The following is a 144179-nucleotide window of genomic DNA, read 5'->3' as shown; positions in this document are numbered from 1 at the left end:
GCATAGCTAAGTATGATCTATGTGTTTTGAACTTGGCTGAGACAAATCATGAAGAATAGCAGTCATTGAGGGTCTTAGAGTCCTGAAAGTAACAGATATATCTTTCCCTTCTGCTGTGATTCTCTTTACTACTCCCCCAAATCAGAGGAAGAGCAGCCACATAAAACCAAATAATTTTGACTTGAAGATGGATTTGAAATATTTACCATTTCTGCACAATGGTGACTTCTCTACAGTTGCATTGTCCCCTGAGGATTCTCCTGGAGCTGCCAGCTTCCTTGCCTGCCAAGTTTGGTTCTGTTTTATTAGCTTGACACATTGCATGATGACAATCTCAAGATTTGTGTGTCTGAATTCTATCTTTCAACATATTGCTTTGGGCCTGTTGTTTCTAACTTCCCATCAGGTGCTGTCGTTTTCCAGTAGTCAGCAGTGGAGAAGTACCCTCTATGCTTACCTAGCACACTACAGTTCCTGTTTATGTGAAAGAAATCTGCACTAGCCACAAGAACAATGATGACCTTCCCTCCTGACCGAGTTTTTGTATGAAACTGAACTGTATAAATAAAAGCCCACCCTAGAATGAAGCCAAGATTATGTTAGGGCTTCATTCCAAAGAAATTTTACATATTAATTTAAATACTTGTGACTTCTCACAATAAACAAATATCTAGTTCAAGCCTTGACTAACTTTCGGTTGCCAAAGATGGAACAGTGTTGTACAGTGCAACTTAATTCACCTAGCTTCTCCTAGCTTCATTCACCTAAGTTAGGAGAAAATAAATGAGTTCCACTTGAAAAATTGAGTACATAAGCACTGAAAAGTGAAAAATATTGCATTACAAGATGTTCTCAGATCATTTATTTTTGATGTGCTCATGTAATTTTAGTAATCTGTAATTTACTAGTAAATGCAGCCAAGAAGTGTTTGTAAATACTGTAAATCCTGAGTAATGCAATTCCACAGTGATACTCTGCTATGAAATCTTCCATATTTATAGAGCAATGTCTTTGTTTTACAGCTAGGCATTAGTTCTGAAAAGCTGTTAGCCTCTATCTCACTTTGCATAAGTTTCTAAAAGTTAAAATTTCATCTTTAAAGGGACAGATAATATGATGGCTAAAATTTTTAAGCCTGTTTAATTACTATTGATTTCTTGATCTTTTAGTCATATGCTAAGTGAGCAGATGTACATAAAAGTACAAAATTATTCAACAAGAGAGCAGAGATCTGCCTGTACTGGATATTAAGCTCAACATCTAGATGTAGCCTCCAAGTGAGATTTACTAAACGAGAGATAATTCAATGCCTTTCTTGCTCTGGAAGGTAAATAATTTGGCAAGGTGTTCCCTTCTTACACAGCACAGCCTGGGCATAGATACTTTTTATTCCTGACCCTGTTCAGTCAAGAAAATGTAGTAATCTTTCACATAATATCTGCTACCAGCCATGATGGAAGGCTCCATATCATATTGGCTGGGGGTTTCATCTGAACTCCCTCTGCATTCATTTTCCTTTTATAGGTTCTTCATTGCTCTCTCTAAAGGTTATAAAAGCCCAGGACAGTTTAAAAACATCTTTTTTATACATTCTTCTTGCTTAAAATGTTTGGTTCATGTACCTAGGACATTTTAAAGTATTACCGAGGCTGTTCGTATAAATAACAACTACTACATCTACTCTGAAAATAATCCTCCACTGACGAGAGCCATGCCAAGCCCAAGTGGAAGGGGAAAACACATGCTTGTGCTCCTGTGGGCCGCCTCTCTCAAGCAGGTCAACTGTACTCATGCTGCACAGCGTTCTGGCCTGGGTGTTCTCTGGCTTTTCCATGACACTTCTGCGGCAATATTGAAGTTTGAAATTCCTGAAATAATGGGAGGATGGTTTCACTGCCCATGTGAATACTCTTACCACCATGGTATTGTGCAAGGTCTGGGCCATGGCATTAAGGGGAGTGCGAGTTCTCAAAGGCCTTTGAGAATAATCCTGGAGTATTAGAAATGGCAAAGAAACTCTGCTTTCCTCTTCTTACATTGTGCGTGATCTGTGGTCCCTGGAGCACCCCCTGCCAGGAGCTGCACCTGGGCTTTGTCTCAAAGAGAAATGCACAGTTAATTTCAAAGAAGAATTAAGTGATATGTGTATATACAGGGTGGACTCTCAGGAGACTAGTCAGAATCCAAGAACAAAACAAACGGCTAACTTGTTTGGCAAAATCCACCACCTATTAACTGATTGTCATTAATGAATGTATTTTTAATCACTTATGAAAAGTTAGACTCCACATTTTTTTGTTTGTTGAAGAGTATTTTTAACTGCTATGCAGAAAGTTTGTTGAAATCACAATTGTAGTGTTGACCCATATCTGGGGATCCAGCTTGAGGTGTCTATTGTTCTATTCAATTGAATACAAAGTCTGTCTTTCTTGTACGTCAACATTTTGTGTCCAGTTCTACATTTTTCTTCTGCACTGTAATTAGAAAACAGATTTTGCTCATCTGGCTTATATTCATGCATTATATGTATGCACTTACGTATCATAAGAAAGGAATGCAAATGGATCAGTGAGAATTAGTTGCATAATGCTTTTTATCTGTATGTTGCTGATTTCTCAGTAAACAATGATAGGCAGCAAGAATGACTAAAATCAACGTGCTCTCTGTTTTTTGGTTTTTTTTCCAGGGTACTATAAATGGAACATTCAGAATTAGTTTTACTGTTTCTTCTGCCGCTTAATGCCCTGATAACCACAACTCTTTTTCTTTTTATAAAAAAACACACTACCACAGCATTATAAATAACCTCTGTTCTAGTTCTGAAGGACATTTCTCAAACAAATGAGGGTGGAATGCACTGCACATAAATCAGAAAATAGAACATCAAGCATCAAAATGAGATATTAACTTCTCTGTTAGGGATAAGCAAAGTAATGCCTAAATCAGACATCTACCCTTGTTAGCTGTCAGCATTCAGCCAGCTCTGCCTTCAAAGCTTTATTGTTTTGTATATGAATATCTACAATTTAATGGCAAACAATAAATGGATGCATGACTCTGTTTAGAAGGATGAATTATAATGCGCTGAAGTCTACAGCAGAGGGTGCTAAAACAGACGGGTCAAAAGAGCCTGTGAAGTTGTGTTAAAGTATTTAAAATTATAGACCTAGAAAAAGTTTAAGAAAAACATACAAAGCAGTTGACTTAATGCTTTGTTTTAGAAAAACATAATCAAATACGTCCAAGTTGTAGAAAAAACCCTATTAATCAGTTGACTATTAATCAGTTGACTCTGAAATACTTTTTTTCCATTAAAAGATGAATCATATAATGGTTTGGGTTGGAAGGGGCCTTAAAGATCATCTATTTCCAACCCCCCTGCCATAGATGGGGACACCTTCCACTAGATCACATTGCCTAAAGCCCCATCAAGCTTGGCCTCGAACACCTTCAGGGATGGGGCTTCCACAATTTCCCTGGGTGACCTGTTCCAGTGCCTCACCACCCTCATAGTAAAAAAATTCTTCTAATCTAAATCTCACCTTTTTCAGTCTATAATTGCTATCCCTCATCCTATGACTGCACTCCCCGAAAAAGAACCTCTTCCTAGCTTTCCTGTAGGCCCCTTGTAAGTACTGGAAGCCTGCTATAAGGTCTCCCCAGAGCCTTCTCTTCTCTAGGCTAAACAAGCCAAAGTCTTTCAGCCTATCCTCCTATGGGAGGTGCTCCAGCAATTTGGTCATCTTATTGTCCTTCCCTTGGACTCAGTTTAACAGATCTGTGTTCTTCCTGTGTGGAGGACTCCAGAACTGGCTGCAGTAATCCAAGTGAGGTCTCATGTGAGAAGAGTTGATGGGAATAATTGGATTCTTTGAGATGTTCCTTGAATATAAGATGGGAACATTTTTTGAAACCTGGATCTTCTTAAAAACTTTCTAAAGTCAAGAAGACTTGAGCTACAGGATGAGTCATGGTTGGTTTTATTTGTTGTAAAGTGCACCTACATAAAGAGTGCAGGTTATGTCTCTGGGCCATCAGTTCATTTCATGCTGCTTTTGTGGAAGAATGTGAAAATGAAGCAGTGGGAGAATTGCTTGAGGCTTTTTGCTGTGTGAGGAAACTCATCAGTGTATAAAACTGGTGAGGTAATGCCAGTGTCCCCTTGCTGCTTTATTCACCAGCCACGGCTGGCAGTAGGAACTCTACTGACTGGGGTGTAGAGAAGCAGAATACAAGCTGCAGGCTGAAGAAGGAGAATGGGAAGGTGGCATAGCAACACGTCTCTACTAATCTGGTGAATAAGTTGGTATCCTTAAGAATTTTCAGCCAAAAAGGAGTTTAGTTTAAAGAAATGCCAGTATTGGACAAACTAGCCTCTACAAGCCTTATACCATTGCTTCACAAGGTGGAGAATGAAATGTATAGACATTTAACTGCATCCCTTTCCTCAGCATCTCAAAACGTTGTTACCATAGCCTGAAAATGTGGTAGGCACCATATCATTCTGTATTCAGTGACTACTCAAAATCCCAGGCAACAGGGTAAAAATGGAAATTGTGTATATTGTGTGAATTTTCCAAAGCTCCTCCAAATCTCTAAGTAATTCTTCTTATTATATTTAATAGGACTTCATTTACAATTCAAAACTTAATTGCTTTCAATTTGTGCACTTTTGATTGTGTTAGTCTACTTTTCACAATATCCCACAAACACAGGGCCGATAGATATTCACCTGAACTCCTCTATCATCCTCAAAGGAGTGATTAACCTTGTGTCTGATCTCCCTGAGAAGTCAGTAATAAGCTGCGGGCATTGATCCATTTTCTATTTTTGTAAAATATAGAACTGCTGATGTACATGTTTATCTCACTAAAATTGTCAAAGCCTGGGAAGAAGTGGTCCCACACATAAGCAGGTGATGGTACAACAGATAGCTCTAGCAGGACTGTCAGTTTGGAAGTTTGCTAACCATATCCTTTTTAAGTAGAAGGAGGGTGTTGTTGGGTCTTTTTGGTTGGTTGGTTGGTTGTTTAGCTGGGGGTTTTTTTATTATTTTGACATTTTTTTCACCTTAGATCCTCACTGTCAGCTACAGCACCACAAGTTTAATTTAATTAATTCATTAATTCAATGGAAGGAGCAGAAAATAAGTGGCAGGAAGACTGCTTCTTAGTAACATTTTGCCAACAGAGAAATCATAGTGCTTGACCACAGTGAAGTTTACTGAATGAAGTGGAAAATAAGATTTTGTACTTGAAAGAATAAAGAGCTTGCTCGTACTTTTGCTGAGTAAATGAAGTATTTCTGTCAGGTCTGACAAATAGATCTTTAAAAAAGGGAAGAATAGTGGATAAACTTGTCTAAGAAAATTCAGAATGCCTCCATAATAAGGGTAACTAATATTTAATATTTCTGGAACAGAAAATTTGAAATTTTAAACTCCATTCTCAAAGCCCCTACCCCCTCTCCCCATCCCCGACCAGTGTTATGGGTGAAAAAAACCAGTTTCCTACATCAAAAAAATATTTCTTGAAAGAGTAATGTAAAATAGGAACCTACATTCCAGGCTATACAGGCATCAAGTCATGGTCCATCTTGACCAATGGAGAAAGAGGGAGATAGACATTTGGGTTTGATTCTGATGGGTGTGTGTTTGCCTCTTTTGTGTCATACAAATGATTGTAACTTTCTTTTCCTATTCTGAGTTTTGGAAAACTCTTTCTTGCCAATGTTTAGTGTTATGGGTGGTTGCAAGACAAAATTGAAGCTCACCTTCCATTTGGAATACTTTCAGTGAGGCAAGTAAGATATTCTGGGAGTTTGAACTCTCTGCAGTTTATGGCTCCAGAGATTCCCTGGGTAATATTTGTCTGTATTGGCCAAAATCTAGTGAAATAGAAATCTTAGGGGATAAGTATTTTACAGTCATAAGTGAAAAATATCCTTCTGAAAGAAACTAGTGCAGTGATAAACAAACCTGGATCTCAAGGTTTCCCCGCAAGCCTGTCAGTCTTGTATTGTGACTTTTGCCTCTATTATTGTCACTGAATTACATGACCATAGGGGTAAAATCATTCTTATTAAGATCTTTCTACCACTGTCATTAAAAATAGTGATAAAGTTTGACAAAAAAAATCCACAGACTGAAGGCAATGCTGACATCAATTAAAAAAACTTGTCAAACTTACCTGGAAAAGGACCAGAACTGGTGCTCTTGCTAATCTTTTTTTCCTTGCCTTCTGGGGGAAAAAACACCTAACCCAACCAAAGAATTAAAAAACCCCAAACAGAAAACCACAGAATTGTTCACTATAATATACACGAAAAATCTTATGTTTTATGAACATTTTGTGCTGTGTAAAATTCTGTAGTTTCTAGCTCTTGATGAATGTTCACATCTGGAATTGAGCCTATGTTATTCCATAATTATGTGATATCTTGTTACATGTATATAAAAACTTCTTTTTTGATATGTTCCTGACAACTAAATATACCTTGTCAGACCTCAAAAATTCAAATTCAGAAGGCAGTTCAGCAAAAATTAATATTTTATTTAAAAATCTTCATAATATGAAGGAACAATTAGAAAATCTCCATTAAAATTATGCTAGCACTCCTCTTTGGTTATGATACTACTAGTTAAGTTAATTCTGCCTTATGAAATTAAACTCCTCCTGGACCTCATGATAGTTTAAGATCCTTTTTGCCTCTATTCAAACTACTAGGATTTTTACCATTCACAGGAACAAGAGCATAGCTGAATTCTAGCATGATCTAGATCCCTCAGTCATGCCCTTGTATAGGACTTTGATATGGAAAAGATTTTCCTTCAGAGAAAACAGTTGCTTAATTTTTAATATATATTTAAATCACATAAATCAAAGATGAGCTTCATGCAGTATTTATGGGTAAGAAAATACAATTGATGAATGCACCATAACCTGAAGTTATCAAAACAAGATCAGATTTCTGTGCTAAGTTCTTTATTTTTTTTTACTCAAAGACAACTTACAGAACTTCCTACAAGAAAAACTGCATTAAATTTTCCAGTTTTGTTATATCTATAGCGTCAGGCTAGATGATCTAATTGTTGCTTCCAGGGTCAAACACTATGAACATGCCAAAGTGTTATCTTGGCTTGTGACAGATTTAGATATGTGCTTAAGTGCTTTTCTGTACCAGGTTTTAAGCTTTAGAATTATTTTTATTGCAAGTGTAAGATTCTTGAGAGAAGGGAACAATACTCTCTGAATGAAAAAAAAATCCTTACCAACAATGCATTTGTTTTTAATTGTAGCTAGTAAATACCATTTTTAGAAGTAATTCCAAAGGCTTTTAATTATGAATGCAGTAGAGAGATGCAAATATTTTTACTGGGATTACTTTAAAAGAATATAATGAGCAGTCTGAAGCAGTCTACAAACCTAGAGACTGTGCAAAGCAGATAATTATATAACTGGGAATATGTCAGCACCTATACTCTGAATAAGAGAAAGGACTTAAAAAGGGAAACATCTTTCTTTTATTTGAATTTTAGAGGTTAAAAAAAACAAGCTATCAATCACTTTTTCTTGAGAATAGGTGTTGGTTTCTTCCTCTGTAATTTATACCAAATTGTCCCCTGACATTTAAGTTTGCTGTTTAGAACTGTTGCAACTTTGAATAAAACATTTTTTGTGCCTAGTGTATTTAAATTAATTGCTCCTGTTAGATGAACAGCTCATCTTGGGAATACAGCAAATTATTCTGTACTTGACAGTGGGTTTTCTAATGCACCCATGAAAACTGAAGGGAACTGATACAAAAGCAAAACCCAAACCAAAACAACAAGCCTCAGTCCTCCCCTAACAAATAAAGTAATAAGAGCTCAATTCTTCTGAGAAAGGGCCTTGGAGCACTGTCACATCAGATATTGGACAGTAGAGCACATTCACCCTTCAGGAAAGACATTTTTAAATTCATTTCAGTCATTGCCAGTAATTGAGTTTAACAGCTGAAAATCCTTCAGTTGACCTCCTGTCTATCTTTGTTTCTTCTTTTAATTCACTTGCTCAGAGAGCAAAAAGCCTATCCAATGAAACTGAACTGAAAACAACATTATGCACGCACATATATGTGCACATATAGAACTACAATATGTCATATAGGCACAACAGTATGCATGTTGTGTTTTATACATATATATGTGTTTAGTATATGTTTTTATTGTTTTTTAATGTATATAACAACAATAGATATTTCTATACTTCCATTATACTCCTACACACAGAATAAAAAATGCCAAAGCCACCTGTTTTGGGAATGTTAGAACTGATGCAGGTAAATAGTCACAATTGCTTTTTTTCCATACACAAAGAAAATCTCAGACCAAAATGGTACAAACAGATCACATATGGAAACTAATTAAAACCCTGTCAAAGCACACCTGACATCTTCAACTGAAGTGAGTGAACAAGAAAATGGAAAAACACTGCTATAAAATTTGGCACAATAAATTGCTTTTATTTGAAAATATCTTGAGATAATATAGAAGCTGAAATAGCCTCTTGAAAACACTGTTTTAAATCAGATATACTTATCACTCCCTTACCATTCTTTCAATACCTTGAAGCTTCTAGGTATAAAATTCCTCTACTCTGAGAGGAATGGTATTCTAACATTACAACTTTATCCAGTTTTGACAAAAACACAATACCTTGTTCTGCAGAAGCAAGATATGGAAAGAAATAGATTATGGGCAGCACAAACCAGATGAAAGCATCAGCAGGAATCCTAGATTTGCTGCCCTTTAAAGGAGGACCTCCTTGAAGGTCAGTCCCACTGACTCATTAGGCCTTTGGCAAAAATATCAAGAATGATCTAATTGCCTAAAGGCCTGAGAGTCTGCAGCTCTACCTCAAATTTTTCATACTTAATCTAGTTTGGCCAATTCTTTAAACATGTTGGCCTTGCAGCCAGCAAATTTCATTTCAGCTTTATCCCTGACCTATCATCATTTCTTTTTGAAATATGATCAGTGTGTTTGACTAAGATAATATTTAAACTGTGCAGTTCTGAAGGAGGCACTTACCATTTTACCCCCTGTCAAACAGAAAAGGTAAGGAAAAAAGAATTTTTTGTTAATTGGTTTACAAAACTATGTTCTCAGACAGTGTATAAGCTCCACTTCTACATTTCTTGTTTCTTTTCCCAGCTAACAGCCAAAATTTCTTTCTTCTAAGGAAAGACCAAATAAAGTTTGACATCTCTCTATGTCTTCAGATATATTTGCCACTTCTGTCTCCTTATTGTAGTGATAGCAAATGACCTTACTGGAGTGCACTTGTCCATTGTTTCAGTTAGAGACTTGGGGTTTTTTTCATATTATTTCCTATATAGTTTCTTTAAACTTGCATGCTTCCTGAGTGCTGGTTCTGCTGGACATCAATTGCTCTTGATAGTACATCAGCCTAAAAATAAAATTATTGTACATTTCCAAACCAACTGTATTTTTGCTGATATTTTTTCTAGCATATGAAATTATTTGTTTAACAACACAAACCACAATAATTAAGCACTGCTTAATGAGCCCTGTTCTATGTCTTTGTCTCCAGATTTTGGTGTTGTCTCCATTTTTTTTTTCGCTTACTGTTCATTTTCCTGAGTATCTAGGGGATGACTTGACCTCAGTAATGCTGAATAACTAGAGTTTTAATTTGATGTGTTATGTCACATATACTTATTTACAGCTTGTAAATTACACCTTTCATTTGAAATCCATCAATTTCCCAATGCCCAAATGTCCCAAATATGCTCTGTCATCAAATTTAGAAGCTGTGTTAGCTTTACCATTATTTTATAAAAACAGCCTGGAATTACCTTCATTTCTGCAGCTCAAGACACATCTAATTCAGGACTCTTAAAATGTCTTACTACTGTCACCATTGCTGCTGTCGTCATGTCATCTTTTACTGTTTCAGCAGTGATGGGCTGCAGCACTTTATGGATAATCAAAGTTTGGAGCTCCTCATCTAAGAAACACTTATGAAATACACCTCTGGATAATTCAGAAAAGTCAGTTATGATAGATATTGTGTATGGAATTAGTTGCAGCATTATAACTTTGACCGCCATTAAATTTCAAAGAGACCTATATTTGAACCAGCAACAACCAGAAAACAGGAGGAGGCAAATGTACTTAAAGTCAAGGAATACAGTTTCTCCTGTGATTATGATAATGAGGAGTGAAGTAGATAACAACCTTAGCTTCAATCCAGTCAAGGTTCATAACCCTCACGTAAGTTTTGCAAAGCATTTAAGTACTCTTTATGAAGGAAGGATTCTTTTATGTCAATGATGAACAGAGAATGGAATTTTTTGGTAACTAATATTCTCATATTTGTTTATTGCAGATTCTATGTGGGTAACTTCTGCATCCTGACTGATTCACTGCCTGGGTAGGACGAGTTTGAAATGTGGCTTTAGTTTTAAATATTTATTTCCCTTCCTGTAGAATAGTTAGACATATACTGATGAGTTATAAATAGATTGTATACTGTTTAGAGTAGAAGAAAATATATTTTATTTAAAAGTATTGAATTATGAATGATGACTGGAAATCAAGTCAACATGTCCATGTTTAGACTATTTCTTACATAAAAGTGGGGTGTGAACAGTGGTTTTGTGTTTGGAAACAGGATTCTCTCCTCCCATTTATCTATCATTTAAAATGTAGGTGATATCATATTTTGTCTTCCTTTGTTGCAGAATTTCTGGTCTCCACAGTAATGTTTTACTCTTTTAAGCACTCTTTATGCTTGTAGTGGAAACTCTATTCAGCAGCATGAAGGGTACAGTCATTCAATGTTGCCAATGGATGTTTAATGTAAACATTTCAAAGATTATTTCTAGTAATTAATATATGCAGCTTGACTCTGCCCAGGAGCTCTGGCCTAGAACAAATATGATTAATAGATCTCTACAGACTGCACTCAGTTTGGATATCTTCCACCACAAAGACTGCTCATCCTGCTACCTTGTAACATTTCTCAGATCCAGACTCTGTTCAGCAGTCACACTGAAGCAGGACCAGAATAAATCATTGCAGGGACTCTAAGCCAACAGATATCATTGAGCTTGAAGTTACAATCTTAGACAGATGTCCTGAGACTGCAGTGCAGATCCATCTGCAATCAGTGAAAACAAAAATGCAAAATTACAGTTATATATATAGTGAATACTGATTGAATTCGAAACTCAAGTAGAAAGAGCCACAGTACTTTGATCCACTTGTTTTGAGAAGCTTTGACATGATTTTATTCAGTGGATCTACACCTCAGTTTGGGTATTCCTGAGTGATATACAAATATGTATCCAGGAGGACTATTTAGAAATACAGAACTTACGGAAGGCAGCCATTTAGTGGCACCATATTCAGAAATCATGAAGAGGAAGGAGAGGAAGAAGATTTTATCCTTTCTTTTTATAGTGAATGCACAATAGTCAGCTGAAGGATTGCAACATCTGTCAAACTTTTTCCTTGTTCCTTTTTCTTTTTTTTTTTCAATTTTCTTATCTTTGAATTTCACCCAATCAGTATTTCTGATTTTCAGACTCTTTTCTTGTAACTCTTCTATGACTGTTTCCTGACATGTCTTGCTGTCATCCATGTTCAATCAAGTAGGTAGCACCAGTAATGCATGTTTTAATCTGACTCTTTTGCAAGGTAACTCTCATTCTGGCTCTCAGAGGGACTAGCACATAAGGCAAAGCTCAAGAAGTGCTTAAACAAACAACAATTGGAAGAACTAAAGAAGATGAATTTCTATAATTTTTATTTTGTTTTCTTTGATTGTTGCCCTCATTTACAGTCAGGCAACATATCAATAAATTTTCATTCTCTGTTCCTCAGCTAAGTTATTGCTCCATTCACACATTAAGAAAGTTTCAGAAAGCAGACTCAAATCTTCATAGCAGAATGGATAATTCAACTAACACATTTCACTGAATGAATTTATGAGGTTTTCTCCTTGTCTTGTTGCTATGAATATATCTGTCCAATAATAATGTGTTGTGCTCGATGAATCAATTTAGAAGATTGTAAATTCAATTGCACTATTTTAATATTCATATTGCAATGAAACAATCTGAATTGCAAAGAATTATTTCTGTTCCCTGAATGGATGAGAGATCGAATGATTAAGTCCCTTCAGCACAAGTATTAAAGGTAATTTAATACTGTTTTCCATAGCATTCATGCCAGTAAACTACATTTCTACAATATATGAGGAAAGCAAATATAAAAAAACCACATGAAATTGGCCCAATGGATTAATTTATAATTCCAAAGAATGTTCCTAAAAGACTGTGTATTATTCACCATGTTCTCTTTAATATTAAGAACTGTTGTTTATCCTGGAGAGAACTTGATCTTACAGTGGGGAAGGAGACCCAGCAAGAAAGAAGTCATCTTGTGGCTAGGCCTTTCAGTTTACGTTGCACAATACAACTTCAAATAAACCGGTAAAGAAGGAAATTGTTCCTACAAATGGCCCTGGTAAATCATTCTGAAGGTGTAGAACAAAGAGACGACAATTCCGTAGACTTTTGGACTTAATAATGTGGTTGTGTATGCATGACATAACACCTATATTACGGTACTGAACAACTAATTTCTTGACAAGTGTATTATTTTGGGGTTTGTTTCCTTGTATTCTAATAAACTTTTCAAATAACATGAAATAAATTATGTTAAGTTGTTGCAACTTCTTTTTGAAATGTCCTCAATAACATAGGTTTTACTTCAACAGTGTTCACTCAGAATTTCTTTCTACAACCTCATGTGAAAGAGAGAATACAGAATACGTTCAGAGAGTCATAGCTAGGTCTTATTTTGCATGCTGATTATATTGCTGATTAATTGAAGAATGGAATATATGACACAGGAATCATTAAATGTAACTACTGATATAATGTTTTAGAACTGAATCTTCAAATTTACAGAAAAGTTACTGTTATGAAAATTGCAAGGAACTGGATACAGAATGAACTGGCTTCAGCGTTTTTCAGACTGACTCATGAGTATGAATACTCACTGCTCTTACAATTCATACTGTTCTGGGGGCTTGACCATTAGCTGAAGAATTCAAATCACTGGTTCATAATTTCCCTGCAAGGATGCTAAATGCATATCCTTATGTCTTGTACAGCTTGATAGAGTGTAATTCAGCTCATACTTCAAATTGCCCTGCTATATGTATTTATAATATTAACAAGTCCCAAACAGACCAGACTGGAATGTAAAAATTAAATATAGCTTTTAAAGCACTTAGATATTTCTTATTTTGCTCTGTTTTCTTCCTTTATCTGAGAGAGCAGACATTTGAAACTATCATGATATTGAAGTAAAAGAGGAACAATTTCACAGAATCATAGAATCACAGAATCACAGAATCACAGAATCATAGAATCATAGAAGAGTTTGAGTTGGAAGGGACCTTAAAGATCATCTAGTTCCAAATCCCCTGCAATGGGCAGGAACACCTTCCATTAGACCAGGCGGCCCAAGGTCCCATCCAACCTGGCCTTGAACATCTCCAGGGATGGGGCAGCCACAGCTTCCCTGAGCAACATGAGCCAGTGTCTCATCACTCTCACAGTCAAGAAATTCCTCCTTATGTCTAGTCTAAATCTGCCCGTCCCCAGTTCATACCCATTGCCCCTAGTCCTATCACTACAAGCCTTTGTGAACAGTCCCTCCCCAGCTTTCTTGTAGACTCCCCTTCAGGTACTGGAAGGTCGCTATAAGGTCTCCTCGGAGCCTTCTCTTTTCCAGGCTGAACAACCTCAGCTTTCTGGGGTTTCTGAAGAGAAGTAAGCAGAGCTGATGATCAGAAGAGGCAATGTCAGTTCTTGTAACAGGGAGGAAACAGAAGCACTGAGCAACTGCTCAGATGAATAGCACACACAAAATAAATGTTCACACATGATAAAGAATAAAGAAGGAAGAGCATAATTTAAAAAATACAATGGAAGAAAACATTCTGATTTACCCAAATGCATTCATCACACTGTAATTTCCTAGAACTGTTCCTGCCTCATATGCTGCTACTTAGGAATGCAGTGGCCTCTCCCTGCTATTCTGGAGAAAGATACTTTTAAGCTTTACTTACTGGATTTGAAAGACGATGTTGGCAGTCCTGACTCATATGCACACCAGTTTCACAAATATGCATGTGCATGTATATATATTTAGTCATTTATAAAACAATTCACATATAGTAGTTTAATGGTTTTCTTGCTGGATATTATGCCAACTCATTCATCTCAGGAGGAAACTCATATTTGAGCTCAATTTTTAACCTGATATAGAACTTGGAAATAGATCATGTTTGCAAGTCTGTTCAGAAATCTCAACAATTTGTCACATTATCTGCTTAAATGCCATCTGCCATCCAAAATAAACTGGCTCGTCCTATTCTGAATGTTATCCCCTAATCCTAATCTCCCTTAATTTTGTGTTAAATACATATGCACATACATGTATGTGTGTACATGCATATGTATATGCATTCCCCATGTAAATACATGGACATCCAAAGGCTTTTGCCATTTCCAAGGACTTTGTTTTGAAGAAATACTTGGGTGACAGTTATGTTATTTTCATCACATCCCCTCTGAAATATTTGTCAGGTTTTCAATTGATTACATCATCTATTTTGTTCTGTGTACTTTAGGCCACAATTTGAATGAAACCTGAGAAAACTTTGCCTTCAAAAGTCCCATAGATGAGCTAAGATGTGGCAAGACACCCAAAATGAAAGTGGGAAATAAAGGACTTTTCTGTCAGCTTGGATTTTGAATCTTTACAAGTATAATCCTGTCTTGTTTTGCTCTAGCCCTTAGTTTGAAGTCTTTTATATATTTTAATAACTGATCTGGGGAATTAAGTTAATGGCACTTTTGTAATTTGCTCACTATTATGAGTTTGCTCTAAACATTTTAGTGAGCAATTATGTGGAGTATTTTCTAAATTTATCATAACTATTTTAGGGACCAGGAGGTGTGTCACAGAAAAATCAAGGTTCTTTATTTAATTGTTAGTGAGCAAAGCTGTGCCCCTGTATGTCAGTCTTAAATTCCATACTTATCACTTCTGGATCATAGTATTGCACTTGCTATTTTTTGTAAAAGCAATTGAAGATAAGAAGAAAGAATCAAAATAATACAGAACAAAAAGAACAAAACAGAAAGGGGGGGGGAAAGGAAATATTCCTAAGCAAAATCCTGCTACATAAATTGTGGTAATTTAATAAGCTAATAAGTGAAAGATGGCTAGTTTTACTCCAATTTAACAAAAAATAAGTATTCTGTATTCAGACAGAAACACTTTGAGCCTTTCCGGCATTCTGACATGGCAGATTCTCCTCTACGTTTTTTTGCAAGTGCAGCTCTTTTTTTGCCTCGTGGTTTGCTGGTGTTTTAGGGAGAATATGGATTTGTCTCTGATATTATGGAGCTATTGTTCTTCCAGTCCTACGTGGCCAAGTTCTACAGAACATGACATGGTCTATTTTTCTCTCTCAGTTGAAAACTGTTAGCAAGTACACCTCCCGAATGGGTTAGGAGATTAAATTGTATACGAGATCTGCAGTGAATGGCAAGTGAATGGTGTGATACACTCATTTCAAATTTTACATAAAATTTAAAGTGTTCATTCCACCAGGGAATGTAATGTAAATTGATGCATAAGTATTTATGCACCTGTGCTGGTTTGTGCTAAAGCAGAAAAGTTTTTCTGTGTCTTTTCAGTGGATGTTCTTGCCAAACCCCTTTCCATCATCTTCCAGCGGTCCTGCCTGACTGGGGAAGTTCCATTTGACTGGAGGCTGGCTGATGTTGTGTCCGTCTACAAGAAGGAAATGGTGTGAAATCCAGCTGGAGGCCAGTGACAAGTGGGGTTCCCCAGGGCTCGGTGCTGGGTCCAGCCCTGTTCAATGTCTTTATCAATGACCTGGATGAAGGCATCAAGTGCATCCTTAGCAAGTTTGCAGACGACACTAAGCTGGGTGGAAGTGTCGATCTGCTGGAGGGTAGGGAGGCTCTGCAAAGGGATCTGAACAGGCTGGACCGCTGGGTTGAGACCAATGGCATGAGGGTTAACATGGCCAAATGCCGGGTCCTGCACTTGGGGCACAACAACCCTGTGCAGTGCTACAGACTAGGAGAAGTCTGTCTAGAAAGCTGCCTGGAGGAGAGGGACCTGGGGGTGTTGGTTGACAGCGACTGAATGTGAGCCAGCAGTGTGCCCAGGTGGCCAAGAAGGCCAATGGCATCTTGGCTTGGATCAGAAACGGTGTGACCAGCAGGTCCAGAGAGGTTATTCTCCCTCTGTACTCGGCACTGGTGAGACCACTCCTCGAATCCTGTGTTCAGTTCTGGGCCCCTCACCACAAGAAGGTTGTTGAGACTCTGGAGTGAGTCCAGAGAAGAGCAACAAAGCTGGTGGAGGGGCTGGAGAACAGGCCTTATGAGGAACGGCTGAGAGGGCTGGGGTTGTTTAGCCTGGAGAAGAGGAGGCTGAGGGGAGACCTCATTGCTCTCTACAACTACCTGAAAGGAGGTTGTAGAGAGGAGGGTGCTGGCCTCTTCTCCCAAGTGACAGGGGACAGGACAAGAGGGAATGGCCTCAAGCTCTGCCAGGGGAGGTTTAGGCTGGACATGAGGAAAAAATTCTTCACAGAAAGGGTCATTAAGCACTGGAACAGGCTGCCCAGGGAGGTGGTTGAGTCATCTTCCCTGGAGGTGTTTAAGGCACGGGTGGATGAGGTGCTAAGGGGCATGGTTTAGTGTTTGATAGGAATGGTTGGACTCGATGATCCGGTGGGTCTCTTCCAACCTGGTTATTCTATGATTCTGTGATTACTAAATATTCAGTTTTCTAGGTATACTATTAACATTTAAGCAATCTATGCAGCCACTGAAAAGTTAATCTGTATGTCTGAGTCAAATTTGATATCAGATTTTAAAAAGCAGAAAGGACAGAATTTTCACCAAAACTAATAATGTTGCTTTTTCCAGAGATATTTCTTAATCTCTTCAAAGTTTAAGAAATAGGATTAAGGCAAGGACTTAAAAAGAAATAGTAGATAACATAAAAAATTTTTGATATTTTTAAGGTCCCACGTGTTTGGTATTTTTTACATCAGCTAGATCAGAATTTAAGCCATCACTTATGTTGTTGATGCTACAGTATGTCTAGCACACAGATATATTTTGGAGTTCTCCACATACCAGTGCTAAAATATTGTCATAAGTTACAAGGCTCCATTAAAAAATATTTAACATATAAATTTATCTGAAAGTTTACAAAAATCTTCTACTGGAACTTATTAAGTCTGTTCATACAGCTTTTTAGAACAGTAGATTGCAATTAGTACAATAAAATCTAACAATGAGAGACTGTTTTTTTTTTAATTTTGCAGGTCCTACAGGTTTTGCAATATTTCTGAGTTTATTAGTATTCAATACTATTGTTATCACACATACACAGAATATGATGTAACAGCCAAGCATTATTTAAAAGCCATGCCTTGACAAGTGATGACAGTTAAACATGACAATTTTGGAAATGCTTATTTGTTAAGATTTCACAATAATCACTTTTCAGACTTCTTGTGAAATTCCTGTAAAATAATAGTGTGAGGCAGCTCAGCCACAGTACTTTATTCTATTAAACTAGAAAATTCCTCCCCAAACCATCTGGGCTGGCAGGTGTTCATCATCAGATCTAGGTTGCTATGAGACAAGAGATTGCTTATGCTAATTAGTCATGTGGCAAGAAACTCCAATTTTGTTCATTTGAAACAACTTACTTTTGCAAGGGCACATTATCAGTTCCTGTAAAGCTCAAGAAGTAAAACTCAAGAATGTGAGAAAAAGCTGCTTCAGAGTAAGGCCTCTGGTGGGTCTACTCATACACATAAATACTCTCAGGACACCCCTACCTTTCTGACCCATGCACAGTGGCTTTATATGAATGATGTGTCAGCATTTACCTCCGTGAGACAGATTAAATCCTGAGTCCAGCTCTGCCATTCAGTTTAATTAACAGAAATTAGGAATGCCTCTCTGAGTTGAAGTCATCATAGTGTTGAATTTTTCTCCTCTGTCCCTTCCTAATGCTTCCAAGCCCAGAATAGGAGAAGGCAGGAAATACTATGTGTTTCAAATACTCCCGTTATGATTTTTTTATTATTCATATTATAATAAAGCCCCAAAACTCAAACTAAGGTTAGTATACTGTTTGGTAATCAACATTATAATCAGCCAATATATGTGGCTACAGAATGTTCCATGTTGGAGTTGAAACAAGCAAAGGATAAAATTCAGACAATCTTAGATCTGCTTAAATTGAGACAAATTCAGGCAGTATACTTTGCAGGCCATCCAACCCTGGTAACATTCTAAATAAAAGAAGACTCCAATTCCGGATGACAATTTCCCTGCCCACCGTATCTCACATTCTATTGCATATCTGCAATATGACTATGCATAGTTTGCATATGACTATCTTAGTCATCAAAGTTCAAAGATAGGTTGGGAGTGGTATACAAGCACCAATTATATCCTCACTTAGGGCAAGACAAAAGGGGCTGAGTTCATTCTAAAATGCAGTTGTTCAGGACTTAACGATTCAAGAGTGTAACAGCAGAAGAGAGCATAACTAACTTCTTGTCCCTGTATCAAGGGTTGAGTTTGTATATTTGTCTTCTAAGCAGTATGTGTAAGGATTTATAAAGTACCATAACTCAGTGAGTCTTCAAGACACTGGTATACAGTCAAACTTGTTTTTTTCTTTTTGCTATTTTCACCCCACAAATCTTGCAGAGCTTGCACACAGTCTTTCAACAGAGGAAATATAGCTTGTCAAAGTCTCTCCAAGGAATGGAGAGAATTTGCTATTATCTAATGACAATTTCTCTGTTTTTTTCTCATACTTAAAAGCAGGATATTTTTCTCTTCAACTTTCTTGTGCTTATTCTGAAACCCAGTTAAGAAATTCCTAATGAGAAACCCATAGTCAAAGGTCAAGACACGAGAAATCACCTTAGAGATGTTCTTTGCCTACTGTTTCTCACCGACTGGTTGTAGTGGCTCCCTGGCAAGCATGCAAGAGCACTGAATCACTCTTTGAAGATGCTGCTGCCTGTTAGAGGACTGAGACTCACGTATCTGAGGCCATGCTGTCTAAATGCAAGGTCATGAAAAGAAGCTAGTTCCAGAGACAGCACGTAGATCTCCTGAAGTCATGCATTTCAGATATTTAATTTGTTTAAATAATATAAAATTTGTTTAAATAATATAAAAATATTAATTTTTGCAATTAAGATTTTTTTCCTATTTTGTTTCTCTCCTGTTGATTTTTAGTGTATACAACAAAATGCATGAGGACTGACTCCAAGAAAGAGACTCTAGGCAGTTGTAGCTTCCCCAATGACTTGATCATTTTAGTTTTAGGACAAGCATCAATCTTACTTAATCAGTATATAGGGTCATAGATTCCATTTTCCTTCCTCTTAGTGACTCCCAGCCACCTTGACAATGAAATGTAAATAGAAAATTTTTAAAAATTTTACTGTGACAGACCTCCTTACAATGAGCAAAAAATGCATTAGACATTTATTTTATAGTGCTAACAAGTAACAGGCAGCCTTCCAAAGAAGCAGTGATTTGCACTGTGCAGTTTATGTTGCTTTCCCTGATTCTATGCTTTTTGTAAACAGAAGAGTCCCTGTTTCAATTCAAACACTTGCATCCAGAATAGTCAGAATCTGAGAATGAAACTTTACTGCTAAAAAAATCTACACTCGGATTATTTTTGCAGGCCAGTTTTTTCTTAAGATCCCATGGAACCTTAACCATCTCCAGCTCTGTCTACACTAGCAAGTCACAGGAATAATTGAAGTAGGTCTATAAGTACGAATCACTTGATGCTGAAGACCTGATGGTTTTTGGAGGCTGAGCTGGGTTACTAGAAATGGTATACTTTATTTCACAAAACTCTGATGCTTAACTAAGGGTGCAATTTTGGATCTCTGTCTATTCCTAAATTTTCATTGTCCAAAATATTAAAAGGCTCAGAATTTCTGGTGTAGTAATTTAACTCTCAAGAGCAGAGGAACTGGAATTCTTTCAGAGCCCCTTTATTTCAGGTTAAAAAGAAATATCCCCTCACACATTCCAGTCCTTAAAGCTTCCATAGTAAAAAATATTTTTATAATAATTAAAGAAACAAAACTAAACTCTGTGAAGCTGACCTGAAAGGGTTTCATTACTTTCCCTACAGGGAAAACTGTTGTGGGAAGAGATGAATAAACGTAAAATGTTCCATTCAATTGGAATCATTAAAGTCTTATTCACTCTTGCTGCAAGTGAACTGAGAAATCTGCTGATCCAAGGGAAGTTTGATTATTTCATTGAGATAGTTCTTCTGGTCAATTAAGAAGAAACAGAATCTAGTGTTGTCTTGAAGTGGGGGACAAGGAAAACATGTATTTAATTCCTGGTAGCACAAACCCTTATAAACTGAGGAGGAAAAGCAAATGGAAAATAATGCAAATTCACCCAGATATTTTTGATGAACCAAGCACCCAACACTTCTTTTTTTTAAGATTAGTGAAAAGCAATAAACTGTAGGTACATTGTGAGATTTCAATAAATAAATGATTAGTACATTCTTGTCTGTCTGTGTTTGCGAGATTGATAGTTATCCCACTGCCATTTATGGAATGTGGTTTTGTGGTTCTTTTATTTGCTTGCAAGAATGTCTAAGGAAGAGATTTCATTTGCAGCTTGTACGTGTCACAGTACAAACACTGGTTTTGTTACTGTATACCTGCCTTGGATGGTCTGAAATGCATGTGTTATAACAAGAGGGGGAAGTTGGTTTTCCAGGACACTGAACAACCACTTAAAATGAGTAAGAAGGAGCAAGAATGTGAAGAGCGTCCTCTGCACACGTGGGTCCTTTGCTGGAACGCATTTGTTCTTCTTCGAAGTATTCATTGTATCACTGAGTAATAAGACAAGTTACAGGCACTGCATTTGTGCAAGCACAAGCTAATGGGCAATGGGCTTCCTGACTAGTCTGACTAGTGAAAGAGCTGATGGGAAGAAGAAATAGCCAACACAATTCTTTGTTCAGGGAGAAGCACAGAACCAAGAAGAAACAGATAAACACTGCTTCTCATGTCTTGTGTAACACCCCTACAACCATAAAGGCTGCTGAATTCTTTGTCATACTGTACTAAAGTGTTCTCATTAGCGTCTCATTTTCTGAAGTGCAGGTCATTAAATTCCAAAATACAAATTTATAAGCCAATGTTTCTAATCTTTTTACAAAGTTTTTAGCGTAATACAACAACCCTTAAACTGTGTTTTCAGAAAGCTGTGAATATCTATAATTGCAAGTACAGCAAGTAAAAAATTGCCTTTTCTACTGCCACTTTAGGTGTCTTTAGCTAAATATATTTTCTATCTGTTAAATCAAAAGCGATGAATTTGAGATGCTGTGTATGTCCAAAAATAACCTGACCAGACAGCTGTCAGAAAAGGAACTAAAAAGAAAAGCTGATTCTGTTATAAAGAATATATAACTCGTGGCTCCTAGTTACTCTATACTACTACTAACATAGAGCAAAATAGTGTGTGTGCACACTTACAAAACCAAGAAAAGGTAGGGAGAAGGAGCAGGTGCTGCAGTAGTCACAGCCACAAGAAGGATGAAGTAGATGCTGTGGTGGATGTTGCAAAGCTTCAACTGGGTATAGGAAGCTGATTTTGCATAACAAAGACTCTAATGAAATAAGAAGGGAGGAGAGAAAAACAAAGTTCTGACCTAAAAAAATCAAACACAACTTCCAGAAAAAGAACCTAAGAAATAATGCAGAACCAGGGCATCAGCTCAATCTCAATCACAGCTTTACTTGCTTTCAGTATAGATGCTTAACAAACATTGTGTCTTGTAGTCTTTGGTATTGAAGTCACACACAGTATGTCACCCTGTTTACGCTTTTTAGTCAGTCACAAAGTAAATTAGAAAGTTTTCACTCTTCTTCCTTTGCCCATGTATTTAAAATACCTATTGGTGAACAGAACAAAAGACAGCGAACTAGAATGACTGCCGAGAGGTGATTGTTCCCTCGGCTGGTGGTCCTGGCTGGCATGGGTCAGAGCTCCTGTCCTCTCAGGAGAGGAAACTGTGTGTCTACATGGTGCTCCCCACTATGAGCTGTGGCTGAGTTAATTAGGCAACTGCATGTCATTACTTTGCTGCTTTAGCTTCTTGCCAGCTTGGATTTTTACAAGTGAAATGAGCATGATGATTCCAGCTTACTTTCCAGCAAGCTGGTACACTGAACCCTTGTACCAAGCATACCTGAGCAATCAGCATAATGTCCAAATGTAATAGGTTTGCTGGTACAGCATCTGAACTCCACCTTTGGTAACTTGTGTAATTACCTAAACAAAATAAACCAAGCAGATTTTGTAGAAGCAGAAGCTTATTGACAGCAAGACATAAGAAATCTTAAAACCTGCTTTGCTTCAGCTGCACGTTCTCTCCCAAAAACCTTTGCTCCCCTTCCATGGATAATTAGGTAAACAAGAGTGAGTAACAGTCTGAACAGAGGACTGTTGTGCATATGTAGATGTAGAAGACAGGTTATACACTGATATGAAGGATATCATCCTTCATAGCTAATGCAGTGCAAACAGGTAAAATTGGAGGGTTCAAGGTTAGGTTGCATGCGACTTTTAGCAACCTGATCTAGTGAAAGATGTCCCTGCCCATGGCAGGACAATTGTACTAGATAATGTTTACAGATTCTTCCAATCCAAACAGTTCCGTGAATCTAGGAGAAAGGACCTGACCATTAAGACGCCTGCATGAAATCATTTACGACTTACTCACTTGTCTAAGTTTGTGCCAAAGTATCCTGTTCCTTAGCTGGTTGTCTGTGAGATAGAGAAGATGACTTCTCTGTGAGTATAAATACATTTGGAGAGTAGGGCAAGAGGGCAAAATGGGTATACCAGTGCTGACAGCTATAACAAACTTCTGATCCTTTCTATGACAAAAATAAATTCTGAGGCAAGGTAGACATGAGATAAGATCCTCTCAAAACTCCCTTTTTTTTCCTTGCATGAGAATTTTATTTTCATCTTTGAACTCATTCCAATAATAAAGCACTTGAGAAAATAAATAACTCAAGCCTGATGCCCCTTAATCAAAAAAAAGATTGTTGTTGTTATTTTCTTCAGATGAAAAGCAGTCTGCAGAAAAGCAGGAGCATATTACATCTTGAATAAAAAACAAGCCCTCCACAGTAAGTACACAGTAAGTAAGTCTCAAAACAAGATAACAGGATAAAAAGTCCTCTACAAAGTGATAATGGATACATTGTTCATGATAATACTAGCAATAACAGCTAGTCACATTTTACAATTATGTATCTTCTCGTACAGACGATAGAGTTAAAACTCTTCTATGCTCTTTTTTTCCTGTGAAAAATGAATAGTGAACATTAACGAGTCCTTCTGCCTGGTCTCTCAATTCTCTGTTTGAAAGATGCCACTTTTAGGTAAAGAAAGCTTTAAAACCCTGCCGTTATCAAATTAAATAAAATCGGTAGGAATTCAGGCATTTGTACTCAGAATACTTGGTGGATCTGTAGCAGCATTGGCACATGCACAAAAACCCAAAAAACCTACACACACTAAAAAAAAAAAGAAAACAAACCTTCAACAAATACAGAAAAAAAATATATATATAATTTCCTTCCATTAATTTCTTAATTTGGATGTGATTTTGTTCTGAATTACACCATTTAAATCTCCTCTACTGTGTGAAATTTACCATGAATGATCCTCTGTATAAATTCAAAGAAAAATATACATTAGATCTTATTGTCGTTACCCATTCTTCTATAAGACCTGCTAGTATCCAAGTAGCTGTAGACTGCAGTTGTAACCATGACCTCCAGTGAGACTCAGCATCTGGATGAGGGCAAGTCCAAGGCAAACTGTAGGTGTGTGAGGAGTCCATGACGATGCTATAGCTGCAACTCAGCTGCCATTCCTGCCTTATCATCAGAACCAAATAGCCTTGGCATTGAGCAAGGAAACTTTATGATCCCATCTTCTTCTGTCTTTATTTTCCCTTCTATGTTTTCTTCTGGAACTGCCTAGAAAAAATGACCATAGGTATGGACATCATTTGCTAATCTAAATAAAAAAATAACAGCTCCCAAAGGCATATCTGAGTTTTGTATTCACAACTCATTTTCTGAAGCAATTTAAAGTCATAAATACAGCAGTCAAAGGTTATATCTCTATGGGCTCACAAAACATTTGATCTACATGCAAGAAAATTCCATAGTAAAATGTACTCGTATCACTCCACTCTAAGGTCCAGTGTAATAAATAAATAAATAAAACCTCCAAATTCTTGGGAAAGAAAAATCAGTTACAAATACCTAATATTAATTCTTATTTTTTCACACTTATCCATTGGTGATACAATCACATATAACTGTATTTGATCAAAATCAAATTGTTTTCTGCAACTGCATAAAACAAAGAAACTTCCTAACGGACATCCCAGTAAAACTTCATTACAGAAAAGAGATTTTCAATGCAAGCATACAAGTATTTTCCATGTCCCCAATACAGAGTAAGTCTTCTTCTCTCATTTTAAAAGTCATCAGAAGTGTCATCCCAAAGGCAGGAGAAAATTGAAAAAGTTTATTGATAGCAAGCATGTAGAATACATTGCCTTGCATTAAAAAATCACAAACGTTTCCCATTATATCAAATGCAGTTTCCTTCTCCAACTCCTCAGAGGTTTTGAAGATGATTCTTTTCCCATAAATTTTACAGACATGTCAAACTACCATTTCTCAATAAAATAACTCTGTTTATTCAACTTCAGTGCCATGACTCTCAGGGACTTCTATCTTTGTCATAGTCTGTATTCCTTAAAATCCTACAACAAGGCATTAAGCCACATTTAAGCACATTTAATTAAAAAAAAATCAAAAACAAAACCAGAAAACCAAAACCTTTTAATGACACAAGATTGCAGAAAAAACCCTCTTACTATTTAACTATTATAGAATATAAAGTCAATGTATTTAGTGCTCCTGGAAATAAAAAACACTAAATATGTTCCACAACACCAAACCCTCCAAAAATAATCTAAACGATCTTTAACAAGACCACAAATAAAGGTAGCATGTCTTAAAATAATTGTAAATAGGGATCCTAAATCTAAAATGACTGCCTACAAGACTAGAATTTCCCTCTAGAACTATGTAAGTACACAGATTATAAAAAGTTAAGTAAAAAAAAATCATAATACAATAATCTAAAAGGCTATTTATGAACAGTTTAGTAAAGACATCAAAAGCAAATAATTTTTTTTTTCAAAGACATTAGAAGAGTCTCACAACTGAGACAAAGAGCCAATAGTTGATCAAGATACAGTGCTTAGGAAAACAAAGACTGGTAAGGAAAAATAAGAATAAAACAGAAAGGTATATAATTTTCACAGTGTTTTTTTAAGTGTTTTATAAAGACATTAAAAAAATTTCCTTCATGGAATATATTTTTATGTGATGAGTGAAAGACCTGTTTCAAATTGTAATATATATAATTTAAAAAGAAATCAGTAGCATTAGTAGCAGCAATCACTACAACCTGATTTTTTGCTACAAAAAACTAGAACTCATGGTTAAACTAGTAAGCAATTTTGTACTTAGTTATGTACTCATTTTATTAAGTTGGCTTCAGTATGAAAGAATGGCAATCAATAAAAAGTGATGCTAATTATAAATGCATTTGGGGCTTCTCAGAAATTATAGTTCAATAAATCCGACTCATATACTGGAGAAGTTAGATGAAAATATACATTTGACCATGGTTAGAAAGTATATTTGGAAATGTGGATATGTGGTCCGAGTACAGCAGCTGTTCCTGTGTTTCTGTACGTTTCATGTGAAATTATGCAAAATATCATTCAGTTTCACAGAAAAATATAAGAAAATCAGCAATATAAAAGACATTAATGCATTCCAAATCATTAAAAACCACTCAACCTGTTGTAATTGTTCCCTTTTCACTGGTTGAAACATAGAGAAACTTTAGTTTTTTGATGTACTTAGGATTTACACAGGCAGTAGAATAAGTGGATTGGGAGAGTGAGTGGATCATTTTGTATGTAAATTATTATTGCATTATTTGCCTGATGTTATAATGACAGGAATGAAAGTCATAACATTTTGTAAAAAAAAAATACAGTAATTTTCTTCATTTTTTATATCAACTCTAGGCTTTAGACATATGATTTATTCAGTGCAATGTCCTATGTGTCACAGGAGGGGAGGAAATTAAATATCTGCTATTTGATAATATTTGAGATACTGTATTTTTCTCTTTTTTTGTGTAATCTCTGTCTTAAGGTACTTGAATAAATTTTGGATATGTTCACAAAAAATGTTTGACAAGATTATGTGCAAAAAAGACCTGTTGTTTCAGCAGAAAATTTTAGGTGCTTAGATAATTTCAGTCAGGAGCATGGAGATACTTTGAAAGCAAAATATTACTTCTTTTCCAGAGAACACAGAAGATGTAGGTGTGAAAATGGAAGCTTTTTCAGAAAGAAGTGGGAAATCAGTTGTGACTGCAGAATAACTTGCTAGAGAGGCTGAATTGTTGTTAACTGAGTTCTTAAGTTGTTGATTTACACTTTGTACACTTGCAATCAATTTTACAAAGAGATCTGTGAGTCTAACTGACAGGAGAGATATTTATTTGTTTTAACAGTTTTTGCTTGCTACAAGTATTTTTTTTTTCCTTGAAGTGCTTACCAACAGAGAATGTTTTAGACTAATATCCACTTTTCATAAGAGTGACTTTTGACCCTGAGTACAAGAAGTGCACATAACCCACTTTTATACATTTTAGTCTTTCATTAAACAAAGATCCTTTCAAAAGCCCTGGTGGTCATGCTGGCCCTACAAATACTTAGGCAGGGCTATGAAGTCTACTGGACAGAGATGTACATAGGTGGTGAGTTCTTGCATTTCTCTGTATGAACATAAAAATATAGGAGAGATTTTTTCTTTTCCTATTGCTTTCAATTTCTACAATAATTGTATATCAATTTAAAATTACTTCCTCAGTTTTACCAACATAGTATGTACAGTAGTTGTCAATTCTTCCCTGAATTTATCTACATGCCAAGTTGATTTCCACCCACCCAAACAGTATATTCTACACCAATTTGTAACATTTGAATATGTTGATGCATATTTAATATTTATGTAATTAGTAAAAACAATTAGATGTCTTCTCCAGGGTTTATTCAATTAATGGATTACTTTGATAAAAAAAAAATCATAATAGATTTCTATCAGCATTGAACCAACTTTGGAAGGTAACTTAATTGATCTCAGTTTATGTAATATTGTGCTACTATGGCCTTCGTAAGGAGCTATTTTTTGCCAGTAAGAATTTTTTTTCCTGTTTAGTAATCTACAGAGCCGTATCTTGTAACGTATTCTGATTAAAATTGCTAGGGTCTAAAGTGCAATGAAAATAAACCTGTTCATAAAAAGAATTTATATGCTTTGGCCTAAGAATGATTTTGAATAACCACACTGTTTCAGAATCCTATCAGATGAACTACAAGTGACAGGTTTAATTTTCAGCATTGATCTTGTCTATCTATACTTTACAATTTGTGATGTCAAAATAAATAGATGAAAAAATGGATTAATTCTATATAAAGGATTTAAAAGGATTAATTCTATATAAAACTGTTGAAATAAAGAGAAAAGAATAGTTCTAAGAAAATAACAACCTGCAATCTACAAACAGTAGTAAAGGAAATTTTCCCACAATTTTCTTATTTATTGAAAGACTTAAATACTAAGATGGAAACTCCAGGTTTTGTTTTACTTTTAGCATTGAAGTGTAACTTTAAAGCAGATGAACACCAGCTCATGCATCCAATCCCAGGGTGTTATCTAAATAGGGAGAAAAAAATGAAAATAATAAAGAAAGGATGATCCTATGTTTATAGCAGGTTGTATACTTGACATACACAGAATATTAATATTTATAGAAAAAGAACAAAAAGATAAGTTAAATGATTTACTGAAGTCTAAAATTGCAACAGAAATGAAACCATATACAGTAGCCACTTACATATAAAGGTGTTTTTGTGGATGCTCTTTGATCTGAGAGTTCCTCTGATTTCTGCACATCTAACTATGGTGCATGCACGCACAGGTTTGGACTTGACTTTTGCCTAAGCATCACTGAATTCTGGGACTATAGAAATAACCCAAAGATCACTCAAGTTGATCTGTATGCTGCTTTTTATCATGTTCAATGACACCAAGAGGAATGAGGCATTCATGAATGAAAGCCACAGCTTCTCACTGCTACCTACCCTACATACCCTAGTAATTAGTCTCATGTAGTAAGTATGCATTGACTTCCTTAGTTGAAATTGAACGTTCTAAATTTATGTTTCTCCCTCTCATTTCCTACAAAACCTTTAGTAGGCTCAATAGCCTTCTGCTCTGGAAAGAGTATAAAAAGCCTAAAGTTTAATGGTTAGGCTACTGACTGCCTTCAGTGCTACTAAGCAAAAAACTTTCTCCAATTTGCATTACATTGCTATTGATTTAAAAAAAAATATTGGCTGATAAAAATCCAAGACTCCTTTTGGTAGTGCATAGTGAAAAACTAAAGAATTTTTTTCTTTTTCTTGCCTTCAGTCTACAGGACGAAGATTCAACCTCATGAGAATTACACAGGAGACAACATTCTTGGTTCCCGGAAGAACATTCTGCTGCAAGTTAGAGTCATAGAATCATAGAATCATAGATTCATAGAATCATAGAATCATAGATTCATAGAATCACAGAATCATAGAATCATAGAATGGTTTGAGTTGGAAGGGACCTTGAAGATCATTTAATTCCAACACCCCTGCAATGGACAGGGGTAGCTCCCACTGGATCAGGCTGCCCAAGGCCCCATCTAACCTGGCCTTGAACACCTCCGGGGATGGGGCAGCCACAGCTTCCCTGGGCAACCTGAGCCAGTGCCTCACCACCCTCATCATGAAGTTCCTCCTTATGTCTAATCTAAATCTGCCCGTCCCCAGTTCATACCCATTGCCCCTTTTCCTATCACTACATGCCTTTATAAAAAGTCTCTCCCCTGCTTTCTTGTAGGACCCCTTCGGGTACAGGAAGGTTGCTATAAGGTATCCTCAAGAACCTTCTCTTCTCCAGGCTGAACAACCCCAACTCTCTCAGCCTGTCCTCATATTGGAGGTGCTCCAGCCCTCTGACCATCCTTGTGTCCCTCCTCTGGACCTGTTCCAACAGCTCCATATCCTTCTTATGTTGAGGATTCCAGAACCGGACACAATACTCGAGATGAAGCCTCATAAGAGAGGAACAGAGGGGCAGAATCACCTTCCTCGACCTGCTGGCCATGCTTCTTTTGATGCAGCCCAGGATATTTTTTTTTAAAATGGGCACAAGGTTACCCCTCTTCCAGTCACCAGGGACTTCTCCTGGTTGCCATTGCTTGACAAGACGAGAAGCAGCATAAAGCAGTGATCATTGTCATACAAGCATATTTCACAAAAATTAAAGAAGTAACCTCATCACATTGGGATTGGTTAATACCTTGCTCAATAATTAGCTAATAAAAGGGATTTTCTACTAAAAGTATTTTTGTGCAGGGCATGCTCCTCAGGATTTTGATGAGAATCACAGCCAAGAGTGTTCCATTATTCATACTAATCAAAGTCAATGTTCAGTTCCGAAGGGGTTCTTGCATCTTTTAAGTGAGCAATATAGTACATTCATATGCTATTCTGTAATAATTCCAGTTTTTCTTCTTTTCGATTATTAAAAAAGGATAGTAAATTTGTTAGCACATATTTCTTTGCGAGACATATTGATGTATTATCAGTTGCTATTGAATATAAATTTAACAAATCAAGCAGCACTTCAGTCTTCCTGCTGTTTGCATTAACTCAACCTGCAGCCATGCTCTACTGCCTAAGAATGGTACTTCCACAGGGCACAGCCTGTATCTCTGAAGGAGAAAAATATACCATTTTGCTTCATGATAGGGTACTTTGTTTCCACCAAACTTCTGATATAGTTACTCTCATCCATTTTATTCCTAGCTCAAGGAAAAGAAGAACAAACAAACAGAAAACCCAAACAAAACAAATAACAAACAAACAATAATTCCAGTATCTTCACATCTTATAAAACATCAATGACTGCTAAGAAAATAATTTCAATGAGACCAAAGATACGGAAAGAACTCTATAGTAGAGGATGCACAAGAATAATGTGACAAGAAAATTATTTATATGAAAAAACTTGCAACTACCAAATTAAAGTTCTTAAGTCTAATTCTCATTTGGATACATATATATATGAGTTGAATCCTGTAGTATTTTAGATTTTTTTGATTACTTCCTTATACTTGGTTCAGCAGAATCTTATTCTTACTGATGATTAGGAAGAAACAATAATTACCATTATTTTCTTTTCATCCTTGAGATATTATAGTAAAGAACACTACACACTTGTAGAATTGGGAAGATGAAGAACAAAAATAATTTAAAAATAAATGAGCGACAGGCAATCACAGCAACTTGACTATGAGAGAAGGAAGGATGTTTACAAATTGGAAAAGACTGACACTTTCACGCAGATTTCAGTCATTTCCTTAGTGACAAAGAGACTAGATATAGTGCCAAGCAGTTCTGATTTTCTTTCTGTTCCTCACCAAGACTGACCCAATCTCACACTTACTAATTATGTGGCTTTTGTCACAAGAAAGTACATCTTTTAAGTGAGATTCCATGAGCCAATTAGGCAGATTAGTTTCAAAACATGCAAGATGCAGCAGCTCTCATTTGTTGACCCCTGGACAGCTGTGCTAATGTCTTTTTCTCTAAATTATCAATTTATTAGCTCAAATACAGCTACCTTAGTTGTTAAAAAATGTTAGGAACCTGATTATCATTCCCAGCCTGGAATACATGGACTGACTGTCCAGCTGTATCTTCTGTTGCTTAGTTTAGAAAATATAAAAAGGGAAAAGACATAATTAGTGAAGTGGAGTGTCAGCTCAAAGTCCAGGTCTAAATGTTCCTAATTATAATTGCCTTAGCTGGCTTTATCAACAGAAATTTTCTTTGCAAACATTGTATTGTTTATTTAGGATACGGCCAGCAACACCATCCGAAAACGTATGTGTTTTTCTCTTACTACATAACAGTGATGAATGAATTCTAAATCGACTCTTTTTTAGAAACTTTCAGATTTTTATGTTTTTACCTTTAATGTCGTATTATGCAGAAAGAGATGTACTTTAACATGAAAATACAGAAGCAAATGCATACTAGTTACTCCTCAGTAGTCATATTTATGTCTTGTCTTGAATTTTAGATTTGTATATAATTAAGTAAGGAATCTATAGTCATCCCTTTCCCTGCTGAAGTTGTGGGCAATTCTAAACTTGCAAGCAAAGAATAGGGGGCTTCAGTTTAATATTTTAACAGGAATAAGTCAGCATATCATATCATATCATAATTTCCTCTCAGCCACTTGAATGTTAATATTGAGTCCAGTTAAATCCAAGAAAAAAACTAAGAGTTGGAACATGGTGATCTTCAAAGGATGCAGAAGGAATGTGAAGGTTGTTACATCATTTCCTCTACTTGACACTAATGTTATAGGGAAGGAGACACCTAGACCAGGCTTCTGGTACCAGACTGGTGCTGGTGAAAAATAAATTTACAAACCTTATCCTAATCAAGCCATATTCCAGGGATGAATAAGGTTTATGGTAATACTAAATTCTACTGCTTACTAAAAACATAGTTTTTACAGTATTTTTTTTTTTAATAAGAATTTTGTTGATTTTTTGGTTGATGATTAATGAAAACAAGTTTTGGTTTTTTTTTTTTAGTGAAATCATATATATGAAGAAAAATTAAATTTTACAGGCAGAAAAAGAGGAAGTAGGGAAAGGGAGAAGTAGAGAAACAGAGGAGAGAGGGAGATGTATTTCACAATCACAGTGTGAAGAAGAGACAGACATCTCTAAAAAATAATTAATCTCACCTTACCCAGGACAGCAGAAATCTGGAATTAATGATAACAAGAAGAAAAGTGACTTGAAGTGTCGAATGGCTGAGGTAGCAAATACTAGTAGAAAGCATATTTGAAATAGTGTAGAACTAGATCAATAGCACAATACATGCATAAATAGTCATTGGGTTTATTGTGAGTAGGGGTACAAAATCAGATTTGTGTTGTAGCTAATGCGTGTCTAGTGAAAAAGTTGAATTTAGTTACTGAGCTCATGGAGATGAAGTGATCCATTTATTTTCTTGGAATGCCTTCTACTCTGACTGAAATATACTCCTCTATCAAACTTCATTGGTTCTAGTCTGCACTGTAACCTTCACTCTTCTTTTTATTAGTTGAGTGCAGTTGTTATATAGAAAAAAAACTCATTTGAGAAAAAGAAATACATTATGTTTGTACTATGTAAAATTTTAGTGATAGTGCTTTTACATCAGACAAGGATCTGGGTTCTCAAAGACTATTATTTAATCAAGTGTTATGGATATATTTTCACTTGGATCTATTTTTGCTTAGCAGATGCTTTCACTTTTCTGTATGTGTTCAACCAGTTTCACAGTTTAGACATGTGACACATCAAATCCTTTCATTTTCCCACAAATTATTTATGGTAAATTCACAGCTCCTTGCACCAGGTTTAGAAAGCTCTAGGTGATGTGTGACTTACATGGTGAGCTCCTCAAATGATCAAATATCAGGTGACATATCTCTTTTATATGTCAGTCAAATCTCATTTAATTCTGGGAAGATAATCTTATTTTTTATACTATTTCTTGCATTCTGTCAACAATTTATTTTTCCCCTCACAGTGTTGAATACAAATATCTAGCAGAAATGAGCCAAGAAATTTCATGAAAACTCATATGCCAATGGGGTGCTAGGAAGTTATTTCTAGATAAGAATCACGATGGAGATGTTTTCAATAATGCCATGAAAATAAAAGCATCAAAACAGGAACACTACTGACTTTGCGCAGCCATTCACTAATGCGATGGGCAGCAGGCTGGTGTGTCATGTTAAGAGACATGCTGAAGAGTCAGAAAGCTGTAGATCACCATAAAATTGAAAATTATCAGATGATTTCACAAAATGTTGTTTCAGCACATTGACCTGGACTTTGATGAGCTTTAATTTTTTTTATTTTTTTTTTTTTAGCAGGCATAATTTGTGTGCCTTTTCAAACTGTTTTAAAAGATGCAGAGCCCCAAATGGATTTCTTACAGGAAGACTTGAATAACTCTCTAAAGGCTTAAACCTAAATTCTTATTCTCCTCAGATCAATTCTAAGATGCAATCTTGAAGTTTCAGAAGGCCAAGGATGCCTTTAATTTCTTTTGTTAAAGTCTGGATTTCATGAACAGAGTAGCAAGTATGTTTTTTGGCGTCATTGGACTTCGATCACCAGAACATTTCAGGGCTATTCCTTTAATCTCCTGAGAAGATTCTCTTGATGACTCAGATTATAAGGACAGATCTCATTAGTGATCAGTGCAAGCAGACTAAGTTTCTGAAACTTTCATGTATGCTCTTTTTTAATAATATTCCTACCAGGAATATTAGGAGATGAAACATAAAATAGACAGTTAATTATGAATATAGAGAAACTGCCTGAATTAAATGAGGATTGTTCCCTATGAGCACGAAAGCTTTAAAATTTGAAGCATGAAACATTTTTTTTAAGTAATTAATGCTTTAAAATTGAAATTAATCAAATGGAAATTCAGCTGCAATTTACCTGGAGAGCTCCACAGGAAGCGTATCCTCAGTACAGCCGATTCCTATGGACCTTCACACATACATGCTAGAGAAAATGGAAGGGAAGAGATATAAAAGCTGTATTCATTATTGGGATTTTAAATCATTTGATTGGGATGAGGAAAGTTTTTTAGTGATGAATGAAAACTTGTCTGACTTTTTTTACAATATTTTTTTTCATTAAAAGTAAAAGAGACCAAGTAAGTATCTCTAAGAAGTATCTTCTTTCTGAAGCAAATACTTTTCTTTCTTTGGTATTTACGGACTTTTACAAGATATTGAACATTAAATAAAATGTGCACACAAATTTTATTAAAACAACTTTTACAAATGTATCCATATTTTTCTATTTATAATATAGCTATATTTGAGTATATATGTCTAGGTAAGTTCCCGGGGATTAATTTAAAACTGCAGTTCACTATAGTCAGTCAGTTTCTTCATTTTAATGGTAGGATTTACCCAATGAAACACATAATTGCTGTTTTCAAAGCTATTCTTGACGTTTCCAACTGAGAATCACCATCTCATTTAAAATAGATTGCAATTGCAATCAAGCACCAAAACCGTTGGACAAACCTGAAGTTTATGGAGCACCATGAAGACTGTAGCTCCTCATAGGTATTCAGAAATTTAGTTATAAATCCAGTATTAGGTTTGTATGCACATCACAATTGGCACATTCATTTTTCTTCTGTATTAGAACATTAACTGTAGAAGGTGATAAAATAGCATCGTAGAGGTTTGTTTGTTCAGCTCTTCTGTAACGTAACAGAAATTATGTTTTAAATAAAAAGCACCATTCAGAATTACTTCACAGAAGACAGAAACTCTGCATTACACCTGTAAGTCACTGTCACTAAGGGATGTGTTTTAGTGGTGAACTTAGCAGTGTTACATTTGCAGTGGGACTCGATGATCTTAAAGGTATTTTCTAACCTGAACGAATCTGTGATCCTGTGATTCTGCAATTCTGCCATGTAATGCAAGTGTAGGCAGCAGACTGATTGCTATTTTCATCAGTTCAAAAGAATTTCAGAAACACTATTGTTAACAGAAGTGGAAGGACTGTTACACTTTGAGATCCATAAATCAGACAATGACTAAAAACCAAACAGAGCTGACCACATCCTTTATGGATTGCACTTGCTGTTTCCTTCCTCTCTTCTCCTTGTCTTTGCACTGTTGAAATGAAGGCTTTGGAGAACAGTTTATTTCCTAATCCTGAGAACACACTGTATTCTTCGTTGTAGAGTCCCAACAGGCCATTCACGTATGATTGTTTTCTAGCCACATATACAGACGTATAAGGGTTGGTAAACCTGAAGCAATCACTGCATGTGGCACTAGAAGACCTTCCCATTCTCTCCTCTCACCTTGTAGCCTGACCAATGGAGAGTCCAAAGACGGTCTGAAGTGCTCCTTATCAGTCCATATGCTGCCTGTAAGGACTCCCGACATACACTTCTTCAAAGTTGCTCACATTTTTTACAGGAAATGTTGCTTTCAGGTGGACGGAAACCACAAAACATGATGTGGTTTAGAAAGCTATTTGTTTGGTGACGTGAATCATCCAGTCTTAAGGATAGCAGATACAACAGAGATGAGGTGGATGATATCCTAGAAGAGATGAGTGATGTACTTCTCCATCTTGAAGCAAGTGGCTGCTGTGACTTAGATGTTTCACTGAATCACTGCAACATGACACAACCTCTCATGCAGTAACAGAACCATATTGCAGTAAGATTATTCCCACTTATCAGCAATCACATATATTTTCAGTTAGGGAGCATTTCAATAGACACAATGGTGCATTTGGAAAGTCCCTGTGAAATGAAAGAGTGAGAGAAGAGCTAGCTGAGCTAGATAGCTACGGACCAGCTCCCTCGCTCCATTTACTAAATTTTAGGGTAGGCACTGCTCACATATTACTTGGAAAACAGAGTCCTTCCCCTTTGTTGCATCCTGTCTCCAGAGTGGGAACTGTGAGAGAACATGCCTCATCTTGTGAAATGGAAGAAAGGATGTAGTGGGAAAGAACTCATTATACCAGTTTAGCAGCACATGACCTTCTCTTCAACCACTGATGACAAAAAGGAACCGTCTTTCAACACAGCTCCTAAGAATGTTAAAGGGAGAAGGAGGCTGTATGGACTTCCCTTTTGCTCCACATCTTCTGCGTGTCCACAAAATGGTAAAATGTTAACCAATTAATACAATGTAGGGGTAACCAGCTGGACTTACAGATGCTTGTTTTCATAGTAAAAAAAGGAGATATGGTGACTGTGAGCAAGATGGCTTTTCATACAGATTTGGTACTGTTCCTGAAATGCTGATGCTTGATTTATACTTCTAGTTTTGCAGAGCTTTATACATTCTTTAACATTTAATCCAGTGTTGCAAATGTCCACATCTATTATTTCCTATGATAATAAACCCCACTTAGAAATAAGGAGGGGAGCAGAGAAACAGTTGCATTTTATTTAAAATGTAACTTTGAGTTTTGCTGAACTGTGAAGTTATTTCTAGGCCAGAGGTGTTAGAAAGTGAGTAGTTGTGTAGCACTCTTTCTTCAGGGACGCCAGCAACCTCATGCTGAGAACTTAATGCCTGAAATTCTGTAACAGGGGAAGTGGTTCTACAGTTGCTACAAAGGTGACAAGTAAAACAGCATGTGTTCTGAGAACATAAAAATATTAGTAATCACTGATAATACACCTTGAATTCAGAGCTTTCACCTTTCTTTGCAAAGGTGCCTAGACATAATTTCTTATATGCTTAGAAATGTAGGAAAACAGAAGAAAAAATTCCAGAAATTTGCTTGGATATTTCCTAAAACAATCCGTAGGACATACATGAAACAAACTCCAGTTATCTTGCATTTTAATTATTTTCTATGTATACTGTAACCCTGTTTTAAAGGGAAAATTTTCCCATACAGTCTGTATCAAAAAAGAAAATCTTTTCAGGAGTGTATGAGAGGTTGAAAGACTCCTGATGTGGTACTCCTGAATATTCTCATATTTAAGGGGTTTTTTTTAGTTCCTTCCACACACCCAAAGATACCTCCAGCATAGAAACTCTCTTAAAGACAAGGATCCTGAATTGAAAAAATCTATTCATAAAGTTTTTTTTATTTGTCCCATGCAAGCTTCTTAAGGTACTTTTGGGCAAAATGCATCAGAAAGAGAAGTCTCCAAATAAAAATTAAACAGTTTCCCTCAGGATTACACTGAAGTTTACGAATACCAGAGAAAGAACCACACAAACACTTCAGCCTAATGTTTTGTGGTCATCCCTTGATGCGGTTTGGGGCAGAGTGAGGAATAATCTGGGCTGTGTTCAAAACAGATACTTCTTGATGTAATCAAGTGAGATGAGCCCCTGAACTGAGCACCTTGCAGCCCTAAAGCAAGGCATTGCTTAGTTCTTGTGTATTGTGGATGCTGAGCTGTAAGATGGCAAATGTGCAAAAAGTGTGTGGAACACAATTTCCACCCTAAGCTCTACAGTCAGCTGGCTGGTCGGTCGCTGGAGGAGGGTGAGACTAAGGTTATCATGGAGGACCCTTAGTGACTGCTGCTTTGATAAACAGAAAACACATTGTTGAATCTGATGGCACAAATGTGGGAATGTGTTATTAACTGATACACAAAATGGAGCTGTAAGTGGTTCCAGGGTGTTTCACACTTGTTGATACCTTATACCAACTGTACAACTTAAATCATTCCCCCAGTTGCAAACTCCTGTTACTCTTGAATTCTTGAGGGCAATTAAATAGGTCACACTTTTGAGCCCTTGGGAATAAATACCCAAGGGTATATATTATACATATAAATATCAGCCCGCTTGCCACCCTCTGCCAGCTGCACTGAATCTCCAGGTAGCTGCTGCTGCTGCTATTATTAAGGCAGAGATTAAGGATGAGTTTTTAATATCTTGTCACTTGATTAATATTAAGACAAAATCTGGCTTTAATAACCCTGAATGGAACCCAGAATTAAGACCATTCTGTGACATTGTTACTTATGAGACAAATATTGGTAGAAAGATTAATTCTTATGGAAAATAATCGCTACTTGGGGGCATTGTTTCCCATTTTCCATTACTTTTTGTATCTAGACCAAACTTCCATGCCTCCTGGTTTAAGGACAGGAAGACAAATATCTAGTTCTGTGAGGCAGTGATTTTCATTCAGCTCAAGGCTGTATCTCTGATAAAATAAATCTAGTGTCCATGTAAACACAAAGCAGCTGACTGTAATTTTATTAATACCTAACAATAAAACCTTTTGCTTGCAGTGGACATCAGCAGAGTAAGAAAAAAAGAGGAGATAATCAATGCCCATCCACTTTATTTCAGTCCTTCAGAATCTATGGATACCATATCTTTTCAAACCAATGCATTTCCTGTAATATTCCCCAAATAAAATCCTGCCATGCAGGTATTAGCAATTTCTTTTACTGTTGTTGCTTCACTTAGCATAAAATATTTGCTGTTGGAAGATGTGTAGTACAGGTGCTAGAGTGCTGCCGTGAGAGATGGGACAAAAGATTGTCATTCTATATGGCTGTGAAAATTACCAGCAGGACAGCAACTCACTCCTGAATCCCAGCAACTTTAGAAGAGGAAAACATGTGTTCATCCCATCAGGTAGAAGAAAAAACTGAATCTGTCTGTCTGATGAATTATTTGATCATTGTTGAATCCTGTTGTTTCATAAATGGTATCCAACTCTCCCTTTATTTCCATTTAGGAGGTCTAAATGGAATCAAAAAGTTTTATTTTGCAATTAAGGCAAAGAAACTCTTCTGTGATAGGAAAAAAAATCACTTCAGTTCAACCTCAACCATTTTCCCCCAATTATTTGGTTCAGTGATTCAGCTGAATAATTACACTGCCAAACTGCTACTCATCTATCATTCAGGCCAAACTGGAATTGCAGCTATTAATCAACGTGTATTATGATGGTTGGAAAAATGAATCACTATTCATCCAAAATAAATTCTTTTCAGTGAAAACTGATGCACATGTGATACTTCAGAAAAAAATCTGCATTTCTTTTGGTACCTAGCTACACTTCTAGGGTTCTAGAGAACCATTATTTCTTTTGTGGAAAATACAAGCGCATACCAGTTATGGGTATCTGAACCAGATTATGTAACTTTTTTTTTTCTGTTGGTATTCAGTTTAAACTTAGTTTAACAGAAACTTTTGAGAGTTTTAAAATGTTTGAATAACACATTTTCCTAAATGATTCACATTGTTTTTGTGCTCAGAATTCTAAGACCATATAAAGAATTTTATTAAATGCTTGTGTTTTTTGTAGATCTTCATGAACTCTGATGAGGACAATAAAATCAAAACAGATTGTGCTGATGTACTTTTGTCTGTCTTAAATTAAGAAATAAGAAAAGTGGCATCAGCATCAATTCCATTCTGATTTCACAGACGTTAAAGGTTTCAGGTAGATTGTGCACATTTCCAGCTTCTGAAAAAACATATGAAAGGGAAGTAAGAAAGGGAACAGCCATAACACTTGCCTGTATATAGTTGGTACAGAAGGCACCCAAACTCTTCTGTTGTCACAGTAAAATCATGACAGTTGTATACAGAAAATATATATTGCTTGATTAAATACAGTTACGGATGTTCAGGGCGGGGGTATAATTGAATTCAGCAAAAATAGACATAGCAAAAGAAAGAAAATTCATAGCTTTTGTAAAAAAGAAAACCATGCATAGATACTATCACTTAAAAGCACTCAAATTAAAATTGACTATTTCAGATGTTAGCATCTAATTCTATCTTTAGTTGAAATAATATGCACAGGATTTTAGGATTATATTTACAAGTGCTGAACAGTGTCTCTTCTAGTCACGCATTTTGATCCAGTTTATTTTTTTATGGAGACTTGTAAATTTCCAAGAAATTTCTCAGAGATGCTTTTTATCACAATACATCTGAGAGGTTTTGCTTTTCCAAATGGTTGGGAAAAAACTTTTTTTTTCTCATTTCTTTTTTACTTACTGTTATTGTTATGTGTAATTTTTTTACAAAAAGTAGATCCACATCTAGCAGCTAAAATATATTAGTTTACTTGATGGTTATTTTTTCAGTATGGTTAGTATTAGTGAATTAGAGGAGAGAGAAAAGTAGAAGAGAATATGAAAGAGAAAAAAAGACTTAATTACCTTCCAGACCCATTTACTCTGAATTCTGACAAAATACTAAAACGAAAATCAGTTAAGATGAATATTAGACATACTAATTTGAAATACTGATCTGAGGTAATTTGCAAATAATTCCTGAAATCTGCAATACTAAAACTTTAAATGGAATTGAAGAAAGCACAGTTCCATATGTTTTAAGATCCATCTGTGCTAATGGACAAAAAGTAGGTTAACTGTCTTTAAAATATCATTCTGCCTGACTGTTTCTCATCCAAATTATCTTTTTTTGTACCTGTCGAGGAAAACAATAGAACTGTGGATTCGCTTAGGAGTTCCTTTGTACAGAAAAGTCTACAAGTCTGAAAGCTCATGCAAGTGGAAGAAACTACAGAATCACTTCTTTACATCTCAAAAACATTATACAACAGGAACCTGTAGGAAGTTTCTATGTGAAAAAACATTTGAAGGGGTAGAAATAGTTTAACCAAATAATTGTTACCTCATGGGACACACTTAACAGTTTAGACTCACCAGACACTGGAAATTAGAAGTCACTTGATAAATATTGAACTACTTATTTAACTGGTGAATGTCAGTCACGAATTATGTATCTCATGTTAATGCACTATACATACCATTTTTTTTCCCCTTTGGCTGATGATTCTGATTTTATATTCATAACGTAAACTTGGTATCTCTGATCTCTAGAAGGAATGTCTTATCTCAATTCAAGAATACAAAGTGAAGCACAATGTGCTATGGCAAATGAATGCAAACCAGAACATATGAAGAAGATGCAGAAGGAAAAATACACACTCACATTCATATTATTAGGGATATAATTATATGTATTATAGTATATTCATGCAATGTATTAGGAACTTTATTGAATGGTAATGCTTTTAAGTCTTAATCAGAGGAATAAAACTGTGGAAGCAATTACTGCTGAGCTGCAGTGGTAAATGTGATCTACTAACTTGATTTGGAATAACCAGTAGAGTTAAACAGTACTGGCACAAAATAACATTTGTGGGAAAACAAAGTATAAGCTGACCTTAGAGACAAACTACAGATTGAGGTCTCGATCTGTCTTGCCACTGAACTATCAAAATACAAAATCTCAGGAACCAATATGGTATCTCTAATTTCACTGTCCATCAATCAGCAATGCATTTTAGTCATGCAATCAAATTCAGCAAGGCAACATATCTTTAGGCATGCAAGTGATATGGACAATGCTTTGAATGAGGTTATGTATCATATCTGGTTCATTGTGCCAAAGGGACAATTTTATCACTATGCATTTTTAACTTTATTTTTATGGTTTGCTTGGTCAATGCCTGAAAATGAATTATTTATGACTATTACAAATTCTCAAATATGCTAATTTTACAAGGGGCTAGATTCTAAACAAAATCTACATATACGCTGGCAGCTGAATCAACACTTTTATATCAAAAATATTATAGGTAACATTCTTTGAAAACAGATTTTATAGTTATTACAAATCTAAAAATAAAGACCATTTGCTTTCATAGACAAAGTTATTTCTTATTTGATAATTTATCTTTTACGTTTCCTAGTAGCTTATTGTGCTTCTATGTAAAGGTATATAGGCAGCATGGAAAGAATGTTACTATCTCTAATATTAATATTATCCCTAATATCTCCTTAATAGCTCTAATTTTAAAAATCCAATCAGATTCTATAAACACCAATTTAACTGGGGCAAGCAATTATAACCTTAAGTCAATTGAAAAATACATAGCATCTGGGAATGCTTAGAAAGATGAGAAGAAATAAAGTTAACTTAATCCACTATTTTAGACCATATGGATAAATGAATATTAGTGATAAATGAATGATATTGCATGTGGCATACAGAAAAACATCCCAGTCAGAGTGACAGGGAAAAATGCTGGGTTTTGAGAAGATATCTGAGTAATGTATGAGATTAAATCATAATTATGGTGTAATAAGGAATAGGAAGAGGCTGGTAGCACATTTTCTTGTTGATAATATCTGTCCTACACAGGAATTCTTCCAGTTCTGTTTCTGTATGCAAGGAGAAGTCATTTTGAGATCTTAGCTACATTTGAATAGTGAACCAATTAATATATCTATGAATATTTGCCTACTTTAAAAGTTGAAATAACTTACTATTAAAGAGTCTAAAAAAATCAGCATTTACATCCTTTCAGAAACTTTACATGGAAATTTTATTTTCATTTTTCCTTTTTCGACCAATTGTTTATCATACACCTTTTTCATTGTAATTTTCCATAAATATATATGGACAAACTTGACATATTAGACACTAGTAAAAGCCTGGAATAGAAGTTAATGAGCAATTATGCATTTAAATACAATGTAATGCAGTGCATAAGTGTTTTACAGGGTTAATACACATTATAAACAAATAATTTTTGTCAGGTCAAAACCACAATTTGGCATCTAGAAAGAGAATGTTATCATTCACCTAGATTTCTTTGGAAAATAAACAGCACCTCTAGCTGATAAATGATTGTCAAAAAAATATCTAGCCAATATATTCAAGTAAAAACAGTACAGTATTGCAAAATACAAAAAGGAAGAAAAAAATTGTTAGTCAGCAACAATGGCTACTGCACATTCAATTATTGCATAGCAATACCGATTTCTGTTGGTAGACTGCAGATATGGTGAAATGTCCAAGGAGACGATAAGTGGAAAATGCACCTACGACACACTTCAGGAAGGGTATTCATGTAAGTGCTTTAGGTACCACTCTGAAAAAAAAATCTCAGTAACTTTAATGTAAAACTCTTAAATAGTCAGAGACAAATGTTGAATTTCCATTGTCTTGCCTATTTGCAGACAAAATAAAAAACCCAGAACTTGGAAGAGCTATGAAAAGTTGTCAGTTCAGAGTTCCCATAATAATATAGAGAGTTCACATAATAATTTAACAGGAATATTGTTCACAGGGTCTTGAGTATCCTCATTCTCCATACTTTTTACAAGAATATCGTGTCCCTCAATACCACTTATGATCTTGTCATATATACATACTACATTAGATGAAAACCCAATCTACATGTTGCAGTCTGTTCAGAGATCATCTAGTTAACACTTCCACAGCAAAAACAATGGACCAACCCCTCCACCAACAATGTAGGTTTTACAGTCTAAAAACAATGAAAATTCTCAGCAACCTTAGGCCATTTTGAACTGAGTAATGATTGAAATACCAGTGTTACGTAATATTGCTGTTTTCTAAATTAATTTCTAATATAAATAAAACCAGCAGAAACAGAAAAATAATAAAATATACTCTTGTAGAAAATTTTTAATTTTTGTCATTTGCTGAAGTCATTTATCTGCTTACAAATATGCTTCATTTATCAGGCACAGTATGCAACTTACTCTAAAACATTATATATATTTTATATATACATAAATATATATAATATATATAAATTAGAGTTTTATATATAGGGGAATACATATATGCACATATACATACATATGCATGTATATTCCCTTATATATAAATATAAATATACATTCCCAAAAGACATAAACCATTTTCCCTGGAAAGAACAAAAATGAAGACTATAAACTGCTGAAGGAAGGCTTGAAAGGAAACAAGTAATTTCCTTTGAGGTTAAACAGATTTGTTCAGATATTTATTTCAATATATCCTCTACTTATTATAATCTACATTCAGAGTTTATGTTTGACTTTTTTATTTACATAGGCTATTAAAACAATACATATTGTGCGTTAATTTAGGGACTGATTCATTAGGAATATTATACAGGCATAGCTAAATTTGCCAGCTGCAACAAATCCTGCATTTGCTGTGTTACATCTGATGCTCCTGAGATTTGATATGGACAAAATAAGGCTCAAGCCTCCACTGAAGTCAAATCACATCCAATGTTTCATAAAGCTCTTTGACTTTGAAAGGGTTTTTTAATGTTGGCTTCAGTGGACTTTGTACTAGGTCCTAGAAGGCAAGAATGGTTTGCAGACTAAAAAGAATATCTTTGAATAAACAATCATCTCTGGTTTTGTAAAGAGCATATAAAGAACAATTATTATTTCCAACATTTTGTGACTATCTCCCTCAACTACCCCACAAAATTCTACGCAAGCTAAAATTATGCATTATTTCTAAGCTAAAGATTTTTTTTGCCCAGGGATGCAAAACGCAAAGTATTCTGTGATATTTTTTTAAAAAATTTGCATGTATTAACTATGTGATATTTTCATTAATTTACTTCCATTAACTTGGAAAGAAAACAATAACAGAAAAACAAAACAGAAAAAAAAAGAGGGCCAGCATGTCTCAGAAAGGGCAGTAGAGTCTGGATATCTAAATGATACGTTGAGTTTTCATGCCAGTTCTGTGATACAAAAACTACATCAGTATGCGTTAAATCTTTATATGTAATAGAACTATGCCAATTGAAAGAAGAATTTGGTCATAAATATGCATTATTGTAAAAAAAGAACTGTAAGTAGATTCAAATATTTGGGAGACTTTCTAATAGTCTGTACAGGTTTTATCATTATGCTTTTTGTTAACTGTATTCTTCTAGGGTCATGGAAGTCTCCAAACTTCAGTTGAGAGGTAGATGATGAGAAAAATTTGAACTGCAAAACAACAACATGTAGATTATGTTGAAATTACATAGCAATGCTTACCCAAATTGTGATCAAAAAGGTGATGACACATGCACTTTCTATATATGTATGCACAAATATCAGAAAAGCACCAACCTCCCAAAAATCCACAGAGCCTTGCTAAAACTGATGTCACCTCAGAAAACAATTACTTACAAGTTCCCTTTATATTCCCCTCTGTGAATAGAAAAATAGTCATTTATAGAGAAACTAACAAAAGTTTCCTTGACTCAATTTCACTGTACGCAAAAATTGTCAGCATCAGTTACAGCATGTTTGAGGACAGTAGTGGTCTCCGGCTTTGTTTAGTGAAATTCTGATGGCCGTAAATCTGGCTATGTGTAGTATCTGTGCCTTATTATGTATCTGAATAACACCTCCCCACTAATACTCACAACCATCCAGAACTAAAATTAACAACTGAAAATGCTGGCTAAGCATTTGAGGAAACTCTTTGTGTTTCATCAAAATGGAGAAGGGGGTGAGAGGGTGGAGGTGGGGAACCTTCAAAAGCAACAAGAGTAGTCTGGAAGGAATAATTATGTACACACTGCCAAATCTTTTTTTAAGCACATGGGATGTTGATACGTAAAAAGACCACTCCAATTCACATGAATTTTGAATCATGATGTCAGTGAAATTGCAACCATTCACTTCACCAGTAAGTAAAGTTGAAATTCCTTTCATAAGGACGGCATCATTAAAAAAAAAATTTGAAGATAAAATAAAACTTTCCTTAACTTTGTCAAAACAATTAACAAATTACACTCCTAAAATAAAAGGATTACAGTCTGACTACTTGTGCTACAGGATTTCATATAAGAAGTTGCTTTTTTTGACTTATTGGAAATACAGAACTGACAACATATGCAATCATAATTCAATGAGACATGGGAGAGGTGAACTCTTGATTTGTTCTAGAAAAGTACTGAGAATTATTGGTTAGAAGTCTTTCTCTGGAGTTGGAAAGGGTAATACAGAAGAACCTTCCAACTATTAGAAAGAATGATGACAAAATACCCTAAAACTGCTTGAAATTTAACCTTGATGTTAAATAGGAAAAACATTATTGATGTTCTCACATTTCCTACTAATTTTTCACATTTTTGGTATTTTTCTTTTTGATTGATGAAATAAGAGCAAGATGATAATTAGGCTCAGTGATATTCTAGCAAAGAAATAAAGAAGATAAAGTATACATGAGTACAAATGAGATAAAGAGAAATAAAGGATTTGCTAGTACTAGCTGACAGAAACTTCAGACTCCATAGTGCATAACAGATGCATCTAGTATGTGATGAAGTTTGAGAGCATATTTCTTGATTGTAGACCAGGGGCACCTCTTAGTTCTAACCCTGCCATAGTACAGACTAGGGGCGAGGTAATTAAGAAAAGCCAGGGAGATCTAAGGAGATAGTGTACTCATACACTCAGGTCTTCTCCTGGAAGAAGAAATGTAATGATGAAATTATTTGCAGTACAAATTACAGCTCAGTGCAAAGAAGAGTGACATTCAGGGATTTGAAAGCAAGTTATACTCATTTTGCCACTTTGGTGGTCAGTATAGAATTGATTCAAGGCAATTTATTATTACTTTTAGGAATAAGAGCTACATAAACAAGGCAATTGCCCCTTTAGGACCTGTTATTTGGAAGACACAGTTTGTTTTTTTTTAATTCCAGGCAGTTTTTGCATAGATACGGTTTAAATTTTCTTCATTCATCTCTGGATTTTGACTTCCTTAATACTCAGTAATATCATGAGTATTCTGATTTTTTTCTTTTTTTTTTTGTTGCTAGTATTATCAGGAAAAGTAATGAAAGAAGTGTAAGGAAATGTTTCGCTTGAATCAGTTCATATTTTATATTGCTCCAGCTGCCTGCTGGCAACCGCATGGGATTAAAAATTACATATTGGTGAGTGGTGGTTAAGCAGCTCTTTCTATTATTTTTTAACATAATTGACAAGAGATGAAAGAGCAGTAGACCTGCAGAGGGTTATAATTATATAAATTTTTATTTCCTCTGAGATAGTAGCATAGTTTTTGTTACTGGTGGACAGGTGTGTCTATGGCTCAAGGAACCCTGTTTTCCCTTGTTTCCTATGCCATGTTGTATAATATTCTGTGATCCTGCATAGAACATGTAAGTTACCTTCATGTTTTTGGGACCCTTTTTGTATCTTTCTTGAGTCCTTTATTTACTCAACAGCAACTTTTGACAGATTTAAGTCAAAACTTGGCACTTGTCTTCTACCCTATATTCTTAATCATGCTGGTTTTTGCAAAGAGATAATAAGCACCTAGAATTTTGCCTCAGTCGTTTTGATTCAGCCTCTATAATTCATCTCTTTTCAAATAATCTCTGCCTTTCTACCACTTGCTGTCAAGAGCAGAGTGATGTTCCTGATGACTACTCTTTAGCTAAAATTTCAGTTCATCTTTTAAAATCCAGTATTTATAACTGATATTCCTGACTCTGTGAAAGCTTTATGTGTGTGAAACTCCCCATCACTTTCTGGATTGGGGCACATAGGGCTTTCACAGATCCTGGAATTCACCCTGTGTGCTTGTATAGAAAAAAACAGAGAAATTATTTTACCTAATGGGGTGCTGACAGGGCTGTGGTTCTGAAGGAGGCGCTCTGTATTTATTTCTTCTCTGAAGTTGGGGGCTGAGACAGTAACCGTAATTTTACTGGGGCTAAGTAATTCTCCTTTACAGAGTTCACTGCTCAGATCTGAGCATGAAACCCATATTTTCTCCCAAAACTCTGAAATGTACATATTTTGTTGCTGATGTGCTGATAACATTACAGGAATTTTAGGTGTTCGGTTTTCCTGTATATAATTAGGCAAAAAGTAGGTATTAATTTCTGTAAAATGCTGTTGTGGATTCATGATGATTCTCCCCCAAAACTCTGCCAACATAATGAAAAAATTCAGCATTACTGTGGAAGTTCATGGCATAGAAGATGATAATCCAGCAAACAGAATCAAACACTACCAAATTTTTTAACGTAATGAAAATAATAGTATTATATACTACTGTTAAGGAATGGCTTTCTTGAAAGCATTCACATATCTGCTAGATTTTACCATTATTTTTTTTCTTTTATTATTGGCACTTAAAAATGTGCTTACCACAGCTAGCTGTCTGTCCAATATATTTTCAACTTTAAGATTTAAAAGAGGGATAAAAATAATTATATTCTTTTCCCTTAATTGAATGTATGTGTATCCTGAATAAACACTGCATAAATGTTTTATGAATCAGACCCTTAATTTTCACAATTTCTGAGGCATTCATATGCATCTCTCCAAAACGAATAGCACCTTTCCTCACCTACAAATAGAACAGAAAAATTTTCACTTATTAACTTCAGAAGCTTGCACTTTTTGCTTTCAAGTGCAATGCTGAATAGTAAATTGTAAAGTAAAATTGCAGACTTATGCTTTTTTTTTTCCCAAAGGAACAATTGTGAACATTTTAATCTATATGAGTGTCTGCGTGAAACTGTAGATGTAAGACCAAATATCCTGCAGAAAAATAATGCATCAATACAAAGCTTTCAGACCGGCACTGTCAATGTGCCTTGCAGCATTTTTGCTTGAACTGGCGTTATAAAAAAGAAGTAACTTTTCACTAAGTACTTGGGAAAGGGAGGTGAGAACTGGTATGAAGTTACCGGTCTGCAAAGACCTGAAGTTAGACCTTAACTCTCCTCTCAGCAGACCATTAAACAACTAATGACTTGCCAATAAACCCAAGCATCTACTTTGAAGTCACTGTGTGGAACTTAGGCTACAAAAGCCAAGGGTAAGTATCCTCTTAACATCAGCAGATTCTGAATTTAGACCATTTAGAAGGCTTCACAGTCCGACCCAGTTCCTTCAGCCACACAGGAACACAAACCCGAACAAACTAATTGCCACTCTAGTTAGCAATGTAAATCTTGGTTTTAAATTCTTTCACGAACAGGCAGATTTTAGTTTAGTTTGAGTCAGCGAGGTTTGAATGTACTTTGTGTTCAAATGTATACGTTGAAATAAAATGCAGTCAGCTATCACGGGAGGAAACAACTTCTGGAATATATTGCAATTCATCTGTTCATTGCATTTTAGAGATGGTGCCCACCAACTGTTATCTTCCAACCTTAATTTTTACATCCATAATATAATTGTTTATACAGACATAATGTATCTTTTTGATCTGGTGGGCATCCAAAAAATTTCAGCGTGCTTCACTCAGGGGCTCTGTCTCTTTTCAAATAAATCTTTGAGCTTACATTCTTTTTAATATTAATGGTAAGTACAGTTTGGGCAGATTATTTCAGCAGAATAACAATAGTCTAAAGATGAACACAAAGTATCTTCCCAAGCAAGAGTAAAAGATACTTTTGCATTAGGTATACTTTTGAAACAAAACTATATGTCACTGGAAGGCTTTATTGTCTGGTTTACTCTTGATTATCCAGAGTCATAGTTTGATGGGCTTTTTTGCACAGAGTCACTACCTCTGTAATCTCAATTTTTAATCACTGAAATAAATAAAGTGTAGATAGTAATTTAACTTAAGAGTCTTGCCATGGGGCAAAAAATCTGTTCCCATCTAATATTGTGACTGATCATTATTACCACAAAACCTGGCCTGTGTCTTGGAGACATTTTTCTAATGAAAGTCATAAATGTCGCCTTAATCTATATTGCAGATTAAATATTGGTTTCTCTTTCTGAAGGATCTTCAAAAGCTTTATCATCTCTGTTGGCAGCATCTTCATTGTTTGTTAATGGCTCTGCCTCCTTCAAGTCAGTGTTCTTTTGTGCTTTCTGCTTCTCATCTTCTAACTTCTTTTCTTTTGCCAGAAGCCTGTAGTTAATGGCATTGCCAATGAACAACCAGATACTGGCCACAATCACAATCACACCGCAGACAAAATACATGTACTGATATTCACCAGTAACATCCACTAACCAACCTGGAATACAAAGACAAGAAGAGAGAAAAAGATTCTTAAGAATAGAATACCTAATACATTCCAGAAATTTCTACAGGAGAAATATCTAAATATTGCCTGGTTTTGAAGCTGGAGGAGAAAAGCATTTTCAACATGTTTGAATTGTTTAAAACATATAGTGGAACTCCAACAAAACCAGTATTAGTCAAGCTGGCAATTGTCATCGGAATCACTGATGATAAAATATTGAAGAACTAAGTAAGTAAAGCTTAATGAATAATGACAGACAGTTTTTTAGTCTTTCATTTTCATTCTTTTATTGTCTTATTGTTTTATTCAATGCCTGATTTTATTTCCTATTGTTTTGGAGTGACTGTCTGACACTCATAGAGGCTGCATACAGACAACAGGATGAAGATGTATGTGCCTTTTTAGACTGCTGTCACTATGCATCAGCTGCATGCTTTTAATTTTTACTTTGCTTTTACTGATGAGAGATACAGAAAGGCTTGTCCCTTCAACTATCATGCTCAGCTGCTGCCTATACCTAAAAATTACATTCACACCTCTGAGATTAATTTGGTTGTGAAAAGGAAAGTAAAATATAACTGTTCTTCCACTTTATGAGCCATTCTTCCTAAATTTTCCCAACTGCCAAATCAACATTTGTAGTACTCAAATATTTAGCTGTGAAAGCTGCTACACTGCCATTGAAATTCACAGGATAACCTGCACACTTCAATGTAGTAAGTATTTAGATGCTTTTACTGGGTTGAAGCCATACTGCCAGCCTATTCACCTGATACACATTTACAAGCCACCATATTACTTTAGTCTTTTCTTTATTTCACAAGCCTAGTATTAGGAAAAACTCAAACAGCATTGCTAGTGCATAATTCACCTATTAGTGTAAATAGTACAATTTACTGTTTTTTATTGGATGAGCATGCTCCTACAACTGATGATTAAAAATAAAACTCTGCATTAACATTTCCTCAGCATAAAATTTTAAAGGGTATGAACTAGTCAAAACGAGAATTTAGCTTTTCAGCGTGTTCATCCCCTTTGTTGTCTCTATTTAATAAGATAAATCAATTATTCATATGGTTATAGTTCAAATACACGCTTTTCAAAACTCCTGCAAAGCTAATATACTGAGATATAAACAGTTGTATGTGCTATGTCTCCATAAATATTAGATTTAATATCATTAAAGTTAATATCGATTTCAGAACCTGACTGAAAAGGCTGGACTGCAGCAGTCATAGGCTCAGTCCCCCCACTAGGTGGCATAGGAAGAGTCTGTGTGAGAATATGTTTTGCCCTACCATCACCAAAATGAGTTTGTGTGTTAAAAGATGAGGGAAATATGGACTATCTCATGGACCATTAAACATTTACTTGTACAAATATTATTCTACTGAAGTGAGTGGAATTGTTCTGGCATATTTAAAATTTCACTCAACAATGCTATTTTCATACAAATAGCATTATAGATGGTTTTAGGCACATATAATCTTGCTGACTTTTGTGGCTCTGTTTATGTTGGTATAGTGTATGTTCACAAGGCTGGTAGTCTTGGTATCTTTGTATTTTTATACTGTTGGGCTTACACTGTGACACACACACATTTAAAGGACAGTTTTCAATAACATTTGAGCATTTTTTTCTCTTATATTACCAGAAACCTTAAGATTATAAAGCATAGTAAAAGCATTGCTAAATACTGACTAAAAAGCTAGGAATCATATATAGGATTCTTTACCATTTTTAGTGCTAGAAGCCCCAAGGCGACAAATACAGTCACAGCTATACACCTTTAAACTCCCTTTACACTCAAAAGACAGAAGTTGGTGACATTAACATCTTTTAGTCAGTGCAGGATGATTCACACTTTAAATTACTTTACACGTATCTCTTTGCTATAGAAACAGGCTAAAGGGCTGGCTGAGAGTGAGGCTGCAGTGTGAAATCATGCCAGGGTGCAATGCTCCACAGCACTGCCCTGGAATCCCACCACGCATGAACCCTGCCAAGCCTGCTGACCATGTCCCTGTCCTGTCTGGCACCTCCCTACTGGTTTCTTCTCTCTAGAAATGCCATTCCTCTCTGTTCAGGCAACCTGAAGTTGTTATCTAAAATTTACATGGATGTTCCTTTAGATCCACTTAGGTTATAGAAACTTTAAGTCACTGGGAGATCTTCACAAAAACTGACCAGTAGATCCAACCAATTGAAGAAAATATGAACTCTATTGGGAAAAAGCAAAGTGGAGCTGAATACATGTAAATCAAGGCTGCAAAGTTAGCACTCCATGCTATCAAGAAAACATAGATTTATCACATGGATTTATGGGCCAGCAGAGATATGCTCTTTATCTATTGCACATGCACACAATGTATGCCTTTAGATTCTCATGGGTATCTGCAGCTGAAAAGTGCAAAGATAATTGATGCAGTTCACTGATGCCACATTACAGTCCTAGCCACATATCACACATTATATAACATTAAGAATAATGTTCACAGCAATCCAATACTAAATTGCAAAATTATGCTGCGATGTCTGAAGAAAAATGGAATAAAATAAATTCTTACCTCCTAGAGGAGGGCCTATGAGCACAGGGCAACACTCCACAATGGTGACAAGTCCAACCGCACTAGAAAATCTGGCAGCCCCAACAAGGTCCATCAATGTCTCGAAAAGAACGCTGCTAACCATTCCAAATGCAAACCCAAAAAATACAGCATATATCACCAGGCCTGTGTAATTTGTTGCCAGAGGGCATAAGATATGACAGACGCCGTTGTAGAAGACAGCAAAACTAAAAAAGTACTGAATCTTTGGCCGGATAAACTTGGAGTTTGCTACAAGTCCCATTGAAGGCCTAGCAAACATGTCTACAAAGGCTAAGATAGATAGCAAAAAAGCAGCAGAATATTCATCAATTCCCTTGTGCTTGGCATAAGGAGCCAAGAATACTATCGGAGCGAAGAAACCGATAAACATAATGACATTTCCTGACAAATAGATCAGAAACCCCCTGTGTTTGAAGAGGGACAGATCTAAATAACTATTTATAGTTTGCCAAAAAGACTTCTTGTTGTTTTTGTGCAAGGTAGAATCTCCTGTTCCTTTTTCAGCATCTTTTTTCACAGGAGGGACTGTTCTCGGTCCCACAGGTCTCATAAGTGACCCAGCCACGCAGCAGTTCAAAAGAAGTCCTCCCAGAATGAGAAAGCTTCCTTTCCAGCCAAATGCATTAAAAAGGAATTGATTGAGAGGTGCCAATGTGCTCAGAAAAACTGGACTTCCAGCCATGGCCAATCCATTAGCAATGGGACGCTTCTTATAGAAATACTTCCCAATCATGGTCAAGGCAGGCTGTAGGTTGAACGCTAACCCCAGACCTAAACAAACATAAAAGACAGCATTATTGAAGATCATGCACTAAAAACCATATCACAGCTCTTTCAAGTTATTTTTAAGATTATCAATATCTTAATCCCGTGACCCCCAATGGCGACAGAAACCAGCCAGCTTCAAAGAACAAAATACAGCTTCATTGCTGTCCCCATGTGTTCATGCCAAGACTGTCATGGTGGCATTCTGCCATTTCCCCTCTAGCACTGCAATAAAAGCCAAAACGCCTTGTGTTTCAGCAATGACAGAGATGAGGGAATCACAGAATGATGGTATCATCACCTCAATTCACCAGTTTTATATTTAGTAAGCTATAATGCAATTCTCTTTTGGCTCATTTCACAGAAGTTATTAAATGTCACCTCAGTTATAATGAATGAAAGGCGTATTTAAATGCATTCTTTATTTCCAATCCTATTTAAAATCAAACTTGTGTACAAAAGTGGAGTTTAAAATGGCTGATTATTTTGGAGCACATTCAGCTCCACTTCCTTAGGCATGGAAGTCACTGCTAAAGGTGAAAGAGTTGTGGAGACACGCATGGGAATAGACCACCCATACACACCAGTTGAGTGTATAAACCAAACCTCTAGGTCCTTTCTTTGTATTAAGACCTCTATGCAAGGAGGTGTAAGTAGCTATGTATGTTATGAGTGCCACAGGAGAGAAGTTTTCTTCTCTGACAGGTCCACTCCTGGACCCCGACATTGCTCTTTTAGTGAGCCCCAAGTTTAGAATGTAAAAAATCAGAGCATCAAGAAATAATCACCAAAAAAAGAACAACCCTTTTAGTCCCAACATAAACATGAACTTGAATGTACAAACAAGTATTATCTCATTCATTTATTACCTATTAATATTTCACCTCACTTGCCTTCCTTATCCTGAGGAGGCAACTTAAAAAACCTCACAACTTTTTCTAAGGATGTTATATCTGATTTACTGGTTTTATGATCACTTTAGTTCATTGTCTTAGGCAATATCCAGACCTTTGATGATACATGAGTAATTTTGGGGGGAACTGACCCTGGGGGATTTTAAACAGAAAGCTATTGAACTGAAAGTTGTTGTATCTGTGAGAGTATATGTATATATACACCTACAGAAAGCTGGTACTAGCTTTTATTTTTTTTACTAGAATTCTGGTAGCCTCTGCCACCCCCTTTGAAGTGCAACTTGATTGAAAGCTAGAGGAATGAACATAAAGTACTACACAAATGACTGTAATAAGTGCTGTCATGAACCAATCAATTTTTATACCATAATTACAGTGCAGCGTGGAACAGTACATACATATAGCATTTATGAAATAAAATCATCAGTTGTAGTTGAAATGTCCTAAGAAATAATTCAACATCATACCAGCTAATTTAAAGGATTAGATAGGTCAGGTAGCCAAAATTAACTAAGCTTGCTACCTTCTTGGTTTGCTTTTCTACAATACCTTGCAGAGTGGGTTCTTGATCAGTAGGGCTCATTGGTAGAACAGTATTAGAAATAGGATATGATATGATATGATACGATATAATATAATACAATGCAATATAATACAACACAATATAGCATAACGTAACCTAACGTAACATAACATTTCCCTTTAAATAGGACTCTTACCTCCAACAACACCAATACATATATAAAGTTCCAGGACACTATTGCAGAAAGAGGAAGCAATCATACCAAATGAACAGAGGATACCTCCTGCTATCATCACAGGCCGGCTGCCATACTTATTCACCAGAATGCTGCTTATGGGACCTGTTGGTAGAAAGAAAATAAAATAACAGGTAAGAGGTAACTCCGTCACACGTGTCTTTGTGTTTAGGATATGTTGGAATGCCTTATTCTTCCATCACAGAAAATATTTGTCTGTTTCTATGCTGATTTGTCTTAAAAACACACTCTGCAGGTTTGCAGACACACGAGCCTGGATGTGGACATAGTGCCTCCATGACAATATAAATATTGATTAGTCATGGAGATGGATCAAAATATTAAAGACATCAGACAAGCAAGAAGGATTGTTACAGTTCACAAGCAATCAATTCTGGAAGTTCCAAAAGTGCAAGGACTGAAGAAATTCAAGTATGAGACAGATACCAAAACTCCACAGAGCAGCAGGAAACTCCAAGCAAGCAAATTAATAACTGATATTAATACCGCAGCATGTCCTGCATCCTTACTTAAAACTACACACAGACTTAAAAAACTGTCAAATTGGAATATAGAACTCTGGCCACTGAAGCTCTTTTTCCCTTACCTCTTCCAGAAAGTAGTGTTAATGGGAAGTAAGATGACTATAGGTTGTCTGAGCAAATCTAAGATGTGGTTTAGCATAAAGACCTATAAATTTTGAAAATATGGCTACAGGTCCATTTTTCAGTTTCAACTGCAGTTCAGTTTATGGTGTAATTATATCCATGCTAAACAAACAGCTAGTGTGCAATTTAGCACGACATGCATTATATGGTTTTTAAATGACCATGACTTGAATAGATGGTGTGCTACATATCAAGATTAAGAGGTTGTCAAAGCTCTTTAGGTAAACCTGCATACCATCTGACTGCACTATATTTGGCCTAAACCATTATGAATAGTCTTGCTTTTGCAATAACTAAACTTATCCAATTCAAATATAAAAAAATCTATAATAAAAAGCAATAAATTTCAAACTGAAGATAAAGCAGGCCCCTGGCATAAAATGGAATGCCAAGCTCTGCATCTGATTTCACTGCATATCATTAACTGTACTGGTAGTATTTTTAAGTCTCTTTATAAATATCTAAAGGAATAAATACCAGAAACTCCATGATGTGAAAAAGCCAAATCCAACCAAACTTAAAAGTATATTTTCATCGCTACAGTGTTATTTTAGACTCCACTGTTTGAATTACCTTAAATGCATTAAAATATTATGGATGTACTGTAAATGTTAGTTACTACTTGCATATCAACAACAAAAATCTTAAGCATATGCCAGACAATCAATATTTAGCTTACTTCCTTATGGAAATAAGCTTTTACAGTAGTGTCACCCAGAGCATATCCATCTTTTGCAGTAGCTTCTGAATCCAGAGGTCAGTTTTAAATTAACTTGACTGAAAAGCAAAGATTTGAGGGGTTTTTAGATCTTATGGTTTGTCTATTCATCAAATAACTTGGGTCACAATCTTAGGTGGTATCTGTTGAAAGAACAAGGTCCCTGTCCAAGCAGCACTGACACTGGCCAATATACTCAGCTTTCCACCAGTAAAAGCAATATTTCTTGCCCAGGCAGCTGTACTGTTCAAGATAGCAGACAAAGAGGGTGGTCATTTTACTTGGAAGGTAAAGGATGCTCAGATTGAAGGCATTAAGACTGATCTTATAGACGCATAACCATAGGAGACCAAGCTCTGCTGCTCACTGAAATGCAGTTTAAGTATAACCACATATTGAAACCAACAGACTTGAAAATCCACAGCATGGAATGGCTCACCAAATATGCAACAGCCCAGAGATTTATTAAAAACCTCTAAATCACATATGAAGCACTACAATATTTTGTTGTCAGATCGAATTATGAGATACTTAACACTTCTTTACTTCCATTTGGGGGGAACAGTGACAAGGTGGGGTTTCTCCTTTGAGGTCATATGGCAAAAGCAGTGAAACATGAAGGACGGACAAATTATGCTCCAAACTCTTCCAAATATATCGTGCTTACTTCTCCTGTCTTAATAAAATTACGCTCTCATAACTACACTGAAGTACAACTGTAATCATAGTGGGTTTTTTATTTATAGTGTTACGTTTGGAGTAGTAGTTTGGCTCATGTTTGAATTAAAAAGTTAGCCCTTTTGAAACAGATGAACCATACAAAGATTTCCTCTGGGTTGAAGAGACCCCTTTTAACTTAAATTCTTTATTTAACTTAAAGCAGAAACTTTCATCCCTGTATTAATTAATATATATAGTTTTTCAAAATAAATTAATTTAAACACAATTTCTGAAAAAAAGTTTTAATTGTTATCGTTCCTAAAGGCAGTAACAGTATTTCACTTCAAGCATGCCAAAATAATGATTTTTAGATTTATTCTCAGGTTCTTCTTCTTGTGATAAGATGGAAGTATTGACAAAATGGTAAACAAAAATTTTATGTAGTTAACAGAATGTTAACATTCTGACGTCCCTCCCCTGCTGTACTAAATGCTACTTTGCTGTAGTCTTACCTCAAATGTTCCGTTGCTGATCCTTAGAAAAAGATGTAGGAAAGAGGAATCATAGCAGGTAAATATTTGACTATATTATTTACAGATTTATTAACTATGTGCAGAACCTTGAATTCTACCCTTACACAGATATTTCAGTTATGATGTAGATAGACCTCTTAAAAATGTGTTTCTTTTCTCATTAAACAAGTTTTCTTTTGTTATTTTCCTGTATTTTGATTTCAAACTAGTTAATATGGGAAATAGTAATTGTTCTATAAACTATAATATTAATTTAAACTTACTTCCTAAGTTATCTCGGAACACTTCCAATCTAATAAGTAGTTTAAACATTTTCCTATGACACCTGCCTATACTTCATTTTGGAGTCATAAAACGATGCATATTCATACCTTAACATATATGAATCTACATAAATTCCAGCTGTTTGCCAGCCATCATGCATTTTATAGCTATACACAAATTTCATTTAACATCTAACAGCTTCTACAATTATTTAAGCAATGCTCACTTGCCAGCATGTGTCTATATTCCTTGCATATTTTTTCTTTTTAGTCACAGGAAGATTAAGCTGTTTAAGTCCTGTAACACTGACAAAATCATGCTATACATTAATGCACGTTAATACACTAAAGGACTGCTGGATTTCTGAGTCTATTTCCCAAAGCCTGAAGTAACTATATAACAGATGTTAAGTCAGGAAGCCCACAAGAATATTTATTCTGATCTGTCCCTTAGCACCTACAAAGCATCATCCCCAAAGGACTATACATTACCTAAACCAAATTTAAGACCATTATCATAATATGCTAGCAATCTCCTGGCTGTATTTTTGGTTTATATATTTCTATTTGAAGCAAATGACCAGACTATGAGAAGGAATAAGACAGCAACCATAACCAGTGCCACTGAACAACAGTTTCAGGCAGGTCTGTGCAGCAGGACACAAATGATTTGGAAGACAACAAGGAGAAATAGCAGCTTTTCACATTCTTCATTATTTGCCAAGGGAAAGATGGTAAGAGTAATTTCAGCTATGTGAGCAGAGACTGGATTATGCATGTGGGAGCTATTTATGATGTTTTACATGAAACTTATAATAATGTGACACCTATGCTCTGTTTTGACAGCTCAGCAGAACATTCACTTGCACATCTGTATTGTGCAAAATGTGAGGGCAAACCTGCTTTTGCTGGTCTCCAGTGAATACCAAGACCTCTCAGCAGAAATATATTGCTTAAAAATTAGATAAATTCTTATAATAACAAAAATAGCAATAATCCATATTTTCCTCTCGCTTCCAAGTTTAACTTTTCAACCACCATTTAAATCTCCCTTCTTCTGCTAAGCCATATTTATGTAAATGAAAAGCAATAAAAAAGTCTACACAAGTGAATAATAACTAGATTTAAGAAGCAGATGTTTGAAGAAATAGTCACTTTTTTCCCCTAAAAAGATGCTTATTGTGCTAATATGGTTTAAAAATAAACATTAATGTTTTTATTTAAAGAAACGTACTGCTCGCTGTTTTTGTAGAAATGAATAATGGGCTCAAACTATGCACTGTAAATCTAAAATTCTTTCTCCTATAGTTACATTCTCAGAGTTACACACATGCTCATATATACAGATTTATCCATTTACTCACTTTTTTGAGCCCTGAGAAAACATGTACTTCAAACAATGATCTGATTTTGGATACAGCATAACAATTTTACATCTAGTACTTCTAAGAGCTTAAAGGATGCAAACCAGATGACAATATTTCCATTTGATAATACCTTGAGGTAACAGTACAGACAGATCAGTTTTAAGGCCATGAAATAGAATAAAGGAAGATTTATTTGGCATAAAATCAATAACTTGCTCAGCTTTCAGGTAGAATAACATTTAGAAGTGTAAATGTATTAGGTACACTCCATTAATTTACAAGAAGAGAATCGAGAACACTAGAATTCCTGCTTCATTTTCTCTCTTCCATCAATTTTTTTCTTACCCAAATGAAAAAAAATATATTTACTTTACAAAGCTCTTCCATGAACAGACACCACTTTCTGTGAGGTATTCTGCAACTTAAATGTATAATAACTAGTTAGAATGATTTCAAAAGTAGGGATTTGTTTGTAGTGGTAACAGGCAGACATAGTTCAATGTCCATAAAAAGGTCATCTTTGTGTCTATTGTATATTTATATTCACTGTAGGAATTAAAGTTTCTTTAAATAGTGTACAATCCAGGGTTCAGTATTTAATTTATTTGTCCTGGTTTCATTTCTCATTGCTGTACACTAATTACACTGATGTAATTAAAGATAATTCACACCTGTAATTTGTTTCACATACAGTCAGTGTGTTTATACTTCTTAATGTGGAAGAAGAGATGAACCTTCTTGAGATAAAGGTAAGTTTTAAAACATATGCTGAAAAGGTTATACAGTGTTTGTAGTATCATTGATTCAAAGCAACCTGAAATGACTCAATCTGAAATATACGACATCTATTTAAATAAAGTAAATTGCTGAAAGAAGTTGAAAAAAATGAAATAAATTTTCAAGTTGCAATAATGGAATATTGTACATTGCATCCTGTCAAGTGATTGCTCTCTACAACTACCTGAAAGGAGGTTGTAGAGAGGAGGGTGCTGGCCTCTTCTGCCAAGTGACAGGGGACAGGACAAGAGGGAATGGCCTCAAGCTCCGCCAGGGGAGATTTAGGCTGGACATTAGGAAAAAATTCTTCACAGAAAGGGTCATTGGGCACTGGAACAGGCTGCCCAGGGAGGTGGTTGAGTCACCTTCCCTGGAGGTGTTTAAGGCACGGGTGGATGAGGCGCTAAGGAGAATGGTTTTGTGTTTGATAGGAATAGTTGGACTCGATGATCCGGTGGGTCTCTTCCAACCTGGTTATTCTATGATTCTATGATTCTATGATTTAAAAACAAGTATATTTTCAGCCATCTGTTCCACAGAGTCAATGCAGCTGTCTTTCCAGTTCAGGGTTTTGGCTTTTTTTTTTCTGATTCTCTTTGTTTGGCAAAGAGTTCTTAGTGTTCTGCTAAAGCAGAGCTTTACCTTTCACTTAAATGCTGCTTTTCTCAAGCTGGACTAAGTCAAAATACTAAGCATTTTGTGACTATCTTACCTCTAGTTCAAAAACCTTTGGCTAAATACTTTCAGTACTCTTGAGCAAGCATTTAGACAGGGCAGACAGGAAAAAATCCAAAAAAGTATTGACTAATTTGAAAATTCAAATGTCATGCAACTATGTTTGTGTTATGCTCTTTATCACATTTCTGGGAATGTTAACCTATGTTTCTGACATTTCCTATGTGTTTGTGTAACAGCAATGAAGGTAACATAGTTCAACAATCTTTGGAAAGCTTTCTCTGCATTTTCTCTGTGCATTTGGCAGCATTTTTTTTCCATTTTATATAACATTTATAATGGGCTGCACTGATTCCATAAACCTAGATAATATAGTAAACTTGACAGAAAACAAAGAGGAAAAAATATTCTTGGAATAAATACCACCCAAAAGAAACGGCTAACATTGAGTTAAGGTTGCTAAACTATAAGTTCAGATAGCTCAGCAGCTGAAAGCACAGCATGCTGCGGAATAAGCAGTCAGTCGTTGAACGATCCATCACACTCTGCTCACCAGTTTTCCTCCTCTAACTACATTTCCTCGGTGTCATTACCCTGAATGCACATATTCTCACTTGTGTCCTGAAGGATCCTTGAATTCTATTAAGTTTCTATCTTTTGATTACTTCTGAGGGTTAATTTGACCTTCAGATATTCCTTAGGACTTTTATAAGAAATACAATAATTATGTGTGTGGCAACCCATAGGAGCTGGCTGATGGTAGAACACCTCAACATACTGTCTGCTTCTTCATGGTGGCTCCTTCAAAAATGGTTCCTCTTTCTGATAATTTTGAACCGCGGTGCTCAAGTCAGGAACGCATATGTCTGGCTGCAAATATGAGCTATTCTTTTCGTGAAATGCACAGAAGAAACAAAGTAAGTGATCAGTGGTACTGGTGCTTGCTCTGAATGTATTTCTTTTATGTAGAAATTAGAGGACTTTGTTCCATTTTGGTATTTTGAGGATTTAACCAGTGATACATGAGAGGTATGAACCAAGGGCATTATGTATTTTGATTAAAGCTGTTCTTTGGCTTACAGGCTTTTTCCTGTTTGCTAGGGTGTGAATGTGTACAAAGTAATGGACCATGTAATTCAGAAAACATCTTCAGCCAGCAAATTACTCTATATCTATGAATTTAAAAAAGTTCGAAGATTGCTCAGTTTTTAATCAAAGAATAGCCATGCTGATTATTATTTACATGGATACATATCAATGCTCTATATTAATTACCTTTTGCATGGTCTGCTACAGAATTTTTTTCACAAAAGACTAAAACACTTGATCACAAAGCAGAAGACTTTATGATGATTTATGACATTTCTTTGGAAATTAGCAATATGAAACCTCATAATAGTTAATAAAAAATCAGTGTAATTCTGTGAGCTGCTGAACACAGCAGTTTTCAGAAACTGTTATGATTCTAAGAAAAAATTCTATTCTTAAATTAATAGCCTAAATTTCATTTTGATACATTTATAGTGAAATGAAGTCAGAGGCAGCAAAATGTTTCAGCATTTTTTCAAACTTTCCTTGTATTTGTATTCCTGTTGCCTTCAGTATCACTGAGCAAATTAAAACCCATGCATAGATATTTGCAAAAAAATAATCTTTCAACTTGGAGAAAGGCAAGAAAAAAGAACAAAGGAGGGAACAAGCTAATGATGAAATGGAACCAAAGCACCTGTAAGAGAGAAGCATATAAATAGAGACATTGTACCATCAGGCACATATTCTTCATGCCTCTGTAATGAGAATAGCTGGAAATAGCATCAGCACATGATATGTGCATTACAAATGGACTTCTCAGAAAAATATTCTTTTCTTCTCAGAAAACAAATGAAACTAGCTTGTACCTTGAACAGTAAATGTCATCTAGTGTATCAACATGAAAAATGAAGCTGTGCCATTAAAGGTTACTTCTCCTTCAAATGAAAAACATTACAAGGACTTACTCATTTTCCTCTCCAGAAATATAGTAAATATAATAATACTAATATGTAAATATTATTAAATATAATACTCTATAGCAGTAGTTAATATGAACGTATTAATAATAAAATTTAGTAAATTTATATCCTCTTCAAGGTTTCACACGGAATTTCAGGAGAAATAACTCTAAGCATAGAAATGTTCCAATGAAAATATTTAGAGGTTTTTTACCAGAGGTCTCATCCTTGAAGTATTATCCATTCATCTCAGTGGCTGCTCCTTTCTTTGTGGGTGGTTGCAAGTGAAAGATTTAGTTCAATTTGGTAATATCTCTGTTTGAGCACTTGTACTTAAAGAAGCGCCAAATTTCTGAAAAGGTTAAAATAAATCCTATCTAATATGTTTGCTTTCAGGGGACAAAGGAAAACTTATACTAATCTGAAGCTAGAGGTGCCTTATAGCTATCCAGTATTTTTGCTATTTTTTTTGTCTCAAAAATAGTCTTATTAAAAACCTACTATACCCAGACATAGATAATACATATTCACACACACACATGCACATACAAACCCCGCCACTTTTCCTCATCTGATTGTTGTATTCCTAACGATATACATAAGGGAGGACGGGGGAAGGATTTTGCTGGGACAATAAAAAGTACTCATCCCATTTTTTCACCTGGAAACTTCTGAATTCAGTCTTTCAATTTCAAAAAATTTGAAAAATTTGTAACTGAAGGAAATTAAGTTCTTAGTACCTTGTGCTTTGCAGAAGTAGATTACATTTTCTAGATATAAAACTTGTCTTTACAGCTTACTAACTGTGTGAACCACATTGGCAAAAAAGTTTTGTGTTTTCTGCTGATATAAGAGGGAGGACAATTTTCTGTATTGACCTGCAAGATCATAAAACTGAAAAGAAAAACAGGTATTACAGTATACCACTATCACAACTACAATTGTAACAACTTCAAAATAAGAGCTATGTTGCTCATCTCAGAGCTAATTGTTGGGAAGAAAAAAGATCCAAACAAACAGGGCTTGCTCATATTTATTTTAATTCTCAAAAGACATCTTCCTAAACCATGTTATTAGCTAGTTACAAATATTTGGTTTCTTTTCTTTGTTCCTCTTTGAAGAAGGACTGCTTTTCTACAAACCTCTGTGTGCCCATGTGAACATAATGTTTATAAATGTTCATTACTTGCCACTTCCTATTATTACCTATTATCATTCATGATTTTTATACAGCTTCTTAAAAATCTCTGTCTACTTTTCCCGGAAGCGGAATAATATTTTGTCACTTGGAAGCCTAGCAGACATCACAGAGGGCAAAAAGTCATAGCAAACAGATTCAGATGATCTTACACACACTATTTAGTTGTTCTTACAGATGTAGGATATATTCTTTGCAACTCAAATAATTACTTTTCAGATAATGCATTCACTGTGAAAAATTCAGCCAACTTCAGTTAAGATTAACACTGTCATTTGGATTTATCTGTCTTCTACAAGTTGCCCATCATATTAATCTTCATATAATATCCCATTTTTACCCTGCAGTTTATTTGTTTTCTTCTAGCATAGTAGTACAACTAATTCAACTTGGAAATGATTCCTTATATATTGTTACACACAATAATACGTAATTTTAGAGAAAGCATAAGATACATGCTGCTTTCTAGTTGCTCCTTCATCATATTCCTTTCTGGTCTGAATTTTGCACTGTGTAATTAAAATTCAAATTGAAAATACTCAATCTACTCCCTATGATGTTTCCGCAAACCACTTACTGTGAATTATGGATCATAAGCAGACCATTAAATCTCATCTACATATTCAGAATATATGTAACAAGAAGTATAAACCCAGATGTATTTATAATTTGGCAATGTCCTGAGAAGTCATCATATTTAGTTAATTGTCAACAATATTATAAGATTATTTCCAAACGTAATTGCTATTTAACATATAAATATAATTTAAGCTTAAAATGTACTTTATGGAAAAATCTTTCTAAAACATTATTTTAGCATTATTTTCATTATAATTGTATTTTTAATAATATCCAATAAAATGCACATGGTGACTTTCGGTGGTAAAAGTTAGACGCTTAAGAGTGGGAATTTCCCAAATTACTTTACAGGCTGCAAATCAGATCATGCTGATGAACTTTATAAGGTAAATATATGTGAAGAATATTTAATTTACAACATACTGGGGAAATGGGAAGAAGGAGAGAAGGGGGAAGAGGGAAGGGAAAGAAAGGGAAGAGGTGGGAGAAGGGAATTTATTTGTATTTCAAAGATATGCAAAATGGGAACTGAGAATTTTTACTAGGTTTTTGGCACATAAGGTACTTGCAGACAATGGTAGTATATTAATGGGATCATACCAGGTACAAAGTTTGCATTTTTCCCAGTATTTTACAAAAGTGGAGCCTGAAAAAGTAGGGTGAGGGGAGAAGGAGACACAACTACATTCAGTTGTCAATTGAAGTGATAATCTTTGGGGCATGAGGGGGTGTGTGTGTTTTTAACCCCCTTTTTTCAGCCAAGTGAAAAACTAACATGCACATATATTGAAAATGTTTAATTACAGAATTATATGTGAAGGCAACACTGAATACTTTGTCTTCCAAGTCAAAAGACTAAAATTAATGTAAACTCTTAAATGGTTAAAAACATGAAGGAAAACAAATCAAAACTAGAATAATTAAAAGACAAAAGTTATCACAAGACTATCTTCTGGATCAACAACAGTATCAAGATTTATGTGATGTTTTCCATATTTCAATTCATTTATTTATTTCAGCAGTGCCAGAATAAGTAGCCTTTATTACACCCTAGAGGAAGCAAAATCTTTGGAGACAGTTTACTGAACAGAATTCTGAAAGCGTCCCACAGGTTCAGAACAGAACATTTTCCAATTTACTTAAACTTTAGACCACTTACATTTAACTGCTTCATAAAATAATAATCTTCAGGAAAATATCTCTCAATAATCAATAATTTAGGAATGAGTTCTAATCTCTTCTCTCCTTGTTCTTTTTTTTCCTTGATTGTCCCTAGTCTTTTACAGCAAAATACACACGCCTAAGTATAAAACTCTATCCAACAGAACTCAAAGAGAAATGAGATATATGTTTTTAATCTATATGTTATTTGAGCAGATGTCAATTTATCTTTGTATATTCCCATACCCACCTCACATACTCTTCATTATCAGAGTTGAATATGGCATCGGGTTGATACTTTAAGATTTCTACCTATAATGGAAAAAGCTTTACCTCATGGGTCTTTCAAATTTTTAGACATTTCCTGTGTATAGTCACATGCTATTTCTTTTGTTGACTGGATGAACAAATACACTTTCCATGGACTGTACTCAACCAAAATACGATGACTTCCTTTAATGAGAGGAAAGCATGCCTTCCCCTACTAAAACAATATTTCATAAAATATGACCAAGTGAAGAGTGAAAAATTAATAAAGGAAGCTTGGGACTTAAGCAGTGGAAAAGGACTATATTATGAGAGAGATGGGGAAGTGTGTTTATGGCATTTGTGTTTTGCCTGGACTAGAGAAAAAACAACACATATTATGTTCTTTACACAGTCCTTTCACTTGTAGCAGAAGAGGACACATCTCCTTAGCCAAGGTCCTCTGAAAATGGGCATAGGAGATGGGGAGGTCAGGGACGTCTAGATTGGGTTTGCTTAAATGAACAGGGAATATTTGAGCTCTGCTGCAAAAAACAACGTGAAGTGGCATGGTGATATAGTGCCATCTTACAACTTGAAGGTAATATTTGTATGGCTTTGGAACCAGACATATTTTCTTACCTAGGCTAAAGAAATAAAATAAATTGGCAAAACCTTATTCTCCACCGAGTAATGTCAAGCAGCTTAATTCCCATGATTGTGAAGTATCATAAATTTAAAATAAATTAGTGCCCATTAAACTATAGACTTCTCATGAATTGTATTGCAGATGCTGCCTAAACGTCAAGTGTTCCTGGAGTCACCTTTTATCTAAGGAGTTACGCTGATATTCCTCAGCCAGAGCATATTAAAAATATTCAATGAAATATACCTACTTCTGCAAGAATTTAAAATATGCAACTCTGAGAAGAATATCACTTAGGTTTATTAGTAAAATAATTATATTCTTCCCACAGGAAGAACTCTGTTTGTTTAGTAAGTTTTAATGCATCTTACTGAAAAGCAGTTGGTTAGAAAGTTGACTGATGTAGGCAATATGTTTATTTGAACACCTTGTCAGGTTAATTTTTTATAACATCAGCAGAAATTGGGAATTGGCTGATGTGGTTGCCAAGCCACTCTCCATAATATATGAAAAGTTCAACAAGGCCAAGTGCAAAGTCCTACACCTGGGTCAGGGCAATCCCCGATTTCAATACACGATGGGGGATGATGTGATTGAGAGCAGCCCTGCAGAAAAGCACTTGGGGGTGCTGGTTGATGAGAAGGTTGACATGAGCCAGCAATGTGCGCTTGCAGCCCAGAAAGCCAACCGTATCCTGAGCTGCATCAAAAGAAGCTTGGCCAGCAGGTTAAGGGAGGTGATTCTGCCCCTCTAGCCTTCTCTTGTGAGACCCCACCTGGAGTATTGTGTCCAGCTCTAGAATCCTCAACATAAGGAGGATATGGAGCTGTTGGAATGGGTCCAGAGGAGGGCTACAAGGATGCCTAGAGGGCTGGAGCACCTCTGATATGAGGACAGGCTGAAAGAGTTGGGCTTGTTCAGCCTGGAGAAGAGAAGACTCTGAGGAGACCTTATAGCGACCTCCCAGTACCTGAAGGGGCTAAAAGAAAGCTGAGGAGGGACTTTACAAAAGCATGTAGTGATAGGACTAGGAGCAGTGGCTATAAACTGGAGAGGGGCAGATTTAGACTAAACATAAGGAGGAATTTCTTTACTATGAGGAAGTGAGGCACTGGAACAGGTTGCCAAAGGAAGTTGTGGACCCCTGACCCCTGGAATCATTAAAGGCCAGGTGGGATGGGGCCTTGGGCAGCCTTATCTAGTGGGATGTGCCCCTGCCCATGGCAAGAGGGGTGGAACTAGATGATCTTTAAGGTCCCTTTCAACCTTAACTATTCTATTCTATGAAAGAATAAATTCTATGATATAAATTTCTTCTTGTCTTAATCCCATATGCCACTTCAGCTCTGTTTCTCTGAGCATAGGGTCAAGTGCTTTACATTCAGGTTATTGTTTACATTTGAGTAAGTAAATATGAAAAGCTTCTAAATCAGAATGGCAATGGTTTGCATAACCTTGCACACTCTTTCCGCAGGTATAAACTATGGTGCTATGTGAAAGACAAAAGAATCACTCCCACATGTACTATCTTTGCAACATGCTATTTGAATTTTAATGAATGATACATAAAATTAGAACTAGCATGGCATGAAACGCTCTTATGCTTTAACATTCATTTTGTTCCTAAGCTGAAATAAAAATTTCAAGTCCCAGAATTTTCACTTGGATTAAAACTCTTCAAGTAAGTCACTCTGACTTACCTGAAACATTTTCCATCATACAAATAAACAAATCAGAAATATAACTACCTGTCATTCCCACGACCTAATTTTTCCTCTTAGCTTTTCAAAATAATTGCAAACATTTGGTTTCAGGTCATTTAGTACTACATTGGATTTAATTACCAAACCATCCTAAAAAAATGCAGTTCTATATTTTGTTACTTTAGTATAACCCCAATTGTTGTACTGTGTTTCTCATTATTGTATATGCAGTTACATAACACACATTGGACCTCACCCTGAGATCATTTCCAGCATCACATTCTGGAAGGTGTAGTCCTTCTGCAAGTCCAGCCCATAGAAGAGAGAGGTTTGTGGGGCTTTTTTTTGTCAAGCTTTATTTTATTTTTAAGATTTTCTGTAACTTACTATGGCAATAAAAATGTGTTAATCAAAAAAGGTTATTCAGGCCATCAGCCCCTTACTACCACCTCTAATATTGTTCACTTCTCTTGTTATGTGAGAATCGTACAATTTCAGGTATTTTGTTACAAAGTCTGTAGCCTCAATGAATGATCAGAGCAATCCTTACAGTCATGGTGGCTGATTCTGCACCCCTCAGTGCACTTTGCAGCACTGGAACTCTATAGAATCCAATAAATTAAAACTGAAGTTAGGAGACTCACGCTTAAGGTCAAATTGTACTATGTCCTTAGATTTACTTTTTTTTTTTAATTTATGAAGCAGAGACAAGCTTACTGAAAAATAAGTCAAAAGTTTAATCAAATAAGTACTTGAATAAAGTGAATATTGCCAGTTTTGCTCCAATACTATAAATCCTCAAAGCTAATCTTCTATATTTTATTTATGTTTTATTTGAGGGAAAAGGCATGAATCATTTATGGATAATGTCTTTTTACAGCTGATACAAATAAAAAAGAGATTTTAATTAGTGCCTCTGGGAGCACTTAACTCATTGAAGGTACACTGTCAAGAGATCTTGATGTTACAAACACCTTCGGATAAACATATTTGCATAAATATATAAATATGTTTATACATTGACTTTAGGCAGGTGAAAAAATAATTTTAAGTTTGAACTTAATGAAATCACTAATGTATTTAAAATTAAGCACGTATTGCAGGATTAGCACCACAATGCCCACACTTGGAATGAAGTCCCAGACAGTGATTGTACATGTCTGCTAAAAGCATAACATCATCAGTGCAAACTGTCGCTCATCACTATGTGTATCAATGGATTTGTTTTAAGTTCTCCTACTGTCATTTTCTACTTTTATCCAGGGTCAAACTGTGACTCTAGAATCTTTGGCAATAAATTCAAATAAGACCTGAAGACTGACGATATGTAGCATATGACCTAACATTCTTTATCAATAATACAACTATTTCACTTTAATTCTTTTATTTTACTGCATTTTGCTGGGCACATATCCAGGTAAACTAACTAGCAACTCATGTTTCACCATGAGTAGTTTCATGCTGCTCCTCACCAGCTTTAAAGCCTTACATTTCTTAATTAAACATTTAATATTAACAGTTACAGAGTCTTGGTTTCTTATGGATTGAATCGTTCCTGGAAAGAGTCTTCAAGCAGAATATCAAGAAGTAAAATCTCCTGCACTTTGTTTGTTTACTTGCTGCTCTGAAAGTTACAACTATTCTGGTTAGGCAAATAACACGAGTCAGCTATTTAATTACACACAGCCAAAGCTTAGCAATGTCACAATAAAGAAGGATTAATTCTGCCATTTGGGTATGCGCCAATGAATCAAAGTATTTAGAACGGAACTGCTGTTGAAGTTTTTCTGAGTGAAATTTGACTTTCAAGGACACAAAATTACTCCCATTTCTAGGGAAGGCCAAATTCCCATTTCTAGGGAAGGACACCTGCTGCCTTCACTTGTGCCAGTCTTACCCTGAAAGCCATTGCAGAGTCCTTGGGAAGTCCTAACATTAAGCTATATTATATACCGTAGAAAATACTAACAAATTAAAAGCAAGGATACTGCCAGCTGATACCGGTAGGGAAATATTTGGGAATCTTGTGACAAAGAGACAGAAGTGTATTCAACTTCCAAATCATTCACAGAACAGAGGAAAACATAACAGACTCATAGATTTCTGCGAGCTTATAATCAGCCACAAAAGATTGTAAACTTGGTCAATTGTGAGATAAACTAATTGGTCTCCAAGTTGTGTTTTTTTTCTGGGCTGATGACAGAAATAAGGGAATTATCAATATGAGGAAAGTCATTGCAAGAGTAGAGAAGATTTACAAGTTAACAGGTAATCTTAAAATTACCAGGTAGTTTTAGCAGTATCAAAACTAGTACAACCGATTCAATGTCACTGAAATGTGGGAGAATTACAACCCATGCATGTACAAGAGGAAGATTCAAGAAGGAAATTAAACCTTAACTAGAACAAACTCAAAAATCACTATCCATGGTGCACATCTCTAACAAGAAGGAATATTCTTAGATTTCAACATCTGTAGGGAGCAAAACATAATGTATTAGCATAGGGCAACAATCAGGCTGGCATCATCTCTGTTTTGTATGAAATGGCCATCTGGACTCTTCCTCCAGATTCATTTAGCACTCAAAAGACAGAGAAGTATTTCTAAATTGTGATTTATTTGGTGTGCTTCAGACTTTTAGCCTAGGAAGAGACAAATCAGGAATTCCCATTTTGATTGACTGACAACAGAAGATGTTTAGACAACTGGTTAAGATGCAGGAGCCATGCTAAACACATGAATCCTGTCCACATTATCTCTGTTTACTATTGTTAAAAAGCTGTAAGGGTAGTACTACTTCCCTCAAAGCTTTCTAACAGTTAAAGCAGTTCACAGTTAAGTGTTTCAAAGCAACAAACACAGAAAACCAAACAGTGCGTATGTTCCCATCATCAGTGGGGAAGTGCTGCAAGAAGTGTTTGAACTAGATGAGGAAATCAACATCTTATTTCACAATACGTTCTCCTATTTTAATTACATTCTTATATTTAGTCGTCATGGTACATATTCAAACATAAGGCAGATAAAACTGCAGTGAAAAGGCTTAACTGTCTCCTGACAAATAAAACAAAAGCTGCCAAACTTTGTGGAAAAGATAGGTAAGATTTTCTTTTGCTTGTATGTACCAATGAAACATACATCACCTGCTAAATCTGCAATTGTTTGTGCACTTTAACTTACATGATCTTAATAGAATATCACTGTTAAATCAATTAAAAGACTGTTTAAAGTAATCATAAAAGACAATTTAAAACCACCTCATTCTTGGATTTCTGTAGCGCCCCTGACACCAGAATAAACCTGTCATTAAATCTCTGGGCTCTGGGCCACTTCCATCTGTTAATGACTATAGAGAAAAAAAAAAAAAAAGAAAGAAAAAAGAAAAGGGCTATGAAGATGATCAGAGGGCTGGAGCACCTCTGCTATGAGAACAAGCTGAGAGAGTTGGGGTTGTTTAGCCTGCAGAAGACAAGGCTCAGGGGAGACCTTATAGTGACCCTCCAGTATCTGAAGGGGGGCTACAAGACAGCTGTACACACAGGACAAGGGGGAATGGCTTTAAATTGAGAGGGGGAAGATTTATTTAGATTAGACATTCCTCATGACAGGAGTGGTGAGACACTGGAACATGTTGCTCAGGGAAGCTGTGGATGCCCCATCTCTGGAGGTGCTACAGACTAGGGGAAGTGTGACTAGAAAGCTGCCCAGCGAAGAACCTGGGGGTGTTAATTGACAGCCATCTGAACATGAGCCAGCAGTGTGCCCAGGTGGCCAAGAAGGCCAATGGCATCTTGGCTTGGATCAGAAACGGCATGACCAGCAGGTCCAGGGAGGTTATTCTCCCTGTGTACTCGGCACTGGTGAGACCGCTCCTCGAATCCTGTGTTCAGTTCTGGGCCCCTCACCACAAGAAGGATGTTGAGGCTCTGGAAAATGTCCAGAGAAGAGCAATGAAACTGGTGAGGGGGCTGGAGAACAAGTCTTATGAGGAGCGGCTGAGGGAACTGGGGTTGTTTAGCCTGGAGAAGAGGAGGCTGAGTGGAGATCTTATTGCTCTCTACAACTACGTGAAAGAAGGTTGCAGAGAGGAGGGAGTTGGCCTCTTCTCCCAAGTGTCAGGGGACAGGACAAGAAAGAACGGCCTCAAGCTCCACCAGGGGAAGTTCAAGATGCACATCAGAAAAAAAAATATTCACAGAATGGGTCACTGGGCACTGGAACAGGCTGCCCAGGGAGGTGGCTGAGTCACCATCCCTGGAGGTATCTAAAAGATGAGTGGATGAGGTGTTGAGGGGCTATTGTTTAGTGGTTGATAGGACTCAATGATCCTGGAGGTCTTTTCCAAATTAGTGATTCTGTGTTCAAGGCCAGGTTGGATGGGGCCTTGGGCAGCCTGGTCTGGTGGGAGGCGTCCCTGCCCATGGCAGGAGGGTTGGAACTGGATGACCTTTAAAGTTCCTTCCAACCCAAATCATTCTATGATTCTATGATCTTTATGGATCACAGCAAAAATCTCAGCTGTTGCAATTTGATACTGGCTTAGAATATCTTCCAAATATATCTGTACAACTCTGTTTCCCTTGAATATACCCTTCAAAATAAACAAGGGAATAGTTCTTAGACATTCCACAACAATGGACCAGTAAAATTCTATAATAAGTTCTTTGTAAAGTGCTATGTTTATTATTTTATTTGAAGTGCTGGTGTGACTACAATGGTATACACAGCACGAGCAGATAGACTTTTCCTTCCTCAAAGTACTTCTCTAGTATCTGCTTAAATACCTCACGATTCCCAGTTGTGCTAGACTATTGTTTCATTACCTTTGAATTATGCGACACACATCACAAATACAACCATTGTATGATCCAGTGATATGAAAAACTATATGGGAACTAATCCAACTTTATCAGTACACACAAAATAAGCATTCTTCGTCAAAGTTTTACAAAGTTTCACAAGCTCAGTGAACATATCAAAGGCCTAAGTTTGTCCCTTGATATCTTTCTTAAACAAACTCAAAGTTTTAGTCCCTTAGAAATTGTATTTTATGATGCATGTTATTTATTATTGTTTGAGTTTGACCCACTACTCAAACTGAGACAGAAAAAAGAATCTTTTTTGGCAGATAAAAAGGCTGTCAATATTGATCACTTGACTTATAGAAATGCCTGGCTACAAACACAAATAAAGATCAAGGCGAATACAAAGCCTTAACTACAAAAAGAGTGCTTAACTAACATTCATTATGTAATACACATTGCTTGCTTATATGTAAGTGAGAACTGCTTTAGTAAAGGGCATGAGTTAATTAAATTAAATTTGCCACAAATATTTCTATGATATGCATCAAATCATTACTAATAACCTATGGTTTGGATACTGCAAGAGTTTGGTAGAAGCACAGTGGGAATTCTTTGTCATGTAATGTCTCTCTGACAGTTATTCAAGATTAATATAAGCGTACGATAAAAGAAAAGAAACATCTTCTTTCTCCCAGTGGCAGACCAGCTTCCTGGATATGGATTACTAGATCCCAGTAAAAGCTATGTTTCATTAATACTTGAGAAAATTGGACTCCCAAAAGGTACTGAATACTTAGCAATTAGATCTTATCTGTTCAGCCAAACATCACAAGTTGCATAGTAAAAAGCCAGTTTGTTCCTGTAGATAGGACAATAAACCTGTCTGAAAAAAAAAAAAAAGTGTAAAATCCTCTTCAACAGATCTGGCTTTTTTTTCATCTTCTCATGACCATTTTAAAGAGCATTTTCAAAACTTTAGAGGACACGTCTGTTTAATGAAGCCATGGCTATCACAGAATGCTGCCTTACTTTATAATATTTTTGTTACTCCTGTTACTTCTTTTTTGCACTTATCTCTATTTGTTAGCAAGATTCAAAATGCTCTGCTCTTGTCTCACCTCATTATGAGCTCTTTTCCATTATCTAGGAGTCTCAAATTAAATTGACATAGATGTTTGCCATATATTTTAGGCTAAATGTGAAGTATTCCCTCATGCCCATGAGGCATTTGGAAAGTTGATAAGTTTTGCTTTCAAGGACACTCTAAATGAGGTTATTAAAATTCAACACTTTGCATATTCTGATGGAGAAAAACACTTGTCCCTGACAACAAAGGACATAGGTCAATTTAAGAAAGCTTCTCAATCTCCTTGTACATGGCCACTGACTGCCTTGTGACAGTATTTTTAAAACCAAAATAAAAAATTGTTACTGGGGAGGAAGAAAAGTGTAGGAGCTCAGGTTCTGTCCAAAACTAAAAATCTATAACCATCTGTTGTTTGTGTTACATGGATTTTGCAACTGTCATCTCCACAATGCATGCCATTTCATCTTCACAGCAATATCACCAAAACACCCACTGAGATAAAATCACAAATATTTTAAACATGCCATATGATAAGTTATTTTCCAAATTAATATTTGACAAAGTCAAAATAAGAACTTGTCTACTGGCTACTTTTGTATTGCCACCTAAAATATCCTTCAAGCATTTACTACTGTTTGGAAATATTTAACTTGAAATTTGAATAACTTAAGAAACACATAAAAGAGAGGAAGCTACCAAATGCAAGATTTTTTTAATTGTAAAAATGTTTTGTAAAATTTTAGCAGCTACTACTTACAACCATATAGCATCTTCCTTCAAAAGGGGTCCAAAGATGCTTTTGAAAATACTTACTTTGAAATATCATCTAAAATTTAAATGGACCTTTTTTTGGTTTTTTTGAACCTCAGCAAGACTATCTCACGTTTCACAGCTGTGTGAAGGATTTATCATCTCTCAATCTAATTGCTATAACCCTGTGTCACACCTAAAAAGTTATTTTGGAAAAAAAACAAAACAAGCAAAACAAAGTAAAAAAAGACCCAAACTGCAATTGTCCTTGGAAAAATGACAGAAAAAAGAGTTAAAGACAAGTAAGTAAACCAACTGCTTTTTCCCTAAGGAAATCTAAAACTCAAGGTCAGCTGAAATCACCAGATCTGTCACATGGCTTTCATAGCTGCCACTAAGGCTCCTATCAAACCTACACTGAAAGCAATGAAAACATTTTTACTGGAAAAAGATCGAGCTCTGATAAGAAGCTCTCTAATCACCTTTGGCTGTTAATGCTGAACAAAGTGAGAGGTGAAATTATGAAAAAGAGAAGAATGAACTGGGGGAACTTGAGGTCAGACATATTTGATCTTTTACATGAATTCCTTAATGTCTGTATCTGTTAGAGCACAAATATGTCTCTATAAGTACACAAATACATACATAGTTTATGTATAAAAGAATAAACACATGCACACACATTTCATATACATGTGTTCATACACATACAGAAACACAGGTTTCCCTGTCAAGGTAACTCAGGTAATTGCATTTTATTCTAGCTTCTGTCCTCCAGTAAAAAAAATTTGGTGATCTCAGTCACAGTCCCTTGGGTGTGGGAGTCCATCACAAACCCATCACCCTTAATTCAATACAATTGACAGACTCTGCTCAAGAGCGACAGAAGAAGGAGTTGCCATGGAGACTGAAATATTGCTCTTCTCCAGAGGATGATTTTTCAAGTACAGGTTGAACAGTAGAGGCTGTCCAATATGTGTAACCTTGATAACATCACAGGATCTTGCTTTTTGGGATGTCTTTTTACTAAACTCTAACAAATATTCGGGGTGGGGGGGGGAGGGTGTGGAAGAGAGAGCTTAAGAAAAAGAAACAAATAACAAAAAAATAAACAAAAGCCTAGCTAAAACCAGTATGAAAATGCATATTATGCCAGAATGAGAGAAGAAAGAAGTTTCATTTTGATTTGATTTATCAAATTTGTCACCTCTGCTTAGTGCTTTCCTAACGGGGTGAATGCTGTGCTTGACCTATTTGCTGGAATTAACCAGGACTGCAGGAGACCATATGGATTGCCAGATGGTCTGCTATAATTTAATGCCATTTATTCTAAGTATGAAGTAAGTGATAAACATAATTAACATTCTTTTAGCTCCTTACTGGATGACTTTTATTAGTTTCTTTTTTTTTTTTCCTCAGGCATTGAAAGGTAAGTTAATACCTTGTTACCGAAACACAGATGCCAGCTAATTACAGCAAGAGGCTGCAGCCTCCAAAGCAAAGAGCGTCTGTATAGACTCCAACTTATTCACCGACCCCACTGTGATGATTAATACGTTGAATGCTAAGCACTAATGAGGATAACAGATCTTAGATGTTTTCAGGTTACCTTAATTAGCAGTATGATGAACAGACTGTTCATCACAGACATACGTATCACACTTCATAGTAAACAATACACCTTGTACTCATGGTCTGAAGATGTACTTCACATTACAGCACATCAAATGGTAAGGCATCAAATCACCCTCAGACTGTAAAAACAATGGAGTGACTTCCTTCAGAAATGTTTTTCCTGATTGCTATTTCATATTCTGCCAGTGATTGTCTAAATGGCCTATTTTTTAGGAAGTGGTTCTAGAGAAGCTACGGCTTCAAAGAGTGTTTATATCAGGCAAGGTTGTCATTCTCAGCATTTTAAAACCACAGGTCTGTAACAAGATTTTCCAAACCACTTTGCTTACTTTTCCTGTGCTGACAATCTTCTTAGTGACTGGGGTAGGTGTTAGTGGAATGAATAGTAAACCCTTTTGTAATTTTTGATGTCAATGTACAGGTGAAGTTAGGATCCAGATACTCAGAACAGTAAGGGAAGTATTAGAGAAAAAGCAGAAGTACTGAATGCTTTGTATTTTACTCTAAAAGTTGTGCACATTGAACTTGCAGACAAAAATGACCACACCTAAGTATCCTGCTATTTGCATCTGTATGGTTAATAAAGCTTGAGGGAACTCAGAGATGACAGAAACAGCATAAATTAAGTATTATTCAAAGGTTAAGACAAAAGAAAAGCACCTGCACTACAAATAAAGTCTGCCCTGAGAAAATTTAGCTCCTATTAGAAAACATGATGGAAGAGTCCAGGTCAAAAGTCAGAGCACAGGGAAGCAGAAGCAAAATTTGGCTTTTCAACACCTATTCTCTTCTCTTGATGCAGATGGATCCAGCATTTATTCGGGGGCCTCCACAGCTACCAATGTGGAACTGCTGATGCACCCTTAAGAAGCAACGATGTTAGAGGGGACCTGAATGTGATGAGATATACCTGCTCTTCTACTCCATTCTTGGTTGCATTAGTTATTTCTTCACCTGATGAATTTTGGTGAATCACTTGGCTATACTTGCTGGTCCTATAAAACCCTTATGATTCTTTGATAGTATATGAATAAAAATTGGATCAAAATATCTGAACAGCAAGTTTTTGTTGATACTGACAGCACTCGTCAAGATATCATTTCAAGGTCTTTGTCTGCCAGAGTTTGAAACAAATGACCTATTTTTCCATCCCATTAACTGAAAAATATTTACCTGAGGTGCTTAAGGCAATGCTATGCTGTCTGCAGGTTCATTTTTATAGTCAGAGGGGATAAACAGGTACTTTGAGAGAGCAATTTGGGTAGCCTGTAGTAGGCACCTAGCTCTCTTCCCTGACTGCTAAAGGAGCTACATTCATTCAGGTTCCAAAACTTATGCAGGTTAAAATAACAGATAAAAAATTACCATGCTAAAAACAAGACTTCATGCTTCCTTCAATATGTTGTTTCCAGGGCCTGATAACACCGTACTTTACTATCGCACAGATACCACTTCTGAAAAATATTGGAATAATGCTCTTGAGTGATCAAATATATTGAATCTCAATGTGCTATTGGCACAATGTTTTCATTTTTCTATGTATATGCATTTATACATATGTATATATACGTACACACACACACACAACAACAACAAGATGTATGTATTTCATTGCTCCATATTTGCAACCAGTCTGAGATGTTCCAAGAGGTTACCTCACAACATCCAAAGAAAAAGCAATGCCAGATCTATCACCCGATAAAAGCTTTTATTCAGACCTCTAGTACAGCCTGAAAAAGTGTTTTGCCTAAGTAGGAGCTAGCTCACATCAATATTTAAAAAGAAATATTCTCAAAGAATGAAGAAATTAAGCAGAATTTAACAGTCTTTGAGGTTGATAGACACAAAACCTGCCAAAGAAGGTCTGAAGTACACTTAGTACTTAATCATGGCTTTAAACTTTAAAATCCTTCTTCATCTGTCTTGTTCTTTACTTGCCTGCTCACAAGAAAAAAAGATATCAGAGAATTTACGGTCATTGTTCCTTTCAGTCCCAAGAATAAGATCGTCTGTATCTTAGCTATCATACAGATGTCATGTATGAAAGATGGCTCTCAGTATAGGCGGAAAGAAGGATTGTACTTTAGTATAAATAGGGACAAGATATAAACCCCTTGTCTTAGCAGGAACACCTGTGCCTGACTAATGAACCCTCATTGCTGTAATAATTTTCTGTGTTTAAGCTCCATCATCTGATCTACTGAGGTCTCTCCAAAGCAGTGGAAACTGAGCAAATGCACTCTCAGTGTAAGGAAATGTTACTGGGCATTTCTTTGTTGGAAAATGTGGCTCTGAGAAACTGTGAATTTAGGGCAACACTGCAAAACAGAAATGGGAAGACAAAAGGCAAAAAACAAATAAAAGGAAAACAAAAAAGCAGAGAATGTAGAATATTTTTAAAGAGAAAGTAAACAGTACTCTAATGATGATGTGTCTACTGGTACACTCTGATAAAATATGGTATAAAAAGAATTAAGTATTTTGGTGAATTCTTTAGGTAACAACTATAAATCAGGTAGCAATTTAAACTTTAAATGCTTTAAGATAATAGAAAAAGAACCAAACTATGATATTTGCAAATGTCATAAATGTCTTACCTCCTGCATACATGACAGCCAACATTATTGATGATATCCAAGCTATCTCACTATACGATGTGTGGAAGATTTCTTGTATTTCTTTGAAGAATACTGTGATGGCTTTAGGGAATGCATAAGAAAATCCAATGGAGATAAAAGCCCCAAAGACCACAACCCATCCCCAACCTCCATCTGGAGGTGGGTACTGTGGTGCTCCTGTTGCTGGTGGCATTTTTGGTTTTTGACTCTTCTCCAACTAGGCTGAAAAAGAAGAGAAGAAATAATGTTTCAAACAGCTTCCCTTTTTTCTTTGTTAAATTGCAGTATTTAGTCATTATCTGCAGGGATTATAAAGAATCCTTAGAGAAGAGACCAGTTTCCAGCTTTCCTGGTACCATGGAGTGCAAGTACCCGGTTTTAGAAGCCAAATCTACTCTGCAGAAAAAAATTAGATGGCAAGAATATTTGCAATATCCTATTCAGTATGTGGTGACTATTATGAAACACTTGATCTCAGTCACTGAAGTTATATTTGCCATCAGTCACCTATTGGACAGTGACATGTTTATGTGGGATAATTTATATAGCTCTTCTATCTATAGTGTGGATTTAGTACAGCAACGAAACAGAAAAAACCCTGGAAACTGGACTTACAGGAAACAATGGAAAGAAGTAACAGTAAATTATCACTAAAAGCCATTTTTCAGCAAGATTTACTCGTATCTCAGCAAAATAATCAACAACAACAGCAAAGAATAAATAAATTACAGATTTTTTATCATACACTGTCGTTATAGATTTTTTTATAGTTGCAGATGTCTTTTGCTTATCTCATGATTTTAAATTGCCTGTGTCTCTATAAAATAACTACAAAATTTTACCATTCCACATTGTACACTTATTTTCAAAATTTTCATCTTCATATTACTTGATGTTGATATTACTTGCAGGAACAAGGTGGAGCTTGATGGTACTATTTTTGTTTTGCCTCCACATCAAAAGATGGCAGGAAGTTTTTCAATAATAACCTCACAAACTCTTCAAAGCTATTTAGAATCCTAATTTAGAATTTACTACCATAGATGCCACCACAGTGATAACTTACAGAGGTTCTGAGAGGTTCAACCAAGACATTCAGGTAGCTTAAGAAATTATAGGTAATCCATGTAAAATTCCTAAAGTCTGCAATAAAATTTTATACTGATACTATCATCCTGATATCTAAAAACATAAGCTTTCTACACGCTTCATAACCTTTCCAGAAAACATGTAGCAGCATGAATCAATTTTGTGACTCTGAGATTTTGTCCACTATAAAACTCCCTTTTTATAAAACAGAGAGATGGAGTTTGTGCTTTCTTCAATATAATCCAGCCTACATAAACAGCATGAACTGAAAATTCTTCCTTCCTCCCTGAATCTTTTGGGCATTTAAGCAACTTACTACTCTTGACTGGTCTCCTGCCATACCAGTACCAAGAGCTGCGGATGATAACAGTGTGTAGGTTGCTGTTATGCTTCTGATTACCAGTGAGTCTCTACGCAATTTCTTCTGTGCCACTTATTGCATATTCCAATTTCTTGTAGCAAACTGCATTAGCAGTGGGAGTGATGTGATTATCTTCACAAAAACTAAAAATTAACTGTCAGCTTATATTAACCTCTTGGGATAGTGCCTGGACTATTTTCAGGGTAAATGCCATGTAGCACTGAGTGCAATATATGCCACAAAACTAGCAAGGTGTTGCTTTTAACATTACCCAGTACTAGGCTAGCCCTGTGATAGAACCACTGTACTTCCGATTGTCCACTTTATCGAGGCTGATTGTAGATATCACCCTGATATCGGCAGACCTTTGAGGGAAGCTACATCAAACTCTAAAACATCTGACTTCTGTGTAAAATTGCAAAGCCCAGGAAGGTTGGCTTCTGCATCATATCATACAGATGTGCTGCTGGCACCAACAGACATCCCTATTGCTCTGTTCACAGTGCATATAGATCTTTTTGTATGCATGTCCAGAAAGGAGCGTGCATCCTGGCACACACTTTGTTTTGTGCTTCTCCTAGTCTCAGCTTAGTATCAGTTCACTGACATATCTTAGTGAGGAAAACCAGGGCCTGCCACTAGAAGAATTTGGACAAGTAGAAACAAGTCCAGTTGCTGAGGCCTGACTTTGGCAGAGCAGTTAAATACCAGCTTTTGCTGAACCAGAACCCATTAGAAGGAACAGCCCATTAAAACTTATAACACACATAGTGATGATTAGCCACCTTCAAAAGCACAAGAACTCATAATTAGGGTCATTGGGCAATGAAACGGTCTGCCCAGAGAGGTGGTTGACTCGCCTTCCCTGGAGGTGTTTAAGGTGCAGGTGTTTGAGGTGCTGAGGGGCATGGTTTAGAGATTGGTGGGAATGGTTGGACTCGATGATCCGGTGGGTCTCTTCCAACCTGGTGATTCTATGATTCTATAATGTCATGAAAATTAGAACCCTATTTCTGTGAATTAAGCGACAGTAAACACCAGAGTTTGCTATCTGTCCTAGAATTGTTCTGCTCATCTGACAAAACTTTTGATTATTTTCTAAAAAGATTAACTACAGTTTTCTTACACACCAAAGTATATTGAGTATATTTGTTTTCGTATTTCATACTCATGTGACAACACTTATATCTCTATTATGAATTCAAGTAATTCAAGTAATGCCACATAAAGACACAATGAGGGTGTTCCTCTATAAAAATGGAGAGGGATTATCAATTTCTTAAGGAAGCACTTCTTTTCCTAAAAATAATTATCAACCACTTGGAGAAATCACTTGTCATCACATTAGTTAGAAGAACGCTGAAGGTTCCTGAATGTCACTAAGACATAAACACTTTGAAAATCCCATTATCTCCAGCTCTTAAGGGCAGTAGAAAAGGTTCTGACAGTCCAGTGCTTTCTTCCCTTCAAAAGCTTCACAGTAAACTAAGAGGACATTAGGGAGAAGAGTAAAAGGGCATTGGCTTCTTGTATGTCCCAGCCCAGAGGCAAACTGCTATGAAGTCCACTGCATGGCCAGCTTGTAGCACTGCTGCAGTAAAAGGCTGTCTGCTACCATACACAACACACTACACTGGATCTCACAACCCCCATTTATTCCACAGAGGTTAATGTCAGGTTTCCTGATGTTCCTTTACAATTGTCGTAGCAAATTTTAGCTCCAGTTAATAAAAAGTGAAAAGAAAAAAAAAAATAACAAATACATGTGTGCACCAAAAGGAAAAAAGGTATTAATTTTGTGAAAACCATTAAATCCAACAAATCCCAAACATCCCATACCTGCTAAAGAGCTAAAGCAATGTTCTCCTGTAAAATTTGCAGATAATATTCCAGAAACTGAACCCCTCCTAAAGCTGTCTAATACATTTATCTACCTTGCTCTAATCTAAGCCTTGCTGGTAAGATTTGGGTATTACATGGACAAGAACACAATTCACTGGTAACCAAAACACAATAGCAATTTAGACGAGTGGATATAAATGCTGGCAAGGGAAGAGGTAGAAGAGGGAAGAATGAAGCAGTGACAAGCAAAATGCCATTTCAGAGCTCTCACAGCTTATTATGGGCTGTGAAGAATAAAAAGATACATGATAGAAAACAGATATGTGTGATCACGTTCATGCAAAGGGCAGTACTAGACCAAAACAACAGAAAAAGACAAAAGTATGTAACATAAACAGCTCTTGAGTAAATAAAGGTCATCACCAGTGGTTTCAGCCTGTCATGTGAATTCCATCATGTGATTAATGCTAGCAAGTAAGCACTGCTCATACCTATGCTTTTATAGGCAAGCAGCGGGTGAGGAACAGTGCCTGCTCTCCGCCCAGGGAAGCAGCAGGGGAAGAGTGGCTGAAGCGTGTCCTGAGTGAAGCCATCAATCTCACTTCTCTCTGTCAGACATAGAGAGGTTGCTCTGCCTTTCTGTACTATGAGACAGACTGTGCACAAGGATTTTCTCCTAAGCTCCTTCTAGTTTACCTGTATAAATCCCATTTATGTAAGCAGTGAACAAGAACATAGCTTGCTGTAGTAAGAGCTGCATGTGTCTTCTCAGAAATAATAGGAGAGAAACAGGGAAAGAAGATGCTTTTAAAACATCTGATACTCAACATTTATTATTATATAGGTCTTGGCACATTTGAACTTCATTGGATAAATGAAGTAGTAAATGAAAGAGAGAAAGAAAGGGACAGAAGGACAAAAGGAGAAAGGAAGGGAAAGAAAGAAAAAAAGATTCAAAAAAGAAAAGAGAGAAAGCCGCAAGCAAGCAACAAGGTCAAACTAAGAGCAAATGCTATAGACAAATAATGTATCTTGATATCGTGCACCACAGACTTCAGTCAGTCACAATCAACCTTTTCAGACTTCGCTTTTACCAATGTTTCATTAATTTTCTGCAGTTGCCAGCTGCCAGAATCTGCTATCAATACAACAGCTTGTCAAAGACTCTTCTGAGAAGGGGTTATGTTGTTTTCGTGCTGTTTTTCTGTAACATTAGAGTAAATGTTTTCTTTTCTGCTTGCATTTTGTCTGCATTTTCCTCCAACGTGCTGTCACCACTTGACTCAGCAGCTATTTGTCCCAAAGTATAAGAGCTAGTATGTGAAACATCTGCCCCCATTTGTGATAGGATAGTAGGAATATTTGACATGTGTGTACTGCATTGCCAGTTCCACACAGTAAACCAAGAATAGCAAAAAGCTTTGCAAAACTTGAGCAAATTCGGTCTCATAACATCCCTGTGGGGTGATTCAGACATGGGAAATAATAACAGGCTAAATAACCAAACTAAGGCTTGTCCCAAAACAGTGGCAGAGCTGGGATGTGAACTAATGTCCAAGTAAGTTGAGTTACAATTGACATTTTTAAATACATATGTGTTTTAGAAGCTCATTAAGTAGCAAATGCAAATTAATTGTACTGCTTAAGACCAGTTAGGAGCACAGGTGGGCTACAATGTTTGCTTTATAGTTTTGAACAATCTGCTGCTCTAACCAATAACAATGTTAATTACATTGCTGGATTTGAAAAAAAAAATACTTTCTGGTAGGATTACTGAAATAATAAGCTACAAGGGAATCATGGTGTTACAAAAGTTCCTTGCTTAAAAGTTGCAATATATCAATTTTCTTATTTTTATTAACAGATTTTTGTTGAGTTCCAATCAGGATGGTGGGTATCATCTCATCAAATGGTATTGCCTCTCAGGCTTCTAAAAGCTACTGTCACTATCTTTTGAGCATTATTCAGTATTTGGAGAAAAGAAAAAGAAAAAAAAAGTCTTATTAGTTTTGTGAGATGGCTTTGCTCTGACTTAGGATTTTTTTTGAGCCAACAGGGAGGATGTGGAAAGACATTGACTGAAAGAATCAAGAGAGCTTGTTCTCTGCTTTTAGCTCTCTCAGCTCTGGAGGCAAAGTAGCTCCTAATGAGCTCTGGTACCCAGCCTTAAAGAAGTAGCTAATTGCCCTGAAATAAGAAAATAGTTTACATTTCTTATGAATGTTTGTATTCAGAGACTGAGGGGTATGTCATAAATGAAACCCAAGTACATGGAAGATTCACTCAGAATCTGACTTTACTGTATTGTTTCCACTAGGGTCTAACCTGAAGAACAAATACAGCCTGTGTAAAATCAAAACTGCTAAAATGTGCCTAAACTATCTAGCATTTTATAAAACTGCTGGGTTTTGTAAAGGTTCTCCAATAGGCTTGAATCAAAGGGCCATGTCTGTGAATATCTTCCAGACTTTTATGTGACAGTATAATAAATTTATATATATGGTATATTATATTAAATTGTATTTAAGGGGCTTATGTTAGAATTTATTTTTCCCTAAAACTCTAAGGAAATCTTTCAAAACAGAAACCCAAATCACCAGACTTACTCAATTTAAAAAGCCTATTTCACTTCAATCTTTAATTGCACAATATTCAACAATATTACAATATATTACTAAAGGTATTTTAACTATAAAGCTATATCTTATTGAGAAGAAAAACAACTTTTTTCTTGAAGAAGAGATGAATGAACTAGTTCTGAATATTCAATCTATAATTTAAAGTGAAGAATCAATATTGTAATATACTTTTCATCCCACTGAAGCAGTCACAAGACAAGTATGTACTTGAAGGTAGTGTGGAAAAGTAATAGCCCCTCACACATCCCAAGCAGCAATAGTAATATCATTCTTTGAAATGCTGAGGAGGTTATCAGAGGCAGGGTCCATGGAGAAAAGCAGAAGGGAGGGAAAGGCACATGTTTTAAGTTAAAAATAAATTAATAATCAGAAAAACTTCCTTTCATCTTCGGGCTTGGCTTTGTAATGGGATGATTCTTAATAACAGCATCAACCGAGCAGGTAATTGGATGTAAAAGCAAAAACTATTTTCTGAGTTAAACAGGATGATTACACATGTGAATTCCTGATGCCTGTGGGAATAATGAAAAGCCTAATTCCCTTTTACCAAGACGACTGGAATAAAGGTACATGGGATATAATTCCTTCTTCCTGTTTGAGGACTCAAAATGGGATTGCTGAGGCAGAAGTGAGGCCTGTAAGATATTGCCCTATAAAAAGTGTATAAATTACACTGTGAGACTGTGATTAAAATCCCATTTGCACTAAGGCCCTATTCCATCATGGTTTAAACAGGGGCGTAGGCCAAAAGCTGTTCGTAAGTCACTAAAGTCAAGTTTTTACAGAACTAGGACCCCATCTGAAAAAATTATATTGAAACTATATTGCAATTGTTAGCTTATTAGAATCAGATTTTGAGCACTGTTGAGTCAATTGTGAGATGTCAAAGCTAATATTAATGCAGCATTTATAATTCAGTGGAGTTTTGTTGCGAGGCAGGGAGAGGTGTTGGAATTTTTCTTTTCTTTAACTTCATATGTTGTGCTGCCACATTCTCCTGGAAAAGTATAATCTGCATTCAGCATCACAGTCATAGGTTGGATTTCCATTCTTTATGTCTTCTGTTATTACCTTTTTCCATTGACTATAAGAGAAACTTAAATGACTGGCTCACTCGGGATGACTAAATGCCTGGATGACTAAAGTTAAGTGAAATAAATTCCAACCAAAGTGACCGCAATTCTGTTTTAATTACTTCAAAAGAGCAGTCAATAGAATATCTAGCCTAAAGAGGTTGGCACTCCACTGAAATTGAAGTGCACCGAAATGAAATGTTGATAGCTAAATTGAAAATGCCAGTGATCCAGTCTAAATTAATCAGTTTTAACAATAACTTGATTAAGTTTGATGAAAAATTCTACATATCTGGAAAAAAATAAACCATCACATTAATCAACCTTTCAAAAAAACTCAAACCAAAACTTTGTTGTGCCGTTAAAGAACTCGTTTGAATAAGCTAAACTAAATCTGTCATTTATAACTCAAAGCATTGGCTTCCTGCATCGCAAGAATATTTATCCACTTATTAATGCATTTCTAACCACTCAGACCATCCTTTAAATTCTAGTATACTCCTTCATATTTAACTATAGTAGTTACCAGATCTACAGATTTATTTCTTGCATAAGCTTATTATTTTAATTCTGTATAGACCAATTTTGAACCAGTTTTTAAGCCTTTTCATTACATCAGCACATTCATCTTCTTTAAAATTCACATTGAGTGAATGTTATAGAAAAGAACGATACCCAGAATCATGGAAGTCACGTAAATCTGGAGCTGCATGTTTGATACACATTTTTAAGAGTTCTGATATTGGAAGATGGTGAGTTATATTTTCAATCATTTGTAGTATTTATAAATGGAAGAACTAAGGTTTCAAGTCACTGTTAATGGAGATGTCTACACAGCTGCTATGCATTGCTTAAAAAATAAATAGCATAATCTTTCCAAAGCAGCAGATTTTCCATTATCAATAATAACAGATATTTATTTTAATACCATTCTCCCAACTCTAAACTGCAGGAAAAAAAATCAATAATGTGAAGGCTGTGCTATTAGTTAAGGTTTTCAAAATCAAAATTAATATCTTTTCACATAAACATATCATTTGAAAGTGGCAGTATTTAATTCACTTATTGCTGAATATCCATCAGCTTAGTATTTGATATTATGAAGACGCAATAAATTCCAATTCAAATTCTGTTGACATTAATTTCTGTAAACTTTATCAGTTAATCTGTGCTCTTGTCAGATTAAAATCCAATCTCTGATTGTCTTCTTTACTTCAATATTACAGCCCAGTGTATTTACTGTATACGTCCTACCACTTGCCTAAACCCTGACCTGAAAGCACCGTGTAACACATACTGGGAAAATATTTTTCTTCTATGCTCATGCAGCACGTGACGCCCATGTGTCGAAATAGTTACTATGCTTAAGTCTCAGTGACAACTACTTAGATTATGTAATAGGAAGTAAATTGATCTGGATTCTGTTCCCAAGAGCATATGACTGGAAACACTTAACAGTCACAGGCTGGAAAATAACTCTAGACTGCAAAGCATATACAGGCTTCACATTTCATTTATTCCTGCCAGTCTGGAAATTGTTACTAGTTCAAGAAATCTTTTCTATATTTTTACTAAAATGTTAAAAGTTAGGTACATTTCTGATGACATAGAGACTTTTAGAAGTGTGAACTGGGAAATCTAATGAATTATGAATTATCTGTTAGCAAAGCTACTGTTACCATTTGTTAACATAAATAAGGCAAAAAGGAAATGGGCAGAACCACCAAAACTTTCAATAAGGAAAACAGCTTTTAAAAGGAAACCATTGTATCTTGGAAAAGCCAGAAAAGTTCCTGCAAATGTAGGTATCCAGTCAGGAATTAGGTCATAAGTAAGAAGCTATTTGGCTAATGTATATTTTAAAAGCTGTGTGAGAGTAGAGAAAATAAGCTATCTATTTATATGAAATAAAATTAAAAACATACAGATAATTCAAACAGAAAAATCCAGTCGATATAGCTGTGGTCATAAAGGCTTGATATGTGAGTTCAATGAGGGTTAAAAAGTGAGCCACTGATTCCAAGCACAACATAGCCAAAAGACAAATTAACCCAGAGGTACTAAAATATATTAAGTCAGAAGAAATAGAAAGAAGGAAAAGAGGAAGGGAGGGAGGGAGGGAGGGAAGCAAGGGAGGGGGGGACATAGGAAGGGAAGGAGGGAGATAGGAAGGAAGGAAGGAAGGAAGGAAGGAAGGAAGGAAGGAAGGAAGGAAGGAAGGAAGGAAGGAAGGAAGGAAGGAAGGAAGGAAGGAAGGAAGGAAGGAAGGAAACTTCATCTACCTTAACAAAATTTATCAGAGACGAAAACTTTTTATAGTTTATAAAAAAAACCATTTTTTCTGAACTGAATCAGTGTGGCTTCATAAAATGAAGTGGAAAAATTCCAAAAACGTCAAGATTTTTTCTCATAGACAGAGTCTATCTGAGAGTTTTCTCAAGCTGGAGACATTAATTACCATTTTATTAATCTCATGACCAGCGATACCCAGGGCTCTGAAAAAGCAAAATATGATAGCAAGTTATGCTCCTCACTCCAGCTGCCTCTGGCTCCAGGCAGATAGATAATCGTGCAGATATGGTAACATGGTGCTCATGTTCGGGGCCATGCAGGGGCCATCCTTGAAAATGTACTTGCCAATTCTTAAGAACAGAATCAGATTTTAATAGCACCTTGAGGGCTGTGCAGCGTAAGGTAACATCTCTAACCAGCTAGCATTAAAGTAGACAGCTATGTCTGGTGCGCTCAGCTTTCAGCCTTTCTTATGCTGATATTTATGCTAGTAAAAGTTGTATTTGACAGCCTGTAACTTTGAGCAGGCATCTAAACAAATAGAGAGGTGCGTATTTACGTGGGATAGTGTAGTACTGCACAGAAACTCACGCTATCTTTTGATGGCTAAACATGGCAAGCAGAAATAGAACAGCTATGGTAGCTCAGCATCCCATTGAGGATACTTTTCTCTACGCAGGTGTCATGGCATTCTGCTGCATAAAATAAGTACATGTATGATGATTATTTGTCCAGTCTGGAAAATGTTGATAAAAAATCATTTGAAGTATGTACCAAAATTAATATAATTTAGGCAATGGCAATGTTTTAGCATAAATAAATACCGGAAAGGAAGAAGTTATGATTCTATTTGATTTCCATGGGAAGGAAGAGGATGTTTCATTACAAACTTACTATGTACTTTGTCCAAGTGTTAATGAGGTGACCTGCAGATATGTATACAAAACAACTTTAAAGACCAAGACGGTTTAGTCAAATTCTTATGTGTACTCCTCCACCCATTGTGAGAAATTGGACATGGGGAGATCAAAAAGGACACTTTTTCCTTATGCAGTATACAACACCCAAAGAGTACATCATACTGCTGTACCTCTCAGAGAATATACTGCTACATCTAAATCAATCTTTGACTAATTTTTAACAAACTTCCAAATTTTTCAAGCGTCTAATATAAATCATATTGTTTATACATGTATCATTGGCAACTTTTTTATTCTGCCATTTACTAAATTCTCATAGAATGTACAGAACATATGTGTGAAGCCTGTGGTTCTGCTCCGGCACAGAGTCTCTGAAAAGTTGTTTAGTGCTTGTCAATACACTCAAATACATGAAGAGATGACCATCCACTACAGGATGCAGAAAAATTACTGCCTAATTCTGAACCCATCCCACCCCATTCTATATTCTATATTCTATATTCTATATTCTATATTCTATATTCTATATTCTATATTCTTAATATTCTCCATATTTGAATCTCCCATTATAAATTTTCCATTTAAACCCAATGCTATATATTTCTCTTATATAGCATCCATTTTCCCAGCTTGGGGAACATAACCCTTCTGGAACACAAGCCTTTTGGCTAGAACTTATCAACTATCTTAGCCTGTTATGAAAGTGCTCCTTTCAAACATTAAGACAAGATGAACTACATTTTTTTAGTACAAATGGAAGATCCAATAGGCCACTGCCTGGGTTATAAACTCAAAAAGAAGACCTGAAAACTGAAGTCCTAAAGTGCACATATAATTATGATACAAACTTGCTGTTAGAGTAATTCTGTTTTAGCTAGTAAATTACTCATTTTTGACAGAGAATACAGGATGCTTACTCAAAAGCAAACTGATAAATCCACAGCGAGGTGCACTTTTTTGATATATGCCAGGCTAATAATAAAACTTCCACGTACCAAAGTGTTTTGCTATACATATCCCTTCTTTGCCAAAACCACACCAAAGTAAACAGATTCAGAAGCATTACCTTTTACACTTCTGTATCATTACAAAAAGGTTTTACACTTCAGATTGTTCTTCTGTGAACTAATATATTACAAAACTCATTATTCTCTTTATTGAGAATCTAGATCAAAATAATTCAAATCCTCAAAATTTCAGTATAATAGCTGCAATTGAAACTGCAGTATAGTTTACATAAATATGGAGCAAATGACACAAGAAATATAAAGATCTCTGTGATAGTTGCATGTTTCCAATTATCAAAAGGGCACAGTAAAAATATTCACAGAAGAAACTAGTTAAAGTATATTTACCTGGAAGCTTAATAAACCAAGAGCAAGTCATACCAAATTTAGGGCAGTGAGCCTATCAGTCTAAGCAATGATTCTGTTATCCCTTTCAGGACGGAAGTTTAATCAATTCAGAGGCAAAAAATGTAGTTGTTTTTTGCCTCATGAAAAGCAGATGTATACATACATTTGGTTGTTATCATATAATTTCTATTTAAGGTAAACTTACACATAAATCATAAAGAGTTTAGCCAAACTTTTTACACGTAAAATTGTTCATAACTTGTGAAAACATGTACAACACATTCCACGTATCTAGACATTTTGTCTTGATAATAAGACAAGGAAGCAGCTGTGGAGTTTTCTAAATCCCAAGGATTTTCATTTTTCTCGATACTGGGATTCACAGCCTAAAAGCGCTACGGTCCACCGAAAAGTACTCTTACAGTTTCCAAGACAATAATATTTCTCTATGTGTAAAAAATACACAGCTGTGGAGTTTATATATATATAGTTTTTTTAAAAGCTTTAAAGGCATCTCTTCTACTTATTTCTACAGAAGTCTGAAACTATTATCCTATCTATACAGACTATGCATATGCTGCTGACACATAGACTTAGTTTCACAGATTTCAAAGGGGCTTAGACGGATTTGAACTACAAATCCATATTTCTAATTGTCATTTAACTAGATCCTTTCTTAGTCAATAGCTACAGACGTAACAGCAACTTCCTTCTCCGATGACTGGATTTAAGTAAGCGCTTTACATGTTCTTCTCCAAACACGCTTTACAGTATTTCACTTATCTCTCAAAATATCACTGGCTGTACTTCCAGATGTTCCCGTGGGGTGTTGCACTTGTTTTAATCTGTTTGATTGAAGCACAAAATCTGTGTTCTGTTCAGCCTGCTATCATTCCCTTCTCATAATCTTTTGCATTTTGTATATTAAGAACGGAATTGGGTTTTTGTCCTTTTCCCCCCCGCCCCCCTGTAAGTTATGTAGGGTGAGACGCGTCTCTTCAGTCAACAATATGTTTATGCTAAGAGACAAAGGTTGGATAAAATGAGCTCTGCCCTAACTTGTATGGCTTTCATGTGATGAACGAGCATGGGATGTTCCTCTCTTTTCTCCCTAGTATAATTTACTGATTAAAAAAACTATGTCTGTTAAGTGCTGCATATATTTATTGCACCATTTACATGACAGAAGCAGATGTGATGGAAAAATATACCTACGTTGCATTCTTGTGTATCTTAAAAAATGTTACAATGTACGTAAGTGGTAGTACCTACTAAACAAATTTTGAATGTGCAGAATTTTTTCTTTACCCTTTGTGGGGAAGTGTGTGATTTGCCCCTGCAGAATAAAGCTAACTGTTAAAAGATGCAGCACTAATCAACCTTGAATTTTTAGGAAGCGAAAAAGGTCAGTAACAGAAGGTACCTATTCAGGTTTTCTGAGTAAATATTAGAGCGCAAGAGAATGAAGAAAATAGCAGAAAGGCAATAGAATAGAACATGAAATTCTGATTTCCAATGACAGCAAACTTCTATGTACTTTGGACATATTTGAACATGCAGCTGGTGGTTTCTAAAACATGGATTTTTATGTAACTGTCTCCCACAAATCTAAGCATGAGTGCTCTCTGAAGTAAAAAGAAAAAGCTCCCTCAAACTTTGGATTTAACAAATATTTCTGATTTGGAAAGTTGGCACAAAATATCAGTCCCACAAAAATGAAAGACTAAACCTCTCTTGAAGAGAACAGGTACCGTAATTCTTTAATGGTTCTTGGGTATAAAAGACACAGATGGAACTCTGCAGCAAGAATACTTTTTTGATTATACTTAATTTGTACTATAAGAGCAGCCAAACATAGAGATACAATATACTTTTTAATAAGATAGTTAAACCAAAATTGTGACCAGAAGCACTGTAAGAAAAGAAAACATAAACAAACACTGCTTTCATATAGAATTGTATGCCTTCTATGATGAAGATTCATTAGGAAAATACTTTACTACAGCTACTCTATAAATATTTATTTTAAAATATACATATATATATAATAAAAGTATAGTTACAGGTTAACTTGGCTGGAAAGAAAAACTTTACAAACAGTATCTTTCTGTAAAAACTAAGGAACTGAAACAGGACGGTACCTTTTGTGAATGATTATATAATGTCAAAAACTAATTAAAAAATGTGAAAATTACCTAGAAATAACAATGATGTTGACACAAACTAGACATTGAGGTTGTAGTTTTGCCTCCTTCATAATTACGTAAGGTAAAAATAACTTACAGTTACATATTTCACATACACTATATATCTACAAGTCTTTATGATGAAGTTATGCATGGCTGCATAACAGTCTGTTAACAGAGCAAAGTACTGGTTTATTTGCTCTAATATATCATACATACCTGCTGTAATGTGAAATAATGTAGTATTACTGGACCATGTGCTGCCAAATAACTACAAAATCATTGTTAATTGCCAATAAAGCTCTTGAAATAAAGTACTTATTTAAGCAAAGAAAGCAAAGATGGCTCTAGGGCATAGTTGCACTATGAGACTGACATAAAATGGCTACTATAAAATTCAGGGTGGAGCATTTATGCTTATTAATTACAAAGAAAGACATAATTTATCAATAAACCACTATACAAAATAGTATTACCTGCATTCCAAAACACTCTTCACAGAAGAATGCTACATATTAATGAATTTAAATATAATAAATGGCTGTAGATTTTTATTTCTTCTGGATAATAATGCAGTCTGATTAGCTGATTGTGAAAAAATATGCAGCCTTTCTGAAGTGTTATGTTTATTTTATAAATAGGTTGACGTACCCAGAAGAGGAGACATGAAGCAGAGAGATGTATTAAGTCTTTCACAGTATACATTATCTCTTTCACCCTGAAGCATACTTCCACTCCAGTATGAATTGATTGGTATGTGTCAAGTTGATTGACATATTTAATTCCTCCTATTTTTTAAATTCCTTGGGTTTAGTAGATTCCACTGCATTTATTCTTTCATCTTAAAGATGAATTTTTCATTGTCTATATTTATACTATGAGTGTACCACTAATATTAAGTATTTACACTTGACTGGTTTTAAGCCCTTGCCCAACATGGAAACATGATCTTCCAGTCAAGACAACAACTTAGATTCCCGGTGACCTGAACCAATTCTTTCATTCTCTCATTCTGCATCAAACTTTTCTTGTAATTTTATGCAAGACTTATCTGTCTCAGTTAACAAAGAGCTTAAGAACATGTATACATCCATATTTATTCCAAACAAAACATTTATGCTCAAGAGCTTTGCAAACTGGTTGTTAGTTACAGGTGTCCATCATGTCTGTAGCAGAAAGACAGTCACTTCAGGACAGGTTGCATGGGGCTTTGAACAACCTGGTCTAGTGGAAGGTGCCCCTGCCCATGGTGGGGGTGTTGGAACTAAGTGATATTTGAGGTCCCTTCTAACCCAAACCATTCTATGCTTCTATGATTCAGGAAAACGTGAAGTCTACATATCCACCTCCAATGCAGCCGAAGCCTAAAAAGGATGTGCCATTTTCACCTGACACAACCAACAGTCTGACACCTTACTGACTAGGTATATTCCAAAAATGCAGAATGGTCCATTTTACCTATCATTGACCTCATGTTGTTTACTTAATAGACCCCAATAGGAGTACAACATCCAGCACAATGAAGGCTGGGACATTTCTGACCGTGCTATGAAATCATGAATCAACTAGGAAGGGAAATTTAAGGTCCTTCACTGTCATACAGCAGGTATTTGAGATTTTGATAACTGAAGTTTATGCATAAGCTTATACTTATCATGAATTATGTATGAAGCTTCTATATCAAGCTTACATCTGAAGTTTATACTCGTTTTGGTATCAAACTTTATTGTAGTGAATTGAGGGATGATAAGAACTGGCCAAAGGCATGTCTCCGATGCAAATAGCAATCAAGAATATTTCCTCCAGCCATGAAAAGCTCTTTGTGTAACTGCCTATATATGATCAGTTCTGTTATCTTTATTTTGTCCATTAAGTGAATTTAGTGATGAGTGGAGCTGTTGTAGAATATACTGCCTAACAGCTGCTTCTTTCCTTTTTCAGTCTTCAGTGTGAGAGAATATGTATGCTACTCAATGGCAAGTCTTTAACTGTACTATTTTTGCCCTTTAAAACTGTCTTTTGCACAAGCCAGTGTCAAAATCTGTTTACTCTATCTGCATTTTTAAAGTGTTTACCACTGTGAGACAGCCAGATTAAAAAGCAGGAAGGTAGTGGAATCTATGTGTTTGGAGTGCTGTGATACTATGAAGTTTCTCTGGAACAATCAAGGAAGACAAAAATATTAGTCTCTGCACAAAGCTTTCCAAAATGAGAGTGGTGGTGTGGAATCTCAAATGTAAAATATTTTTTTTCTATTTTTATTTATTTATTCATTTATTTTCCCATATTCATGGAGAAGCATTAAAGGTTTATGCAAATAATCTGAACATAATGGGAAAAATGTTATTTCAGAAACATTCTTAAAAAAACAATAACAACATACAACAGACTTTTAAATGCAACTTTCATATTTGTCTAGCACACTTGCTCAATATTTATGTATGCATATATTTTGCAGGGTGAACAATAACAAATTTTTTTTTAGCTGAGAAAGAGACAAAAAAGCATTAAAGTCAACATTTCAGATAGATGAATTTTTAGTGATACGAGAAACCACAAAAGATAAAAGCTAGTGGTTCAGACACTGCAAAAATATTCTCCTTTGTGTTCAGTATAAACTTGGCAATTTCAATGCCAGTCACACTTTTATTTGAGAGAGAATAAAGGCTAGTAGCAGTGTTAATTTGTTGCTTATATGACAGCAACAGTCTCTCCACAGTTCAGCCCACATTATATACAAAGAAATGTATATTTTTTATTATTCTGAATTCATTATTATTTTCTTATTTAAAATGTCTTTTATTTCTCCAATATTCTAATATCTGTGCTCACCTCAAGGAAACTGCAGAAGGGCTCAGCTGAGATTTCAGATGAAATATATGGCATCACAGCAGAACAAGGTCACCTTTTAGCCTCATGACTAAAGGTTTCGGTTCACCCTCATTGACCCTGCCTGTACTATATTTTGAGTTAAGTCATGCAAGGAGGTGGGAAGGATTATGTAAGAAAATGTGGGCAGGCTCAGTCCCATGTATAACCATATGCATGTTACAAAAGGAGCTCTCAGCTCTCCCCTCTCTGAAGAGTTTGCTTCTCTCTGTGGTCTCTCAGTTGCTTCTTTCTTTCTGTTCTTTTCTAGTCAAGCCAGAGAAAAAAAGTCTGTGATTACACACAAATAATTAAGATATCTTTCTTTTGCACAGTATAGCACAGTCATAGGTATTTTTAAAAAATTGCTTGTGGCTTGTTATCACCCTGCAGTACATTTTCTGATAGCTGTTCTTGCCTCAGCTGACCAGCGCAGAATGCCACCATGTTTCTGGAGAAGAACCAGCATGCCAAGCAGCTTTCAACAGTGAAATCATTGAACAGATTAGGAAACAATGTAGATCTGGGCCAAACTGCTAGGTTTTACTGGACAGAATTTATCAACGCAGAATATCATGGAAATTTAACACCTTATACATTCTTCATCAAGTGGGCTGATTAAACAGTATTTTTAGGAATAAAAATAAAATAATTTTTTTTCTCTGTAAATGCTTTGATATTTTTCAGCTTGTTTCCTGGCATCTAGTGTACACACAGTTGTTTCTTTGCAATTATCAGACTCATCATTTCCTGCTAGAAATACAGATGCGTGGGTTCAATCCTCTATATCAAAATACTGCTGGCCAACACAGTAGGGTGAGCACAGCAAAGATCAGATACAATGATGAAAACTCAGCAGCAAAATTGTTTTTTATCTTTGAACAACCAGATTGTGAATCAAATTAGAGAGAAAAGACAGAGGAGTTTATAACTAGGCTCAAAGGATAGGAGTATCTGCCATAAACCTTTCTTCTTCTCTCAGTTTCAGAGGTCTTACACACAGGAGAGGGGAAAAAAGAAGGGGAAAACGCAATCGGAATTATTACTGGAAGAAAATTACGTGATTTTTTTTCACAGAACCCTTTAATATGAGTTTCCAACCATTGAATCTATACGAAATTGAGGTTGTTGGTTGTTTTTTTCCCCCAACACTTCTCCAAGACAGAAGTCATATGAAATGTTAATGTTGATGCCAATGTCATTGAAAAAAGAGAGACTGATTGAAATGGGTAAACAAACAAAATCAATATGATTCTAAACCCCTAGGAATTAATTCTCCAGACTTATGCTCTATTTGAAGCATGTCTGTCTCACCTTTGCATGCAAATAATAAAAAGGTGCTCTAGAAGAAAGAATGCTCTCCACACTTAAGCTTTAATCAAGGTCTCAGAGAGGGTGATTTTCATGAATCTCAGTTTTTGAGAAATAATCATGTAATGACAAAAAGAAGAGACTCATTTTCCGAAACTATAAAGAATTTACACTGTGCAAAGTAACATGGTACGATAGTTAGGGTGTATGACAATAGGAACCTGCTCCTGGCATACAAGCCACTGACCAAGTTTCTCATACAGAAACTAACAAAGGCTTAAAGAAGACATTTGACTGTTTACGGGTTAAATATCCAGACTTCAGACTAATGCTGCCTAGGCCTGGCATATTTCTCCCTGAGATCTTCTGGGTAGAAATACGAGCATCTGTTTTATATGATGAAGAAGCAGTGAGTCTTCAGTACTGAGCTGCAGGAGACAACTGTGCATCCACAACAGACATATCTTAAGATTTCTGGAAAATTGCCAAAAGTACGAACGTTCTGACTTAAAAAGACTTTCAAATGAGAAACAAGGATCTGCACATCAGGGTGTAAATATCTTCTATATGTACTCAACCCAGCCATAACCAAATTGCAATGAAACACATAGATGCACCTTCCCTCTGCCTACTCTGATAGTAATATTTATTATAGTATTTACACATTTCATATTATCATCTTTGTATTAACTTGCTTTCTTCATCACTTTATCATAAAAAAAAATTAATAGCATTTAAAAATAATTATTTTTGCACTCATATCTGTTTAAATTCCTGGTTTCTTTCTATGGAGAGGCAAAATAATCTTATTTAAAAATTATCTATTAATTCAGAGTTCAGCAAGTAACAATGGGGTATATTTTCCACAATCCTAGTGACAAATATTTTTAATAGATTTTTAAAAGAAAGTTTCAGCTGTACTAGCAATGAATGGAACTGAGAGCAGCCTGACTGTCAGCTGGCAGCCTAGAAAAGTAAACACACAAAGCTGTAACAGTTTACCCTGTCAAACCTTACACCTCTGAGAACTAAACAGTACTTACTTAAACCAAAGGAAAAATTCCCAATAACTTATACTAAGAGGATGAGGACTCCAAATCATTCCACTTCACTTTCCAATTTGAAAAATAATTTTCTTTTTTTCTAAGGAAGTATATAAAACTTCACCTTGATAATGCAAATGAAGAAGAGGATTTGAGTATTGCATACTCAAGATATTGATTTATAGATAGCAAATCAAATTAATCATGTCATGTGATATGCAATATTTTATGAAATGTGAGCAGTAAGGCAACTAAACCATAGCAAGAAACATTGGAAATGATGTCAAAAGGAACAAAACCAAACCAGACCAAACCAAACCAGCATTATTTTAGTTTTATTCCACACTCTGCATCTCAGAAATAATCCCACATGTTACAAAACTTTTTGCAGGACTCAAACTACACAAACTTTTACTGCTACGTGACAGGGGTAATTAATGATGCATCAGAAATGACAAGGAAGTAAATTTTATACTCACAGACTAACATGCTGAACCACCCTCAGCTGGCTGGATCCAGATAAACGAACAAAGTCATGCCACAATATGTCAAGGCTTAAGTACAATTTTCCTACTTGCATAGTAGGCCTGTGACAAATACCGCCTGAGGTTTCCATCAACAGACATGCTGTTATTATGGCAACTGCACAGGGTAATAAAAGAAACCTTGTGAAAATCACATGTGACAAAAGTTGAAATGAAAGTCATAGTAAATTGTTGGTTCCTTGAACCTAGACCTACTGCTATTCTTTCTGGTATCTCCATGACTGTTTGTTAGTCTTTACAGTCCAATAAGTCCTCAATAATATAATTTTTATGAATATTACAGGTATGCACATGATATTAGATGCTGAAACAAGTATTTTGTAAAGTAGTCTTTAGGCTAGATGATTGTATTGATATTTGATTCTTATACCATGATAGCATCTATCCATTATCTTTAATGGATCTTATCTTCAATTTCAGGGCATAGGGAAGAATTAAAGTTGGTTCTGTATCCATAAAAATGTTCGGATATTCAAAAACAGGAAAAGATGGATATGTCTTTGAGGTTTCCATGAAACAAAACTGCATTTTATCCCAATGCCAATAAGTAAGGCACTTCTAGTTATTAATATATAGGTGTGTGAATTTGATGGAAAAAAGAGAAACCAAGGTGAAATTTTTTTAAAGAAAACAACAAACCAAAAAACAACCAACAGAAAACCAGCCAACCAATCAAAAACAACAATAAAAAAAAACAACAGGAGTTTAAAATATGAAATTCAGCATAAAAAACTTAAGAGGAAATGTGCTAATATAACAACAGATATGTTTGAGACAACATTAAAATAATGCAAACCAGTTTTTATAACTCATAACGCTGTAAGATTTTTTCCTGACATATCCTCCCAGAAATATTGTCTAGGAAAATATGAGGGTCTTCTAGAAACCTAGTGCTTTAAATGTTGGATAAAACTTTATGAGTTCTCAGTAGGCAGAATCACATTTGTACTGTTCTTATTGTGCAATAAAACAACAAGAAGTGGCTAAATGTTGGTAGCTAGGCACTTCTGACGCATGGTACACACTCAGAAAACCCTCTTTCCAGTTCATTACAAAGTCAACGCATTTCAGGAATTGTAGTACTCACAATGTACAAATACTCTGCAAGCAAGTTCAGATGCTGTCCTCATAAGAAATGATAGTAGAAATACCTCTCTCTCTCATCTACCATTTTCAGATAACACATTGAGAAATCTCTGAGGCCAAGAGCAGAGTTTAAAATAACCCCCAGACTCATCAGCAATGCTTTTTTGTCTGATATGTCCCATACATGTGGCCATCAGGATACAGACGTCAAGATAACCTGTACTTTATGTGAACATTTGATGTTTCATATAAAAAGCCAACACATACATCTCTTTATAACACTAGCTTCTGTTACGGGTTCCCCACACACGGGGCTATGTGGCATCTGGAAAAACAGATTTAGTAGTATCTTTGTTGGATAAGGATGATGCTAATGTCCATTTAACTGAATGAAGAGGCAAAAAAAGGGAGGGGTGGGGGAGAGGGCAAAAAAACCTGCAAGAAAGACCGACCAAGAGAAAGAAAGATGGATAAAGTAATGCCTGAGGGAGAAGAAGATTTAATTACTCTTCATTGAGTATTAGCGGGTAAGGAAAAACAGTTTCAACTTCTGCGCTATTATGGTTAGCAGGAAAAGAGAGATTAGGAAGTTATACTTAGATAAAGAGCTATATTTCCCTAAGGAAATAAAGGTATACCTACTTTTCTATGAATTTAAGGTTAAATTACCCTTCAGACGCTTTTCTGTTAGAAGCTAAGTGCTCCTCAAGAATAGATACCAACTGTTACCACAGTCTATAGAAGTAATTCTGTGACACAGCTGATAGGACAGATGCAGTAATTAATGAAGCTGCACTTCTGTCATTGATATATATCATTGTGTCACATTTGATAACTTCTATTTGTGAAGGATTATCTTCTGTAAAGTCTCTTAAAAATTTTTTTCATGGAAAGGGTCATTGGACACTGGAACAGGCTGCCCAGGGAGGTGGTTGAGTCCCCACCCCTGGAGGTGTTTAAAAGACGGGTGGATGAGGTGCTGCTTTAGTGGTTGATAGGAATGGTTGGACTTGATGATCCTGGGGGTCTTTTCCAACCTTGAGATTCTGTGATTCTTCAAATCTTTTATTTCAACTGTACAATACCCACGCCTTACAGCATGATTTGATGACACAAAGGGCTAGCACAATTCTCCTCAGTTTATATTTATTGCTTGAATTATAGTAACTCTTATTTTGGAACTAGTTGCATTTTTCCATATTAACACATCTCAAACTGTCTCTGCTTTGTCAGTCTATTTAACCAGCACTGTACAAGAATACTTGAGCCTTTAGTCTTATGTGAAGGATGCAATGCATTCCAAGAGGCTTTTTAAGAAACTGTAATTAACTCTTTAATGTCTTCATACATTATAGAGTCTTCCTTATAAGTGAAAGGTTAATTACTAAGCAAAAAATGTTAATGTTTTTTCCAATGGTGCATTTAATACTAATTGATACAAATTAGTTTCCTAATAATATGTGAAAAGTGTCCATTACTAAAGCAAAAATTCCTACTCTATTGAGTTACACTCTTGTTCACCTCTTTTCTTATTCCCAAGTTCAAAATTACTTACTTGGAATTTAAAATTGAGGAGATATCAGTAATTTTATGTATCACAGTGATACTAAAACTTAATTCATACTCTCTGAAAAGTCTTACAAAAGATAAATAAAGCAAAAATTAATTCAAGCCAGTTAAGGCACAGAAAAAAAGAGCCGAAAGCACTTAAAGGGTTGTTTCATTTTATCAGTGTTTTAGTATAGTCATGATCTACTTTTGACTAGTTATTTAAAGTGTCTGTAATGCCAGACTTGGTTAAAACACTTTCTAAAGATTCCTGACATGTCATTAGGTGGGATTGCTTCTGTCTTTCCCCTTTTTCTTTACTTCACTATTCAATATACTTATTGTAACTGCCTGTTTTGTGGGAATGAAGGTGCATAAAATGGAAAATAGCTTCCTCCTCACACTACACTTAGACTTCTGATTTGCAGGAGACGTAGCTTTGCCCTCATTAAAGCAGCTCTTTTCAAATGTTAACTCCTACTCTTAACATTAAGTGGTTGTTATAATTTACGTGAGGAGCTCTCACAGCTTAAAGATTTCTCCATTTGAGGAGCTAAGCTATGAAAACCGTGCCCCAAAGAGCTTCTTCTCTTGCTTGTAGCACCATCTCGATTGTCCCAACCCACAAAACACCAAAGGAAGGGAATTTTGGCTCCCCACCATGGACTCTTCTCCATGTAGTATAGTCATGTACATCATAGTATCTTCATACCAGATACCTCCTCGGATCTTTTGCCTTTATAAATCACGTTTCAAGGTCTCATCTACCTCCATGCCTGTCTTCATTCCTTTTACACAAAGGAGAAAAACAAAGGGACTTGAAAAGACTTTCTTTCCCATGGATCAGCTGTTTTAGTTTTGCTTTTCTACCTCCTCCTCTCACCTAGCTTTTCTACCTCACTGCTGCAGACTGGTTGAGTTGCACGCGACATCAGGCTATAAAGTGAAGTTATAATGACCTCAGGCTGAAGTTACATCAACCTTCCATTTACAATGTAGATTAAGTTTTGCTTCTCCTGGTGCTCTAATTCAGATGCCTTCAGGCGAAGGCCAGAGTGTGTATAAGTTACCTCCTAACTTCTGGAAGCGCTGGCTGCTGCATGCCGCCTGCCAGGGGCTTCCTTTCCATCAGCAACCTGGGTAACCAGGCTCTACCAGCATGTCTCCCTGTCTGCATTGCCAAGGAAGTGCAGGCTGCAAAACAAACAAAAAGACCAAGCCAAAAATGTTCACACTGTGTTATCTAATGAGTGTTGTTGGTTTTTTTGGGTTTTTTTGGCAAAATCTATTTCTCTCATACTCTTCTTTCACAAATACCTGAGTCTTACTGTCAACCATGGCAAGTGCTTCAGCTTTAATGAATCTGATGGCAATAGGAGAGAATGGAAAAATGAAGCAATGTTTCAAATAGCCATCACAGATAGTTGCCCAAAATAAAGCAGAATACATAATAAGGCTCTTACTAGTCAGTCTAAAGATGATCTAATGACATCAATCACACACTCTTGCTGCTCTGTGTCTGTGACACTGTGAAAACTGAATATTGTAGAGAAAGATAGTACATAACAACTATTTGGTATTTCTCACAATAAAAGATACTCAAAGAAATGTTCAGATAGATTCTTTAATGATGCATGGTTTTAAAGAAAATCCACAAAGAGTGAATTGTTTTCTACTCTACTTTCCTAAATAAACTTTGAACCTTGCCTTGAACCGGGAGGAAGAAAATCCAAACAAAAACCTGCCACCTCTTCAAAATCCTAGTCCTCAAACAATCCTAACAGCTGTGTCATCATCCCTTCTCTCAGAACAGATGTTAAAAAGGTGTCTTTTTGGTTTTTTATCTTTCTCCCACAGGTCTAGATTTCAGAAGACACTATGTGGACTGTCACATTTTTCAGTCACTGTCAAAGTATTTCCTGAAGATGTTGTGAATTTAATAATTCTGAAGAAGAGTAATTATTTTTCCCAAATGTGGGAGTTAATCCTTAGAGACAGTGATGAGAGTTCTCTTGACACAAAACAATGGTAAATTTAATGAAATATAAAATGGGTTGTTAATTACTAAGCATTACAAACCAGTAGCTACCAGAAAAGAACTCATGTCTTCCAACAATATTCCATTCAACAAACCTCAACTGCATGCCAAGTATTTTTTCTGAATGGGAGCTACAAAGCCCAACACACCCTGGGACTGAATTCTAGACAGGCAAATGACTGCTAAAATGTGTGCCTTCCCCTTTTGATTCATATTTGCAGTTCAGCTTCATGGTGGCTCAAGAGCGTAACTACTGCTACTAGGCTGGTCTCATTAAAAGGAGGCGGATGTACAGGACAGCTGGCCAGCAACAGATGGGGATATGCTGTTCCATCTCACAGGCTGGTGGAGCTCCTGTTGCAGCACATGCTGTCCAGAAGGAATTCTAACTCTAATGCAGCGCCAGTCTTCCAAAGGAGGTCTGGCTTTAAGCCACAGTCAAGCCCCAGAATTCAAATAACTTCTTAAATTGTCTCTCTACTCCCTAAATAGTCCAGTCATTTATAGTTGAGATCAGTTGTTTCCATGGAAAATTAATTAGACAAATCTTTAATTTTTTTTTTTTGTTAAAGATAAGGCGAAAGCATTCTGTAACCTTCTCTGGTTTTGTGAACAGAACTTTATATACCTACTAACAGCTTAAGATATCCTGTCCTTGAAGGGAAAATTCTTTGCTTTTCTAATCACATGATAAATGCAAAAAGGTCACCATCAATTCCAGTCACCACAAGGGTGATTGCTTTCACGTATTCTGCTTTACACTAACATTGGCCTTGACCACCAACTTACTTCTAAAATAGTAAAGCTGCATTAAGATTAGACTGTTGTTATTGAAATTTACAATGAACTGAATTTATCTTTAATACATTCTCTTAACTTTTCATAGACACCTAGAATTTAATTTTGTTCCTCTGATATTTCAAATTAAATATTACTTGAAAACCCAGAAGTAAAACTAATTTGAAAACTTATAGAAGCAGAAATAAAGATACCAGTTCATTCTGACCTTCTGAGTGGAAAGAAATGAATAAATTAAACATTTGTGCCATTTCTCATTATAAAGGTGACTGGATGCAATTATAGGGAGCTTGTCTCACTATGCAAACTCGCCCTGACCCAAGTAGTCTTTACGTCTCAATAAAAAGAAATATGATCTCGTCTTATCTCCTTAAAACAGAGATATTGTCTATTATGGATGAAGTTATCTATACCACATCATATACAGAATATTAGAGGACAGTATTCATTAGTACTGCTAGACTCACATCAGGATTTAAGTTACAAGCACTAATACAAATTAATGGAAAAGCTGGACAAATAACTGAATATAATAAAGGTAACAAGCAGGTCAAAGGGGATCACAAAATAAGATGTGGCTGAGAAATCCTGTTAATTTGCATTATCATCTGTGTCACTGTGTACAGAAGTGTTACACCTTCACAGGGCATGACAAGACACTTTGCACTCATACTTGGCAGATTATTAGAAATTTTATGAAAAAGACCTGTGCAATCCCATACAGAGCCAAAAGTATTCAGTAGGAACATTTTTTTTCTTGATGCATTTTTTCTGGTTTAAAATGGCTTTCAAATCAAAGAGATCTATAATAATGGTGGCGTATAAACACAATTCTATAGTAAATCCTTTTACAACACACAACTTACGAATAAGAAAACTAGATATGGTTTAACATTCCTTAAATGTCATTTTTTTTATAAAGTATTTCTTTTTTCTCTTTATCTGAAGGATCAGTTTAAATAAATACAGATACAGCCTGACCCTTTTGAAATGCCTACTGACTTCAAAGAAAATCTGCCTAAGAACAGAAATACATGTTTTGCAGCTTCCTCCTCAATATCAACAATTACTTCAATATTCAAACTAAAGGAGCAATTCCTGTGAATGCTCATACACAGCATTTTAGTATTTGTGCATATTTTTACTAGACCCTACAGCAGTTTGTTTCACTCTGAGGAGCATCTTAAAGGGAGCCTTGATGAAAAAAACCCACAACTTTGCATAATATACTCTATAAAAAACCCTCAGAGTATTTATAATAAAATTAATATTCAGACTGAGTGTTTACAGATGTGAGCCTTTAAACAAAGGCAGTGAGCTTGAACTGAGTTTACCTTACTGTCTTAGCTACTAATTCACCCTCACCACAAACCAGAACATAAATTAGATACAGTTCTACACAAAAAATAATTGAACTTGCTGAATAAAATATTGGCATTTTTGTGTCTTCTCTTTCTCTGCAAAATCACAGCCTACCCTTTTCTTTTTCTAGGGTCTTTCTGTTCTTAAATGTGAGTTGTATCATCAGATTATCAACGATCGGAATTTTTTAACTTATTAAAATTATTAAGGTAATATTCTAACGTATTGTTGTTTCTCTAGATTTTTCATACATTCAGACATTACTGTTCTATACACAGCATGTGCTATATAATATCCATGTAAATCACAATCTTTGTGTCAAAATGTAACGCATAAGGACAAATACAGTTTACCATTTTCATAATTTATATGATTGGCATATATACGGTATATAGCTTTTGTATCAGCACACATCACACATACTGACATCTTTGTGATTACAGAAATGGATGAATTACAGTTTGCTGTTGCTAAACATATGCTATTAATTTGCTACAGTATAATGGAAAAATAGTATTTTAAATGGTGATCTGATGATGAAGATAGTTGAGTCTTTTTTCTGTTTTCAGAATCTCCAGGACCTAACATCACATATGGCAATTTTATTTGAGGCTGATGACCAATTCCATTTGTCATTTACAAGAAATTTATTCCATCAGTTTTGTGATGGTTTGAATGACCAGATGGCTTTTTTCTCTGCTCTAAAGACTTACCACCTGAACGTGTAGGAGTTAGATCTGGGAGAAACACTGCCAGCTGAACTGAGATGCTGAATATATGTTGAGTGCTTTACCAATAAAGAAACACTTGTCTCGCTTCAATCTCTATCTTTATCTGAAAATATTCTGTATCTCAAATTAGCTGTTGTAGACAAGCTATGTCTACAGAAGTGGAAAAAAAAAAAAAGAGTAAGTGTGTCCCCCCACACCTCTTCTGTCAACACATATGCACTGCCCAGGGATTTTTTTTAAAGGCATTCTTTCGCATTGCCCACGAGACTATATTTAAAGCTACATGTCTAACTTGAACAAAATAATACTGACAAAATGAAATAAAACTCTGTTGAAAAGTTTGTTCACTTTTAAGTGCCAATATAATTTTGTTGCTTTTATTCTGGTTATGTTCTTCAAGTAATTTCTCCCCCTTTTTTTCATGTGCAATCCACAGGAAGAAAAAAAAAATCAGAAAAGTATGCAGCCATGGCAAGAGCTCTCAGTGAAGTACCATCATGATTCATTATCATCACATACTAATGGAATAGCTCAGTGGAAACACCATAAAGCAATGTTTAATCATTATGCAGTGATTGTTCCATAATGTCTGTAACTACACTGCACACACATCTTTCACTCTCGTGCTTTCTTCTCCTATCTGGGTCAAGCACAGTTCTTCCTTTCTCTGTGACTTTGGGGAGAAGAGAGAGGTTGATAGGGCTAGAGAAGGGAGGTCCCCCTCAACTACTTTCCATCTTCAGGATAGGGAGTTTTAGTGGTAAATCAATTTTCTGTGATAGTTTGAAATAATAGCTTTTTAGGAGGAAGGTTAAAGCAAAATAAATTTTCCTCATATTGAAACTTCACTAAGATTGCATGCAGCATCACAAAAATTTTCTTGTTCAGACATGACTCCTTTATGTAAGGATCTAGGGACCTCTCTGCCACTGCCCTGTAGGAATACCTTCACTGTTATCTCTTTCTATTTTTACCAACAGTGACTGGTTTCACTCTTGGAGAGTTACAAAACACAAGCTCTACACAAGGATAGGACCATTTGAATTAACACTATGGCTGAGTTCTACACAAGGATAGGACCATGTGAATTAACACTACAGCTGCAGTCACTGGTGAAAAACAAAATACTGCTTTTTTTTTTTCTCTCCCTAATATTTTCTTTTCTCCATAAATAAATTATGAATAGCATTTGATGTAGATTGATAATAATAAATGAGCAAATACAGTCTAAAAAATATGAAAAATGGTATAAAAACACCTCTTGGGAAATAAGCATGAAAACTGTCACTATTGACCAGTTTTTCATTTTTGTTTTGCAGCTTGACCCGTTTAAGTCCATAGCTTTACTGTGTTATAAGCCATCACCGTGTTTCTGATGTGAGAAGAGTTCTGAAGATGACAGTCAAAATTCTGGCCTGTAAGCCATCATCCAGCTGTAGTAAAATCCAAGACAGCTTTACAATCGGTTTTGAGCTTAGTAAGCAACGAATTCGACCTTGAGGCTTTAAAGTTTGATGACAGAGATGACAAAAACAGCACCAAAAATCACTAGGTTATCTGCATGAAATAAACTCAGTAAACTTTTGTCCAAAACTACGTATAAGCAGCCATTATAAACCGGCTAGCACATTAACTATTGGCAAAACTGTTTAGGTTGGTTGGAGGTTTATGTATGAAAAACAGAATTGGAAATCACTTCTGCGCTTGCTTCAGTCAAAGGAATCTAATAATTTTAAAGTGCCTACAGCTAAAACTAGATATATGACTCTGAGGTTGCAAAACACTGAAATAGGGTTACTTGTCTGAACGAAACATACACTCACATTGTTGGCTTTAAAGCCACCCCTCGTTCTCTGTTATAAAAATCCGTCATTGCAGGAGAACCAACAGTGTAACTGCTCAGTGAGGCTGAACAGCCTTCATTCCATCGCTCCATTTCATGCAGGGTATTATGTTATTGCTTCTCCTCCAAAATCCTTATGAAAATGTTTATAATGAAGACTAGTCTTGTAAGTAAAACTGATAGTGAATTTATAAAACATGTGAACACATGAGATCAATTCTCCCCGTCAGCCCAGGCTCTAGACTGCATTCCATGCATGCTGCCACAGCAATCATCTGCCTTGCCTGTTGCTTCAGCTATGTCCAACGTGTCTTCAAATCTTCTTCCTGCCCTCATTCACCTTTTTCCATATTAGCTGTGAGCTTCTTAGGCTTCTTCAAAGCCGTGTTTCTGCCAGACACTTTGCTGGCACTCTTTGCCACTGTTCTATCATTCCTCCAGCTGAATCCAGGTCACATAGCCACAGAACCGCTTCCAGCACACCTTCCACTCTCTGTTTTACATTTCACATCCATCCACTCTGAAACCTGACCTCACCTATAGTGATGCTTCCCTTTCTTAAAAGTTCCTCTTTAGGAGTCTCATCTTTGAACTCTTTATTTTCTCAGAAAAGTTGGCAAAATATATGAACAAAAAATGTTAATCAAATCAATTAAGCCTGACAAGGCTGAGAAGTGTCACCATTCAGTCATTAATGCTCGTTACAACTTTTTCGGAGTCAATAGAGTGTAAGAATATTTCTTGTTTAAAGTGCTTCATGCTATTTTGTCAATATATGCTAGATAATGATTAAAAAGCCAATAGCAAGTATGGTGTAACATGCACTGGTGCATTGACTTGTTTTGCATTTAATAAGCCAATTAGTTTTGCATGGATTACCACAGCAATCTGAAACTACCTACTGCCCCAAAGTAAAGCTAAAAGGAAATAGCAAATCAGCACATTACCTGGCAGGCAGCTGCTGTCCAAGACAATAATCTGAACTTCCTAGGTTCAGAGCCTTTGTTCAGTTTGAACCTTTAAAGACTCTTTGGAGATCTGATTGGCTGATTATCACACATTATGTTTGGATAGTTTATTTTTTGTGACCAATTGCCAAACCAACAGGAATCACAAATTATTGAGGTGTAAGAGGTTATGGTGGAGCTCAACAATGAGAACACAACCCCACAGAACAGTGCCTTTGGTTTATGAACATTACATTGTCTGTTTAGGGTTTCTTTTACTGTTTCTTTGTCTGAAATAATAGGATTTTTTGTTTTCACCCTCTGTGCACAGTCAAAAGTGTATTTAGGTTCTGTAGCCTTTAAAGTGGGTGCTAATACCTGGGGGCACCTGAACATACTTTGTTCCTAATGCTACAGGAACTCAGCATGTATTGAGATGATGGGTATGAATCTGCCTTTTAAAGCATATGATAAGAATCACAGAATCATAGAATCATAGAATAACCAGGTTGGAAAAGACCCACCGGATCATCGAGTCCAACTGTTCCTATCAAACACTAAACCATGCCCCTTAGCACCTCGTCCACCCGTGCCTTAAACACCTCCAGGGAAGGTGACTCAACCACCTCCCTGGGCAGCCTCTTCCAGTGACCAATGACCCTTTCTGTGAAGAATTTTTTCCTAATGTCCAGCCTAAATCTCCCCTGGCGGAGCTTGAGGCCATTCCCTCTTGTCCTGTCCCCCGTCACTTGGAAGAAGAGGCCAGCACCCTCCTCTCTACAACCTCCTTTCAGGTAGTTTTAGATAGCAATGAGGTCTCCCCTCAGCCTCCTCTTCTCCAGGATAAACAACCCCAGCTCTCTCAGCCGTTCCTCATAAGGCCTGTTCTCCAGCCCCTTCACCAGCTTTGTTGCTCTTCTCTGGACTCTCTCCAGAGCCTCAACATCCTTCTTGTGGTGAGGGGCCCAGAACTGAACACAGGATTCGAGGAGCGGTCTCACCAGTGCCGAGTACAGAAGGAGAATAACCTCCCTGGACCTGCTGGTCACGCCGTTTCTGATACAAGCCAAGATGCCATTGGCCTTCTTGGCCACCTGGGCACACTGCTGGCTCATGTTCAGTCGGTTGTCAACCAACACCCCCAGGTCCTTCTCCTCCAGGCAGCTTTCTAGACAGACTTCTCCTAGTCTGTAGCACTGCACAGGGTTGTTGTGCCCCAAGTGCAGGACCCGGCATTTGGCCTTGTTAAACCTCATGCCATTGGTCTCAGCCCAGCGGTCCAGCCTGTTCAGATCCCTTTGCAGAGCCTCCCGACCCTCCAGCAGATCGACACTTCCACCCAGCTTCGTGTCACCTGCAAACTTGCTAAGGGTGTATGCTAAGTTAAGGTCAACATTAATAATTTTGTTCAACAAACTAAATATGTAATTAAAATGCTCTAAAGATTATCAGCAGAAGCTTAAAACCAAATTTTAGGCACTCGAGGCAGATTACACATTGCAAAAGCCTGACTTTTTTTTTCTCATTTGTACAAAATTGTCCAGCAATTAACAGTAAATATGCAATTCACTTAGACTTTTTTAGACTGCTCCATTTATAGGCATAGTAAAATACCACACTAGGCTTTATAGAGCAATTAGAAAATTCCTTGTGTTAATAAGCAATGCTAGCCACTACATTATTTAAAAGGCTCAATTTCACTGGAGATGATGCAGAATTTGCTTCAGAGCTCCAAAACTTATTTTCCATTGTTTCTTAAATTTTACAAAAACTCACTGTTTTTGTGTAGGAAAGAAATGGAATAATCTGCAGTAATGATAATGAAATAAAGGCATACATAGAAGGCAAGTTGTATCTTAAACCAGATTATAACTTCACTCAAGAATTCTGGGCAAAATGCTTTTACATGTTCACTTCCATTTTAGCTGCAAAAAGTTAATTATTTTGTTGGAGAAACAAACAAAAAGCTGTATGTGCCATTACAACTGCTATTTTTCACCAGTCTCACGCACCCTACTTGACTTGACCCAATAAATGCTGGAAAGGATGAAACTGCGTGGCCATATGAAGTGGAAAAACATTCTGACAAATCAGCTTAAAAAAAACTGGAACTTCTTCTTGTCCTAGATATTCACTGTGCAACTGATATAAAAAGACTCAAAACTCTTAGATGTATTTTACTTAGGAATTTTAGCAGTCTTAGGAACAACTTTTACGAGAAAACTGCTGTTACTTTTACTGCCCATCACTTTGAATATGCAGAGAAAGAAGCAATTCTCTCAATGAATTTATTAATTTACCTGAAAATAATTATGCTAATGATGATCTGCATTTCTGAGACCTGTGGCAATTTTTCATGAAAAGTGAGACAAGTTCTAGCACTACTGGAGGCACACCCAATATAAGAGCTTGTTAAAGGAAAAGACCAGCCTAATCATGAGAAAACATTATCATTTAATTGATCTCTGTAGTGTCTAAAACTTTAATCTGGATCTGAAATGGTTCCTTTAGGAAGGATGGGAAATACTGGAGACAATACGTGGCAGTGATAGGTATGCCCCTAATGCCAAGCTGCAGGAGGACGACTCGCAAGGGGGGCTGGTTTCAGCTCTGAGGACAACAGCAGGAAGGGAATGTGTTTGCTGACACAAGCACACAAGAAGAGGACAAAAAAGGAAGTAAACATGTGTTGCTGAACTCTGACTGAGACCCTGCAGTGACAACAATACCATGTTTCCTATTACTGGAGAGAAATAGGAAACAAAGCATTGTCATGGTGGACATCCTCTGTTAGATTTTGACAACTTATGTTTAGTCCCAGGTACAGCTTCTCACTTGTGTCAGCAAAGTCACTTTCTCCCCCATGCCGTGCCCCTCAGTGACAGGCCCTTCCTTCCACAGGATTCCCATCCCATCCTGGGGCAGGGGAAGAGAAAACCGCCCCTGGCCTCAAGATTTCTGCATCCATGAAAAGCAGCCACAAAAAGAGGGATTAACAGCAGGTACCACTGTGATATCCCTAGAAGGCGAGCCCACAGCTCTCCTCTAGTGATGCTGACAGCGAGTGCAGCACCACATCATCTTGGCATCACAGTGGTGGACCATAGATGCCTTTCACTCATCCACTTCAGAGAGCAAACAGAAGGGCTTAAATCTGTGCCTACACTGAAGCTGATCTTCTAAATTCAGGAAACCGAGCATGAGATTGAAGGTCAGAGCTGATGCTGAAGTGTGCTTCTGAGTGACAGAGCTAATTGGCGCAGGGCACGCCAGTGGCAGGCAGCTGGCCTGCAGTTCACTGTTAGCCTGAACTTGGCAAAATAAAAAGATAATACTGTATTGGACCAATGTCTATAAAATCTTACAGATACCAAGAGGGCTATTACTTTACTTACCATATGGGATTAATCTGGTGGTGCATTTTGTGAATAATAATGGCAGCGGGTTTTTTAATATAATACAAATGCAGCTACTCGAGAGCTCCTCTGAGCTAGATGCCTAGATGTAGTTGCTTTACTGCTCCTTGCTGCCCACTCACACATGGGTGCATACTTATTAAATTTAACTGTTCCTCCCTGAAAAAGAGCCAGACACCAGGAAAAGGCTGACATTTTCTTTCAGGATCACGAGCTTAAATTGAAGTAAGTTCACCATAACCACTTAGTCTGGATGTCAATCTGAACTTCAGTTCTGCTTTTTTTTCTTTGGCTTACACACAATTTGTGACACTCTGTTTTAAAGGAGGGGTTAATCACAGCCACCTTTAGGCAGTGCTGACATCTACGTGTGATCCAGATACCTAGATTTCAGATTGATTTATAGTCAGTGAGCAGAAATTAACTTCTGGGGCATAACTCACTGACCTATTTTAGGCAGCTAAGCTATAAAGAATTATACATGGCCCACAAATGCCTATATCTCTCCATTACATAAGGTGAGTCTGGATTAGATTAACTAGCTGAATTAGATACCTATGCTAATGAACTCTGCATTTGGATGAACCCAGCCCTATATGCTCATAATACAGTTTCTTAGTATTCCAGGGAACTGGAAATAATGAACCAGTTCCTTTTCGTAATCCAATGTTTTGGAGTAGTTAGGAAGAGGGTTTTCTTGTTTGTTTATTTAACTCTGATGAAATAAGAAAGTGAAAAATACATGTTCTAGATTCTAAAAATGTTCCTTCTGTCTTCTTTGAAATAGATCCACAGCTTCACAGTATAGTGTGATGTTAAAATCTGAAATTTTGTGATCCTTTATGTACTGCTGAAAAAATATATTCAGTTTGGCTAAGTAATGAGTCTCTGAAAAGCATGTGCTGCAATATGCATATTTTGTTGCTGTATTTGTAAAATGTGCAACTCAGAAATGTTGTGTTACGAACAATTTTGTATCTATCATGGCTGCATAGAAGATAATTTATGTAAAGTGCAGGTAAAGTATCTCATGTTTTATGTACATACCATGAACAACTAATACTATCCTTTTTGAAAGTAAATCTTCAAATCAAGTCTTATATAGCAAAAGCAAATCTGTAACCATCCTCTTAAAAAAAAAAAGCAGTGACAAATCTCATACATGCAATTTTAATTCACAATTTATTCAAGTAAGTTATTACATCAACCATCTATTTAAAACCTGAAACAATGTTCAGTGCCTTAAAAACAACATAGAGGACAGCTTACCTAATGTAAAGACTGGACAGTTACCTAAAACTGCAGAATTGGAGAGGCAGCATTTTTAGAGACAATTTGTGACTGCACTGCTTAAATTGCTAAAAAGACATTATTTTTTTATAATTTATAAATACTTTGTATTGTATTTTTCCAGAATTTCACTAGCCTGCATTTCATGATAGCTGAATATGTGGCATTTTAAAATTCTATAAAAATGTCTGGTACAAAGATCGATTTCATGTGAACGTTGGAGTAGAGACAGCAGAATACATTTTACTCAAGGTAACTAAATAGGTAAGGCAGTCTCTGATGTCACAGATACTGATTATGCATCAGGGACTGCTTACAACTGACCACAAACACAGTAACTGTTTCCTAGAGGTTCTACCAAATAATAAGCTCAAGAATTCAATAGTAGATGCATCTGCAGGGAAAAAAAAATAAAATACTAATTTAAAACTACTTTCTGTGAATTATTTAAAAAAGCAGTATCATTCAGGCCAGAAGTTTTGTTGGCTTAGATAACTGCAGATACATAAGTCCTTGAGTGATAAGATAAGCCATAAAGTGTGACCGTGCACCATTTTCAGTGTTAGGCATGCAAAATTGCAAATCTGAAAGGTATGTCACACAGCACATTACCCGGCATTGTGTGAATATGCAGCCTTTTGGGCTGGTTCTTGCCTGGTTCTCCTGTAACCACACTTTGGCAGTGGTTAGCATCAAAGGATAGCATGGAATGAATGCAGAAGACCACAAAGAACCATGAAGGGACAACAGCAGGACCAGACAGAGTTTCTGTATCCGGGTAATGAGAAACACAAGAGATTTTCTGAATCCAATATGGCAAAAACTCTCACTACTCTCCCTCCACCATTCCTCTCTAATTCTCCAATCTCAAAGGCTGCCAGTCTCACTGTCCTTGCTCCAACAGCTCTAGTAACTCAAAGGCTTACCAGCATACAAAGTCCAAGGTAAGGGAAATCTACTCTGCTGACTGAAGGCTTGTTAACCACAAGACTGATACTTTATGTTTCCCTGGTCCCTTGATTTCTCTTCAGTCATCCTCACTACCTAGTATTTAAATGTATCTATATGAACAAAGCAAATTTATCAGGACTGAGTTAAGCCATGATTATTTGAATATCACCTAATGCCTTAAATAAGGAAATAAAAACTTGGCCACTAACATTGTTACATTTTTAAAACAGTGCAGTCCCTCATGAAAACCAGTCCCTCATATGTTCAAACCACTAAGATGTTTGCAATTTTTCTGTTTTACACATATATTATAGATTCTTATACCAATTAACTACCTTTGTCTTTCATAAATTATTTGTGGATAAGTGTATTTTTTAAAGTAGAAAAAATATCTTTTTTTCTAGTCAAATCAGAGAACGTATGTGTGTCTAATTCAGTGGAATTGAGTGTGTACATGAGACTCAGTGAGTTTGAAAAGAAAGGATATTTGAAAATAAAGGGTATTCTTCAGAGGGGAGAAGATGCAGTGAGGACATGGCAAGGAGAAGGAAAATGAGCTTGAATGGAGTGGTACTACTTCCTTTACTGGCATCTTAATTTTTAATGGTATCCATCTTCATAGAATCATAGAATCATAGAATAACCAGGTTGGAAGAGACCCACCGGATCATCAAGTCCAACCATTCCTATCAAACACTAAACCATGCCCCTTAGCACCTCGTCCACCCGTGCCTTAAACACCTCCAGGGAAGGTGACTCAACCACCTACCTGTGTAGCCCGTTCCAGTGCCCAATGACCCTTTCTGTGAAAAATTTTTTCCTAATGTCCAGCCTAAATCTTCCCTGGCGGAGCTTGAGGCCATTCCCTCTTGTCCTGTCCCCTGTCACTTGGGAGAAGAGGCCTTGTGGAAGCCTGCAACTTAGCAAATCTTTGTAGTTGTGTAATTATTATGTTGAGAAAAAAAATATTTGTTTCCAGCTTGTAAGAAAATGCAAGATGGTCTCCAGCCTGAAAGTTTATGATTTACATGCAGATAAATAAATTGTTAATTATGTCTTATATTTGTTGGGAGTACACTCAGCTTTTCAGCCAAATTATTAAGGGAGGTATTTAAAGCAAACAAGCAACAAATGTAGGTATCCATTATAGTGGGAATATGGCAGTTGTACTCAGGTATATATTACTTTAACTTATAAGCATAGTGATAAAAATATTCAGCAATTGCTGAAGTAATTTTTTAAGACAAGGATATATAGCCCATAGGTATTAAAGGGTGCAGTGCAACATCTTTCTACTTTGCCTAGAGGGGCAGCTGTGCTGGCAGAAGCTTCACCCTGAAGAGATCAACTCTTTGCTCCAGTTCCCACCAGGATAAAGCAGGCTTCTTTTTACGGGCAGAAATCCATGCAGGTCCAGCCAACTAAGGCTCCTCAAGAGACATATAAATTTTATGCAACTCCCAGCTGGCCCGAATACCAAAACAGGAGCACCTTTCCCTTACAACTCACTTTTTTGCTTTCTGGACTGATAGGCTTCTTTCAAACCACCCTGAGTATGCCTATTTGAGATAAATGCAACACCTCCAGCTACCACAAGTAAAACATTCAGATCAATGTACAGCTTGGCTGTAGCTCTAGAGCAGCTGTTTTGTGCATGTGTGGGTTTTTTCAAAGGCAGTAACCCTATCAGTAACAAACCAACTCTCAAAAGTCAGCCCATGGTCCACAACAGAACTCCTCAATCTGATCTAATCCTTATGCTGCTGCGTTTTAGGACTGAAATTAAAACCAATGCTCCAATAGTACTGAGCACTCATTCCACTCCGAGGCACAGAGGGTTTTTTTAGGTAGCTCATGCAACTACGGCTTTCCTCAAAAGCAGGGCAGAAAATTAGTTGATGCACTGCTGGACTGCCTGAGAATTAAAGCCCAGCAGCCTGACAGTTTATATCATGTACCTTTCCTTCTTTCTCTACCTTCAAGACTTCCCATCATCTCGCTGCTGTCACCAGCCTTTCTACTTCTGCTTGAAGAACTGCTGCAACACCCTCCCAGATAAGAAATTCCAAATTCTTTAAAGGAAAAGAAAAAAAAAAACCACAAGAAATCAAAAAAACTTCTTGCATAAGATTTTCTCTCTCTAAGACAAGAAATAGCCTCTCGTAGCTCTCATTTGCAGCAGAAAGTAAGCGCCCATTTCTATCCTCAGCAGGGCCCAGATAAACAGTTATACCAAATGAAGAAATAAACAGGGATTCTCTCTGGCAAGGTCAGAGGAGCAGATGAAAATGACCCTGGGAGCACGAGTTCAACCAGATACAAAAGGTTCTGTGCTCAGTGGGGATTGGTTAAACAATTCAGCTCCAACCTTTTAGGAACTCAAATACAACCCATTCCCTTCTCAATGGGGCAACAGAAACAAACACACAAAGTTAATGAGCCCAGCAGGGATTGACCAAACAGTTCAAACTCCCCCTTGGAGCAGTGAGAATAGCTATAAAGCAAACAACCTTAGCCACTTGGCACTGGAAAATAGAACCTGCTCAGCTTTGGTTGGATAAGTAAAAACTTCCTAGATTACAGTAGTTCTTCATTCTTCAGGGGGCTAAATTTACTATTAAAGAGTCACTTTTTTTTACCCATGAGTATCCACTATTTCTTCTATCGTTCAAAAGAAGGCAAAAGGATCATATAGAAAATACATTCACGTGTATATATGGTATTTATGGCAGATAAATATAGGCAGTAAATGACACATTACAACACCAGAACTTTCTGAAACATCAAAACAATATACTCATATTTCTCCTGCCAGTGCTTTTTTCATTTCCCCATTTAATCTAGTATGCAGCATGCCACATCTTTCTTCCTACTTTTGTATCACCTTGTGTATTTGTATATATACATGCAATTATATATACATGTACATATTATATATACATATATTGGAAAACTATGTCCTCAGTTATGTATATTCAGTTGGCATAATGAGAAGCAAGTAGATGCTTCCTTGAAACGACACCAGCGTGCAAGATTCTCTGCTTACAAAACAGCTATAACTGCTGTTCAAAGTACTTATAAAATAGGCTGTTCAGCATACAGTTGTAACTTCTGATTTCATCCTGTACAAGTGCTAGTTAAAAGAGGATTGATTTAAAAGTAGGATTTAAGCTTCAGTTATTAAGAGATAACAACCTACTTACACAGGATCCAGTAAAACTGAAATTCAAGATCCTAATTTATGTGGCTAATTTAGGTTTCACGAGACTGTTGTGCTGCATACAAACTCTGTTGTATTTATACACAAGGGATAAAACTGGTAAATGGGGGGAAAAAAAAGAAAGAAAACATTTGTAACTACCTTGTTAATGTTAAAAACATCTTCTGGATCTTCAATAAAACACAACATTGAGTATTCTGTCAGAATCCCATTCCATTACACTAGCAATTTAAGTGTAATAATTTAAAAGTAAGCTTGGCCATGGCAACTACAATAGCTTTGCTAATTTTTCAGGAAATAGCCACAAGAAAAAGAGATATCATAGCCACATGACTAAAATACATTCGCATTGAGAACAATATTATTTCAGTCATCATTTTAGGTATAGATCAGCAATGATAAGGCATATCCAGAAGTGCAAGATGATTATCTAGTTAAGTAAAAACATCTTGTTCCTTTAACACTTTTTTATGCTATCACATTCAGAAGAAGAACCTATTTTAATCATGAAAAGGACAATCCTATTGTCTTATTTTGTATCCTATTGCATTACTAATGTAATACGACTGTATTTTCCAGGCTGCATAAAACAATCAGCTTTAGTATTAAGCGTAACAACGGAAACCACTATTATTATTTCAGTCACAAAAATACTTCTGAGCTGGAAACCTCCAACTGGATGAACACTCCCTTATGCATGTGGGTGCTAGTGGCCACAGCCATGTACACGACACATTTGCATTCCTTTTTTACAGCACACATAAGAGGGAGTTGCCTGTACATATGCAGATCAACTTAATAAACATGCACAGTGGGATGCACTTGCAGGCTGTGTGCTGGCATGGGGCTTCCCTGTGCTGCACAAGCCATAAGTCAGAAACAATCCCCTTCTCACCCACCCACTGCTGAAAGATCTGAACAAAACCATACTGTAGAGTCCGTGTTGGCTCCCACTGAGGTCACAGGCCATCATTACTAAAAAATCTAAATTATGGTTCTAGTCTTTATTAAATTTTACAATCCTAAGCATAATGTTTTTTAATGTGTCTTACATTATTTCCAAAGCACTTCTGAAAGTCACCAGACTAAACAAAGACTATAGAACTCAACACTCACCTTTTATTTTCAAGGTTGCAATATCAATGTTTCAGAATCATATTGTTCAATTGTTTGCTATTTTTCTCTCATATCATATTTCATATACATTTCTTTATTAGCATCTTGTTTGATGGATATACTAGTACACACAACAGCAGTGCCAAGAGTGAACATCCATTTGATAATTAGATGATAAAACTATTCATCAACAACAAAAACCTTTCTGCGGCACACAATTAGCATACAGAAATAATAAAAGCAAAGGTCAACACTGACTCTATGCCTTTCTCAAAATTAAAAAAACTGAGCACAACTGAAAACCACTGTGACTAAAAATATGATACATTATTCCACTTCTGCTACCTTGAATATATTTGTCTCTGTGAAGTTCCTCAAAATAATGTTTCCTTGGGTTAATGACTCTTCTATTCTGTTTTCACCTGCTACATTTGTCATTCATCCAAGGCTACATTTATTCTTTACTCTAAATGTAGCACTTGAAAGGAAGAATTAAAAAAAAGAAGGGTAAAGTATGTAAACATTTGTAACTCTAAAGATAAAAATAGCATTAAGAAAAATAAATACTGGTTATTACAGAGAAGCATCATCTATGCCATATATAAACTGTCCAACAAGTAAGCATGTCTGACAGTTTCCAGTTTTAGTGTGGAAGACCCAGTATGCCACTAGGATGAGCAAAGCAGAACAGTGACTTGCCCTTTTACGGTTTTTTTTTTATTCTAATAAATGGAGACAAGGAAAATAGTCTCACAGAAGGAAAGAGAGGAAGAGAAGAACAGAGAAGATGGACACATGAAAGTATCCATTTGGAAATAGGGACATCATTTTGAGAATCATGGAATCATATTTTGGGTTGGAAACGACCTCAAAGACCATCTATCTCTACCACACCATGCCCCGCCCCCACCACAAGCAGGAACACCTTCTACTAGATCAAATTGCTCAAAGCTTCATTTACCCTGGCCTTGTGCACCTCTGCAGATGGGGCATCCACAATTTCACTGGGCAACCTGTTCCAGTGCCTCACCACTCTCACAGTAAAAAAAGTATTCCTAGTGTCCAATCTAAGTTTCTTTCATCTCAAAACCATTACCCCTTTTCCTATTACTACACTCCTTGATAAAAGAGTCTCTCCCCATCTTTCCTGTAGGCTCCCTTTAAGTAATGGAAGGCTGCTGTACAGTGTTTCCAGAGCCTTCTCTCCTCTAGGCTAAACTAAGCCCAACTCTCCCAGCCTGTCCTCATATGGAAGGTACTCCAGCCCTCTGATATCTCTGTGGCCTTCCCCTGGACTCAGTCTACAGATACATGTTCTTCCTGTCTTGAGGACCCCAGAACTGGACACAGTACTCCCAGCAAGGTCTCACGAGAACAGAGTATAGAGGGAGAATTAACTCCCTTGATCTGCTGGTCAAACTTCCTGTGATGCATCCCAGGATATGTTTGGATTTCTGCAAGTGCACTTTATTGGCTCATGTTGAGCTCCTCATCCACAAGTATCTCTAAGTCCCTCTCTTCAGGGCTACTCTCAATCCATTTTCCACCCAACCTGTATCTCTGCTTGGGACTGCCCTGATCCAGGTGCAGGATCTTGCACCTGGCCTTCTTGAACTTCACAAGGTTTGCAAAGGCCCATCTCTCAAGCCTCTCAAGGTCCCTCTGGGACAGTCTTATAATCATTATAAGAAATAATTTCCATTTAAACTAATCAGGCAAGTCATCTAAAAGACACACTAAGTCTATAGAAACAGTGGAAAGAGTCTCTTCAGCCATTACTGGGTGTAAACCACAAGTAAAACCTTTTAACCCAGTGGAACTACACAAGAAGAAGGGAGACCAAGTTTGGACCTGGAGCCACAGGAACAGAGGAAATGCCAACCAAGAAATGCTTACATATTCTTTGACTGAGAGAAAACACCACGATGTTTTTAGATTTCAGTTGCAAGTGCCCTTCCTGGATTTCTCTGCCTCGTGTGAGTTTGGCCCTTATATTCATTAGCTTTGCTAATAAACCTCTATTGTAAGATACTATTATAATACAGCTTTAACTGACACAGGCCATGTGTGGATCTCATAATGCTCTAGTGTTGTTATATATAAATGAGGAAATAAGCTAAATTGAAATAAAGCACCCTTATCTCTGACATAACTACATCAAAACATCTCTTTTTGGCTAACTACATCAGAAAAACACGAGAACAAAAAGTACTTTATGCCTCTAACCAACATAATTATATCTGCACAAGAACAAGGAAACAGGTTCTCCTTTTTTCTTATTCTTCACAAATACAATGCATACTTCATGCTTTGTAAATACAGGCTATTATGGCATATTCTTTTCTACCTATTTTCCTTAAATATACAACCCAGAGGTCTCAAAATACACAAGCTTTTCTCACTGCTTCCTGAAGTCTGGTGTTGGGCTTATAATTGTGGGCTGCTGAGTCCACGGATTCACCTTTTGTAGTTTTGGTGAGAAGAAAGGAAAGAGGCTGCCTAATGGAAGACAGGGAGTTAGGAACTCTGTGTGACACAATGAGCAGAGATCTCACAAATTGCTCAGGGCAGAAAGGAAGCCTTTAGTTTAACACTATGTATAAATTATTATAAAAATGTACGTCTTAAAAGGGTTTGGTAATAGGATAATAGGCCCATTGCCTTCTTCAGCTTCCAGCACCAATTTCCCTCCACAGACTATTCTGTTCTCTCTGCCTGCTCCCAGATGCAACCCCCTTGCTCAGCCAGCTTGAGCCTCTATCCTGGACACATTTTTTCTGTCTCTCAAACCAGATTTCAGTTCCAGTTTGCAGTTTGCAACTCACCAATTTCCATTTTTAACATCATTGGGAGGCCGTGCTGAGAACGCAGGATGCAGTACTCAGTTTCAGACCTAAATCCATCCCAGGCATACCATGCAAAAGCAGTTAACTTCTAGAAAAATATTTGTTCAGCGGCAAAGGTAGGTAGAATCATCAAGGAATTTAACACATAAAATTCCAGTTGTTACAAACTCATACACCTACATTCCCATAGGTTTTATCATCATAGATTTTACATCATTAGATTTTTCTTTTTTCTCTTCATTTTTTGAACCTGCCCTTAGGGCCAAATTAAGAATGCATACTACAGGAGCTCAATTTAGTAATCACAACTCCTATGGCATTTTAATTCAGTAGCATGGCAAACTGTTGAGATGTCCTACATTTTAAGTTTTCCTATTTCCATCTCTCAGTAAGATCAGCAGAGAAAAGAAGCTATGTCTCTCAGCAGCAAAGTTGTTATAGTTGATAGTTTGAGCATGGTCCTGTGTCACTTCATACATTCTAAACCTCATCACCAAATATTTATATCATTATTCCAGAGATCTGAAAAAGAAAAGTGTATAATCATTGAATGGTTTGGGCTGGAAGGGACCTTAAAGATTATCTAGTTCAATCCCCTTGCCGTGGGCCCAGATACCTTCCACTAGATCAGGTTTCTCATAGCTTCATCCAACCTGGTCTTGAATACCTCCAAGGAGGGGGCATCTACAACTTATCTGGGCAAATGCTATAAAGCACTTCATTTCTGATGATAAAAAAACCCCAACATTCTAATACAATTAATTTTAAAAGCATACACTGAAAGTGAATGTATTTCTTTTCCTGTAATACTAATCAAATTTGTTATAGTAGGAATTGATTTTGTTTAAAAAATCAAATATGCATTTTTCATGTCTGCTTTTGCCATTTTTGTCAGCACAGAAATAGTAAGTTCTTCTTGGTTTGTTTCTTCACATTGTTAGTACTGTAAATAGACATTTGCTCTCAGTATTTCTTGAAATCATTAAAGAGCACTGAAAAGTACGAGTCTGAAATTGACAGTATGAGTTTGGTACTTAAACAAAAGAGAAATTGACACATCACCTTTTTTGATTTCCTTTTTGCTTGTACCATAGACTGCAAGACTAAGTGATGACTGACAGGCATGAATGCTAAAATCTTAATTAATCTATTTATATGGAAATAAAATAATTTCTATCTTTTGCAATGAGCCTTATGAGGCCTTATGAGGAACAGCTGAGAGAGCTGGGGTTGTTTAGCCTGGAGGAGGCTGAGGGGAGACCTCATTGCTCTCTATAACTACCTGAAAGGAGGTTGGAGAGAGGAGGGTGCTGGCCTCTTCTCCCAAGTGACAGGGGACAGGACAGGAGGGAATGGCCTCAAGCTCCACCAGGGGAGATTTAGGCTGGACATTAGGAAAAAATTTTTCACAGAAAGGGTTATTGGGAACTGGAACAGGCTGCCCAGGGAGGTGGTTGATGTTTAAGGCACAGGTGGACGAGGTGCTAAGGGGCATGGTTTAGTGCTTGATAGGAATGGTTGGACTCGATGATCCGGTGGGTCTCTTCCAACCTGGTCATTCTATGATGCAGTGCTGTTTTGTGACTGATTTTAACTGATTTCTATTGCACAAAACACATGCAAAAGGCAACATACATCATTGCACTGTCATTACTACCACTGCAGTGACAGCAAATGGCTGAAGTTCTTTGATGTCAAATGCACTTTTAATACCATTACAACTCTTTGTCATGTGCACTATCCGTAAGTGCCAGACTTGGGAGCGCTGACAATAGTTTTCTGTCACTGAGGACTTATGATGGAAGGACATTACACAATGGTCTTGCCTGAAGCTGCAGCAGGAGCCTGCCAACAGGTGTGGGACGATGAACTATTTAAAAGACTAGAGCTTTTAAAAATATATAAAGATAAGAAAAACCATGAAATACAAGATGTGTTCTGAGCTGTCTTTTGCGCAATGGGCTTTCTGAATGTTTCCACAGTACCTTGATCATCATCTACAGATGAGTACTCTGTTGGAAAACCTTAAAGAGAGATAAAAGTGAAATAACTACCAAGCTTGCTGTCAAAACAACTGGAAAGTGTTCCTTTGGGAAATATAAATGTTCAGGCTGGAAGAAAGCAAACACTGTTTATACAGTCCTGCCCATTTGGGCAACTCAAATCAATGGAGTTTCATGCTTTGCCCATTTAAATAAGGTGCTGTCATTACCTTTCATGGTAACCATATGAAAAGAATATCAAATCCACCTACCCTGAAATATTCCACCTTCTAAAATGTTTCGGCTTTCTGCAGTTCGTCAATAGCTGACTTAGAAGTATAAATTGCCTGCAGTCTGAAGTTATTAGCCAATTCTATACAATTAATACTGTTATTCAGAGCACTGGTTTTTTGTTGGGTGGAGCTGAGAAAAAATAGATACTTCACATTCAATAATCATGACAACAAATTAAAAGAAAATGCATTAACAGCTAAGTTAAAAAAACTAATCAGGTTTAAGTTTGTTCTCTAGTGCTTCCTGATTTTGTGAATTAACATTAATTCCATTTCTTAAGATCTTAAGTCACACAATCACAAAGGAAAATAATACAGCATACTAAAGTCCCATTCTTTTCCATTAATTTTGCTCCTTCATTTTTAAGAACATTTTAATTGCCCTAGTTATGTTAATACCCCTTTTGAAATGCTTATTTTTTTATTATCAAGTACGCTTAATGTTCACCTCTGATTACATATTACTGCAAGGGTCATGAAACAGGAAAACACCATATCCCAGCAAAAAAATATTACCATGTATTATAACTGGTCGCTTGACCCTGAAGATAGCAAATAAAGGAACTACTTAAAGGCACTATCTAAAATAAAATTAAATATATAATCAACAAAAGAATGAGCTGGTGATGATGAGTCATCCCCCAGACACAACTATTATGAATTAAATATTGAGATTGCAAGGAAAAAAAAAACAAACTTAGACTCTAGTATGTCAGCTACCATGACATGGTTGGCAAGACCTTTGCTCTTCAATAAAAGCTTAATATTATTTTGTTTGCTTGACAAAGAGAGCAAGAGCTATAAGAAATATCAGAAATATGTGACACATTGTAAAGCCAAGCAGCGTTCCCCAGTCAGTTTGTCCAACATCCTCTATTCCTCAAGTCTGGACCCCTTGCTACAAGGATGTTGAGGCTCTAGAGCGTGTCCAGAGAAGGATGACGAAGCTGCTGAAGGGGCTGGAGAACAAGTCTTACGAGGAGCGGCTGAAAGAGCCGGGGTTGTTTAGCCTGGAGAAGAGAAGGCTGAGGGGAGATCTTATTGCTATCTAAAACTACCTGAAAGGAGGTTGTAGAGAGGAGGGTGCTGGCCTCTTCTCCCAAGTGACAGGGGACAGGACAAGAGGGAATGGCCTCAAGCTCTGCCAGGGGAGGTTCAGGCTTGACGTCAGAAAAAAAATTTTCACGGAAAGGGTCATTGGGCACTGGAACAGGCTGCCCAGGGAGGTGGTTGATTCACCTTCCCTGGAGGTGTTTAAAAGATGGATGGATGAGGTGCTGAGCAGCATAGTTTAGTGTTTGATAGGAATGATTGGACTCAATAATCCTGGGGGTCTTTTCCAAATTAGTGATTCTGTGATCATTTGAGGACTATATTCAGACACCATCTTTGCTAAAGCAAACATCTACTCAAGAAAAAGTCAACTCTTCACAAGCATCCTGTGATGCTGCAATTAGAAAAAAAAGCAGGTGAGCTGTAGTCACTTTTCATGAACTGGAAAGGCCGCAACAATAACCAGAGTTACTAGAAGCACAACCAGCTGTTCATTGTAAAGAAGAGTAGAAGATAATTTACTTCAGAAATAAGGCATACCAAAGAGGATATTTTTTTATAAAATGAAGAAAAAATTCAAAAAAAGGGTACCAGTTATCTATTTAATAGAAGAAGAGTAGTGAAAGAAAAATGTTTTTCAAAACATCAGCTTGTGATTCAAGAAGCAGTACTCTTTTCTCTCCCTTAATTTGCCAGTCCATAAAAACCAGCATCTCCTTTAACGCTGCCCACAAGATCTCCTGCCTCCATACAACTCAGCTTCTAGAATGAGGATTTTGCCGTAGCAAGAGCTGAGTGAGCTGAATGATATGGAATTAGGTTAAAGAGCTGGAAGAGGACTATTTTTATATACTGTTAATCATGCCCTCATTTACACTAAATTTGTTGCAACAGAATTCCACCTCTCTTTACTGCAGCTGCAGAGCCACAATGTTTAAGTACTGTTTCTTTCATATTTTCCTTTGTAATATTTCAAAGTCTCTTCCTCTAAATGTAAAATACCTATTCAGATTAGCTGTACTGCTGCAAAATCCAAAGAGTTTTCCTATCCATAAAACATGTGAAATTATTCTTCTGTGATCCATGGTGACCTTCTATGAAGACCAGAGTTGACATTTAGGCTATTCCACATTGCCATCAAAGAAATCAAATAAGGCAGATTTCATTAACCAATATCAGTTACTGCTCCCACAGAAGCAAATCCATAACCTCCAGCCATGGGTTGCCTATTCAAAATGATGAGCAGTTTTGCTCTGACGCCACTTACACTGCAAACACTATGTTGCCAGCTAAGCTAGCTGGGCCCTGATAGATACATGGAATCATAGTTCTACCATAATTGGCGCAAATGCTAGAAACATCTGGAGTATCATTTCTTCTCCAAATTTATTCCATCATGTGGAAGGAGCAGATATTCAGCACTCATTCTCAAGTATGATATTCAAAGTTAGCAGACAACAATGGAGAGAGGAAAGTGCTGCCTTTAAAACTAACAAGAGAACCATTTATAGAATCATAGAATAACCAGGTTGGAAGAGACCCACCGGATCATCGAGTCCAACCATTCCTATCAAACACTAAACCATGCCCCTTAGCACCTCGTCCACCCGTCCCTTAAACACCTCCAGGGAAGGTGACTCAACCACCTCCCTGGGCAGCCTGTTCCAGTGCCCAATGACCCTTTCTGTGAAGAATTTTTTCCTAATGTCCAGCCTAAATCTCCCCTGGCGGAGCTTGAGGCCATTCCCTCTTGTCCTGTCCCCTGTCACTTGGGAGAAGAGGCCAGCATCCTCCTCTCTACAACCTCCTTTCAGGTAGTTACAGAGAGCAATGAAGTCTCCCCTCAAACTGACAGAGTATTCAATACAAGTGGTAAATTTATCTGGGAATAATGTATATATTCTGTTATACATTATTCCAGATAAATTTACCACTTTTATTGAATACTCTGTCAGTTTCCTGCTTCCTTTGAATAACCGTCTACATCCCCCTGTCTTAAAGACTAACTTTCATATCACAATTCATCTAGACAGAGCTGAGGCAATATTTTTTTGGCTCGGTTGGTGTGCTGTTAAGTTTATGGCCCCACTCCTGCAGTAGAAGCTGCAAGCACCTATTTCATTACTAATTGATAAGAAATTTGAGAGTCGCAGATGGATGTCACTATGGAAACATGAGTGACTATTAGAGGGACCAATGAAACAAGAATGGACACTCCATGAGGCATCAGCTTCCTTCAGTTTCTTTTTCCTAAAACAGCTTTTGGTAATAATTTCAGCAGACTCCTTTACTGAAAGCTGAGGCTGGCATATGAAAATAAAAAAAAAAAATCCAGCCATCTCTAAATGTTGTTCGTTTGTTTGTTTGTTTGTTTTGCTATCCCACTGACTGGAAGAGCAGTGGAGAACCATGTGAGCTCTGATCACAGCAGGAAGGAGAAGTGCCCTCCCCACCAGGAGGACCAGGGGACATTCTGGTCTCTGCAACGTGAACGGGGCAACCTCTAAGATCGCCTCAGTGTCTTGCAGGGGCCACCTCGACAGGCACAAACCCAGGGCACAGGAGCACGAAGAAGTCCTTTTCCCTTGGGATAACTGCGCCTTGCGGGGGAGACCCTTGGGATCGTTCCCTTCGAGGACCTCGAGCGCGCCGCCCGCTAGCAGAGGTCAAGCAAAGGGAACAATGATGAAGGCGCGTTTCCTCGCTGCGGTACCAGTTACGCCGGGAGCTCTGTACACAACCACTAAGTAAAGGCAGCAGCGCTTGGAGATCGCACAGCCCGGGGCAGGGCAGCAGAGGGGCCCCGCGGACCCCCCGATCCCCGGGGTCACCCCGGCCTTGGGGGGCCGGCGGCGCCTCTCCTCCAGGCCCGAGCCTGAGGGCGGCTGGAGCGGCAGCGCGCTCCGCTCTCGGCCGCCGCCCACGCTTCCCGCGGAGCCGCCCGCGGGGCCCGGGAGCGAGAGCTGCCTGGGGGCCGGGGAGCGGCGCCCGCCCGCCTGTCCGTCCGTCCATCCATCCATCCATCCATCCAAACATCCATCCATCCATCCCAACATCCCTGCGCGGGGGCGGCGCGGGGCTGTGTGCGTGTGACTGTTCGCCCCGGCTGCCCCTTCTCCATCCCGCGGAGCCGCCTCGCTGCTCCTCCTCCCTCCTGGCGGGTAGGTTACGTTACCTGATCGCTAGCTCGGGCCGGCTCTAATCCCGCAGCCGCCGCCGGCTCCTCTCCCTGCCGCGGGGGCGAGTGTGGAGGGGGGGGCAATTAGTTTATTTATTTCCCATGAGGTGTCCTCGGCGGCGGCGGCGGCGGCGGGAGAGGCGGGGAGGGAGCCCCCGCTGCTGCTCCGCCGTCCCGGGGGCGCTGCCCGGGAGCGGCCGCGGCGCTTCGGCACGGGGGGCGGGGGCTGCGGAGGAGACGCCTCCCGGGCTGCCCAACCCGGCTCGGCGACGAGACGGGAGAGCGGATCGGGAGAGGGGGAGCCCTCCCTGCCGCCCGCCCGGGGCCGCCGAAGCCCCGTCCCTGGCCCCGAGGCGCGGGCGGCGCTCGCTCGCTCGCCGGGGAAGCGAGAGCCGCGCGGGTTGCGCCCTTCGCTTCGCTTCTCCTCCCTTCTCTTCGCTTCTGGCAGCGTAATTCGTGCCCGCGGCTCCCCCGCCCCCGGCCCCACCCGCTGCGGGAGAGAGGATGCCAAAGATTTCACGCTGCAGCGCGGTGTGAGCGCTCCTTGTCCCGCGGAAAGGTGACGAGAAGGCTGCTCTTAGGCGAAAGGTCCAGGGGAGGTTTAGACTGGACATTAGGAAAAAATTCTTCACAGAAAGGGTCATTGGGCACTGGAACAGGCTGCCCAGGGAGGTGGTTGAGTCACCTTCCCTGGAGGTGTTTAAGGCACAGGTGGATGAGGTGCTGAGGGGCATGGTTTAGTGTTTGATAGGAATGGTTGGACTCGATGATCCAGTGGGTCTCTTCCAACCTGGTCATTCTATGATTCTATGAATCAACAGAGATCTTGATGTGTGTGGGAACCTCGTCTTTGGGAGCAGGGACTGATATTTGGCCAGTCAGCAATGAGTTGTTGATTAAAATCATAGAACGACCAGGTTGGAAGAGACCCACCGGATCATCGAGTCCAACCATTCCTATCAAACACTAAACCATGCCCCTCAGCGCCTCGTCCACCTGTCCCTTAAGCACTTCCAGGGAAGGTGACTCAACCACCTCCCTGTGCAGCCTGTCATCTCTTCCTTCGCCTGTTTTTTCTATTGCCTGTAAGAAATAAAATAAAATAAAATAAAATAAAATAAAATAAAATAAAATAAAATAAAATAAAATAAAATAAAATAAAATAAAATAAAATAAAATAAAATGTTTACAAGAACTGTTTTGTATATATCATTTACATAGTGGTCACTAAATTACCCCCAAAAAAATCTGTTCTTAAGGCTAAAATCCTGCAGGGAAAGAGATAGAATGCAATTATATCATTGCATAACTGAAACCTTTGCTGTAATGCCTGTTGCCATGGGTAGAGTTTGTGATTATGTGCAGTGTTTTAAGTAGCGGGAGGAGGCTGGAGTATTTACAAGTTTTGACATGACATTATGTTGCAAAATGTGTACAAAAGTAAATGTGTTTATCATGTGAGGGTGTTTTTTAACTTTATTGCATACTCTTTGTTTAGTGAGAGCTTTACGAACAGGATCTTCAGAGACATGATAGGACCTGAGGCTGGCTGTTTAGGGACAGAAAGAGAGAAAATTCATGTTGTAGTTGGGAGTATTCCAGTTTTCTGAGCTGCTAGAGAGGAGGGAAGGACTTGATAGGGTTGTCTATTTATTTTCTGTTAACAAAATTTGAAACCCTTCACTAGCATTGGCCATGATGGACAAAAAAGCTTGAAAAACAATCTGGAAAGAAGATGGCACCCACATAAAAAGCTGCAGCATGAGTGGTGATGCCTATTTCACATCAAAGAATCCATACACAAGGGACTGTAGTCTTGAAGAACAATTTCCATCGCCTATGAATGTTTGCTTCGTGTGAGAAGTGTTAGGGATTATTCTGCGTTTCAAACTATAATTGCTAAACCAGAAGATACAGACCCACACATTTCAGTAGTGTTACATTTTATCATTCCTTCTTTCTCTGGGATATCGTTGTTATACTTCGTGTATCATCTGTTTCCACTGCAAGTTTTTCAGGTTGGGGAGTGAATAGTTTTCCACCTGTTTGTAAAGCAGCCAGGTCTCTACAGTCTCTGGGCAGATCCTGGTGCCTTAGTTGGAAGGAGCAGTAAGCACTGGTAGACACAGCACACTTTTATTCCTGGAAAAGACTGAGCAGTTTAGAGTTATTTTAGTGACATCACTTAAGCTAAGTAATGCTTGAGTTACATATCTGGATCCTGGGATGTTTTTAGGAGCAAACATCCATGGTCACTGCTAGGGCAGCTCATGGAAGCCACAGTTGCATTGGTTTTGGTAGTGGTGTCAGGCATCTCTTGTGCAAGTGTGTGCAGGGAACCTGTGCCCAGTATTCCTACAGTCATGGTGTCTGTCCTGGCAGCAGGTTCCACTACAGGCTTTGGAAGACAAAAAAGCATTCAAGAGGGGCCCACCAAGCAGAGCAGAGAGAAGAGTGAACATTAAGCAGTGACTCTGGCATACAAATGAAGAAGGCTTGAGTACAGATGTCAATGGTAAAACTCACTGTCACTTCCAGCCAGCCCCACAATTAAACGATTAAAAACATGTGAATTAGAATGAAATCTGTTGTAAAACCTTTCATAGAAAGGCTGGTACTGCTGAAATCGAAGTTGATTGACGTTACAGCCATGTTAAGATCCCTTCCATACTCAAACACTTCTTTATGTCCTAAGGAAAACCATAGGCCGTATAGTACCCCAGACAGTTCCTGTAAAATGCAAGCATGGCTACATTGTCTTTTATAGTGAAATATTGAAGTTCACATACTATTTCATAGACTATTAGGACAGTGATTTTTGAAAGAAGCTGAAAAATAAATACATGAAGATATAAATAGACTCTGTTTTCTATGGTTCTGTTTCCTCCACTAATGTACCTTAACTAGAATAAATATGTAGTTATATAGGTGTAAGTATAGATTCTTTGATATATTTATACGACACACTTTACAGACAATAAACTTTACACAGACATGTATGTAATAAGGTATGTCATGTGCATAGTCTTTGCTACACTACATAGTACTGCACAGTATGTATAGTACGGTGCTTACATACAGTAGAGTTGGCTGTATTCAATGTTTACATGATAAATTTGTATTTACTACTATATACATTAACATAGGTATATAGAAAGAGTAGATTACATTAACATATGTTAAACATTACATGCGCATGTACATTTTCTGTATGTACATATGTACCTTGAGAAGTTTCTTTCTATACCTCTTTTCAGAACACCCTCTCTATGAAAAGTGTCTGCATCTTAACTGAGTTAGTGTTGCTGTGTGCTTCACCACGTTTTGTGTTTTCTGTTCTGAGGCAGAGACTGAACATATGCTAGCTGCTGTTATAGCAGCATGTGATTTCGGCCTACGGTCTGCACAAATTTAGATATAGCTTAATGTCTGCATCCTGCTTAAAGTCACAAAAATTACCATGAGCCCTCAGACTAAAAGTTGATGTATGATTTTATTTTTTTATATTGACCTTGATTGGAGTGGCATCGCGTTTTTAAAGTGAATGCACTTTTTTGCAACTACTACAGAGTTAAGGCTCTGAAATTATTTGGTTCCCTGTTGCAGATTAAAAAAAAAATCCTGTCATCATTTTGCATCTTTCCAATCTCAAAGCACCTTCATTGCATGAAGCCCATTGCTCAGAGTAAGAATGTTCACATCCATCCTCCTAGGGCAAGAATTAAAAATGTATTAGTGATAGTAATTAATAATTTAAGTTTGAATTTCAAGAAGCTACCTAAGGTTCAGAATTGTGTGTGCATATGTCTATGTGTCTTTATATGGGACCATGGAATTTTGTATTTTTCAGTGATCCAGCTGTAAAGAAGAAATTAAGCAAACATTTCTATATTCTGTGTGTGTGAAAAGAAGTTACATATCTGGTTATTCATTCTGTGTCCCTTCAACAGTGAGACAGACTTCTGGGAGGTTGTGTGTCCATTCTCCTGTTTTGTTTTGTAACAGCTTAAGGGGTTTTAGTGATATTAATGGGAAAAGTATTTAAGTGTTGGTTTTCAACAGAGTAAAAGAAAATACTGTAAAAGTTGAATATCTAATGCTGTTTGCTGTGAGTCTATCCACTAATCATTTGGATAAGTCTTCAACTGGAATAGTCCATTTCCCCCATGTGCCACTTGTCATGCAGTTTCAAAGTCCTCTTCTAAGATTCGATTCCTCTGCTGCATCACAGGTTGTGCTTTCTAGTCACAGAGTCTGGATCTGAGGGGTGCATGCTTATGATTGTGTGGCTGGGCTTCATAAGATTACATTCGGATTATAGTTTTGTTTGGTTTGGGGTTTTTTTCTGGACTAATTTCTCTTCCATAAATATGCAACTCAACTTCTCTCATGTACACATGCAGGCTGGTGTGGTGTGATACACGCTCCTCATCTCCAGCAATTATGCAGGGTATCATCATTGAGATTCTATTGGTAAATCATCTAGGCCATCTTCTGTAACTTTTGTATCAACAACTAATTATTTTTAGCCTTTGTCTCACTCCACCCTCATTAATACATACAGATAACTCTGTCACTAGCATAAAGCTTTATTCCTAGTTCTGCTGGTGAGAAATATGTATACTTTAAATTTTGTGATAAAATTCATAGAAATATGATTAGACTGTAGAATTCTAATGACAAAATATATCCAAAACATTTATTTCTACAAAAGTCAGTTTTCTTTATAATCATCAACCACGTCCACTCCAGGCTCAGTAAAATTCTTTTCTTTTACAGCTCCTGGGGGCACAGAATGCATCACGTTGTAACAACAGAAATAGACTCAACTGCAAAAGATCTCTTATCGGGCATCACAGAAAATTTGAGGTAGCTGGCAGTTATCAGCTAAAGCAGGTAGTCAGTAGAAGTGTAGAAGATAAATAGATAATAGAAAAGCAATCTGGAAACCTGGGAGAGATAATAAACCTCTCTTCTAGAGGGGAGGTAGCAACTCAGGTAGGTCACTGATGAACTCAACTCCCAGATCAGTGCTGTGTTTAATACTGCTGAAAATACAGTAGCAGATCATGCCTGTCAGCTGTGAAGTAGCATTCAAGATGTGGTTGGAAATACAGTTTGACATATTTAGTTGTAGAAATCACTATTGCAGTAAAGTGAAGAAGGATCATACTGAAAGACAACTGACCAGAATCCCAGGGACACTGTGACCCTCTCTGAAATTACAGTTACTGGAATAGAAAAGTAGCTACATTCCCTTCTTGCCCTGCGTGTTGCTGCCATACTGACTGTGGTCTTCTGTGGGGCACGCAGTTTCTTTTTTGTGTAATTTCTATTTGTCTTAAAATAATTGTACCATTCTGTTTTCTCTGTCATGAGCACAGAGAGGGGAGGGAAAGGCCCATGTCTATGAGTAAAAGAATGTGTTCTTAGTAGCTGTGCGTTAGAACAATCCTACATAATATCTTTCCTTTCAAGCCACTTATAATTCTCAAATTTCTGTCTATGGAAATTGTGAAATTTTGCATGAACTTGTGAGGAAACTGACACTGATAACTCTTCTTGCTAGGTTCTGAGATCTGTTAGAACCCTGTTGGTGGTAAGGAGATAGCATCAAGAGATATTTTTGTGAGAGTAAGCAGAAAAGAAGTCTGTCAGTAGCATCTTTCCATCAAAAAAAGTGCTCAAATTACTCTACTGAGATTTGTCTTTATTTTTCTAATCCACTCAGGTGAACCACAGGAAGTAGCTGATATCAGTGTAATGTGAATTCTTGTGGAACTAGAAAAAAAAAAATAAAAAAAGACATAAAACAGGAAAAGAAAGACGACTTCTGCTCAAATTTCTTTGAAAGATGATTTAAAAAATCTGTCTATACCACAGGAGTAATAAAAAAATTTTGTACATTTACACTGAAAGAACATAAACCAAGACATATGCATCAAGTATTTTTAGAATATTAGGTATTCCTATTGGAGAAATTACTAACCAGGAAGTAACATATTATATTCACAAAACCCATTAATAAAATTTAGACGTGCCCACATTGCTGACTGTGTAAATAATGTGTGTGCTTTGAACAGTCCTCTTTATAATTCTTAAAAAGTACAAGTTTTTTATTTAAAGCATTGGTTTAATACTTGTTTTACTAGGGCACTGGACCTGGATGAATTGTGTGCCTCTGTAAATGCTACTTTAAGTAGTGACATATCTCATTCTATGACTGCTAAAATAAGATAAGGCCAAAATCTCAAAGCTTACGTACATTAGAAGTTCAAAATAATCCTATGCTATTTTGAGGCCTGATTCATCTTTCCATTGTGCCAGTATAATCCTAGTGGTAGACTCTGGGCCAGTTAGATCTATTGTTGACATCAGTTTCTTAGTTTAGATTTTATACAACTGTAAATTACTGCTATTGTGTTATAAGATAAGCCTAATTTTATTAGATCACTAAACTATTTAGGTAATAGGAGAATTTTCTTTCTGACTTACATATTTTTATTTGTTTTTAAATGAAGATGAAAGAGAAATAGCCAATAAAAATGCTGTTTAGATAACATTCTAGAATGTGCTTAAATATTTATTTTGTAAGAGTCCAATATATCAGTAATTATCAGTGAGCAAGATGTTGACAACATGTCCTAAACAGTGCAGGCAATACTTAGGGCAATATACAGAGCTAGAAGTAACAAAGCATCACTCCCAGGAAAGCATCCTCGTAACTAGGATAGAAATAGGTATTTTTTCCTTTTTTCTCTTGCTTATGAATCTTTTGAATATTTTAGACATTTTTATGCTCTGTCCCAGATTTAAGAAGAAAAAAAGAGAATAAATAGTTCTACTCAATCTCAGTTACATAACAGTCTGAGATTCAGGTACTGCTATAAGGTTTCTAAACAGAGGGAGGTCTTAAACATCTCTTTCTGGTCAATCTCTCTAAATGTGCGTATGACAAGGCATCCTTCATTATCCGATTGTGCTCAAAAATTAATTCAGTGCTCTGTATCTCAGGGAGTGAAATTGTCTGTTCTACATGGGTACCTGAGTTACATAACTGTTCAGACAAACTTGATAGTTGAATACTCCCAAAGATATTTGCTGTACTGCAAGTGGAAAGGAAAAGGTACACTCCCTAAGTTTTCAGAATTTCTTCATGGAGGCCCTGATTATATGAGAGCTGGAACACCTCATGTAAGGAACTACATCTGAATCATCCTGCAATTATGACAGCTAGAATAGGGCCCTTAAGAGTAGATTGATTTGCAGAAACATTAACCATCAATGTGTGCACTCTGATGCGATCACATTATGCACTCAGGGTAATGTGAAAACCCAACTCTTGAGTTGGTCTCCAGAATATCACAAACATCTTGAATACCATGAGTATATTGAATGTGCATTTAATCTTCAGTACTTTCATCTTTTACTCATTACATTGAAAGCATTGGACTATATGATCAAAATCATTCATAAAGAGGTTGTACTTCTTGCCCTTATGTCTTTTTATTAAAATCATGGTTTACTTCACAACTCTTCTCTGCGATAGTCACATTTGCCCAAAGTGAGTAAAACCTAAGAAACAAAAGTGTATTTTGATTGCTGGTGCTTTGCTTGCCTCAAAACTGTAAAAAAACTCAGTATGCATTTACTTTCTTTACTGATTATGTAAAATATGCAGTTTTGCAACATAAAGGTATTACTTTTGAAGAAGAAAGCACACAATACTTACGTGTTTGGTCCTACAGGGAGGTATGAGGAAGCAGAAGCCAAGCCTCTTTTTGAGCAAGACCTCGGACTGTTAATCCAAATCCTGTTTTCCCCAGCTGATGTATGGCAGGGCAGCTGTGTGTTTGCAGGTATTCGCATGCATGCTTTTTCTTCTCTTTGGTGACTCTTATTCTGTAACTATTAGCCCTGCTTGAACTTCTGATGGCATCCTGGGATCACACTGTGCCGTTTTGAGTATGCTGCAAAATCAGGAATAAAAATATATTTCTTCATGTTTCTGTTTTATTGTCAGTTATTGCTTCTTTGCCAGTGATGACTTTGGATATGCAAGTATGAAATCTTGTATTGAAATATTCACCTCTCATAATAATTTTAGACAAAAATAGTGAAAAGAGCTTCCCTGAGTTTTCCCCAAAGATAAATTAGGTTTCCATGAAACTGTCCAGTCTTTCTTGTCTTTTGCTGTGACTTGTGCACATCAGATGCTCTAAAATGGTAATAAATACCTGATCAAGAAAAGCAATCTTGGATAATCTTCATGTGCCTTTATCCCGAAAATGTATCAATGTAATGATGTCAGTTATTGAATCCCTTGGGTTTATTCAATACATTTAAGATATTAACAGGATTATTTGAGTTGATAGCCTGTTATAATGGGAGACTGCATTTGTTGATGCAGAAGGTTGCTCTATTTGGTGTCTGAGTGTCATACTTTCCTGTTGCACATAAATAAAATATATTATCTCCTGTAAACATAGTGATTTGTAGTGATTGCATATATGAAGAGAAGTGATTTGTCCCTTTAAAAACCTTTAAGGTTTTTATTTTTCACAGCACCAAAGCCCTGTTTTGTTTTAGAGCATTGGGTTAATCTGAAGATCAGCAGCTAATATACCAGAGAGCAGGTTTGAATCCTACCATCAAATAAAACTGAAAAGCAATAGCAAAGGACACAATCTAAGTTATGATTGGACTAAGGTTACATAGGGTGGCTACTGACCCAGGGCAGCTAGAGAGACTGAGCCCAGACAGCTGCAAAGCAGTGGCAGCCAGCCAGTGTTCCTGAACAGATGAGATGAGGCCAAAAGGAGAAAGGCTTACATCTCAGATATTAGCTGCTCTAATATAGAGCAAACAAGCTATATAAGAACCTTACTTACTGTGACAAGAATTATAACAGCTAGTTGGAAACAAAGTCCTTGAATCTTGTTGTGCAGCCTTTCACATAGAAATTCTCATAACCAAAGTATTTTAAAAATATTAGCTTTTGAGGCATACTTTGTTATAGAAATCGTATAAACTAGGTACATCATAAACAATCTTTGCCTTCAAATAGGTCATATATTGAGTCATTGATGAGACGCCATGACTTCACTGATAGGTTTCAGCTTATGCAGCAATAATCTTAATAATCTTTTTTGGCTAGGAATTAGCATCTATGAGCCTGCTCTTCATGATGGTATACTGTGACTTGTGTACTTAAATTGTTCTTTGAACAAACAAAAACTATTCATGAAAGGCATGTTTCTCTCTCAAAATGCATTTTTCAATATAATCTGTAAGCTCTTTGCATCTCCACTGGCTGAACAGGATACTTTTCCTATCCTGTTTGTAAAGCATATTAACGCTCTACTAAATAGTTGCAGACCCTGACAGAAAGTCCTGGGAATTGAAAACCAGACAATTAAACAGCTCAAAAAGGAAGATAAGAAATGCAGTACAAAACAATCTATGCAGAGACTCTGTAGCTATCTGTGACCCTCCCTATTATTCTGTGTTAAGATTGTAGGATACAGTCACGTAGTTTGGATTAGCCATGGATACAGATGGTGTCAGAACCAGTCCTCTAAATCTTTTCAATTTTACATTATGAAAATATACCTTAGAGCTCTGGTATCAGATCTGAAACAACCCCTTACATATTTTTTTAATGTCAACAGAATTACTTTTCTTTTTTTTCACATATACTGTATACTATGTACAATTTTTTTCTGTTAAATCCAAAAATCTTTCCTGATAAGGGCATCCTTTCTCAAAGTACTACTTAAAATAGAATAGCTTGATGTTGTGGATAGTACTTTGACATTGAAGAAAACCAGGGAGATGCAAATAAATTCTAGTAGGTCTGGAAGTGGTGCCTGTATACTTCAGAAATGGTTTGACTCATTAGTAGATTAATGTGCTGCACAGAGAACTAGATCTTTGAAAGAAGTCAGTGAATTAAGAGCAGACTATTACCCTGTAGCTCTCATTAACCTGCACATTAACCAGATAGATCTACAGATATTTCTGTCCCTTACAAATCATTGGAACAGTGGATATAGGTTTTATATAAAATCAGCATGGCCATAAAATGCAGTGTAGGAAGATTTTACAATTACTGCAGCTAGAATAGCCAAAGCTTTTGAATGCAGCTGTGTCAGGATTTTTATTCTTTAAAGGCTACCTACTGAAATATCTGAGGTAAGTAAACATCGCTCTTCTGAGTATGGTGTTTCTTTTGGTCAGTAGTAATTCCTAAAATCATTTAACAACTTTCATGTAAAAATGTATTTTGATATATCTGATAGAGAACATACCTGATCTTGGCTGGGGGCAAAAGAATGGGTAAGATGACCTGCCATCTAAAATTGCAAGCCATTGTTCCAATCCTTTATCTTTCTAACAGGTACCAGTTGTGATGACAGAGACAGTGAAATAGAGCAGCCCCTTCCGAAGGCCTCGTAGTGCTTTGTGTGTGCAGAAAGGTCATAGGAAAGGTCTGCAAGGTCCCAAACATTAGGAGTTCTGTTGCAGGGCCTCTGTCCATTACATTTTGAATTTCAGTTACCTTATGTGAGATTCATGTGACAGAAATGGAACTTTTGCAATGCAGCAGCTACATTGGAGCTAAGTGTCTAGGCTACCCTTGTTCTCAGTGGTTAGAAGTAGGCATCTGAAAGACACCATTAATTTCATCAGTTCTAAAATGAGTCAGTGTAATCATATTCTGGAATTGCCCATTTGTCTTTATTGACTACAAAGACAACTCAGAATGTTAGTACAGGTATAACGATCTGCAGTTTAAAAACATAAAGATAAGTGAAATTACTTCCATTCTAACTTTTCCCTTGTATGCATATTACCATCCTTTTTCAGGGACAAATTGATCAGTGGACTCAAAACAGATTTATCATACTGCCTTTAGCTGATTTTTAACTGCTCAATAATTCATTATATCCACTCTATTTGTGCCCTATAGTGTAATGACTTATCACAGGCTTCAAACTTTGGCTGATAGTTCCGCACTAGATAAGCACATTATTAGTTAAGTTGAAGAAAATAAAAACAAAAAGCCATTAAACTGTGGACAAGAACTTAAGAATTTCCAGACTAATGAACTTTCTCCTACAGTCTCCAACACTGAACAATGACAAGAAAAGATAAAACATGGGTTATGTTTTCTTTCCCTATTTTACTTTAGATGTAGTAAGAGTAATTTCATCTCGATTCCGCCTGCCCATCAACATTTGCCCTTAAATATAAAGACTTAAAACTTTGTTGGTCAATTTGCTATATTTTTACTGCAGGTCACTACTTTTATGTATTCCATGAAGCCTATAACTTGAAAAGTATGCTTTGAACAGATCCTGTAGTGTGGATGTAATATCTAATAGGAAGGAAATAATGGCACAATTTTTCTGCATTTGTATTTTGTGTAAGGTGTAAAGAATCTACGTACAGATGGCTTGAACCCCATAAAGCTCTGAAGGAGCAGGAGAGTTTTATGCATTGACAAGTCCAAAACTACAACTAATGAACCCAGGCCAGCAAGGCAGCTACCACAAACCTGCACATAGCTGGCAGCTGATGTGTGATATTCATGGAGGAGATATTTTTCTACTGCATGCGACAGCTCTATGCCAAGTATATTCAGACTTGGCATAGGTAGAAAAATTTGATACTCAGCTCTTTTCTGCTTTGATAGGTAATACTGGTGTTTGGAGTGTTTTTTGCACCACATATGAAAACTACATTCTCTGTTTCTTACAGCCTTCATAAAATACCTAGCCAGCCATAGTAACAAAATTACAGTAAGAGAAGTAATATTAATTAAAAAACCCTAGCTATGAGTCTTCTTGCAGTGGTACTGACCATTTAGAGTTATCAAATAGAATAAGGCATAATTTTCAAAGAGGACCAAATTGGATGTGTATATAATGAATTTAATTTCCATTTATTTCTCAGTGAGTATTTTTAAAGAAGAGGAAGATGGAAAAAATTACTGATGTTTGTAATGAGACCGATATGTTGTTTATAAACTGACAGTCATTAATATCCTGAAATAAAAAGGTGAAGATAGAGTGGCTTAAAAAATGTTAGAAAAAATCTGAACAGCGCCTTCCCCCCAAAAAAAATCTGAAGCCATCAGAACTTCCAAAAGGGAAAAGTTCTATTTATACCAGTGTAGCATTTAGGGTAATGTATTGGTGTTTGCCTGAGTGTTTCATTTCAGTGGTGTTATGGTAATGTTTTTACTGTGAATGAAGTCAGAAGTGCCCAGATTAGCAAATGAGTGCTTTTCTAAATCTTATTAATGAAAGATCAATAAGTGATTCTAAAATTACTTGTGACAGATCTCAGCAATAATAGAGGAATATAGTTTCCAATTCACTTGTGTACTTTGGCACATTTATGTCAGTGAGACTGATTGCATTTTAAGGCTGTGCAGAGAATCGATTTTTCAATTTAGCTTCTGAATTAAGCAATAGAAATAATTTTTATTTTGAGAAGCCAGTGTTTTGTGTTTCCTTTTTTTTTACTTTAGGTCCCAGACTAATGAAAAAAATCAATTAGTTTGAGGTGTAAGTATTGTGTGGCCTTGTACAAACAATTTTCTTGAATCACAGGTAGGAAAAAGCAAAGGAGAAGATGGACAAAATTCAGACAAAGCTGCTGGAGAAAGACACATATTTCTCTCTGCTGAAGTACTAGAACATCTGGCACTGTTGTGCAGCCTAGGTTTAGTTTTCAACTCACTCTAGCAGAATTAAACTACTTTAATCCTAATTTCCAGGATGTGAAAGGTTTTGTAAAGAGAGGAACAATTCTAGCAGAAGTAGCAGAAGTCTTATCTTCTCTCTTCTCTGCATTACCCTTAGAATATATGTAACCTCGGGAGAAGATGTCAATTTAAAATATGAAATACATGGTTTCGGGTTCCTACCCTCAATCAGAAAGAGAACAGATCTGAGTTCAGACAAGTGCTGGAACAGGCAGACTGTGGAGCATGCAAGTTCCAGTTGGCACTGGAACAGGCTGCCCACGGAGGTGGTTGAGTCACCTTCCCTGGAGGTGTTTAAGGCACGGGTGGACGAGGTGCTAAGGGGCATGGTTTAGTGTTTGATAGGAACGGTTGGACTCGATGATCCTGTGGGTCTCTTCCAACCTGGTTATTCTATGATTCTATGAAACAATTGAAAATCTATGGACAGGAGATACTCCATTTTGTATAAGACATCACCACTGTGTCAGAGAGAACAATAGCTTGATGCTAGTGGGTTTAGGATACCTTTGGAGAGACACTGGATTTAAAAGCACTAAAACAAAATAGCTCAGTAGAAGGTAAATATGATCTCCCACTTACGCTTTTTACTCTGAAGTTGGGATGTGAACTTAGGATCTGGGAGAAAGTTGGGAATTCATGCAGCGTGCCAAATTTTTTATGAATGTCAGGATCATTAGATTAAGCAAGCATTAAATGGTTCTACGTTTGTGTGTAAGGAAATTTTCAAAATTCTGGTAATGAGCCCATTTGGCTTTCATTCACGTCATTTTGAAGTGACTGATAATGCATTTTTTTAGGTATTTATACTTTGTCAAATCATCACCAACATCATCATAATTTCTACTCATCTCTGCTCATCTGACAACAGCCTTTGTCGCAGTAGTTCAATGGATTAATCTGAATTAAAGGATACCATCGGGAATCCTTGGCCCAATTATGGTGTTTGATGTGAGGTGGGTTTCATTTTGCATCATGTTACTAAATTACTGCAGTTACAGGAAAGTGAAGAAAAACTACTTCTGATTTCTCAAATGCATCAAAAGTTGGAGTTACATAATTAAATTGTATGGCTTATTTGAAATGCATAAGTGTAGGTTTAGAAAAAAATGTCAGGTTGTTGATGCATTGTGAATTTGCAACATGACTGTATGAACAAGGACAATTTTGCAACACAGCAGTCACTCCCTGTAGTCCTCTGCTCATGGGGTTTAATGACTTCCATTACTACATTTTTGCCAGACTTAATTTTCTTCATCATGTTTCTCCCTGACATCAGTCAGAACTAGAGCAGATTCTATTTCTTGCCTCGTCAGTAGCTACTTAATAAAAAACTCTCCCTCCTCTCTGTCTCACCTACACTTACGCGTGGAAAACTAAGAATAGGTGGTTTTGCATAACCTGATGGCTTAAAAGCTTGCAGATGGGATTAGAGCCTTTCTTAAATTACAATGAATAAGAGGAAGCAAGATGTCGTTTTAGGCGATAAAGTTATGTACATCTTGATTTGAGAGAAGGAATACAAATGATGTAAATTATATTTGTTTAAACTTAAGGAAGTCTTGCTTGTGCAGTTTCAAATTTTCAAGAGAAGTCATGAAATTGTCTTATGGAGAACCTAAAATTTTGTTGAGAAATGTGCATATACGTCATCATCGAAGTTTAGTTATTTATAGATGTCAGAAACAGCATTTCAAAGGATATCTTTGGCAAACCAGGTCAATCTCTTGCTATTGCTGTCTTTGTTGTTATTTTAATTTTGAAGACTTACACGTCTATATTAAAATAAACTTTTCTTCCCAGAGTTCCTTAATATTTTCTTCTTACAGTTCATCACTTCAGATGGATGCATCCGTGACAAGAGGTGTCCCACAGGGGTCTGTATTGGGACCAGTGTTTGATATTTTCATTGGTGATATTGTCCCTGCCTATTGCAGGGGAGTTGGAACTAGGTGATCTTTAAGGTCCCTTCCAACTCAAATTATTCAATGATTCTATGATATAGACAGCAAGATCAAGTGCACCCTCAGCAAGTTTGCAGATGAAACCAAACTAAGTGGTGCAGTAGTTACAATAGAAGGATGGGATATCATCCAGAGGGACCTAGACAAGCTGGAGAAGTGGGCCTGTGTGAGCCTCATGAGGCTCAACAAGGCCAAGTGCAAGTTCTTACACCTGGGTCAGGGCAATCTGTGGTTTCAGTACAGAATGGAAAAAGGCACGATTGAGTGCAGCCTGGTGGAGAAGGACTTTAGGGTGCTGACTGATGAGAAGCTTGACATGAGCCAGCAATGCACACTTGCAGCCCGGAAGGCTAACTATATCCTGGGCTGTATGGAAATACATTCTCCTCCTCTTCTCCATGCTTGTGAGACCTGACCTAGAGCATTGTAGCCAGTTCTGGAATCTCTAACATAAGAAGGATATGGAACTGTTGGAATGGGTCCACAGGAGGGCCACAAAGATGATCAGAGGGTTAGAGCACCTCCCATACAAGGACAGGCTGAGAGAATTGAGGTTGGCTTATTTGATATGCATGAATGTAGATTTAGAAAAAAAAATGTCAAGTTGTTGATGCATTGTGAATTCGCAACTTGACTGTATGAGAAGAGAAGGCTCTGGGGAGACCTTAAAGAGTCCTTCCAGTACCTGAAGGGGGTCTACAAAAAAGCTAGGCTTTTTACAAAGGCATATAGTGTTAAGACAAGGGGGAATGGCTTTAAACTGGAAGAAGGGGATTTAGATTACATATTAGGAAGAAATTCTTCATGATGAGGGTGGTGAGGCACTGGAACAAGTTACCCAGGGAAGCTGTGGCTGCCCCTTCCCTGGAGGTGTTCAAGGCCAGGTTGGATGGCGCCTTGAGCAGCCTCGTCTAGTGGGAGTTGTCCCTGCCCATGGCAGGGGGGTTGGAACTACATAATCTTTAAGGTCCTTTCCAAACAACTCTGCTCTATGATTCTATGATTCTATGATCTCTCCGTATTCAAATGGAGTACAATATAAACCATATCCAAGGTTTCTATTCACTCTCTCTTTATTCACGTATCTATACTAACTTTATTTTGAAAATGTTCTTTTTAAATTAAGCTTTGACTTACCTTTTTGCCTGTATGCCTTCTTTTTCTTTTTTTCAAGCTGCAAGTTATTCCCTGTAATTAATGACCTATTAGCTACTTATTGACTCAAGAAAGGATAAAACTTATTTATTCAAAGAACTCAAGATGTAAA

The 144179-nt window shown here is 36.7% G+C and overlaps 1 protein-coding gene and 1 long non-coding RNA gene across 5 annotated transcripts; one reads left to right on the top strand and one right to left on the bottom strand.

Annotated features, from left to right (window-relative positions):
• Nucleotides 1-42363: 42363 nt before the first annotated feature.
• Nucleotides 42364-128323, bottom strand: SLC16A7 (solute carrier family 16 member 7). Of its 4 annotated transcripts, none has more exons than XM_069852220.1 (5): nt 128171-128323; nt 78931-79173; nt 54832-54975; nt 52392-53204; nt 42364-49815 (listed from the first exon to the last, which is right to left on the bottom strand). In XM_069852220.1, the coding sequence occupies exons 2-5, from the start codon at nt 79142-79144 to the stop codon at nt 49550-49552; spliced, it is 1437 nt and encodes a 478-aa protein (XP_069708321.1). In that variant the 5' UTR covers nt 79145-79173; nt 128171-128323; the 3' UTR covers nt 42364-49549. The 4 variants fall into 4 exon arrangements, with proteins under 4 accessions (XP_069708321.1, XP_069708341.1, XP_069708350.1 ...); XM_069852240.1 differs by lacking the exon at nt 128171-128323 and adding an exon at nt 108829-108852; XM_069852249.1 differs by lacking the exon at nt 128171-128323 and adding an exon at nt 98410-98445.
• A 7051-nt stretch (nt 128324-135374) lies between these two features.
• LOC138716597 (uncharacterized) lies at nt 135375-136176 on the top strand. The gene is made up of 2 exons (XR_011336690.1): nt 135375-135559; nt 135926-136176. It is a non-coding gene; the product is annotated as an uncharacterized lncRNA (long non-coding RNA).
• Nucleotides 136177-144179: the final 8003 nt, after the last annotated feature.

This window comes from Phaenicophaeus curvirostris, chromosome 1, assembly GCF_032191515.1.
Source record: "Phaenicophaeus curvirostris isolate KB17595 chromosome 1, BPBGC_Pcur_1.0, whole genome shotgun sequence".
Classification (NCBI taxonomy): domain Eukaryota; kingdom Metazoa; phylum Chordata; class Aves; order Cuculiformes; family Cuculidae; genus Phaenicophaeus; species Phaenicophaeus curvirostris.
This window is presented reverse-complemented; position numbering and strand designations above follow the sequence as displayed.

What these genes read in the sequence shown, in the direction of transcription:
- SLC16A7 (XM_069852220.1), bottom strand. Translation starts at nt 79,144, where the DNA reads ATGCCACCAGCAACAGGAGCACCACAGTACCCACCTCCAGATGGAGGT. An exon ending in ATGTATTGGTGTTGTTGGAG is followed by an intron (nt 53,205 to 54,831) that starts GTAAGAGTCCTA and finishes ATGTTTGTTTAG; the next exon opens with GTCTGGGGTTAGCGTTCAAC. An exon ending in CATAGGCCCTCCTCTAGGAG is followed by an intron (nt 49,816 to 52,391) that starts GTAAGAATTTAT and finishes TTTGTATTCCAG; the next exon opens with GTTGGTTAGTGGATGTTACT.